Genomic DNA, 127,431 nt, shown 5'->3' with positions numbered 1-127,431 from the left:
TTTTTTTTTTTTTTTTTAGTTTTCCATTGTCTGGAATGGAATTCTGCTTCATTTACTTGCATATCCAGTCCTTGCTGTGCCCCACATTTGAGGTAATAATCCTATGCTGAAAAAGAAATGTTTTTATCTAAAATAGTAAGATTTTGGTATAGGTGTTTTCAAATTTAAAAATAGAGGAATAGGGCGCACAACTCTGACATCACTGTGAATTGGAGTTGAGCACAAAACATAGATAACAACAGTATAGACTGTTAGTATTGTAAGGTTGTGCAACTAAATTAAAATCACTGGTTTTTTGGTTATATTAAAATATTCTTGTTTACAAACACTGAGTTCTCAGAGCCAAGATTTTATGCAAAAAAAAAAAAAAAAGTAGGTTAAATCCTTGTAATCAGAAGCTAAATGTGATTTTGATATTGGTCAGAATACTACCTAGAAGGTATGAAGTGTTTCTGTAAATTAGCAGTCTAGAGTTCCTCTCACTTATTAATCGCCATTTAAAAGATAGGCAGGGTATATAAGCACCCTCCATCTCAGTGGTGGTTCAAAGGCTCCTCCTGGAGAGAAAAACATATCTCAGACTGTTGGAATGAATTACTTTTTCCCAGGTGTCTGTTTCTATAAATTACTGGGAAAAGGTGACTCAAAGAGTTTCACTCAAATATTTTCCTCTTAGGTGAAGTGAATCCCATCTAAGATTAATAAATGCAGAGAAATATTGGAGTGGAAAAAAAACCCAACCAAACAAAACCAGGCATTCTGCAATGCAGGGCATTTATGTGCCTTCCTGCAAGTAAAATTATGTTTTGGATAATAAATGTGCCTATAAATATCAGGTAGCTATGGGAACTTAAAGATTGTATATTGCTGGAAGGATAAATAGAGACTGACTGCCAGTGCTAGCAAGATGGTAATCTTTCTCTCAACAAAACACTTGTAAGTTGCTATTCACATGTGAAACATTGTAGAGGACAACATTTAAGGGTCAAATATAGTGGAAACTGGATTGAAGGGATATGGTTGGCATACTGGATTGGTTTCGGTAGTGAACAAGAACTAGAGCCCATCAGACCCTGGGAATTCCTGAATGTTCTTTACCAAAGTTCATTTTCGCCACACAGCAAATTATTACAACCTTAAATGGCAGTTTATTTTTGCCTCAGTCTCAAATGACCCTTTCCCCTCCCAGCTGGCCTGTTGGCTGGCCTTATTTCTTCACACCTTCTTGGATAAGAAAGTATTCAGAAACCAAAGCTTTAGGGATACATCTCAAGGAACTCAATAATTAGATGCTTTAATTTTGAACGGCTAACACCTGGTTCCAGAATAGAATCCACTGCACTCATCATCATGTTGTACCTGAGGATGGATACCCAGCTCTTGTCACACTCAGCCTAGAGACACCTTGACCAAACTAAGAGTAAGCTCTGAGGCTACATATGAAACACAACCCACCTTGCAGAATTTTTCTGTACAGAGCACTGTACAGAGACGCTGAACTTGAGTCCTATAGTCTGTAATCATTCTTTGAAGCAGTATGTATAAGTCTCTCTGCCTTTTTTTTTCCCTAAGTAAAACTTTTTTTCTTCTCAAAACTTAGGAACTTTCCCTACTTTTACACCTTTGTACCATAGGGCACACAGCCCTTAATGAGAGAAAGAAATTCAAGTGTGTTTTCATCTCAATAGCTCTGCACCCATCTTTTAGGAAAATGTCCTCCCCACAAAGGTACAAGCTGCTCAGCAGTGCTGCAAACTGCTCCAACTGAATCTGCTCCAATGCACAGAGAACAGGTAATTAGGAACTATTATGTGTTTTTATTTGCTCAAATTATATACCTGGAGAAAATGACAAACTTTGGTGCTCCAGGTGGCTTCATCAAAGTTACCAAGTGAGAAAATAACCAGGGTAATTGTAGTAAGATTAAATTAGACACACTTATATTTCACTTTTTTGTTACAGTTTAATCATTTTGCAATGCCTTGCCTTTTCTGTCAACAAGAAACCTTTTCCCCAAATTTTTCCTTTTTCCCACATAGATTTACTTATCTCATGAAAGACATCTACTTATGGTCCCCAACTTTGTCTTTGGATAAAAGGAAGGCAAAGCTATTTGTCCTAAAAATTATACAGAAACAGCTTTGTATGCACAGGGGTGATATGTGTGGTCTTGTCCTGCCTGGAGTGTGTATGTATGAAAGGATATAGGTTGACAAGATATAGATACATATTTTGCATCAAATGAAATAGATAAAATATATTTATATCAGCACCTAAACCTTTATGTTATCATACTATTCTGAAGTCCTGGAGGATTTTGCCACTCAGTGAATCAATCTATAACCAGTATTTTGTTACTAGAAGTCTGGGAAAATATCACCAGAGTTAAGGAATTTCCTCAGCCATTACTTGTTGATATTTCTAATACTGTCTTTACTTTGTCCAGTGTGAATTAGAAGTCCTCGTGCCAAGTGATTTTATCTCTTTCCATACCAGGAAACTTCTTTATTTTTACAGAGGAGAGCAAAGATAAATACAGTTTTCCCTCCCTTTCCTTTGTGAGTATGAAGCTTATCATAGGATCAGAGGAAATATTAAAAGAATACTATTGTCCCAGCATTTACTGTGTATTATTGGCAGGTAAGTGCAGGGAACAGGAACAATCTATAAACTCAGGAAAAACCCCACTGCTTTGACACTCTATTCTCTCAAGGCGTATATTCCAAGAAGGATTACAATTTTTCCACTTATATTTTCTGATTCCTAAGAGTTCTTTGTGCTTGAGGCTACAGTGAGACACTTCAGCCCCTGAAGGCAGGGTCTGTGTTCAGTGGGATGATTTCTTTTCCCCCTCACTCTGATCTATGACATGAAGGTGCAATATCAAGTATATGGTCCTAAATTTTCAGTTACACAAATTCAGTCTGCTTACCTGCAGCCAGGATGCACTGTATTGGCAGCATGAATGCACCAGAGATTTCTGGTTTCCGATATTTAACAGTTTTCCAGAGTAGGAATATTATCTTCTTTGGCAGTTTAATTAAAAAAAATGTATACCAAACGTAAAACCCAAGTTGTTTTGGAATAAAGTATCAGTTTTTACAGAGTGAATTACCATATCAAATTCATAGGCAACTGCAAAATCTACCAAAACAAATTCTCTTCAGGTACAAAAAAATATGGACAGCAGCAGCAAAAAAAGAAAACCTGTCTCTAAAAAGCCAGAGAAAACAAAGGTCCCTAATGTTACCTTAAATATAATGAATAATAATAAGTACTGCTAAAACAAGCTTCCAATATAATCTTGACAGTGACACCAATGATTTGTGCAAATGGCAAATGGTGTTTTCTTGATGGACAATTTAAGGTCCATTTTCTTGAATGAGTCCAGTAGGAGGTGATCCTCAGTGGACATCCACTTGATTCTGCCACACTCTTACCAACATACTAATCTACAGAATCATGAATGTCAGTGTGCTAATGACAATAAAGGCTTTACATAAAGAAGCTTAATTACTATCTACCATTTCGAGACAGTTACCATCTATGCTTTGAACACATATTAGTGATGATCTTTCTTTCAGCTTACAAATGGGGCTTTAGAAAAGTCTACTCCCATATGTCTGCACAGATTAATATCTGTACTGGTGCTGGAGTCTGCCACAAACACTGCTGGTTTGTGGTTATGAGATTATGAAATCAGAGGTACTAATGGAGAAATTTTTTTCGTTCTTGCCCCCTTTAAGTAATTTTTTATCCTAGAAATGAGTTCACTATTTTCTTCTTCTTGCCCTTCTTGTCTGCAGGATCTCTCCTAATCCACATCTCAATCATGCTCATGTTGTAGTTTTACAAAAATAGAATATCCATTACATACAGAAAGGAGTAGGATAAATGCAGCCCAAGATTAAAAGCGTGGGTATTCTTTTATTGATCACAAATCATTAAAATGGGCTCTTGTGCACAACAAGAAGAATGTTGGATATCTCCTTTTTTTCCAAATCCTGGAGCTGGTGATGAGTTCCTTTCCTGGTCTTTCTCTTTTTGTACACACACAGTGACTACAGACGTGACTACTGTCCTGAGCTCTTCAGACTCTAAGTCAGACTTCATTGTAGTTTAAGCCAATTTCTAACCAGAGTACAATTGACGAATAGGAATCACTACATTTGGGCAGAACTAGCATGGAAATCAGCTCATTTACATTTTCCAGGCTACGCAAAAGTCAGTAGACAAGAACACTGTTTGTGTAGAGATTCTTGAATTAAATGAATGTGAGTCAGCATGTGCTTTAACATGGCATTCAAAAAGTTATTTCTTAGACTGTCTTCCAGCTGTTGTATAATATTCTGATTTCATTTATAATATGTGCAGTCACACAAATTCTGTTGACGTCAGCTGTAGTTCCTCCTTATAATTAGTGCGTAATGCTCTTCTCATGTTTAACACAGGGAAGTGGAGGAATCATTAATTTTTCTCGAATAATTAAGTTGTCATCAAAATATAATGAAGATAAGAAAATTAAACAAACTCTCTTATTAGTCTGAATGAAATTTAAACTGAAAAAGAATAGATAACTGTCTACATCTGGGTTTTTTCCAGAAGTAAATAACCTTGTTTAAAAAAAAAAGCCGCTTCAGCTGGTGCCTTGACAAGTGTGTACATCTGTCACGTTAAAAGCAAACCCTAAACACTTGAGTAAATTAATAATTAAGGATATCATAAATCTTATGCCACCCACATAATTATGCCACTTTAGTAGTGTATTACTGCATAAAACAGTAGACTTGGAAAAGATTCCTCTGGTGCAGGCATAAGAGAGGGCTGACATCTAGCTTAAAACTACCTTTGCCCCGTATCAGCCCTTCTCCTGTGCCTCAAATCAATGAAAGTCATGTCAAAATCAACAGAAAAACTCTCACTGATGCTAAAAAAAGCCTCAAAATAATGCAGATCTCTTCATATATGAAAAACAGGATCTAGCCTATTATTCTTATTCATGCCTGTTCATAAAATGAGTTTGGTTGGAAGCGACCTTAAAGATCATCTAGTTTCATGCTCCTTGTCATGAGCAAGAGTAGTAATTGTAATGTCTCAAAACAAAAACCTCTTGTGCTGGATTACTATTGCAGTAAAAAAAACAAAATAAGCCTGGAAAAAAAAAGAAAGTATGAGGGTAGTTAATTAATTTTCAAGAAGGGGGTCAGACACAGCACAGTCAATTCAACCCTCATTGTGCAAAGGCTTCCACTAGTCATTCATTTAAAATCATTTATAAAACCTCTTTGAAAAAGACAATATGTTAGGAAGAAATTTGTCTGCTAATGCCAAGACTAAACCACAGATGTTTCTTTTTATTCAAGCCTATTGGAGAAATGAAGAATATCTATTTTGCGGAAGAGAATCTGAAAAATTTTCTTCAAAACATATTTCTTATTCCTATTTGTTCCTACATGTTCCTACAATTTCCAAAAAAACCACTAGTTTTCATTGTTGCAGAAGACTAAATTTGTATCTTCTGGCATGACCACAGGGATGGTTACATCTTGCAGATAACAATTCAGAGAGCTGCCAAACCCTGTAAGGACAGAAAAACCCAATGACTAGAAGCGTTATTTGTTTGTCTGACTTTGAAGAACTCAGTGATCCGTGAGCAGACAGAAACAAAAGACTCATTTGCAAGGTACAGCCTCGGCTATGTGAAGCTTCTGTGTGCACTTAGTTTCAGGCCCAGTGGGTCCAGCATCTACAGATGAGAAATTGCAGCCTATTTTCCAGCTTCTAAATGGAGAAAGACTCAGGACCTGATCCAAATCTCAGTGAAGTCAATGGGCATCTTTCCATAGACTCCAATGGACTTTGAACTGGGATCTTTGTTCCAAACACTGCTAGTAAGCAAAGCTGTGAGAAAGTATTATGAGTAGTTTCTTTACTGAGGGTCTTTAGGAAAAAACTGGTCTGTGAGATGTGACTTCACACATGTGAGCGCATGGGTGTATATACTAATTATATACCAACAGGAAAAAAAGACATTTTCATGAGCAAACTGCTTTCCTTAAATGACTCCCTCCTGGCCTGACTATTTTTGACTGAAAGTACTATAAACAGAGCAGGACAGACATTTGTATCATTCAGACAAGGATTTCTCTTGGGTCAGCATAAGAGCAAACACAGTTAAGTCGCCTCTTGAGTGAGGCAATAGCTATGTTCGTATGGATATGTGCATGCAACCTAAGATTTCCACGACTCCCTTGTTTTTGTGCCAACTTTTCACAATTAATTGACATCACCCATACTGGCCTTACATTCCCTCCTCACCACTTGCCATTTCTCCCTTCCCCACCACTGCATCCAAATCTCACCTACCATTGGGAAATTCCTGTCTGTAACCTGAACTGGCTGTCTGTATTTCCAGGGCAATTCTAATTACTCAGAAGGAGGGGGGAAAAAAGGCAATTGGAACATTAATTCTAAATAGATTTCCATTGAATCTGCCCATCTTTCTCTCTTCTAACTGTATCTGCAACTGAAGATCTTCACAAACACAGACTTAACCTTTTCCAGCGTATTTACTTCTTCTTTCACTTCCCGGCTGCCTTGATCATCACTTTTTTTCCCAAGATATTCATAATATGCAAAGAGACAGTTTGAGGACTTTGCATTAACTTAGCTCAGCAAGTCATTTTACTATACCATAAACAAAAAAGAAACATCCACACAAGTGATGTGTGAAGAGAGCAGGTCCCCAAATCTGCTGAAAAAACTCAGTGATAACCTTCTTGTGTTTGTCTTGCTGAGAGAGTTGGCATCTATAGTTTTGCTGCAAATACATAAGTTCTGAGTTGTAATCCAAAAGGAGATTTTGTTTCAGCCTGAGTTCTGTATATAGGAAATAATGCACTCCACTCCACCAAGGATCTTGTAATTCACTCTGAAAACCCTGAAATTCATCAGCTTCACTGCTGTTTTCCATTCCGTCTTTTTGTTGTAGAGCTAGAGACTTCTCCCATAAGGTTAATAGCCCATTCAGTTCTCCTTCCTAATCCTTTGTAGATATGTGATTGAAGGTGATGAGTATGAATACAATGGAGGCTGCTTCTCAATATGGCAAATCAACCTTTGTTAAGGTCTTTCATACCACAGTTAATTCAGTTAAAAGAACCTCAACACTACTGAGTAGGCAGCAATGCCCCTGCTTCAAACTTAGGAGCAAAAACTCATTTTTATTGATTTTCTTGTCTGCGGGCAGATTTGGACTCTACTTAGAATCAAATCGCTGTTCCAAATTTCTGTAAAATAAGTTATGTTTGTTCTTTAAAGAACTCAGGGAAAAAGGTCTTTCTTGACAAAATTTTCTGAGAAAAACCTGACTCCAGCTAAAGTCAATGGGAGTTCTGCCACTGAATTTACTGAGACCAACGTTATGCTTCAAGGACTGTACAACCCTGTTGCATCTGTTCTTGTTACATCTGATACATTTCTTGTTAGGGAAAACATAGGAGCTAAAGCACTTATCCATACTGGATCCTCTCCAGCACCAATTCCCTTTTAGCTTCCAGGCAAGGCACGAAATATAAAAATGAGCACTCTTCTCACCTTCTGGACCGCTTCTGAGCCATCTGTCTGGAAAGCCACTATGTAGAAGCTTGAAAACTGTCTCTTTTTATCACAACTAACTTTGCTTATGGCCTGAAAAGCAAGTTTCACTGTTGAGTGCAACCACAGTATTGAGACTTTCCACAGTGAATTCTCTGTTTTGGGGCAAGGTGTTTTCTGCTTTGAGACTGAAGGGAATATTTAACACCTGAAACCTTAGGCATGTAGCAGCTGCCTAAATCAGAAGGCCAAGTCCCGTGTGTCATCTCTGATGGCTCTAGAAGAGGATGAAATGCACATAAATTAGGCACCTACCTGGCTTCATTGACTTTAAAATTCACTGTGTTAAAAAAGAAAGGTAAAATCTATTTTCATGCAGGCAAGCCAATAAAGAACCAAATCTTGATGTCCTAACAGTGATGTTAAATACAGACACTGAAAAAGTTCAGGACTGAGAACCACTCAAAAGTCTGGATAGTTTTTGAAGCTATTTGAATCGCTTTTGTCTGCTAAATTGGGTTGGACAGTCTTGTGAGAACTGGGTATTTATGATTTTTTTTCCAAGTTCTTTCTGCTTATGGATAAGCTGTAAATAGCCTGAGAAAAGGCTTTCTCATAGAATTTTCTCATTCTATCCCAAAGGGACCTGGGGCAGTGTGAAAACAAAGACAGAAAATAAATATTAAGATTGCCTAAAAACTTGAAGATGAAAAAGAAGTGCATGATAAGAGAGTGGAGGATAGAGAAGTAAGATAGATGATGAGGCCAGTTTTTTGATTTGAGTTGATTCCCCTAATACAAGAATACAGGACGACAGTTGACAAGATCATAGAAATGCAAGGACAGCTCTATTCAGATCAAAGATTTGTCTAGCCTGGTATCTGACCAGCAGCAAAACCCTTCCAGTGTAAGAACAGGACAAGCTCATATTCATTATCTCCTTGGGGCTGCTCACAGCAGCTTGTGTTTTATGGCTTTCTTGAGCCACTGATGGCGTCCCAGTGCCAGTCACTGCTTATTCAGGAGAAGGGCCATGCAGCCCCTTCCCACAGGATGGAGAGAGATTGCAGTTCCTACACATATTCTTTCTACCTGTAAATTCACTGCCCACCTACCAGCAGCTTTCCTCATAAAGTACAAACAATCCCCCTTTTTCTGAGCTGATCTTTCACTCTACAGACAGTTCACAGGATGTGAGCATCTTACCAAAAAAGAATATCGTGAAGAGGTTTGTCTTATTTATACCAGCCTAGAAAACAATTCAAAACCACTGAATGAGGAAATGAGGGAAGGGTGGAGCAAAAGATGAGAGATTTTGGGTGCTGCCTTTGGGTGCTACTGGTAAAAAACATAATTTCTCCCTGTGTTCAAGTTCTGCTTTGTGTGAACTAAAGTAGAGGAGAGATCTGTCTCCCAGAATCAACACAGAGGTAGCTGTGGCAATCTGGAGGCAGAATTACCTGTTAGGAAAGTATTCAACCAGGCACGTGTGTGTGTTTCCTGTGTACACGAAGGCCCCACAACATCCACCAGCCCCACCACCACTGCTCGCTGTTCCCTGGGAGTGGAAGTGTCAGCCTGGGGATGGCTGCACATCTCTGCCTGGGGCAGAGCAACATAGAGAAACAAGAAAATTGCATGGAGCAACATATTAACAGCAAATCCCAATGCCATAAGGAGCAATCATAGTCTTTTAAGTCAAAATTAAGCTTCATGAGGCAGAGAAGAAGGGACAAGACTTGTTGATCTTAATCCAAAGGTTTTATTACTGAAATGTGTTTATTACTGTAGTAATGAACTGCCAGAGGGTAATGGTCAATGGTTTAGATCCTAATGGACATCAGTCACAAGTAGTGTCCCTCAGGGGTCTGTATTGGGACCTGTGTTATTTAATATCTTCATCGATGACATCGATGAAAGGATTGAGTGCACCCTCAGCAAGTTTCCTGATGACACCAAGCTGTGTGGTGCAGTCGAGGGACCTGAGGGATGGGATGCCATCCAGAGGGACCTGAAAAAGCTTGAGAAGGGGGCCTACGGTAATCTCATGAGGTTTAATAAGATCAAGTGCAAGGTGCTGCACCTGGAACAGGGCAAAACCCAGTACCAACACAGGCTGGGGTATGAACAGATGGAAAGCAGTCCTGTCAAGAGGGACTTGGGGATGCTGGTGGATGAGAGGCTGGACATGACCCAGCAATGTGCACTCACAGCTCAGAAAACCACTTGTGTCCTGTGCTGCATCCAAAGCAGTGTGGGCACAAGGTCGAGAGAGAGGATTCCGTCCCTCTGCTCTGCTCTGGTGAGATTGCACCTGAAGAACTGCATCAAGGTCTGGGGTCCCCAGCACAAGAAAGACATGGACCTCTTGGAGCAAGTCCAGAGGAGGTCACCAAGATGACTAGAGGGGTGGAGCGCCTCTCCTATCAGGAAAGGTTGAGACAATTGGGATTGTTCAGACTGAAAAACAGAAGGCTTTGTGGTGACTTAATTGTAGCCTTCCAGTACCTGGAGGCAGCCTGCAAGAAAGATGGAGCCACAAGAATATGTGGTGACAGGACAAGGGGAAATGGCTTCACACTGAAAGAGAGCAGGTTTAGATTAGATATGGGAAAAAAAATTCTTTACTGTGAGGGTGGTGAGGTTGTGGATGCCCCATCCCTGGAGGTATTCAAGGCCAGATTGGATGGAGTTCTAAGCAACTTGGTCTAGTGGAAGGTGTTTCTGCTCACAGCAGGGGGACTGGAACTAGACGATCTTTAAGGTCCCTTCCAATCCAAAATATTCTGTGATTCTGTGACTCTGTGTAAAATATCTGCATATTATAACAGGTTTTATTACTACTAAACCAGAAATTATGAAAAGTCCTGTCAGTAAAAATAAGAAAACATTTAACTTATTTGTGTTGCAAGTGTACTTTCTATCCCAATATGTCAAATGGTCTCCATGTAGAGTGTGGGGTGGGAAAGGACTTCCTTATTTTTTCTAAGTGTTACAGGAGATGAAAGAGATTATGCAGCTATAAGAGGTACGACTTTTATCCTTGCATAGCTGACTTAAGGAGGTAAGGCCTTCTTAAAACAGAATTAAGTAACTATATAAATCTCATGGCATTTATAAAATACCGCTCACCAACACAGTGGGGTGCAGGAATATTCTCCTTAATGACAAATTGTCCTTCCTTTGACAGCCATGAAGCTGGCCAGCAGGGATTACTAACCTCATTAATATCTCATGTTTAGTTCTAGTTTATAAATAGAGCTGAAATTAGGCATGTACATGGTCTATGTAACTAAGTGTCCTTATCGCTTTTTCCCTCCTGTTCTCTTCTCCAGTCTTTCCATTTATCTTATTTGTTTATTCTATCTGAGCCCAGGCTGCTAGCTCTACAGATCAGAAACATTTGTTTGTACAGTTAGGATGATAAGACGATCTTGTTCTGACGGGAGCTGTGGTTATACAAATATAATACAAATTATGTTAATTAGTAATGTTGTTAATCTGCTTGACAAAATCCTTTTGCAGTTATTTTACTGACAAAGGAATAAGAACTCTGGTGAACAGTATATGGATTAGAGCACTGGAGACACAAGCCAGAAGTTACAGCATACTCTCACTTTTTCCTGCTAACTTCCTTAGATAATTTAAGCTGCAATCTCAGTCTTCCTTATGACTATTTCTCTGTTCTTGGACTAAAGGCAATTGCTCATTCCTGAAAGCAGCTCTCTTCATGATCACCTCCCCTACTCTTGTATGTCAGAGACAACACCAATTATATAAATGTTCACAGTGAAAAGAATAATTTTTGGTAGATCTCCTAAAATTGAAAATCAGTGTGGGGGGAGAAAAGACAAAAAAATTATGTTTTTTCTTTCTTTAACATAAAAAAAATTAAATTAAATGTTTTTATCTGTCCATCAACAAATTGTTTCATCTGAATATCAGTCATCAGCCTCAGCTGTGATGTAATGAAAAGATAAGTGTGACAATAGACTCTGTAAAACTGCAGTTAGGTCACAGCATTTGGTTAGAGCTCTAAGGTTGAATCCTCTGCTCTTTTTGAAAGGTTCCCACATTCACCACTATGTTCCTGCCCTACTCTGCATGAAGTATAAAACATCAATATTGTGACTGAGACAGACTGACTTTGTAGGGTGGCTGTTATCCCTTCCTGCGTGCAGTTGTGCTTCGGTGACCTCATATCTGTAATAAGTGTAGTATTACACTTATTACACTTAGTGGTACACTATCAACAGGGGAGTGAGATGCTTGGAAAGTGGGAGAGGTGAATAAAGAACTCTTAAGGAGAAAGGGAAATAAGAGGTATGCTCTCCAATTCCTTGGTTAAAAGCCTAAATGTTGTATCAAAGGATAAAACTTATTCCAGTATTTTTAAATTCTAACTGATGATTTCTCTTTCACTGTTTTGATCAGGTTATCTCTAAAATAAGTAGAAAATAAGTTATGTGTATAACAAATAATAATTTTATTTGACAACTTTCTCTGAATTCAATTTGCAATTATAAGTGGGTTAGGGTTATTCAATAACATATTTTCTAGTTAATAAATAGCTCATGTGGAAAGAATCATCCAATGCTAATATTAGTTACAGCTGAACATAATTCTCAATTAGCTAAAATGTTTTCAAACTATTGCTGGACTATTCCTGATCCCATGTTGCAGTTGAAACATAATGACTGCAGAAAAGTAGTTGAATTATAGAATGGTTTGGGTTGAAAGTGACCTTAGAGATCATATAGTTCCAATCCCTCTGCCATGGACAGGGACACCTTCCACTAGACCAGGTTGCTCAAAGCTCCATCCAGCCTGGCTTTGAACACTCCCAGGGATGGGGCATCCACAGCTTCACTGGGCAACCTGTGCCAGTGTCTCACCATCCTCATAGCACAGAATTTCTTCCTAATATCTAATCTAAATTGACCCTCTTTCAGTCTATGGAAACATCTTGTAGCTGTGAACTTACACAAGACAGTAATGTTCATTGTGCTGCATTGACTGCTTCTACAGTATTGCAATGCAACCCTGAGATTTTGCAGATGCTTCTTGATATATTCCACATTAATATTTCAGAGCATCTGAAAATGTTTTATACTCCACACTAAATGTCAGACAAGGCATAGTATGCAACTAATAAAACAGCAGCCAATGACCTCTAGCAGTCAGCAATTCAGCAAATCAGTTTTGTTGTGTTGTTTTTTTTTTCTTCTCAGAAGGAAACCTCAGCTTGAAGTTGTGCAAATGAGTCTGGCAAAAAAACTTTCTCATATTATTCCAAGGTATCTATTTAATTCCCCTTTTGCCATCTTGTCTTCCTAAGCCATTCTTTTTGATTTCTGACAGGCTGTGTGAGCAAAATTTTAGGGCCAGACAGCATATGTCTTCATAAAATCCTTCACCAAGGGAACAAAACAAAACACTTTGGTTGTGTATGGACAAATAGCTTGATGCATTCTTGAACACCAGAAAGGGCTTTAAAATGATTTGTAGTATTTCATAAAAATCATCAGTTCACTCAAAACTTGAGTCCACCACTTGAGCTTTTTGATATTACTGGGCCAGTGACAAAGACTGAAGCCTTGACTTGCCATGTGGACACAAAAAGCAGCCACAGTGCTGGATTTCACAGGAAAAACCCACTTCGCAATGACACTGTGTACACACAGTCCTGCTCCTCTGCATTCTCCCCTTCTTCCATCCCTGACTGCACTCTCATTCCAGGGCACAGGACAGGAACAGGTAGTGAGAGAAAGTGCTTAAAGTCCTGCTAGTTGGCCCCTGAAGCTGAGCTGCTCCTTTGTGCTCACGAATCCAGCACCATTTCTGATTTGTCACATCTGTGTTCTGCCACGACAGTGCAGACAGGTTTTTTCATTCTTCTGTCTATATTTACACAGATTCTATCAGCTTAAAAATAAACAAACCCATCCACAAGGCATAAGTATTCAGGGTTAATGTAGAGGTGGAAAGGATAAAGAAGTTGATTACTAGAGCAACATTACCCGGACTGACAGTGATAAGTTAGAAATATATGATTATGCCCTAAGAATGTGACTGAAGTCGGACATTTAAGGCCATTCTTTTGTAGACTTAACCATAGGTTAAAAAGCATTTTCGCTTCCCAAAATAAATGAATATGGAATTTCCGGGAAGTAGCATAACCAACCTCTATGGAAAAATTTCATTAAATTTAATTACAATTAAAAAAATGAGAGGGGTGATTATGTTAATTAATTAGGCTTATTAAAAATTAATTAAAATATAGAATTCAAAAATGGCTAAATAATTATGCTAAATTAATTAGATAATCATATATCTACTGTAGTGTTCTCTGGGAATTTTTAAATAAAATTAGAAAGGTTATTATTCTTTGTTTGTAAAGAATAGAAATATTAATCTTGTTTTTTTTTCTGACTAAAAATATCATGTGCTTGGCAACCTCATGGAGTTCATTGGCACTGCACAGGTTTAGTAAAAATGGTTTGAAATATCAGCTAGAGATCAAACCAAACCAGAGCAAACCCAGAGAGAGTGCTCTGTGCAGTACCCTTGAAATGGGAAGATGAATGTTTTCCTGAAGCCTTCAGGGGTGTTGGTTTTCCAGAGTCAATACAAAAATATTTTCCTCCAGTTTTGAGCTGTCCTCTAATCTGCTTTCACCACTGCAGCTTCAAAAGGCACTGAGTATATTCAAGCATTTATGGAATAAATTTATGCATGACTGTGAAGCCCTTAATATCTAGACTGCAGTTTCTTTGTTTCATTTAATTGTTCCTCAGAAAGGTACTTACTGTTTCCAATTCTTTGTAGCTCACCAATTTCAAATGAAACAGGAGTACATAGGAAGTATTCAAAACTCACTTGATATTATTTTGTAACTCTCTAAGGAGTGGTTCAAGCACTTTCTCTGTCATACAGAACCGTAATTATTAACTGTTTAATTAAAAGTGCAGAAATACTGCAAATGAACAGCTTTGGTTGCTAAAAGCCTGTCAATGTCATGATGATAAGGCTAAAGTAGCACTACAAAACATGTTTTCTATATAGCTATTCTGGCAGAAATTAATGTAGTCAAGAGTTGATTACTGTTGATCAGCATTTTCCATTTAACACTCTGTTTGAACTTGCCTACAATGTTGTATAAAATAGAATAGACTCAATTAGAACAGACCTACAGTGATCATCCAGGCAAACTCCCTGAGCACTTCAGGGCTGATCACAAGTAAAAGCCCATTGCTAAGGGCATTGTCCAAATGCCTCTCAAAAACTGACAAGTGTGGGAGGGTGGGAAGTGGGAGTGTGAGGGTGCGTACGCAACAACCGTACATTAAAACAATCATTCCACTGAGAAATTAGGGGACCTCTGTGGTTTGGAGGGTTATCCTGGCTTCATTCCTAAGTAAATCTTCCAAAATTTGAGTATGTAGCAAAGTTCTGAAAAAAATCAGTCAGCAATAGATATTTGCTAGTATTTAATAGCTGGGTAACTCCCCTGAGGTTTTATTAAGACTCAGTATGCTGCAGTCCACGCCTGCACAGCTTGAGCTATTCTTTCCTTGCAATTACTCCTTTCTCTTGATAGTGCTGAAAATATTAAGAAGGCTCTGCTGTTCCCTCAATATACCTATTGAAAGGAAAAAAAATTGAAGGTATGGGAGAGAGACAGAGAAAGAATTTCTTTGAAGAACACAAGACAGAAACAGAAGAAACACGAAAAAAAATGTTCAGAACATAATACAAAAATAATGCATAGTTAAACCCTGGAACACTGAACACATTCCAGAAGAGCATGATGAAATCCATGACAAACACTTCAATCATATTAAGAGGATTATTAGGATTTTTACTGATGTTATTTTACCATTTTCACAAATTGAAATTACATCCAAAATTAACTTAAGTAATGTAATGGTGGAAAACGCAAGTTTTCAAAAGGTAAGAAATACAACAAAGGTGTCATGTGCACAAGTGTTATGTTGAGGTCCAGGACACTTTAATCTTGGTGAGAAACCTAACACTGAACTCTAATTGTTGCTGGGCTAATGAATGGTCCCAACAGAGCTCACTCATCCCACACAGAGTATGTCAAGGCAGCAAAATGTATGCCTGTGCTCCCATCTGGTTTTCATAAGCCCTTTTTGGCACTCATGGCAGAGGGCTGAGACTTGACCCTCCAAGCAGGCAGAATTCACCCTGTAGTCAAGCACCTCCACTCTTCTGTCATTCCTCACTGCTTTCACAAGCTCCCACTTCTCAGGCATTGTTACCATTCGTGCAAGGCCTCTCCTGCCCACCCAGAGTCATCTCCCATGCTGGTGGGAACAATTTCCCCCATACCTGTGATACCCCCTGAGCTCTATGGACAGAGAGCTTTTTTTGATTCTGGTCTCACCCTTTCTTTAACTCTCTACTCAAAGACTTCTCTTCCCTTGCTCCCCTGGAAATCATTATCACAGTTAGGTCTGTCTTGGGACTTTCCCAGCTGACCATGCTAGAAAGGCAAAGACCCTTTCTTTATATGAAGTTTAAACTGGTTTCTTCTCCATTTCACTGCTTACATTCTGATACCAAGGTCTACGAGTCACTTTGGGACTCTTCTTTACATTTATCACAGGCACATTTTGGCCAAAGGCTTTCCCAGACATTCCTCATGCCACCTCTGAAACCAGAGCCATGTAAGCTGAATGGTGACCACAAGCAAGAGTTTGAATGTGTGCAACAACTTGTTTGGGTGAGGCTGCTGCATGCTGGAGGTGTGGGTGTGCTGTAGTTGATTTGGTGTTTTCCTGTTTGCGAGTGGATTGCCTGGTCTTTTTCTGCCTGTTCAGTTTTACGGGAGGCAATGAGTCATTGCTTAGAGCCGAAGGCTGAACTACAAGAAAAGGAAGGCTTGAGCTAGGACTTGATGGCTGTCTATTTTATTGCCTTAGGTAATAAAGTGCCTTTCTGGTAGCAGCAAGGCATCAATTAATATTTAAAGATGGTTATGAGGGCTTCTTTTTCTGCACTTACTGGGGACATCAGAAGCGTTCTGTCCTGGTTAGTGGAATAATAGCTTGTCTCCCCAGTACCTCCCACATACTTAAAAACCCACTGAAGTTTGCCCAACTGCTGTCACTGAGGGACCCTGCAAGGTGCTGATGTGTTTTGTTGCTTCAGTCAGGTGCAGAGGATTCCTTCAGGAAGCGGCATTCACTCCCTATAGGATGACATATCTGGGTGATGAAGCCTAGGATGTTGAAGAAGTTGTCTCCATGTGGTCCCTCAAAAAAGCTGAGACCATGATGGAAAACATTTGTTCCCCTCTTGCAGTAGTCTGTGGGGGTAGACAGGTCCTTGGAGGTACAGGGGAAACAAGTAGCACCACAGAGGCTGAGGTTCAGTCTGGCTTCCCCCTCTCTCTGCTACAAAGGTCTGGCTGATCGTGTCAAAGACAGAACACTCTGCCTGCTATGCCAGGTTACACATCAGGTCACGGGCTGTGCAGTGTGGAGATGAGGGGGTAAACACTGGAAAGTCCTCGCAGGTTGTTAGTGAATTAGATGCCTTTCTGGAAGCATCTGCCTGGCATTCGGTGTTGATTTCTTTGTGAGTGTCTGAAGCACTCTCACCAAAGTATATTAAAATTTCAGTTTGTAGGTTGCGAGAAAGTAGGAAGTCCTAAGCAATCAGGCTGCAGGCATTTCAGCTTGGAACACAAAATTACGTAGTTAGCTTTTGACCTTCATCTCTAGGTCCCTACAAAGGGCTAATAATAATGTGCCACCTCATCTGGGTGCTGTGAAAATTAATCCATTCCATTGTGAAGTATCCAAATACTCCGACACTGAGCACATCAAAGCAACCACTGAGAAAATTGGCAAATCTCTGTTCTGAGGAGGGTTTGGATAGCATGAATTAAGTAAGATCTCCAAGGTCACATACTGAATAAAATAAAAAGAGGCATAGAGACTGAGGAATAAATATCATCCTGTAATGAAGGTCTGAATTGTAATGCACACACCAGAAGGCCAACAGAAAACTTACAGGCAACTTTAAGTCTTCCCTTCTGAAACTTTTGAATCCTTGGCTTTGTAGCTTTGGTCCTTCCCTCCTGCCTTCCTGCCTGCCTTCCTTCCTTCCTTTCTTCCTTCCTTCCTGCCTTCCTTCCTTCTTGCATGCCTGCCTCCTTCCCTCCCCTCCACTCATTTAATGGTGACTTAACCAACTCTGTAAGTTCAAACATCCCCAGTTTTATTGCTGAGTGTGACATCACATGGTGTGGGACATCCCTTTGATCAGTTGGGGTCAGCTGTCCCAGCTGTGTTCCCTCTCAGCCTCTGGTGCTCCTCCAGCCCCCTGGCTGCCAAGGTAGCTGTGTGAGCTCAGCAGTGTATCAACAACAAATCTAAAACATAACAACATATAAGTTACTATGAAAAAAATTAACTCTATACTAGCCAAACCAAGTACATTTTCTTTATTTGCTTTCCTTTCTTTGCTTTTGTTCTTTATTTCCATCCTTCCTTTCTCCCCTTTTTCCCATTTTCTCTTCCTAGGACAGCATTTTTGAATGCCATGTACATTTTCTGCCACCATGAAAGTGAATTCTACACAGCAGGTAACAGCTGTTTAGAAGGCAAGTATTTCTAAGCATCTCAAATTGACAGGATCTTTCCCAGCTTTTTAGAGCTTGATAATATCCAGAAAAAATCTGGATACTCAGATGTTTTTACTCTAACATGTGCTCAGCATATGACTCATCTTTACTGTCCACTGAGATCCAGCAGAACTTGGATCCATGACACACAGGACAGATCACATTTGCTGGTTTATGTTTTCAAAAGGAATAAATTTCCTAAAACAATGAGAGATATTTTGGGCCACTGATCCATAAAGCTGCATGAAGTGACTTAGAAAATATTTTAAAACTACAATTGCAACCAGTTGCACAGTGCTGACAAGGCAGAGTGATGAAAGAATTAGAAAATATTGTAATAGTGAGGTATGGGGCGGGATAAAAAATTAGTTTGTAGCTTGTTTCTGCTCTTTATTATAAGCTTATTTCTGCATGTGTGATATGTATGGTGAGCTCTGCACTGCCTGACTGGGCAGCAGGCACAGCAGGAGACCCTCATGCCCACTCAAGGGATGTGCCAGCAGGTACAGCCACAGCCTGGCCATGGGCTCTCAGCCAGGCAGCCACATGGGCAGGAGGCAGGGCACTCCTCGTGCACAGTCGTTTCAGGGACTGCTCCTTCTGAGCAGCAGACACACAGCCCCAGCTGTACCCTCGGTATGAATAGATATAGTTAGACAGTGTCTACTTGCTGTTTAATCTTGGAGAAGTCACTTAATTTCTTTTTGTCCACAGTTCCTGAGAGTAGATGCTACCATGGGAAATCTCCAAGTGATACTTGTTGGTAACTTTAGAGCTCTGATGAATCTTGCTGTGAATGTTTGGCAGCCTTCGCAAACCTCTAGTAATGCTTCCTAAATATTTAAGGCTTCCATGTCACAGCTAATGAAGCATCTTAAACTGAAAGAGCAGGTGAGAGCTCAGCAGTTCTAAAATTCTGGTTGTTTTAATTTAAATGATTACATGGAAGACTAGCTCTTCTTGTCCTATCTTCTGCACATCTACTTTTGTAAGCACTTTAATGGTATCATATTGATAACTAAAAAACAGGTTCATATGTTTTGAAACAAGAATGGACTGTTATAGTCTAACTTGCTCTACAGATGACTGAAATTCTCTGTGCAATTCTTTCACTGAGTCTCAGTTCACCTACAGCATTTATTTAAAAAAAATCTGATCGGTTCGACATCTGGTTTTATTTGAAGATATCTATCCCCTTCTTAAATAAACTGCTCACTACACTGGGCACAAAATACTTTTTCCAGTGACAAAGGAATCCAGGTGTGGGGGTAGGATTCCACTTGGAAAAGCCAACACAGACTTTCTTGGGAAATGGATTTCTTTCCCATAAGCCAGGTTACCTGGTTGAATTACAACTTCCAAGATGCACTGTGGTCTTTATTCTACTCAAAAGAAGCGTAGTAGGTCATCGGTAAAAAAAAGGTATGTATCAATTGCCATGTAACTCCAGTTTCTGGTTGTCAATATAATGATTATACCAAACCCAAAATATTTTCCATGTGAGTATTTATGTTCAAAATTATATGAAAAACAGAAACATGGTAAAAAAATAAAAAAAATTGGATATAATAGAATATACTTTACTATTTTTTCTCAGTTATAAACACCAATCAAATATACTGTTTTCAAGACCTTGCAAGACAGTGCTATGGCCTGAAAGCTTCCAGTTCTGCTTGAACATTAGAACAATTATGATGCACTGGGGAGTTCTTTTTCCTCTGAATAAGACATCAAGAAAAAGGACAGAATCTTGATGTTGAGGTGGGATTTGGAAGACAGATGCTTAATTTCCTCCTTCAGACTTCCTGTGTAGCCGAACATATTATTTGGGTCTCAGTTACTTTTTTTCAGGGTCCCAAACACAGGAAGCAACAGATGAAGAAATGTGTAATGGCCTTTGGGACAATCTATCCACAAGTTTCTTAACTCTGTTAAGCCCTGAGACAGTACAGGACAGTTGCCTAAGCAAAGCACCGTGCAGCAGGGAAGCTCATAATGAAAATGCAGCATATGCAAAGTTTCAGCTCCTCCAACAGTAAGCAATGGCTGAATCAGAGTTTTGGGGATCACAGTTTTGTACTTGTCCTTTATCCTCCGCAAGATAGTATTTTTGTTTAATTCAATTTTTTCTCTTTACAGTGGGTTTTTATATGCAGCACCGTATAATGAGGACAGTTGTTTACATTCAAGTACAACCCCCACAAAGCCAGACCACCATAGCTACTATGGAAAGATAGATACCAAGTTGCCAGAAATTTTATGAAAATGGCTGAATTGAAAAAGGAAGAATTCCATCAGTCTATCCATTCCCAGAGAAGAATGCAGTAGTAGTTCAGGCCTTGCTACAAAGAGAATTCATGGAAGACAGAAACATTAGAAATATTCTAACCATGGGAAAAATGTCAGTGGGAACTTTACCTTATTAGGCACTGATGGATGCATTCCTCCCTCAAGATTTTTCTTCCATGTGAGTTCCCTTCACTAAAGTTCTCACTTAAGGCTAAACATAAATCCTTAAAAATGTTGCTCTCTTCCATTGGTCCTGCAATTACTTTTTTCCTGGTTGATCCTATTTGGATTTTAAAATTCTAGGAGCTTATAATTGTCTAGAATAAAAATTTTGTACTTTGCAGCATTTTGTTGCTTGTTTCAGTAGTGTTTAAGCAATTGAATCAATTGCATTAGATACTTATGGAAAACCTCAGTTCTTCCTCTAGGGTTTGCTTTGCTAGATAACACAAGCTAAAACAAAATTTCCTCTTTCTATAGTATATGGGGTTTAATGAGTTTGCAACTAAGAAAAGAGCTATATCCCTTTTATTCTAATATGAGCAGACTGTAAAGTCTGTCGGAAAAGATTAGCAGAATAGTGACTTATCCTAGATTAGAAATGACATCCCGTGACCAAAGGCAGTCAAACTAGAGCCATTCAGAACAGAAAGGATTTTTTATTTTTTTTTTTTGCTAACGAAATATTCTGGGTTTTTATGGCTCTTCATTATTTGTTACTTGATTTCAGGAGACCTTTAAAAAAATATTTGGCATACGTCACATTTGAAAAAAGTTATTAACAGGTTGCATCTTTATTTTCTCAAAATAATGACTCAACAAAACAAGAGAAAAGTTGATATTTATTGCTTTTTTTTTTAAGTTCCAGGCAAAAAAAAAAGAAAACAAACAAATCCCCCAAACAAGCTCCTACATCCCATTTTTTTCCAAATGGTAGATAGCAAATACGTATTAGCAGTGTGATCACAAAGGGCTCACAGCCTCAGAAATCCAGTTATTATTTTTTGCAAACCACCTTTAAGACACAGATTCAAATTTGCAAAGTATGTCCAGTAAGCCTCTTCATCTTAAATCTTAGTATGTGAGTTCATGAAAGATGAGAAGTTTTCTTGCTTAAAAAGCTGTGACCTCAGCTGACATATGCGTTACAGGCTATAATGGAACAGATGTTTCTCTCCATGTCCAGCAAATGAAAAATATCCTGAAGAAATATGTATACAAATACGGGTCAAAAATGGAAATTTCAGGGTAATACTCTAGAAATTGGAACCATGATAGCAATTTTTATTATTATTTTGAGGTCAGCTGCTGTGAAACTGAAATGACCTTAATCAATATTATGTTGACTCAGTATTTCGACAAGTTTATGCCATCTTTTTTATCCAGCTACTTTAATACAGCTTGTTTTCTTATCTTTATGCATTTTGGGGCAGGAATTGATGGAAGTTATTTTACTAGCTGGGGTGGAAGGTGAAGGATATCTTACTTACCAAGTCCATTCACACGTGTGCCTGTGTACATACAATGGAGTAAAGAAATCAGAGGAAGTGCACGAGAGATACTACAATCTCATTTAGGAAACTGCTGAGAGAAAGTTTAGTTTTTGTGTCATTAGCGAATAAAATACACACAAACCAGAAGAATTGTGGATTTCCTGCCCTACTGATATTTTTGGAAATGCAGTAACTATTTGTTCCAGCTTTCCTCAGTATTTTGAGCAGATGCTGCAGTTTAATCTCAAGGAAATTTTATGACGAGCATCTCTTCGTTTTCTGCAGTCTAGGAGACCAAATGCTGCCTTCAGGCTCAGGAGAGTAAAACTCAGCCTCCTGACCTCAGGAAAGCCATATCATCTCTGAGAAACTTTTGAAATGTTTGCAATACTCATTGTCAGAACTTGATTTAAAGCTGATGAGTGCAGGTCAGGTAGAAAGGCACAAAAACCATCCAGTGGCCAATATTTGGTCCCATTATCAAGAATTGGTACCAAAGCCTTCAAACAGAATATCTAGGCTAGTTCACTTCATCTGGAATGAGGAATTGGAAACCAAGACCTTTGCCAGCATACGGGAATATATTTAGTTTTCTTTGACCTGATACCCAATTATACATTTTAAAATCTCCATTTTCTCTCTGTGAATGGAACTAGTTTATAGCTGTTTTATCTGATTTGTTTACAATGCAGTAGGAAGGATTTGGAAATCAGATTTATCTCTGAGAGAAAGTTATTATAGGGGAATGAAGCAGTTTGGAACATAAATAATAGACAAGGATATATATTCATACTGGTCTTGCAGGAAATTAATTTATATTTCTGTTTCTGGCCAATTCCACAGAAAATGTTACTAAATAATACACAGTTTGTTACCAAAATACATTTTATAAGTATAAATATTTAGAGTTAACTAAACAGTTTGAGCATTTGTATTGGGACCCAATCCAGTCTTGTGGTGTTAAGGCTGTTTAGTCTTCACCTAGCAGTGGGATCCTAAAGTCATAGCCAAAGTCTAGCAGCACATTGAGATGGGCTTTTGGAAATTACAGTCTTCCAGGAAAATGAGCAGGAGCTGGCAGCTCTTCTCACTGGTGCAGTCTGCAAGTACCAAGATTGAGCCCAGAATTTTCTGAAATACATTTTTCTTTTGTCCATTAGCAATAGGTGTTGGGGTTTATAGGACTGTTTCTATTTTAAACTTTCCTTTTGGCTATTCTTTGGACAATACTCTTTAAATTTAGCGTCTACCAGATTTTTCTAGATTAAAAAAAAATAATTAACTGTGAGAGAGATCTGGATAGTCTTCAGAAATAACACAATCAAAGGTACTGTCATATCCATACATGCCTCATGCGATTCAAGGAAGCAAATAGTTCTTTCTGTGTGCACAGAGTTTTTTCCAAGACACTCTGTATTTATTTTGTTGCAGCAGCCATATCAACTCAAACTTGTAAGCAATGTTCAAGTCTGTGAAGAAGTATCTCATGTTCCCATACCAATATGGAGGTAATTGGTTCTTCCTATGATCTGCTTACCAACCACTGTAGAAAAACCACATGTTCCCAAATCACTAACTGGTGTTGCTTATATCAGTTATTTCCTGTTTAGTGATAAAAGCATTAACAAAAAGCTTTTCCAGGATAACATTGACAGACCATCCCAAATAACTAATGGCACTCATAGGGAGGACAGCTCCCTTCAGTAGACAATCTTTGTGGTTATGTACAGATTCACACCCATGCTCTGGGACCAGAGGCTTTTCACTCCTTACAGTATCTGCAAAAGTCACCCTCCTTTTTGTGCTCTGTGCTTGAGCTGGGAGGAAACTTGTTTCTGCTGAGTGTGTTTTTACCTGTAGCCTTATGCCCTTTTCTTTCTCGCGTCCTTCTGCATAACAGTATATTGATTTTCCATTAGAGAGGTGCATTATCTCTTTCTTTACATTCTGCCTACTTTTTGTTCCATCACTTTGTAATATTCATCCTGGGTAAGGAGTCGTGTTAAATGGACATTCCTTCCATTTGTTTGGCTTAGGAGAACATGATATACCACAGGAATATCACATTTATGCTGCCAAAAGCTAATAAAGACCATCTTGGAAGATCTTTCAGTTCAACCTCTGACACAGGCAAGCCATGCTGCAGACAGTAACTGATTGCTAATGCAAATTTTTTGCAGGGAGCAGTGAAATACCCTGGCTCATTCCAGATATATTGCAATTCTTTGGATCTCCAGTGGTGAATATTATTTTAAACTTAAAGGATGAGGGTACTTATAGGTTGTATTAGGTATGTTGTACCTGATTAATTTATGGAACAAGTGGTGTAAGGATAAATTTATATGCCAAATAAAATATCAATTGAAATAGATCTTTCTGTGCTCCCTAGTTTGGGAACAGAGTGTACAGTGGACTTGGCTAATACATGTTGCTAGTTGCTGATTCTGCCTTTTCATAAAATCTTTTAAGGTTGGTATGATTTCAGCTTTTCATTTCCTTATGATTAAGTGGACACTAAAAATGCTTAAGCAAACTTAAAATGAAAAATATGTTTTCATAAAAATATAAATAATCTTGCCTGTCAGCAAGAAATAAGTGTGCATTTAACTACCTGCAGAAGAACCAGCAAAAATACACTTGCCTCTTAAAACTGCTGGAACATAAAATCTAACACCATCTGAATTTCCATACTAATCCAACACATTGTCTCTGAGAGCAGTAAACAGCAAATATGTAGAGAACAGTGTAAAAATGGGACAAAGAAAGTTGGCTTTTGACGAGTATTCTCCCAGAATCCAGCGATTTGCATTTAAAGTGTTTCCTAAGACAGTGGTAATTTCTTTGCATTTAACCCTCTGTGGACTTTTCTTCTACTAATTTGTTCAGTTTTTAACCAGTATAAACTTTTAGCAACCAGTATCCTCTGGAAAGGTGCATTGTGTGAAAAATGTAGCTTGGCAGTTAATTTCATGTCCTGACTAATCTTTCTATTAAGAGTACCAGCAAACTTCCATTATTCATCTTCATGCCACCCATACTTATCCCCTGCAATACCATATTTGTACCATATTATCTCAGTGCCAGCCTTCTGCACCAAAGATTAAAGTGAGACTTCACACACTACTAGCAACTCAGTTAGCAGCTCAGTTCTTCCACTTGGCAATTCCTCCAGGATCCTTTGGGAATATTGTCAGACCTAGCAGGTACTGTTCTTTTTGTTTCTTTATTCCATAGATGCCTACCAAAATATTGACAAGAGACAGATTTTCCTGAGACATTGTTAATAAGCAAGGCTCTGCCAAGGTGAACTCGCTACATTTCTTCGCTGCAATGAATCATGTGCAAAGAATTTCACAAGTGTAAAGAATCCATTTTGGTTTTTTTCTATGGCTTACTTTTTTTTGAAATGTTGATGTATCTTGTTCCTCTATTTGCTATACTGATGCTCCAGCAGAATTGCTGCTACTGATATGTTTGAGAAAGACATAATCAGAACTGACGCCCATCTGGAAGCTCATCTCCTGTCCTGTTCTGCTTTTTATGTGTAATATAGAGAATTTTATTATTTTTATGGTTTTCCTTTTTTGAGCACATTTCCAGCTTTTTCTTTCTTTTTCTTTCTTTCTTTCTTTTTCTTTTTCTTTCCTTTCTTTCTTTCTTTCTTTCTTTCTTTCCTTCCTTTCTTTCTTTCCTTTATTTCTTTCCTTTCTATCTTCTAGTAACCTTCCCTACCCTTCTGTCCAGCCCAGTCTCAATTTCTTTTCGTCTCTCTAAAATGGCACACACTTGGTCTGAATTCTCATATGTTATCTTTGAATAGGCTCTTTGCTTCTTGCCAGAGCTTTATCCTTTGACTATCTCTTTTATTGAGCTTCCTCTTCTGTATGCAATTCTTGTTTTTGAAGACAGGAGGAGTGACATTCTTGTTCATATATCTCCTACCACAACTGAAAGATACACCAATATTTAGGCCTTACTCAGAGACATCATTTGTCCTTTACTCCAGAGGCTCAGGGACATCACGTTCCATAGAAAGTGACAGACTGTTGAGTATCATCCTATAGACTTTTCCATAGTTTATCATTCCATGCACATTTATTGCATTGGATCATTCCACAACCAACAGTCTATTTCTTCAGCTTTTTGCTATCTCCATGAATCTGATTCTTCCCTCATGCATCCTTTCTGCAGTGTCACGTCTGCAGCTTTCTTCCCATCTGCATTAACTTAATCAATGCACTCAGCCCTTGGCAGAATGGTAAGCCCTTCATATTTCAGAGTAGCTATAAGAAAACAGAAAAACATAACATTAATTTTCAGAAACCATAATTCAGAAATAACGGAAAGACTCTTAGTTTCCGATTCAGTTAGGCAAGTGACCTCTATGAGCAATATATTCAAAATGAAATAATACTGAAGTTGCTGTGACTACTGCAGTCAAAATCACAGCTTCTGGCTATTCTGAAACCCAGATGCTGGGAGTGCAACCAGACACTGCACTCCCCAGGTGAGTTACAATCATGGCTTGACAAGTGGGAGTTGGCAAATGACCCTAAAATCTGTTGAGGTAAAAAGAGTGAAATTGTTACCAAATGCTATCTAGTGTCCAGTAGTACAAGGGGGATAGACAGCAGTGTAGAAAGGCCACATGGCAAAACTGTAAACAATGAGAACACAAACAGATGACACTTTGAATCTGAGCCCTGTAATTCGTCATCATACTGCAACCAAAACACAAATCAACAACGCAGACTGATGACTAGCAGTTAAGGGACAGAACTTACAAAGACTTACAGGATGTGAGACTTTGGGGCTATTTCAGTAATAGAGAAGCATCATAGAGTACCATTAACATGTAAGTTTAGTATTGCATGAAACCTGGTGTTAGCATTTGATCTTACAGCCTTTCCTGTGCCACTATGGACTGAGATACTTGCAGTGAGCAGATGCAGTTAGTTCAAGCACAATGTAATTTGAACCTCATTTACTACAGAGCAGTCCATGCAATCAAAGCTCTGTGATGAAAGCTGTTTTTCAAATAAAAACCATCAACATTAAAGGTTTGTTACCAGCTGGCGTATGCAAATGCATTAAGAAAACGGGGGGGGGGGGAAACAGAATGACTAGGAAGGGAAAGCACGCACTGCGTGTGCTCTTTTTATGCTCTATTTGGACAGAGTGTCACATCTCAATCCAGCCTAAAAAGAAAAAAAAAAAGTAAACCTTAACATCTCTGCAGACAGTTGCTCATAATCATCTTCTAGGATATTCTGAGCCTGTTCTTTTGTTTTGTGTTCTTGTCTTGTTTTAACTGCTTTGTGCCCTGTGTCATGGAATTCCTTCCACAGGAATTCCTTCCTGTGGAAGGAATATGTAAAATGCCATCAAATTTGGAAAAACAGAACATTATATCCACTCCAGTCATTTTTCTTCGATGTAAATCACTGCATAAGGTGCAAGATAATAAAGACTGAGCGCCATTGTATTTCCATAGCCTGACCTTAATATTAAATCCTATGACTGGTGAGTCAGTTTCTGTCTGGTATTTTGACATTTGCCTCTCACTAATCATTCTGCACAATTCCATTAAAAACAGTATATGTTAAAGGAGGGAAATTACTTCCCTTAGAATTAGTTTCTGAATTTTTCAACCCAAAAGGGCATTACAACCGTTCAACCATTACAACCAGTTTGGGAGACATCGTTAACTAATTGCTGGCATATTTAGTTAGTGCATACCATTCCTCAATATATGAGGTGCCCCACACTATAGCTGGTGTAAGATACTTTAAAAAGGAGGAGACTCTGACATCATTTCTCTGATGATCATAAGCTCAGTCAGCTATGTGCTCAAAAAAAGCAGTGTGATTTATAGAAATTTAAGGTTTGAGTAGAGTTTATATGGTTTCATAGCCAAGTGCTTGATTTTGTTCCCAGCTGAAGCCAATGGTACTATTATCATTGATCTCAAGGTGAACAGTTGGGCCACAAATGCAGGATTAAGACTAACAAGGCAAGACTCAAGTTTCTCTTGAGCGTTCAATGACTCCAGTCTGAGCTTCCTCAATATCCTCTGCAGCTACACAAACCAAAGGACTCTCAACACCTCTCTAGAACCAGAGCAAGAAATTTCAGAGTTAGACTCTCAGAGTTTAGTTAGCATTTGTTAAAGAATGATTGAGAAATATGGGGCAAGATCTGGTCCATAGACATCCATTTTCCAGCAAAATGTAAGCATCTAGGGTCTATAAGCACTTTATTACATCTGTTCAAAGCCAAAGTTGTTAAAATCCATCTTTTGTGTAATACCACAGCAATAAATGCACTTTTCCAGAAAGGGAAATGTAGATGTCTGGGGTCACATAAGCCTGAGAGGTTTGAGCACACAACTCCTGGCTGTCCAATCCACCAGGGTCTCTACTCAAAGACATCCTCCCTGTGCCCCTCTGGAGCTGGACCACTATGCAGCCATGAATCTTGCTCTCCTTTTCTATCCATCTATTTCTAACACCTTTCAAAGCAGCTAGCTCATCTCAATCAAAGGCAAAGTACCAAAGATATAATCTCTAGAGAAGGACAGAGCACACATCTGCTCCTAATACTTCATTTCCAGATAGACACCTGCTCACCTGAATGCCTGTCTGTCTTCACCCACTAACGGTGGCAGCCCCCTTTTCCTGCTTTTCAGGCATTTTCTGTTTAACTTGGGACCTGAAGTGGGTGGTACTGATTTTGTCATGGAACATTCCCATGAATTACAAGGGCTTGTTTTGTCAATATATATTTCTTTTATCCTCCTGTCATGCGGGAAAATTTTTCATACAAATCTCTGTAATCCATTCCTGATTAGAGTGTCATTCCCATCCCATTACACTGGATGATTAGGCTTCACTTATTACTTTACTACCCAGAGATTTTTTTCTCTTAGTGGAGACAGTAATTTTAGAGTGTTTAAATGTTCGATTACATTAATGATGACATTTTTTCTTTCATATCTCCTGGGTGGACTTGAGCTAAGCAATAGAAATCAAGCTTCCTAATAATAACTACACTAAAATCTCATCTCTCTTCTTTCTAAAATTCTTACTTTATGTGTATCCCATTAGGCTCATGGTTAGTCAAAGTTTTTGGCAGAATGATGTTCTCAGTTTCAAAGGTATGCCAAGCTTCAATCTTCTTCTTGAAGTGTCATAAAAACCCACCACATTGTAAACAATATTCTATCCTAAAGATACAAAAACTTGACAATCAAAAAAATCTCAAGCTGCAACTTACTCTGACTAAAAATTGTTTACTTGACTCTAGTCCAAAATTTAAAATAATGAAAAACTAGCACTTAATCTTTTGACTATTTTGCCCTCTCTCCCTTTACCACAACTGGCAGTGGCTGGGATTTTCTATCTCTTTTTTTAATCATCCTTTAATAAAAAAATTAATGTTTTACTTTCCTCTGTTTCTGGAGAAGAGCCCACTACAAGGGTTCCTCCCAGATTACCAAAAAATGAGAGTCCAGATTCAGTTTTTGCAAATTGGCCTAAAATCTGCTTTGCACGAAGAAAAGATTCCAGTGAATAAAAAAACCTTCAGAAAGCAGAGCCTAGTAGTGACTTCTGTTTCCCCTCTAGCAAAATTTATGGTTGTTTTGAAAAGTTCCAAATGGAGACATTTATCCAAAAGCTAAATATTTGTATTTCCGGAAAAAAAAAAGTCAGATTTTTGATGAAAAATAGAATTTTCCAAAAAGGTGTGCACTTTGTATAGAAAACTACTTCTTATGTGTAAAAAGACAAAAAAAAATCAGCAATAAATTTTCTGTGGAACAGTGGTTTTGATGGAAAAGTTTGAAGAGGGAACATTTTTGACAAAGTGGGAGAGTGGCTTGCAAGAGACGTACAGAAAATCATGGTCTATTGTTTGTGCACAGAGCCACAGTACAAAATCTTTTCCACTGGCTGATCAAGTTCTATCTTAAAAAAAAATTCTTTGTCCTCACTGTTAAAATATTTGTCCAGAACAGCTACCTGGATATGAATCCACACATTTACTCTCACCTAGGTTAATCCACCTGTATTTCTGCCAAATTTCCTTTAGTCTACATAGTTCCTTTCCTGATGACATATTTCATCTCAGTTTACATTTTCACAGGTGATTAAACCAAACATTCTCTAAAATCCTTAGGTCTTCATTTATTTGCTCTGCATCTGCTGAATTCATCTCTCTTGACTGCAGATGGCTAAATTTATGTGCAGCGCTCCAGATAAGATCCAACCAGTTCTCTGTGTGTCACCCAAACTCATTAGTCTTCTTACTCTACAGCAAGTCACTCTCCCATGTGTCCTAAGATCACATTTATTTTTCACAGTCACATTAATACTCATATTTGCCACACACTGACTTGCACACACAGGACTTCCTGCTACTGCCCTTTAGCTCGTGGTGGTAACATTTGTTGTTCTTTTGCACATGACCTCCCATCTTGCTTTATTAAATTTCCAACTATTTTCTAGGACTTCATTTTCATTTGATCCAGCTCCATAGGATAGCCAGATGCTGCTTACCTTGAATCAGTAGCAAATTTTGTTTTGTCGAAAATGAAAATAATTACTAAAAAGAATAAACAGGACTCTAGCATGATCTCTGATTAACTTTACTGCTATTTTGTTTTATCCTTCTGTTTATACATCAACATTATTGGTTAGGTTTATTTAATCACGTTTTGACAAAATAGATTTTTCATTAGGCTCCATCATTTCATCAAGCAATTTCTATGCCAGTGTATCAAATGCTTTACTCACAGCTATCTAGAATAAACTTAATGTCTTTTCTTTGTGCACAAAGACATTTTACTTTTTCTCAGTATTGTATTAAGCTAGTACTGACTCCTCTTAATAAATACTGCTAGTATTTTTTCTATTTTTCCTTTCTCTATTCTTCCAGTTAATTTTTTTTCTGTAGTTTTCATGTTTTGTCTTCAGGGTTTTGTGGTAAAGTCTAAATTGTAAAAAAAAACCAAACCAAAACAACAAACAAACAAACAAAAAAAAATCCATAATCATAACTAACCATTACAAATACTGCAAAAATAAAGGGGTTAATTTTCTTCTCACTGTTTCAGAATAAAAAGATTTAATTTCTTTGTGTCCAGTAAAAGTCTCAAAAAGCATTGATCAAATCTGGAGCTTTGAAGCCAGTCATAGGTAAAGTGGCATTACCCAGGTATTTTCCATTATGCCAGATATCCAAATTATTTATTTTAAATATAATCTATAAATTTAAAAGATCAAATTGTACTTCACCTATACATGTGAATGTAACAGAATACCTATTAATTTAATGAGTATAATAAGTAATAAAGGACCTGAATATAATGGAAATAAGAAAAATGGAATACCCTGGCCAAGAAATTGAAAAGTTTCATTATACTAAAGGGACCTCTCTCAGCCTTTTGAAATTACATGGAAATCTTATAAATGTGAGGGAAAGAGGACAAATTGCATACTTTACACTGTGTGTCTTTGGTGAAAAATGTCCCTCTGTCATATTCTGTCTGAAGACTCCACATTACAGACATCCCTTTAAACAAGCTACTATCATTCATTCTTAGAATGTCTTTATATGTTTGTTCTACAGAAACATCTTTTGGAGTAGCCAAGCTACTTGTACCTTACAGAAAGACTGCTCTGAAGAGTTCTTCATATCACTGTTGCTGGCTAGGAATATCTGCTTTTTGGATGCATTTGGTATGTTCATATTGGTAGACTGCCATTCCCAGGTCACTGCCTAAAAGCGGCTTGTGGAGCAGTTTGAGCCTCATAACTAGAAGGTGCACACTCAGCTACTCTTCATGCCTCTGGACACCAGGGCACCCTTGGGATGCTCAGATGGAAGAGAATGAAGAAGTTGAGGTGACACACTTAAGGACAGCCTTTCCTTAGAAAACTCTCCCTCTGCAGGTATTGTTTCTTTGTCTAAGAAAAAAGCAAAGGGTTCAAGCGACTGTGGGCATAAGGCAATCGGTAACGGCGGCAAAAGTTCGAAATAACTGGAACTACTGAACACCTTCTGGAGCCGCAGATAAAACACACTGATCAGTTTGTTTATTCAGAGACTCTGAATTTCACCTCCTCTTACTGCAGCTACAACATTTGATGCAGTAGCATCACTGTGCTGCTTCTCAAAGGATGGTGGTCTATCTGCATGTTCCCTGGAGTCTCCCCAAGGTCTGAATTCCCACTGTAATGAGCAGGACAGGTTCTGTTTCCCCCACTCAGGCCTGACACCTTCTTTGTTGTATTCCATCTGATCATTGAGAGAGGCTCAGTAAGATCATCTATGTTAATAGTTACTGATGCAAAAATTTTATGGAAGTTTAAATTTCTCCAGTATAAAGGATCTAAACCACACAGACATTAAAGTCACAATCCCCTTTTCCTGGAAACCCTCTCTAAAATCTATTTTCAAGGCTGAAGAAATCTTTCCTTAAGTAGTTGGACTACAGAGAAAACCCCAAACAATCAACTTAACAAAATGCAGGATGACAATGGAGAGAGCATTTGGGAGGTTTAGGAATATCTGATTAAGACCTGACATCTTCACAAAGTGTGAAGACTTAGGAGGAGCACTCCTTTTGCAAGGAGACTGAGTACAGCATTCCATATAAACTCTCTGTAGTCTGGAAAGTAGGACTCAAAACACATGAAAAAGCTTAAGCAGCTCAAGAGATAACCACTCTTGAAAGAGGCATGTTGTCTAAGATGGTTTGTACACATGCCTTGAGGAAATCCTTCCTAGTTTTTCATATAATTTGGGTATTTCTGGCAACTGTGTGTTATGCATCATGTGAACAATAATTGTTAGATGGTTGAACAAAAGAAAACTCCTTTTAAACAATGAAAGCAACAGATTTATATTCTTTATACACTGACATGAACAAGATTTGTGGATAAAATACAAATTGTCAAAACATCTTGAACTCCATAAGCAATTTAAATAAGAATTGAACTCAAAGGGGATTGATGTCATTGCTTCACTATGGAAAACCTAAATCAGCTATATATTGCTAAAAGTGTGTATTAGAGCATTCTGAAGAGAAAGGTGGCCAGGCAGCAGGTACTTGTTACTTATAACTGTACTGGCATATATTTTTCCTTAGTGGGAAGATTTTCCAACAGTTGCAACTGGAGCAAAGCTTTTTGCTCCTGCATGTGCTGTGGGAGCAGAGAACTTGCACTGCCTGCCACTATGTCCATTACCTGTCACTGAACTTTCCATTCCCACTTTTACTGACTTCTGGGTAATACCCAGGCTCTGCTGATTCAAAATAATATTTATTTCAATCAAAATGCATTTACTTTTCTACCACCTCTATTGTGATGAACTTCTATCCATGTTTGTTCTCCATCCTCTCTCTCTGTGTCCTTGCTGTCCTTCTGTGACTCCTGGATACCTCCATAAAATCTTTCCATTGAATTTGACAGGCCATTTGTTGAAATGACATCAAATCAACACTGACTGTCTTAATTTTTATGACTCCTTTGTTCCTTCATAAACCTATCTGTTCTTTGCTGTGTAAGAATATGAGTCTTCTTTGTATATAACTCTATATATCCACAGCTGGTTTAGTTCCATTCTTGTTCTTTTTTTTTTCCCTTCTACATCCTCTATAACAGGGCACTGAACTGTGATATGTTTAACTGAAAAGAATTTTAATCATATTTTCTAGACTTCACTTATCAATAATTTGGGTATTTTCTTAAGTAAAAAAAACATTTTCCTGTATCTAAACACAATTACTAGTATTTGATGCATCTCCTTCATCGTGTGTCTTTTTCATGTCAAAGAGTCACCAGGAATAGCAACAGAGGAAATGGCTGAGAAATAACTTTTGATATTTCTCTTTGCCTAAAAATGCTCATTCATTGAAGACAAAACATCATAAAAAGCTGACTATGTACAATTTTGGGATAGAACAGATGCAAACTTTGAAAGTTCTTTGCCAGTTTTAGAACTACTACCCGAGATACTAGTTTCTGTCATTCCACAGAAAGAATAATGATGACCGTTCCCAAGACTGTTTCTACACAGAATGTTAACACTAATTTGTTAATTGGTTTCCCAGGCTACTCAGCTTCAACAGCCTAATGAATCATTTGCTCAAAGAATCAAACACTGAGTTTTGGTGTCTGGCAACTCTTGTGTCCTCAGCTGCTTGGGCAGCCCTGCTGGGGGACAATCTGAGTGATGGCTCCACAGGGAATGCTCCGGAGTTTACTGCTGAAGCACCTGAGGAGCCTTGATATGTATACATTTCACCCTGACACCAACTGCTTTCTTAGTGGGATGCCAGTCATCACAAAGTGCCAGAAAGATCTTCTAAAGAGAGAGAAGACAGGATTTTCCAAAGCCTTGCAATAATGATGCACCAGATTCTTGTGAAAGATAAGAGAAATGATTCTGAGATTTTTATTTTGGAAAAACCCGTAGCTCTTAAGAAATTGTGAGGAGCACATCCAGACTGCCTGTGTCCAGAACCCCAAAGAGGAGCCCAAAGAGGAATCTTGCACAGTGGTGGCAGGAATCAGAGGGGTTGCATTGTACAGTTCTCCATGTCCGAGAGTTTTGGCCTGAGAGCCTGCCTGGGAATCTCAGAGCTAATGGCATAAGCAGGCTCTTCCCCAACCCAGCTGCTTCAGGAGTAGGTGCAATTTGACATTTCAGTTCACCTGTCACATAAAGATCAAAATCAATCCAAAGAGGTATTATTTTCTGTTACAATGAAAATGCTTTCATTACCTGATCATATGCCATCCTATAAGTTTTTCTTTCTATATTACTGTTTCCACATTCTTTCTGCATTAATCTTTCCTTCTGCTCTCAACATGCAGGTTTTTAACACTGCTCATTACAGTTCATAGTATTTTTTTTAATGATATCATGCACGTTATAATCAGGAATTCCTTCTCAATATATGACACTAATTTTTATGTATGCATTAAAAAATGAAAATTTTATTCAGCTTTTTTGTAGAAGTGTTCTTGGTTTGCTTATAGCTGGTTATTTTGGGTGGCATAACACTACTTAGGAGAGTTTTATGATGCCTTCTCAGTCTGTTTTAATACCTAGTACTCACATTACAGCACATATAAAACAGTGGAAAGGCAACTCATATATTCTCATTCTCAGCTAAAGGCCAGCATATAAGCTCTTCTTTTTCTATAACATGTCACTTAACTATACACTTTATATGCCTTGTGAGCCAAAACTCAGATGGACACCTAGCATAAACAGCCAGAAAGTAATATGGAGTGTCCTTAAACTGTTGGTCCTCTATTGAGACCTGGGAAAAAAGCACCCTTGGGGGGACGAAAGATTTGGTAATACAGCTGTTGATCTGCACCGGGGTAAGATTGACCCTGTCAGGGATCACTTCACACACCCCATATCTGTACGGGGTTTTCATGTGTGTCTGGCTTGAGCGTACCGTGCTCTATGTCTTAATGTTTTCACCGGCAAAAGGCACCCCAGTGTGGGCACCGGTGCGCTGTTGGGACGGGCACCCAGCCGCCCTGCGCACTAATGCGTGGGAAGAGGGTGTTCTCCGGCTCCTCAAAGCGGGCAGCGAGGGGGAAGTGCCGTCCAGAGCCCGGGAGCGCCGGGGACCATCTGCGGGGCGGCGGGATGGGCGGGATGGGCGTCCCGGCTGAGGGAAACGACCCGCACCTCTTATGGGGGGGAGCGACGGCGGCGGCGAGAGGGAGGAGGAGAAAAGGACGACGAGGAGAGGGGCTGGGGAGACGCGGGCGGGCAGGAGCCGGGGGGCAGAGGAGGAGCTGAGCGCAGAGCGGCGGCGGGCACGGACGCGGCGGGGCCGGGAGCTGGCGGCGGCCGGAGCGGGGGCAGGTGCGGGAGCCGCCCACCGCCGCTGCCCGCGGGGCGGGGGCGCCCCGGCAGAGCCCCCCGGGCCCTATGGTGCCGCGGCGGGACCCGCACCCCGCTCGCCGCCTTCCGACGGGCCCCGCGGAGCGGCGCGGGGCAGCGCAGCCCGCCGGCCCCGGGAATCGGCGGGCATGAGGAACCTGCCGATCCTCCTCCTCTCGCTCTGCTGGAGCCTGGGGCGGGTAAGTCTCCTGCGCGCACGCGGCACAGGGTAAAATTCACCCCCTCCAGACCTGCGGCTGTTCCCCGAGGTGCCCGTGCGGAGCCCCCCGCGCCGGCGCTATCCCGCAGCTCCCCGCGGCGGCTGCTCGGCGGCAGCAGCGGCAGGTGCGGCTCTAGGACATCGGTGCCTCCCGGGGGTCCCTGGGCGGGGATGTCGAGGGGAGCGGGTCCACAGCCCCGGCCGGGATCTTCGGGCGCTCCCTCTCCGAGCCCCCGGGGCGGGCGCCGTGCCCGCACCCGCAGCGGCGGTGCTGCCCCGCACCCCCGGGCGCTCCGCAGGGCCGGGACGGCTCCGCCCCGGCCCGGTCCCCATCCCCATCCCCGAGGAGCGGGCACTTGTTCCCCGCAGTTTTCCCCGTGGCCGGTGGGCACCGATAGTTTGCGAAGAGTTTTCACGGAGCGCTGCCCTGGGGCGGTCCAGAAGGCCGCTGGCGGTCATCGTGCGGGGAAAACCCCGACCGCCAGATTGAGACTTAAAAATCATTCAGATAATTGCAGCCTTCTTTAGAGTGCCTGCTTTTAGCATCTTTATATTTTCAAGAGTTTCTTAAAAAGTTTGTAAAAGTCAGTTACATTGGTGGAAACATGATATACAAAAAGCCAACCAACCAACCAACCAACCAAAAATCTGCCCTCTAAATCTAAATCTTCGGTGTTACTGTATAACACCAAAAGTCAGAAAACCACGCTGAAAGTGAGTGTAAGCTGCTTGTCAGAGGAAATATTTATCCATTAAAACTACTGGTCTGGATGCCTTAGAAATTGTTAAGCTGCTTAAAACGCAGAAAGACTCCTCGGCTGGATTTCCAGCTCAATGTGTACCTTTACACTGCGCAGCACACACGGTTCTGTATTCATTGGTGACAAAGGATAAGCTACTCTTGGTTAAGCAGAGGGAAAGATGGATGAGCACTAGTCCTGAGAGGTGGTGAGCACCCTCAAAATGCATTTTGGAGTTCTTGATGTGTTTCAGGAAGTGATCAGAACCACATAGTCTTGAACCGTAAATCTCTTTTGCTTTGTGAAGCCGAACAAAACAGGTGTCTTAGAACACCATGAAGTACAGTTTGACATGCATCCCAGCTTTGAAAAGTAATGTTGTGTTACCTTCAGCTACCAGCAAATTTATCATTTCAAAGTAATCTTCGCTATTACGTCACTGATACTGGAAAACTTGCAGTTATTTAAGAAGTACAAGAGAGAGTTGTTTATGCTGCTGTTTTCTTAACTGCAGTAGCTGCTTTGATTTATCCCTTATTTAACATTTCTATTTACTGGAACCTTCTTTTCCAAGACCCAGTAGTTACAATACTTTTTGATGAGAAGGAAACCTACTGTTGGTTACTGAATATTTGCAATTGGAAAAAGAAAAAATAACCCCAAAATATGTTATGCAAAATGAAAATGCTATTAAAAACATTATGTATACATGGGACTTTTATTTTACATAGGAGCTCTCTGTAAAGTTGATAATGCATAACAAAAGGTAGATATTTTCAGTATAATGCTGAACTTTCTATTACAAGTTCTAGACATTCTAATTTATGTTAAATATCTGTCTTTAAAAAGAAAAAACTCTGCACTGAAAACATACAATTTCAACAGTAAACACAGAGAAAAGACAGGGAAAAGAACATCAGATTCCGATGTTGGAGATGGTGAAATGAGACATTTGGAGAAAGATTTTTGTGAGCTTTAACAACAGCTCCTGCTTATGGCTATTACACCGTATTTTTAAAAGCTGTGAAAGTGGCTGGTCCACAAAGAGCCTACAGAATCACCAGGTTCTCAGTCCTAGCTTTGGGTCCAAGGTTCTGGGTCCGCAATCACAGCTTAATTAAATATTGTCATTTGAAAAAAATTACTGTGTAATGCATCAGAGATTGTTACCAGACTGTGTTATTAAATATCTTCAAAAAAAAAGTGAGAGGAAAGAGAAAGAAACTTGGAAGGAGACCATCCTTTTCTTGGTAACTACAAGTGTAAGGATGAGTGAAGTACAGCATATTTCCATTCTATTTATTTAGGATGTGATTTCATTTGAGTTAATCAAACTGTCCCATTAGCTCCAGTGATGTTTCCAACTTTCCCATTTGTCAGCTACTACAATAGTTTCTTCTATGCGCTCTCTTACGGACTCTGTGTGTTCCTCTATGAGGCTCTATCTGTCTCTCTGAATCCAACTGATTCCAGTACATCTTCCCAGGGTCTTCTTTCTCTCCCCAGTACTGCTACATGTGTCTCTTCCCGTGGACATGTATAACCTTTTCTTAAAATCAAAGAACTGCAGGCAGGGCTTAGAATGAGTAAAGACATTAGTGTTTTAATTTTTAAGCAGTGGGGTTTTCTTCCTGAATAGCACTTGCTTGAATCAAATAATCATGTTCTGGGACCTCCAGGAGATAAAATATACATAGTGAAAAGGGGAAGAAAAGCAAAATTTACCATGTCAAAGCGAATGCAGTTTCATTAAGTTTCATGTTCTGTGATTTGTATTAAACTTTCAGCTTCCTAACCTACTACAAAGGGGGGGGAAAAAGCACAAATGTGTTTACTTTCCTGCTTCAGTTTAGCTCACAGTTTTTCTGGAGAAGGTCTCATGACACAGTATTGGGGAATGAGCTAGAAAGCTAAATGAAATGCTACAGTAAGGAGCCACTGAATGCTAGTAGATTATTTCAACATTTTTCTATGAAAAGTCAATGTGTGAGAAGCTAAAATGGACATTGACTGTGTTAAAAAATGCCAGCACGTGCTTGGGCAAAACCAGTGCCAGTGAAAGTTGTGGCTTTCCTCATTGGCAGTTGCATTCTTCATAAAGCATTTTAATTCACATTTCAAGACAAAACCCATTTGTTAATTCGACACAGGTGAATGGTATCCATCCAGAATGCAGATTTCAGTTGGAGATTCACAAGGAGGAAACAAGGTGCATGGAACTTCTAAAGAGTGCAAAGCCAGTGGACTACAATGGTAAGAGAAGATAAGCTGTAATGTACAGATAACTGGAGAACTGAAGATTTTCTCCCTCTACCTTCTTTACTGTTGCAGTTGCGGTTTCTGTGCTTGTCTGTACTGTGCTGATGATTTTATGGTTTTTAGAATTCATGTGGTTTTGCATTAAAGGTACACCTGCAGCAAGGATGTTGTGAGAGGTGTGCCAGGGGCTGGTATTTTCTGACTGGCAGGGGCACTGCAGGCTGGTGATGACGGCACCAGTAGAAAGAACAAATCTGAGGAAAAGCTGAAAGCCTTGGATCCAAGCATCTCTCTCTAGTTATGTTGAAAGTAAAGTATAGTGGTAGGAATGATCTCTGGGTTTCCCAGGCAGACAGTGTTTCAGACAGAAGATCAGATTCACACCCGGAGTACCCTGGGGTTGTGCAAAGGAAAAGCTGGACAGTAGTGTTGCATCCAAAAGACACACTCTCCCTGTTCCTTTGTTGTTTTTATTTTCTTTCTGCATAGAAAGATAAATACATAGCAAACTGTAATTTAACAGAAGAAAGAAGGAGGAGTAGATGTAGTTAATTTTTTCATTTTGAATTTTTATGGGTTTTTTTAGATTTTACTACATTTCTTTGCTACATTTTCGTGTGAGCAGAACAAAATTTTATGGAAAAATGACATTTTTTCTTGTAAGTTGAAGCTGATGGTAAAGCTATTTGTTCAGCAAGCAGAATACAAAGGCAATAGATAAATTCAGTTGGGTGGTACGTAGGTTATTTGTCTTTTTTGTGTTCAATCTGTTTTAAATGCACTCTGAAGATGATTACAGGACCTCAGAGACCTGCCATCTGCAGTGTCCTTTGAGCATAAACATGAGTCTCAACTTATGATGCTTTCTCCCCCTCTCCTCAATTTAAATGTGTAACTCCTTCAGTGCATACTGTAATATCAGTTTACATACAATAAAATAATTCAAAGGATCATCAACAGTTTGTATTTTACTATAATTTCTTCTTTATATTAATCCAGATCACTAATTAGAAAAATGCAAAACCTTACTGGAACAATTCATCAAGATTTCTATTTTTTTATTTATGAGTGATGAAGAGAGATGGCTGTTACATAAATAATATTATTGTGCAGCCAGATGGAGAACTAATTAGTAGCCCAGCTTAACGAATGGAATCTTGAATTATTAAATTCACTGTTAGCTGTTATAAGGCTTTGAAAGTCAAGCTTTCCTCAAGATACACTTTTGTCATCCAGATGCTAGATGGTTCCAAGGGTATCCTTGTGATGCATACCAGTTTTATTTTGGGTTCCCTAGGGGAAGAAATAAGTTTTCTGTCCATATTTTCTTCCCAACCTCTTTTCACTGGAAGAGGGGTGCCTCCTGAAGGCAAACTGCTGTGAAAGAACTTCATGTCTTGAAAGGACACAGTATGTCTGGTGTTGACTCAACTCTGCAGACAGTGATAAAACAGCAGTGGAAGGATTTATGTATTTTACTGAATTCCTGTCTGAAAATAAAGGGATATTCCCTTCTGTTGGTGACTGGAATAAAGTCCCTGTGGTAATGAACTCTGTCTTTAATGTTAGAAGAGAATTTATTTTATGCTTCATGTTATAGATACCCTTACCCAGAACCTTTAGAGAGTAGCTTATGTTAAATATATGTATTTGTATAGCAAAAATAGCCATTATCTATGTGTCGTTATTTTCCTAATAAACTCTCTGTAATCATACAAAGATGTAAGGACTATTTTGAACAATAATACTCTGACTGCTGATAAAGAAGAATTACTAATGAAAATTGGCAAGCTGGAACTAGTCCAAGTCCTAGCTCTGCATGTAACTTGTATTACATTTGAAACATAATTCCTTATAATAAATTCAGAACTGTTATTTCACTTTTTCCTGAATGGGAAAGATCGTTATCCAGCCTTTGTCATGCTTTGCTAACTTTAGTGTGTGCTACCTGACTTACAAAAGCTGGAACAAAATCTGAATGTACTGTCTTGAATTTGAAAATAAAGGTTCCCTGAGATTTTCCACCAAAGGCTTGGGCCTCTATTGTCAAATTCAGTGGAACATTTTCATTAACTTATTGGGGACCTGAGAAACCTTCATACTTCTATGTCACATGCTCCAGAATATGGCTGACATGCACAGCTACTGAATTTTGGAGGATCCAGATTGTATGGGACAGTCAGCTTCTCCTTTGACCTAGGTGGCAATTACGTATTGAATACCTTATCTAATCTTCTCAGCTCCCAGTTAGAGAGACATAAAGGAAATATTTAAAGGCCATTGAAGTTGGGGTTTTTTGACATGGTAAAATGATCTTATAGTCATCTTGCCTGAGCTGCATCATGACATGGGCTGAAGAATTTCACTGAATAATTTCTCTAGTGCACTTAAAATCCCTGACTATGAAGTCTATAAAGGACTTGCTTACTCCATGGCTTAATAAAGCAATAGTGTGTTTTGCAAGGAAACACTTTAAAAAGACTATGTAAATATCCTTTGAACAATGCTAAAGATATACTTAACCCACAGGACCCGGTTGCTCTGAGACATCCACACGTCTTGCTTTGCACCCTTTGGGGGATTTTCAGGCATTAGCACATCCTTTTCCATTAGTGGACAGCATTACACTCCATTTAGGGAAGAAGTCACCCTCCAAAGATCTGTGGCAGTGCCTTCCTCTCTGTAGTGCTCTTTAGCACATCTAGTTGTTTATTTTATGAAGACTGCATTAGCATCTATCCACATTTTTTTTCTTCTTTCTACCTATAATTTGGCCCCTGAGGTAGGGATGCACCTTAGCTGAGAACCTGGGAAAGGGGTTTTTTTTTGCAAACTTATTTTTGAAGGACAGATTAATGCATTCTAAATAGTTCATAATAGCTACAGATTTTGAGGTCCATATGGAAAAAAACTAATCTGTTTTTTATCTGCTACCCATGTCTTGTCTTCTTACAAAAAAATTAGAAAGCTCCCAATAAAGCGAATGAAAAGACACAAAAATTATTCTGCTGCAAATTTCTGTCTTTGTTCAGTATTTAGAATTTTTCCTTTTAAAGTAACTGACTCATTTCTGTTCACCTTTAAATAAAAAATGAAAACTTACCATCAAAAATGTTAAAACTCAGTCAGTAGGCTTTTTAAGAGGGTTTGCAACAAAAAGTTCTAAAAAGATTTCATTATGAAAAAATGAAGTCTAGGGGTTTTTTATTCATCTTGGACTGAGTGGTTGCACAGTTAAATGTGTCTTTTTGGAACTTGCATTCCAAAATGTGTTTTTGTGAGACCATATGTCAGACAACATTTTTGATTTTAGATATGACATCTTAACTTTGAGGAAGGGATGTAGAAAAAAAGAAAAAATGGCTTTGGAAAGAATTTCATAAACCTCTCAAAGAGAAGCTTCATAACGCAGCTAGTAATGGGAAATTAAAATAGACAATTCTGCCAGAATGATGTTGTTAGTTATTCATAAATTTAAAGCAAGAGGGACCAATGTTGCTACATAATCCAGTCTCCTGAATTACGCTGTCAGTAAAACTTCACTCAGTGATTCCAGCACTGAGCTCAAGATCTTGTGGATGAAACAGAGCACATTTTTCTGAAAGCTCTTCAGAACAGTGGGATGAATATTCAAAAGCTGGAGCTGTGGCAAGTTGTTCAAAAGTTTTTTATCCAACTAATTTAGCTATTAAGGTTATTTCTCCAGGAAGAAAGGTGCCTATTTTGCATTTACACACACCCAACACCGCACCCCCCCATCTGTGTCTAACACACACACCTCTGTGTATAACAAGGCCAACCTGACAATCACTCTCTCCTCCACATTAGTAAATAGAAGACTTATACAGAGCCAGATGAGGCCTTTCTCTTGCTACATGAAAAGAAACCTCCTCAAGGTTCCCCTTTCTTGATCCTCCCTGTCTCATCAAGGTCTTGCATCAGGTTTTGTTTGGTTTTGCAGCTATTTTCTGTGCAAAATGAGTCACTATTTCATCCTGCAGTGTTGCTTACAGTCATCTGATGTAGCATTCAAAGTAGAATTAAATGAGATAGTGGGATCATGGAACTTCTTTCATGCAGTACCAGTAGCTCTTGGCAGAACAACTTTAGCTTTCTTGAATCTCTGTGCTGCTGCTTTTCTAGCTGTAGTAGAGACATGTTACTACTTTTAGGTTCACACATTTTTTTATGAAGGGAGCTGAAGGGACTGCTTTGGATGTTTGAGTGCTTTGGCTTTCATTAATTGAAGTGTCATCATTAATGACACCACATGAAACTGAGCATCCTCATGGTGTTGACAATGTCTGGACTTTGTGTAAGCTGTATTTAATTATTTGAGGGCAGAAGAGAGGCAGAGCTGGTTCATCTTTTGAGGAGGCTGGGTGAGAAAGGTGGGAAAGAACTGTGAATGAAAGGAGTTACCTACTGAAAAATAACCAACAGGAAATAAAATGATGAAGACAAGAAAATATCCTGATCAGCCTCATTCAAAAATGTCACATAATAAATGTTACCGAGTGACAGTAACAAACTCTTTTGGAAGGAAGAGAAGCAACACTTGTCCGCAATGATTTTGAAGACCTGAAATTTCAACTGCACCCAAAATGTAAATAGAAATTCAGCAGTAGACATTAATAAATGGCATTTGTACTCCAAGGAAAGCGAACAGCCATAAGCGAACTTATTGTATTTTCCAGAAGACTCTGAAAGAAATACTGTCCTGCATGGTTTTGCACCTGAGTCCTGATAAAGACAGCTGTGGCCATGGCAGTCCACTCTCCATGACATCCAAAGTTCAAATATCACAAGGAAAAAGTCTTCAGTACCAGAACACTGAAAAAGTTCCAGCCTAATACAGCAGATAGCAGATGGGTTAGACATAATACAAACTAGCAGAAATATGTGGTCCAAGTACTTTACGGAGACTTTTAATATTTTGTGGTGGTGTTTATACAAACTAGAGATTGATATTTATTGGTATTTTTGGAAGAACGTATGGGGTGTCAAAATTGTGTCAATGTGAAGGTGAAGGTACCTTTTACAGCTCTGTCTATACATCCATTGAATAAGAATAGAAAATGGCATTCTCATGGTATGAATAAAATGCTGTCCAGTCATACAAAAATAAATGCTCTTGTCTCCAAAGGACATTTTGAGTGATTGGAAAGCAGAATTTACTTGGAAAATGTGGAGAAAGATCTGTTTTCTTTTTTGTGAGGGGTGGTTTTTTTGAAGTTTTTTGCTGGCAACTTCTGTATTTCCTTATAGAACTCTAAAAATATGTAAATTACATTAAATTTAAAATTGGCTATTAGATTTTTGATTCTCTAGTGGGAAACTGTTCTTCAAAAGGGAAATAAGACATTTTTTCTGAAGTGTTTAATTTGGTGAAAAGCCAGAAAATCCTCAGAAATCTCAGAAACAGTATTTTTACTGTTGCTGGCAGTAGAGTTGGCTTTTGAAAAACCTATGAACTGCAAACATTTTAGGTGAATATGAGATAAACTCTCTTGGTTTGATCATTCCTTTAACTGGTTCAACCTGATATATACCGTAGATTTCCAAAATTCTGTTTGCTGTCTATGAGTAGTGTTTGTTAATTAAAAATTTTTACATTTCCTCAGTATTTCCGACTAATTGGAGCTGTCTCCTGACTGCTTTGCAGCGAGTGTTTTCATTTTCACATGACTTGGAGTACAAGCAGGCAGCTGCACGCAGAGGGGCTCTGAGGGGCCCTGGGCAGGCAGGGTCCATCCAGGCCAGGGCAGCTGGAGAACAACCAAGGGTAGCCCCAGTCTTGGACACCTGCCACCTCCCTGGGACAGGGACAGCAGTGGACATTAGCCTGCAGGTGGAGGGTCAGGATCCGGCCTGGCACAGGAAACCAGGATCAGGGACATCCCTGAGATGGCTGGGCAGAGACAGACATAGGTCTGCTCTGAGGAGGCTGAATCAGGTGCCACATGAAGGTCCAGACCTGAGCATGGATGGGGCTCTGGGCAGGGCCATCACAGCCCATTTGTGCACTCAGGGCCCTGAAAAAGCAGATGGCAAATAACTTCAGTGAAGTATTGTGGAGCAACAGCTTTTTTGCAACTGTCCTATTCCTATTGCTGCTCTAAGCAGTTCTGCCGCTTTGCTTCCAGTTTACCAGCTTGCTATTTCTCTAACACCTCCTTTTCTTTTCTTTTTTATCACTGGTGTAAAAATGCAGAAAGAATGTCAGTCTGTGTATGATTGTAATTCCATGCAACCTAAGTTACATGCTGTGGTGTACAGACCTGCAATCTAGAAATCATTGCCCATAAGAGGTGAGACGGCTCCTGCTCTGTCAAGTTAAATACAAAAATCAAAACATTTCCCTGTTTGAAAAATAAACCCAAGGCTAGCTGTCAACTTTCTGACTCATCTTCAAAGCCTCTCCTGTTTCATGTTTCATGCACGCCTAGACAGCGTAAAAAATGCTAAAGGTCTCTTGGAAGTAGAAATTTTTAAATCCAAATGCAAAGTGCCACCTAGTGGTTTCATATATACAAAATATGTCTACAAACAAAATTTTCTAGTGCAAGCCCAGTGTCTCATGTTTTTATAGATGAAGAAGCACAAGCAGGTAAGTGAACTTGTTGCTCAAAAACTGGGTCTCAAAGAGCAGGATGATGAACGTGGTGGCAGTACTTATGTAAGCTGAAGAAAATAAGAAACAAAACGTAGTTTATAGTCTGTTATGTTTCCTTTCGTTATGAAGTATCTGCAAATGCATCACAAGCATTCAAGACCAAACATTCAAATAAAGTAAGTGATCTCATTGAAACCAGCTAACAATAACAATAACATCTGCAGTATCATCTAGAGAAATAGGAGGGAGGATCAGTAGAGAACTTTTGAGTGAGTAACTGAGCAACGGTTTTCTGAGAATTTTGGTTGTTTCCTTAGATATGCTGTGAATGACATATCAGGGAAATAAATTATACAAATGAAGAGATTGTAAAGGGATTGTTATATGTAGGGTGCAGTAACATTCTTCTAGACACCATAGAAATAGGGATGAAGAACCTTTTGTTTTTTTCCCTTTGCCAGTCTTGCTAGCAGTTCTCATAGTTTAACCCCAGCCAGCTACCACATACCATGAGGCCATGTGTTCACTCCCCACCAGTGGGATCAGGGAGAGCATTGGAAGGGTAACAGCTGGAAAACTCATGGGTTGAGATAAAGACAGTTTAGTAGGGAAAGCAAAAGCCATGCATGCAAGGAAAGCAAAGCAAGGGATTAAATCACTGCTTCACAAGGGCAGGCAGGTGTTTGGTCATCCCCAGGACAGCAGGGTCCCATCACATGTAACTTGGGGAGACAAACACCATCAGTCCAAATGTCTCCCACTTCTTTCTTCTTCCTCCCACTTCACATACTGAACATGATGTCATATAGTCTGGAATATCCCTTTTGTCAGTTGGGTCACCGGTCCTGGCTGTGTCTCCTCTCAACCCCTCAGGCACCCCCAACTTCCTTACCAGCGTGGCTGCACGAAAAGCAGAAGAGGCCTTGGCTCTGTGAAAGGCCTGCTCAGCAATAACAAAAACATCTCTGTATTATTAACACTCTGTTCAGCACAAATCCCAAACACACCCCATACTAGCAACTGTGAAGAAAATTAACTCTGTACCAGCCAAAACCAGCACAATAGTTAAAGAAGAAGGTAAAGGATATAACACTAGACGTGCAGAAACAGTTGAGGAGCTAACACAGATCAAGAGCTGATTGGTTTTATGTGTGTACGTATCAAAGTGAGAGGACAAAACCACTCAATGCTTGAGAATTTATTGAAGCAGGGTGCAAACATAGAGACTAATTCCATCAATGAACATAAAAGAATAAAGGTGTACATTAATATACCTTTGGATGTTTGAAATATTTTAAAAATATTATAAATAAAGAAAATTGCAGACATTATATGAAATAAACATTGTAGTTAGATGCTTTATATAAAAATTATCATTGTATTGGTAAAATTCTTACCAGAACTAAAATATAAAACTTATTTAAAGATGCAATTATGAATATTTTGTCTCTTACTTGATTAATATCCTTCGGAGACAGTAGGAAACCGTCCTATAATGTGAAAGATGGATAAAATTTCCAGAGAATAAGAGTTTACATAATGATTTTACGCATGCAGCAGTGACGGATGACAGTCCAGAAGTCCTAAAACTGGATGAGTTAATGGCTGGACAGATAGTATAGAGTGAGTAGAGAGGAGAATATCAAGTTTGATCAAGTAGAAATCCTATGTACAGAAAGAGAAACATTTAGGACAGTATTTACCACACCTTCATGTTCCAACAGTGTGGTATTTAAGCACCATAGACTGCTTTGTAGTTGCTGAAAAGCAACAGGCAATTGTTGTGAGCAATTAATCTGGCCTAATTTCATGTGTTTTAGGATGAAGTGAATTGTTGTCTGTCACTCTCTGGCATATGTCATTGTATATGTCGTTGTAAAAGGTTACTATGATGGATGAAGAGCAGTATCTACTTGAAGACCTCTGAAACTCCACCAAGATCTCCAGTTGTGCCACATCTTTAATTTCCAAGATCAGTAGGAAATAAATTGCTAGTTTCTATTTTGCACAGTTTAGCTCGTGCTGTACAAAAGAGATATGTTTTTGGGATGGAAGAGACAGATTGATACAAGTGCAGTAAGAATGGACTCGTTAATCGTATCCCACCTTTGCATTAGAATATGTTTTCATAAGAGAAGAAAAAGGTATATGACTGCAATATTGCTAAAAATCTAGCAGCATTCAGCATTCACACCTAGTCCAGTTTTCAGACCCCCAGTGTAGTCATTCAGTGACTATAAATGCCTCCAGGATATTTCAGCAGTTTTCTCAGATTTCCCATACCGTAATAACTAAGCCTGTAAACACACATAACCTGAGGCTTAATATTGTTGGAATTCTGATGACAGCAACTCCCGTTTTTCAATGCATTTGAGTGTAGTCTAGATGTAGGAAATACATCTTTGGTGTTATTTCATTCATTTGATTTAAGGAGTCTGAAAAAGCATCATCCTCTCCTGTGCCATAGATGCCTGTAAAGTCTAAAATATGGAGGGAAAAGAGAGATAAAAAACACATTCCCCAGAAACCATTAGTGACTTGTGAAATTTTGAACATTAAAAGCTTGCATACTGAGTTCCTTCCAGCAAGCTTCAAGATCTGATACAAATTGTGTTGATTAATTTTGGTAAGCATAGGATTTGGACTTCAACTTTTCTATATAATATTACATCTAATTGAGGCTTGAGTAAAAGTTTTAAGTGGGTTTTTTGTGGCAAATGTACAAATGGAGGTTTGAAGTCTACGTTGTTCAGCTGCCTGTTTAGTAAAACCTTAGCCCAGTCCATATAGCAGCATAACAAAAATTTATAAAGGCCTCTGAACTTGTTTGCACATTACTGCAGCAAATCCATCATCTTATATTAAACAAAAGGGAGAATTTGTGAAAGTCATCAGCTTCTTTGGGTGTGCATCAACACTTTCGTGACTCACCTCAGCTCTCACTTTTAGTGGAAATGGAGATGAAATAGAAAGGTCTGAAGTACCACGAGATGATTAATCTTGTGTACTCCAGGGCTTGTTTATGTTGGATCATGCAGTACAACCATCAAAGCCAAAAGAGTTTCGTCACTGTAGTTCTGAGTGTTGGCAGATGAAGCAAATAGTTTCTTTGTCTTTCTGATTATCTGTATGTCGTGTTGTTGATGTTGTTTCTGGCTTAAAATCAATTGGGAAGGAAGTATGACCTGAATTGGCTGAGGTAAACATTCTTTTATTTTGCATAAGCCCCAGTGTTGCATCACAGAGATTTGGACTTAATCTTGACCCAAAACTGCAACTCAGGAAGCACCCATGCATGTTGAAGTTCTGTTGACTTCAAAGGCTATGAAGGTGACTCGCTCAGATGTAAACCTCTTAAATTGTGTACGGATGGGCAAGTCAACATCAGAGATATCTCAGAGATACTGTTAGTAACACAAAAAGAGGCTGATCCAGCATACAGGGCAATGGAATAAGGCATTACTTTATCTACAAACAGAGATAAACTTTGTGAAGTTTCCCTTTAGTAATCCCTTATTTTTGGCATCATCCTTCTGAATATAGAACAGATGCTGCATTTAGAACTCTACAATACTAAGAGTGAAGAAAGACGTAATCCCCATGAGCAAGTGTTTCTTCTGGAGAATAGCACTTGCTTGGGAAACTGTATACAGAGGGCTCTATGGAACTGGTGACCAAATGCAGAATTTCCTCCATCCTCCTCCTCTCATCTTCATTCGTCATCTCCAAACCCTGTTCTTGGTACCACAGAGGTTCCCTCCCAGCTATCACACTTAGATGGATGTCTTCCAAAGGAAAGCAAGGCCCATGGGAATGCTGTGCCACTGGCTTTTCTTCTTGCTGCACTAGGACACACCCCCGGGACAAATCCAACTGCTGGTCCTGTAACACACTCTTCAGTTCCCTAGTTTATGTGCACTTTGAAAATAACTTAAACTTTGAAAGCAGGATGCTGCACATTTTATGTTAACACAAGCTGTCCAAGTTTAATTGCACTGATATGGTCTAATACAAATATAGAACTTCTAAATATTCTTTTTCCAGCTTCATTGAACTCATGTGGCTTGATTTTGAGCATGACCTCACTAGCACAGAATAAATTAACAGTGAATTGCTAATACTATAAATATTCTGAAGAACAGTATGGATGTGAGCAGTTCCTAATCCAAGTTTTATGTTCTCTACTGAAAGGAACAAACTGTCTCTTAGACTTCTAATAATCTCATGGACATAATGCTGGTAGGATAAAAGTTTTATTTTTCTCTTTAGCATTAGCTACAAATTTAAATTGTCAATTGCCTTATTTGAAGACATAAATACCCAGAGTTTTGCACATGATTTTTTTTTTTTTTGAGATAACTTGAACTGTGATAATATGAATAACATTTCCTTACTTTTATATCCTTCCGGATATAAGTCCTCCTAAGGCTTATATCCAGAAACTTTCATCACTCTTTGCTTAGCTTAGAAGACATGGACTATAGATAGACACCTTTAAACATAGCATGGTTGAGCCATGTTGACTCCAACGAACTACTTAAATATTTCTTTGTGATGTTCAATCTGCATATTACTGCAGATAGAAAAGTCCATTTTGTGATTAAGAGATTCTCAAAATTTTGCAGTCCTTAATAATCCATATCAATGCTTGGAAGTTTTTTTTAAAACATTTCTTACTGTTTCTTAGCATCCTCACATCACAATGTTATAGTTTTAATGAAACATTTCACAAACAATATATTAATCAGCAGAGTCTTGTGATTTCCTTAACATTTTCGTAGAAAACGACATCTTTGCAGCTTTCTTGAAAGGGTCTAACATTTCTTGAACCACTTATCCAAAACTTCCACCAGGTCTTTATAACGTAAATACAGCAGAGTAATTTGGACCATACTGAGCTTTCAAGTCTGTTACTACTGGTTTTGTTTCAGGATGTGTTGGAGTTTGGGATAACATCACCTGTTGGCGTCCTGCAAAGATTGGAGAGACTGTCACTGTCCCTTGCCCAAAAGTGTTTAGCCTTTTTTCTGGAAAACCAGGTATTTTATTTCAAGGTGTACTTTTACTGGCTTCTTTCTGGTATTTTGTAACATAATGTACTAAAAATGGTTTATTTGGAATTTTTATTTTCTTTTTAAAGAGTTAAAATTCTTTTCAGAGCTGTTCGTGATACACCATGAAAAGACCAAATTGTCGTCTTTGTGGTCTGTACAGTGTTCTTTGAGCCAGATAATAAATATATATTCTAATCCAGTGACACCAAGTCTGGAGACATTGTTTACTCTTTTTTCACCTATTTTTGATTATTATTAAGGCATCTGAGCCTGACTGACATCTCTAACAACTGCCAGAAGATCATATGCAGATTGTCCCTTCTGTGATTAGGAGGGGAGCTCTGCCTTGCTATCACGAGAATAATGAGCCCACATTAACACATAATACCTAAAAATTATTGCTTTTGCAATTTAGGGTAGTTATTATGAAACCTCTTATTCCGCCGTTTAATAGAGCTTAAAAAGATCTCATCAGTGCCTCAGACTGTTTTAAATCTACCATATTCTGCACCATCTTGTCAATTCATCCTGCTGTGGTTTCATTTTGCACTGTGGCATGTTAGTGGAGTTTTGGAAATAGATGATGCACCCAGAATATAGATGATGCACACAGAGTATTTCACATGTATCTCATAAAGCAGCAGGAAAAATCTTACCCCCATTGTTCAGGTGAGAAACTCGTCATGAGGAGCTGGTGAAAAATGTGAAAGTCATCACAGTGATTTAATTCTGTTTTTGAGGTTAACTTGGGGTATGACTAAAATACCTTTATTCTCAAAACTGTTGATTAAATCTTGTTCCAGTAAAAAATAGATAACTAAAACAATCTACACATGAGCAAAGGTTTTCATTCCTGGAGCTGGTGAATGTTGATTAGTTTATCATGGATAGTCTAAACAGTTTATAAAGGGGAAAGTATGTGTTATCTTCACTAAATCTTACGAAATCTATAAAAGTATTCAAATGACTCAAACAAAGATATTAAGGTGTTGTCATGAGACAAGGAAAACTTATAAATATCAAAAATTCAAAATCTGAATTAAATCATTCTGCTTCTGTCTATTTGCCAGACAGAGCATGTACTCTCTCTCTGGAGTTTATTTCATAACTGTTAGTTATTATTACAACAATATTTTAATTTTACTATAAAACAAATATAAATATTTAAGTCTGAAACCTTCACAGTGCACTGCGACTCTGTTTCACCTTAGCATGGTGTCAGCAAGACTGAAAGAGTCCTTCCTTTTTATAATTTTCTGTAATTTTCTCAGATATAGATTTTTTTCATGACTACCTGTTTACTTCTTGCTTGTGAAACTACAGGGTGTTTTTTAAGAGGTAATTAGAGGTAATTTAGGGGTAATTAAGGGTGCTTTTTAAATCTTGTCTTTCTATAATTTCAGAGAAAAAAGAAAGCAAACATCTTGCATGGTTGATTCAATTAAGATCTAACTATCTTAGCACCTTTATAATTTTATTATGCTCAGGAATATGTTATCTATTTAATTCATACACAGTACATTTCAAATAAACTTCATTCTTATAGCAGAAAATTACAAAAATATATTTAAACAACTTTTTATTTAGCCAGATTTTTGAGATGTATGTTTTAGCTTTTTACTGTTTTAAAGGAGTTAAAATTCTACTACAAGATGATCTAGACTATCTAATTTTTATACAAGTATTCCAAGTCGAAAGTAGATTTTTATATGCCATCAATTCTTTAAAGAATTTCTTAATTTAAATCATGAATTTAAAAAAGTGTTTGTCTTCTCATCCTTACAAATTTTGGAGACCTGGCTCTAAATTTCTTCTGTGATGCTTGAGATCATAGTTTAAGCATCCCACATAATTAATTCTCTATTGAATATTAGTAACTTTTTATTAAAAGATCTTTTACTGTAAAAGCAGCCATATTATCCTATAATGTTTTCCCTGTATTTTACATGACAATGCAAGTTTAGGAGTCTCAGAAAGTTATTCTGTGAAGTTCTTATTCAAATGTATGCGTTGAGTTACAAGTTTTAAATCAGGTTGCCTTCCAAAATACTTCATTGCATGAAAAGGTGGAGTAGAAATAAATAATGCCTTCCATAGAACATTGCCCAACATTGCCTTTAGGTTAGAAGGCATTAGAATACTTGAAGCAGAAAATACTTCAGCCCCTTGAGTACATGGAATCTTTTTATTGCTTTGACGTAATTTGTGGTTCTGTTAAGACGTTCCTCTGCTCTGCCTAGTCAGAGAATCTTGATGCACTTTTAAAGTGAAGACTCTTCACCATGTATAAATAGGTTACATTTTCTTTTAAAAACGTCATGTCTGTGCCAAATGGCAGAAGTGGTCCTGTTGTTTGAGGAGACACTGTGGATTTAGGTCAAGGTCTTTTTATTAGCTGGAAAGATTAGATTGTGGATTGGTAAACTATTTGTTGGATATTTACAACTTTCCACCGAAAACTTTATACAAAGAAGAACTTCCAGTAACCAGTCAGCAAGATAAAAATCACAAAAGCTTTAGTTTGGAGTGTATATAAACAAGTTTGGTTATTCTTGACCAAAGCTGATCTGTGACACATAAATTTATTTTTCTATGGTGAAAAACAGGCATCTTTAAGTCACTTAAAGACCAGTGGTACACTCCAGACCAAAGCAATATATTATTATGCATTTCAAGCATTATGGGTATACAAGTCGCTTTAAGAAATGTGAGGGGAATTTGGCCATGAACTAACATTAAGTTATAATAACATTAATGACTATTCGTTAGTCTGACATCAGTCTTTTCAGTTTTTTCTTATTGAAGCTATTCCACAGCGCATGAACATTAATTCATTTTAATTAAATTAAGAAGTGGAATCACGGGTTGCCCCCATCTCATCTGTGTGACTTCTGTAAAGAGTTAACTTAGCTCAGTTCCAACCAGAAAACCAATTCTGAAATAAATAGATATCCAAAATTCCTTTCCAGCCACACTTCTACAGGTCCTGTATGTTTCTTGGACTACATTGTTTCAATATTGGTTCAAAGAGTGAGATTCAGCATACATTTTTATTTCCTTGTTCTTCAACCTATAACATGATTTGGCCTTTAAACTTCAATACTAACCTTACCAACGTTTGCTGTAGTTATTCATCACCATAATGTCTAAGAACTTTTATAACTCTTCAGTAGATCACTTGGTATTGGCTTCTCAGAAAAGCTTAAATAGGAGATTGGAACAACTTTCACTTAAATTACTTTTCTATCAAATTACTTTACCTACAAATTACCCCCTTTATGGAGTGAGCCAAAAGACTTTAAATAAAACAGCAAAATACTTCAGGCTGTTGCAGATGTAACAGAAATATCTGTTACACTGAAGGAGAATCCTGCTATCACAGCTTGGCTTTACTTTTGTTTTTCCGTAGTGCAAAGGAAACTCCAAGCAAGAGCAAAAGCCAAAGCAGTGTGAATGAAGAGCACGTGAAAGGAAATGGCTGGGTTGCTCTAACAGGAGTCCTAGGGAATACAGGAAACAGAGTTAGGTTGTGACTAACTAGTGACAAAAAGGTTGTCTAAAGATTCATTGATGAGGACACTTTTGAATCTTTCTGATTTAAACTCTCGAATTTTTCTTTACAGGAAATATTAGCAAAAATTGTACAAGTAATGGATGGTCAGATATTTTTCCTGACATCTTAAGTACTTGTGGATATAATGACTATGAAGATGATTACAAGGTAGGAGAAGTACTTTTTCTATTCATTTTGATGCTGGTGTTCAATACATCTATCAGACATATTCTGCTTTTAAATAACTCCCATTTTACTCAGACTCAATGAAAATCAGACTGAATGAAAATTCTGCAATAATTTCTGGTAGCATTGGTTGCAATATGCTTGGATTGCGGTTGAGATTGAGATAAAACCAGAAATATAGAATTCAGTAACTGTTTGAAATTCAAGCCCGTAAGGAGTTGGTAATTGCAGTAATGCATCTGTGTTTCTAATATTGCAGTGTTACTCAGCTTATGCACCATATGTTTTGCATTGTGTTATTTCAAGAAGTTTCACTTATTTCAAAAGAATATTCAAAAGAAGTTATTTCCAAACTGAATACTGTAAGAATCTATCAATAGTACATGCACCACTTGCTTGCTGGTATCTGTTCAAGTTATAAGTAAAATAGAATTAATTTAAGTCACTGGAGTTATTGCAGATTTATATTGGACATTAAACTGCGTTAGCAATTGGAAGTGCTTCAGAAAGCTATCAAGGTATCTTTAATACACTATGCATGGAAAACCAAATTTGTTCACTTTGCAGATTTTATTTCTTGTTCTTTTTATTGAGGGAGAGATTTTTTTCCATCACATTTTACGTATTTTCTCTCTGTTTTCCTGCTGAGGCTAACAGAGCAAGATTTTGTTTACAACCATGAGCTCATAGTGTCAGTAAACTCTTGTTACCCAAAACAGATTAAGGTCTCTCATGAATAAAAATACTTGTCTGGTTGGGTTTTTTTTCTGGATTTCAGTTTGTGTGGAATAGCTGTAGCAGAAATGTTCTGTCAGGTTTGCAGAGATGTGCATGCAGTTTTTGCCACCTCTTTCTGTGTTTGAAAGCCCAACCATTACTAGAGTTGAAAATAGACAGTAAAGAAAATTGAAAGAATATGTTGTTTCCCCAGCTTTTCTGAAGAAACATTATAAAATGTGTATGATCTGACAACTTGGGAACACAGGTGTATTACTGCTAAAAAAACCATTTTAAACACTGTCATTTGCCCCAGACATTGTCATGACATGTGAAAATGGGTCAAGACGTAAAAATTCAAATTAACAAAAGATAATATTTCAAGTACTGGGAAACACTTGATTAGCAAATGGAGTAGTACAATAGAAAAGCAGTTCTTGTTTGACATATTCATTAATAATTTGAAAGAGGCAAATGAAATGCAAATTGACTATACTTGCAGGAATTAACCTAGAGAACTGGAAATAGGAAGCAGCAGTAATATTTACAAAAGCCTTGAAAAAAACCCAAAAATAAACATGTTAGAATGAAGATCAGAAGAGAGATGTGGGAAGCACGTACTGAAAAAATCATTAGCAAAAGTACAACAGACAGGATATAATAGATATATCATAGGGAAAATAGAAAAAATACAAGCGTCATGCAGTTGTGAGATTTCAGGAGGCATTTGAGGTTCTGCACCAACCACTTGTTTACGCAGAAGACGTTTCCTTCATTTTGGATCTTAGTGCTCAATGGTAACACCTCAAACCAAAACCTTTACTTGGCATAAATCAAGTTATTTTTTTGAGTTTTGGTGTGTGTGATCCTGTTGTTGTTTTTCTTTTTTTTAAGCTAGTATTTCAACAGTAAGAGCTAAAAATAAAGTCCTAAGTATTTGGATACTGAGTATTCTGGACACAATTTGTCATGCAACAATATGCTTTGTAGATGGTGTATGAGGTTGCCCTCAAAGTCAAGGTAACAAAGGAGATAATATTTTAGAGAAGGTGGCAAAATATTTTTCCTATGGTAAGTCCTAAATTCTCTTCTGTATGCTTTCCTTTGAAGGCAGTGTTAGAGGAGTAGGTAGAAACTGTCTTTGGTGCCACTTTGGTGCCTGCATCTTCACTGCTGAATGAGTTTCCATTATAGATCCAACGTAGTATTTTTCCTGTGTGTTTTTTCTGTCTTTTAAGATATAGACTCATATTTTTAATGCAAGAGGGGCTTATTTATATACATATTTTATATTTATCTTATATATATATATATATATATATATATATACACACAGACATATCTATCACTCCAGATATGCATCTCTTTTGGACAGTTTTGAAACTTCCAGAGAAGATTTAAATTATAAAAATTGGTGAGCAAATACTGAACAAACAATTTATTAACAGGCACCAAATGTTTATGCTGAAAAATGTTTATACACTGAAATGAGAAAGCTTATTTAAAAGCACTATAAACTTGTCATCTATTATTTCTCTGCTGAAAAAACTTGCATCAACAGTTTACCTTGATTTTATGTTCAAACTAAAACGTTCAATTTTTATTCTGTGTCAAATTGTCTATTTGCAGCTTATATGAAAAGAAACTATTTTCTTAACATTTTGAAATTAGCAATGAGTGTCTGATACAGAACCCTTATTTAATTCTATGTTAGATCCATGTAGTGTTTACTGGTCCTGCCGTTATTTATAGGAGATTAATTTGATAAGTATGACTGTCCTGCTTTCAGCTGTGATAGGGTTAATTTTTTTCCTAGCAGCTGTTACAGGTCTGTGTTTTGAATTTAGTGTGAGAGTAATGTTGATAACACACTGATGTTTTAGCTGTTGCTAAGTAGTGCTTACCCTGAGTCAAGGACTTTTCAGATTCCCATGTTCTGCCAGTGAGCAGGTGCACAAGGAGGTGGGAGAGAGCAAAGCCAGGACAGCTGACCTGAACTGGCCAGAGAGATATTCCATAGCATAGAATGTCATCATCATCATCATCATCATCATCATCATCATCATCATCATCATGGCTAGGCTTCGCGAACGAAGATTTGGGAAGGCTCTATCCACATTTGTTACAGGCACGCTGGTGGCTTATGAGGCCAATATGAGACAGACATATCCGATTGCAAAAGGCACAGCAGAAAGACTCCTTAGGAGGTGTATTCTGCAAGACACGGTTCTTTCTGCGTTACCTTTTCTCCTCGAGAGTGATCCTGCGTGTGTTCTCAAAGGAGACAGCTGCGTTATAGATGGTGTGTCTCCAGGCCTCCCGGTTTGAGGCCAGAGTAGACCAGTTATGATGATCAATATGGCCAAGGCTGAGATGTTGTTTCAAGGAGTCCTTGTATCTTTTCTTCGGGGCTCCTCTCATGCGGTAGCCAGTGGCAAGTTCACCATAAAGCAGGATCTTAGGGAGGTGGTGGTCCTTCATCCTGGAGACGTGCCCTGCCCATCACAGCCGTGTTCTCAGCAACATGGTCTCTATACTTGTGACAGCAGCTTGTTCTAGAACAGATGTATTGGTCACATAATCTGACCAGTGGATGTTTAGGATCGTACGGAGGCAGCGTTGATGGAAGCGCTCTAGGAGACACAGGTGGTGGTGGTAGATGACCCATGATTCGGAACCATATAAGAGAGTAGAAAGCACTATGGCTTTGTAAACACTGATCTTGGTGCTTTTCTTCAAGTGTTTATTACACCATACTCTTTTGTGGAGTTTTCCAAAAGCACTATATGCCTTTGCTAACCTGTTGTCTATCTCTCTGTCAATCTTACCAGAATGTCATACCCAGAGTATAAACTGGGAGGAGCTGGCTGGGAGATGCCTTTTGCTGCTTGGAGATGGCATCGGTCAGTGGGTGCTGAGCAATTGTGTTGGGCATTGCTTGTGTTGTTATCTCAACACAGGTTTTTAAGCTTCCCAGTTCCCCTCCCCATCCCACAGGGCAGCGGGGTGGGGAGGCAGGAGGAGGAGGGAGAGATTGAGGAGTTGTGTTATGACACAAAGCATCCTTTGTTGCCACTGGAGTTAAAGCAGGACAATGATGATGTCTGAACAAAATGTTTGTATGTTGTTACCACAGCAAAACCTTTATTAATACCTCCCGACCCTTTTCTGTAAGTCAGCTAGTTACTGCTAACCTTCAAGATCAAGTTTTAGCTTCATCTCAGGTACTCAAATAAGTGTCCTTTTTTCCATTTTTTATTTCTGTGGAGCTCATGGCAGCACAACCGTAAAATAAAGAGCTGGATTTGACCATTCTAGAAACACACATCAAGGTATGTTAACCCAACTCAAGCCCCACTGCAACCTTTCCTTAGCATATTTTGACATCTTCTATCTAGACCAAACAAACTGGAGTCATGTCCTAACTGTCATCAGACAGTCCTAAACTCTCTGTGTCAGGACTATTAATATACAGCAAGATGTCTGGTGAATGTAAAGCACTGAAATGTGCTTTAAATTTTTATTTAAAATAATGACTGAATCACTTAATACAGCTTTGTCTAATCTTAGTGTGAATTGGCCCGAGATTTATTAGATCACACAAAAGCCCCAACATACACAAGTTACAGACTGTGTGATTTGAATGTGTAGTGTCGTACAAAGAGAAGGATCCTCCGGGCTATTAAACGTGGTGATACTGCTGCAGCTTGTACATTAAGTAGGAGCATCATCCATGGAGGAAGTATTCCCCCATTTTGCTGGTTTCCTGAAGCGTTCACTCTTAGGCAGCTGCCAGAGAGAACATCGTGAGTGTGCTGCAGACACACCACCAGGGCACGTGGAGTCAGGGCAGTGAGGTCAGGGCTGACACAAACCATGTCTTGAATGTCTGTAGCTACCTTTAGAAAACAGATGCATCAGTGCTGTCTGCAGAGTGGGTCACTGCACTGGACTAATGGGTTGTTTGTGTTGATTCTAAATTGAATACTTGCCTCTCAACAAAATGAAACTCAAGGAAGCCATCTACCAATGCTTTTTGCACGTACCTGTAAGTCTTGTTATATTTATTTATGTATTCTGCATTTTTTCATTTATTTTTCCATGAGGAACAATTAAGAGGTGGGTACTCCTTAAAATAAATGCAAAATCTTCCACTGACGTCAAGGGAGGACTAGGACTGAATATTAGCCGATATTGTCTCTCGTGGAACACAGAGGGAATTTACTTTAATTGCAGGCTATTCAATAAACTGCAGAATATAGGTATGTCATGAGAAAGTTCACATTCACAGATACATCTGCTGATACACATTCACACAGGAAAATGTTGAAGTTTGTGCATTTCTAAAATTGTCATCTCTCCCACCACAGTTAGGGAACTTTAAATAGGAAGACATTCTGATTGACATAATTAAAATTAATGACACTACTTTTATTAAGAGAGACTTATGGCAATGCTGGTCTCATCTTTTTTGAGTGATGTTTAGCCTTAAGGTGAATTGGAGGAGAAAAGTCAGAAAACGGATATCATTAATTACTTGTATACAGATTATTGAATACTCTGAGAAATACCAACTTTACTATGTGTTTGTAGTAAACAAAATGAAGAGAGACTTGGGATGATAATGGTCATAAATTCTGAGTAATGATCAATCATATTTCTGGGCAAATGAATAAAGAGGTGAGGTATTTTTTTTACATTCAGGGTGACTTCTGGTCAACAGCAAAACTCCTTTGAACAAAGAGTTAAGCCCTAAACTTTCTCCAGGGTTTTGTCCTTCAGCATTGAGGTACCTTCTCACCCCTAGAGGTCCTTCCAAACCAAGGCTGAGGTTGAAAGATCCACTGGGTAACTGTCAATTTTGCCTAGGAAGCTTCTGTGCTATTCTGTAAATAAACAGAAGACTTCTATCTCCTGAATATAGTAAAAATAATATGAAACTAACTTTAAAGGAAACATTAGCTGAAACAGGTGTCTTTTCTAAGAAAACAAAACACAGGTGTGCCCAAGAATAGATTTTACAAAAAATTTATTGAAGATAACATAAGTTACACAAACTTACACTAATTCAATTTATTTTTATAAGTGTGGGGGTTTGTACCCTTTTAAAACCTATTAACATTAGGTAGCCACAAAAGAAGAGGAAACATTTTAGGATTAGATTTTTAGAAAGCATTTATGATTTTTGTAAACATTTCCATTATTTGTTTCCTGAAAATCATAAGCTACTGATTTTTTTCTGTGCCTGACCACCGATTGAGTTTAGCTTAGTGGTTTTAATATTAATATTTTTCTCAGAACTTTAGAAATAAGTTGTCAGGTTTCAGTTTTGGAATCAGTATTGCTCAGATAATCCCATGAATATTTTGCAGAGGCAGCTGTTCTTACCACCGTTGCAAAAGTACTGATTTTGTTAGACTTGCAGAAAAGTTTATGTCATTTCAATTTCCTAATGGTATTTCAATGTCATGTGTATGATTCTAGTCAGTTTGTGCTTTGAATACAGCTGTAAAATCTAAAGGCGTTTTGATATTTCTTCTGTATTATAACATTTTAGAAATCTAATTTAGTTTGAAATTCTGTTTTGGTCAATCCATACTGTTGTTGCAGTCATTTTACTCCTGCCAATCTTGCACTTTTTTTTTTTTAAGTTCAGAGGTTAAAGCTGAAGGTTAGTTGAGACCTGGCTGATTATAGTTCAGACAGAGTAGTAAGAAAGAAACAAGATACGCCCATCTTACATAAAAGACATGGATTTTTATGTGCCATTAGATTTGGTATTGCTTTGCCTGTTTCTTTTGCAGCAATGCAATATAAAGAGTTTGTTTCTAAATGTACCAGGTAAAATAAAGACGAATGACAAATATCTAATAGCTATAACTATGTCAATATTAGTCTGATCAAATTCCTGGTTTTCAACTGCCCCAACACAATGTGGAATTTAATTCTTTGTCTTTATAGGGGTCATTGGTATATTTAATTAACACATAATTTTAGAACACCATTAACTAATTTTTTTTGTTGAGTCAGTAAAAGTTATAGAGGCTTTACAGGCAAATTAAGACACCTCTATTTACGTTGATAGAGGAAATTTAAGCAGCAGCATGATTGCATTATCTTTGATGCTGATAAAGTGCTTCATGCTAATCATCTAGAACATTCCAATCATCTAAATTTTTTTGAAAATCAAAACACCTGAATTTGAATAACTGTAATTTTTGATGTAATGGATTAAAAATGGGTTAGTGTTTACTAAGTTCTGCAACAGTTTGAGGAGCAAGATTAATCTCTGATCAGTAGAAAATTTTAAAGCATTTAAGACTTCTGACCATTATAAAACTAAACCAATAAAATTGTTTGAAAAGAAGGAAATGTGTTCTTTTCCACCATTACAAGTGTAGAATAGAGAATAATTAAAAATGACTGTGATAAAATAATTTCAATTGTGTAATTATTTCTTATTTACTTGTACTTAGCTTGGATAAAATGACCATGGTCAGTATTAAGGTAACATCAAAGCACTCCCAGCTGATTGTCTTCCTTGCTGACATATCTCCATGCAGCTATTTCACAGTCATCCTTTTGGCAGATGAATGGCCAGCAGACAGACTCAGTCCTGCTGATACCAACAGCTGCTGTGCTGGCCTAGAAGTACACAGGGTTCTTGTTTTGATTTTAGCCAGACTATTTGTTGTGTACAGAATGTCAGAAACACTTTATTAAATAACATAGGGTTTTTTTCTGGAGGAAGACAACCTCTTCTGTTGTCTCTGGGAGAGAAGGGGGAGAAGTGATGAGAGTCCCTTTCCATGCAGCCTGCCTGACAGCTCCTGTCAAGCTCAGAGAACAGAGCTAGAGGCTAAATTACAGGCACAGTTGTAGCAGTGTGGCTGGCAACTGATGTTTGTTAGTAAGTTCATGTGGGGTTTAACCTTTTTTTCCCTTCATTTAAGAATTCTTAAATCAGATAGGTCCAGTTTCAAAAGTGTCACTCAACGGAGTTTTTCTGAAATCAAATCTAGACAGATTTTTCAAGATGGTCCGGAATGACAAAAGAATTAAACAAATCCAGCTTTCTTGTCGGGCATGTTTCAGTCAACCCATTGCAGCTTTAACAGCTACTTTCTTTATGCCAAAGTACAAAAAAAAATCTCTTATTCCATAGTCTAATGGCAGTAATATATTTAAAGTAATATTTTCAATTCTGTAATAACATCTGTCATGCAAGTTTGTTTATAGATGGCAACAATTTTGGTAAGTTTGTGGAGTTTAATGCAATTTATGCATCTACGTCCACAGGTGGAGTTACTAGACAATAATCCAGCTCCCAGCTTGAAAATGAGGTTTTATGATGCCTTCAAAAATTGACAAGGTGAAGGGTCTTTCAACATTCCATGTTACAGACACAGTGAGACATAGTTCTGACTGCCTGTAGAGGTGACAAATGGCGCTTTATAGAGAGGCAGGGAGGACGCAAATGTGATGTCTCCTGTGTTTCTTACCAGTGCTATGAAATTGGCCATCAGATATTTTCTAATGACAAAAATTATCCCAGTTGAAAGTTGCTAATATCTAAAACATGACACAACTGAAGTCAAAGATGTCTCTGGTGGGAAACCTTTTACTGCTTTCAGGGGATTTCTGGACCATTCACCATGTCCTTTAGCAGATGATTTTACTACTGACTTTGAAAATTCACTCCATTGACATAAAAATAATCTCAGAAATGCAGTTAGATAAATTTGTGTGGAATTCCGAGACTGCCTGGAAATTAATTTGAGCTACTTTCTTCTCTTCAAATGTTTCTGAACATTTTTTTTAAATAACTTCCTTCTTTTTTGTTTGATATGCTATTCTTTCGGTCTATTTGATGCATTTGCAAACTGACAGCCTCCAAAGCTGGCAATTTATCCACTTAACCATGAACACCAAAAGGTTGTGAGTTAGATATAAATCTCCAGGAAGTTCTGGAGGCATTATTACAGACAGGTCAGTCAAAAACCTTGTGCAGTATATAATATAATATAATATAATATGTAATGGCCAGTCTTTGCGAGCGAAGGTTTGGGAAAGGTCATTAACCCTTCGAGCCTGCGCAGTGGATTTTTTAGGTGAGAGACAGCGTGCGCTGAACTGAGCCCACCCTTTAATCCTGAGGTTCATCTGCCGGGGCCGAGCAAGCTTGGACAGTGGCAGTGAGGTCCCCAGGACGTAGGTTTGTTTAGAGTGACCTTCTCTTAGATGGATTGCCACACAGGGCTGACGAGCTCCATCTGCCCGGGGGGCTGGGAATCGAACCCGGGTCGCAGCAGTGAGAGTCCTGCACCCTAACCACTAGACCACCAGAGGCAGTATACTTTATTGGCAAAAGCAACAGATCAGAATCAAGGCTTTCCCATGGGAACATTTGTCGTACTGCAATTTCCCAATGATTACTTCTAGTCCAGAATCATTCCTATAAACATCTTAGCACATGCCATCTAAAGAAAATAGTGACAGAGGATCTGTAAATCCCTTGATCATGTGTTCAAATTTGTGACAGTAGAATAGGTGCTGTGCCTGTGAAAAGAATTAGGAGAGAGAAAGAATGTAGAAGTGCAATTCCTTCTGAAAAAGATGGGGAAAAGTATGTAAAAGTGAGCAAAGGCAATGTAGACTAAACACAGACAGAAGTTTGATATATTTAGCACCAAAAAAATTTATATATTTCCTAAACAAAAGCTTCCAAGACAAGACCAAAAAAATATAAATAGTGAGAATATAAAATCTCTCACTATATCTGATATGCTTAGACCTCTTAAAGGATTATTAACATAATAAAAATACAATACATAGATGAGGGAATGACATGACAACACAAGTGGTCACTGTTTTATTAGCAGCAAACTTGTTGCATTGCAAATAATTGCATCAGAAGAAGCAATTGGAAGACGATGAACCCATATGGTTTAGGATATCCCTTTGGTCAGTTGGGGTCAGCTGTCCCAGCTCTGTCTCCTCCCAAACTCTCGTGGTCCCCCAGCCCCCACTGGTGGAGCAGCCTGAGAAGCAGGAAAAGGAACACTGTTGAGCAACAGCTAAAACATTCCCGTGTTATCAACAGGGTTTTCATCACAAATCCAAACCAGCACCCTATGAGCTGCTAGGAGGGAAATCAACTCTTTCCCAGCCAAACCCAGGACAAAGGCCCAGCCCAAGTGTCAGGTGTGAGAGGAAGCACAAGGGAATGAACCAAGGAGGTGACGGGAGAAGGTTTAATGTCTAACCAGAGGCAACTAGTCTGGAATACAGCAGATGCATGAGTTGGAATGTGTCAGTCTCACATATTTCTTGTCTCAGAGTTATTTCTCCTCTTAGGCAAACCAAAGACTGTTTTTGGAGCAAATCATATAATCTACTCATAGCACACTGTGGCTCAGCAGCAAAAAGGAGCCTTATAGCTGCTTTAAGATTTTCTAGCACAATGAGAAGTCTGAAAAGGAAGGAGGAGGTAATTTCTACTGGGCAATGTCAAGGGCCAGGACACAACTTACCTCATAATTCCAGGTTGAGGTGCTTCCCTTTTGAAGGCTATTAAAAAAATACAAATTACAGGAGGCCAATGGTTATTTTAACATGTCAGGATTTGTTAAGCTACTTGGTAGTTCCCCAAGATAAGAAGATGGGAGAAATATAAAGTGCCCCTGCGTGCACTCTTACCAGGTGGTATGTGTGTGGTTTTAGGATACCTGGGGAGACACCTGTCTCTGCTCTGCAGTAACGTGATGTTGAACATCATTGTTACTTTTAAAAGTGTCTCCACCAATCAATTTTTTCCATGAAAGTGAAAGAGGAATCTTCCACTCAGCATTAACAATAGTGAACAATGTTTCTAAAATTGTTTTCAAATACAATTCTAAAAATATTTTTCGAAACTAACGTAACTTCACACAAAATCAGTTCTGAAGAGCTGCTCTTCAATTCCCTGCTAGAATGGCAGAATTACTCTCCCCAGTTTGGCTCATTTTTGAAGAGCTCTAAAAACTATGCCTACAGACAAGCACTGCACATCATCCTTACACTTCTTAATTTGGCTTCTGTCATAGCAAAAGGAACATCAGCCATTCTCCAGGCAGTTTTTTGGGAATATAGTGACAACCAGTTTCTCAGCAGTAATTACAGAAGCCCATGGCATCAAGAACTCTACAAATACTTTGAGCACCCTCCTTCATTTATTCAACCTGACATGTTCTGCAAAACCATAGAAAAAGGCTTCTCCAATAAATGACAACATTTTGGCACCCCCATTTCCTCATCAACAGTATTCTGGAAGAAAAAGAGTCTTATTTCCTGACCTTGTGCACAACAGGAGTAGCAAATATAGTGTAAAGCTTAGAAATGATGCACAGCAGTTCCACAACAAGCTCTGTCATCATCTTGTTGGCATTTGAAGACCCCATATCTACTGAATACATTTCTACTGAAAATACAAATAGAAGCCTGAATTGCCTTCAAATCAAAAAGTTCTTCACATCCACCACGTAAATGTCACAGATTTGAGAAAGATAAATTTCATTTGCAAAAAAAAAAAAAGTCACAGTGGCAATAATCCTGTGCTTAGTATTCCATTCAGAATTATTGCACTACTTAAGAGTCCTATATAGCAAACACAGGATTCACATGGGTGTCCATAGAAGGACAAATGTTGGTACACTCTGGGTAGCTGCACTTGAATTAGTCACTGTGGGGCCTCTTCACTGTCTGTAGAAGTATATCCAAAGAAGTCCATGTTGACTGCTGACATAAATACAAGAAGTGCTTCCTAGAAGACCCTATGAAGAGACCCTACATTGCCTGAGATGTTTATATTTGCAGTGTAGACTCCTAATGGTCAGTGAAATAGAGCCTATGATTCATACCCACAGCGTAGTAGGAGTGTAGTAGGGCTCTGCAGATATACACCAGATTCTTTATAGAGATCAATTAAGTAATGCTTCAGATTTTATTATTTCAATCAGTCAGGGACACAAATTAAAAAAAAAAAAAAAAAGAAGACAGGATTTATTCAGGATTTTGTCTAGGGAACTCTCTTGTGGTCCTTCAGGTGACACTGGAAACTTTGTTAAGTCCATATTTTCCTTCTTTATTTCTGAAGTAAAGCAAACAAAATATTAACATGTCAGGACAGTTGTCAAAAAGGTCATCACAGCTTACTTTTCCAATTTAAAAGAGATTTTTGTTTCCTGTGACACTGTGTATACCACTTTCAGCTCCTAACAAGCAGGACAGCTGCTATGAATGCACTTATGATATCTGGCAGTTGTTTCCCATATTTTTGCCCTTTAACCATATCTACAACAGTGCACTTGTGAGATTCTTCATTTCACATTTCAGTTCATCTTTTCCACATCTGTATAATATGCGCAAAGTGGATGTTCAGCTAATTTCGTCATGAATCAGGTTTGCTAAAATTACCTCTTTACTTGGCCTTTTAATGATATAAAAATAAATGAATTAGGTGATTTGCACTTCCTTTTGCTATCTTAGTTTATTTAAAAGTATTGCTTCCTTGCTACTTTTTACAAACATTATTTGAGAAGGTTAGTGATAACTATGTGCACTAAATATTGAAATTCTGTCTGTTATCCATATCACTTTCTACGCAGCGATTAAAATTTTTAATTTCATAACATTATAAAAAGCTTTAAATATTTTATCTAGCTTGAATGGAAATTTAAGTCAGTCTAATGTTTTTGTTGTAAGCAGAAATGAAGCAGATTAATTCTGAGAATATTTAGCATTATTTTTCTTGATGTTGTCATTCAGAATAGGACTTATATGTAATATGAGCGGGTAAATTTAAAGATAACTGAAGTCAATCAGCAGACTGGGCATTTCAGCCTGTTTTTGTTCTGTTGAAAAATTTCCTTTCCAAGTTGTAGCAAACTACTAAAGAACGAAAGGGTTGTTTGGGGTCAGAATTTAGTAAAGTATTTGAATATTTAGAATGGTAAATTAATGAGATTTAAACAAGTCTTTAAAATTAAATTCATGTATACATGCATTACAAAGTTCACTAGAGCAGAAGGACTGAGAGAAATTATATCTTTTAGCGATAATCCATTCTTTAACTGGCTCATTCTTCCTAGTTTGTGTTTATGGAAATGTATGAATCTGATGCTTTCTTTGACTTCATTGACATGGTATAATCAACTGGAATGGTACCAGCTTGTGTGTCTAAGTCTTGAGTTCCTGAGGCTGAATTTTCTACTGAAGTCAATTGGCTAGAGATGCTGCATTGCAAAAAATGTGTTGGAATAGAGATATAACATCCTCATCATGTACTGTAGAGCAGAGAGTGAAAATAATGCTGTAGCCTTCAGAGCTATTTAATGGTCAATTATAACACTTCACAGTCAATTTTACATATTAGTAAGTGGTTTCTGCATATATATTTTTCTGTTCAGGTCAACTTCTATGTGAGGGTGAAAGCAATTTATACCCTTGGACACAGCGTCTCTCTGATTGCTCTTACAACAGGAAGTATAATTCTTTGCCTTTTCAGGTATGTATTTTTCATGAGTAAACTAACAATGATAAGGTGGTTTTAACTGTTGTCTGATTGCCCACATATTTAGAAAATGCATTGGTTTTACACCTTTCTAATTTAAACAGCTGACAATAATGTAATGCTGTCTTGATTTTTGCTAGCAATAATAATATTAAAAAGTTTCAAAGCACTTTACACATTTACAGACATTACAGCTGGTGTAAGAAAGAATAGCCATTTAGGAATGGATTACATAAAGCATTTTCTATTTCATTATTAAAATCAACAGCTTGAATTGCTCTTGAGTATTAGTAGGATGCTGGTCACAACACTGGACGAGTGGGCGGCCGTATTTTGCAGAAGCTTCTGAGTAGTCTCCAGGGTTACTGTAATCAAAGGTAATCATTAATTTGTCCAAGTGGAGTTGTAAATCACAGAATCACCTTCAAGATCATCTAGTCCAGCCATCAACCTAGCAACCTTATCAATCATCCCTAAACTGTGTCCACATGTGCCACATCCAGGCTCCTCCTGAACACTTCCAGAGACAGACTCCACCCTGGGCAATTTATTGTGAAAAGTTCAAATATCTAATCTGAATCTCCCCTGTTGCAGATTAAAGCCATTCCTCTCATCCTCTCATGGCAGAAGAGACTGAGCCCCACCTCACTGCAAACAACACATAATATGTAGAGTACAGCATGTTGTTTGCCAGAGCCTCGTTCCTCTGATGAACTATTCCTATGTCAAGTTCTGTAAGCATTTCAGTCTGACATCAGATTTTTTCAATATTTAAATAGTCATAGACTATTCAGAGCAGATAGGTAATCCATAATCATATTTGGAAAACCTCTGAAAAAGATTGAGTCACTCATGGTTATATTCTACCAGCAAATGACACAGGCATTTTCAAAATTTCTAAAACCTAACAATGCATTTAATACAGAGAATTATAGACATCTGAACGTTGCCCATCACCAGAAGTTTAAAGAAGGTTGGTTTGTTCCAGGTGAGAGTGAAAATAAATTGTAGAACACCGTATTTCTACATAACACTGACATTATAGATCTTACTATACTTCCTTTGGGGTCAGTCCTGTATAACAAAACCTTAAAAAAAAGTCAGGTTCTCTGAGATGTATTTCTTAAGGAGAAAAATATGAATCTCCATCATTTCTATAAGATGTGCTGTCATGTGCATCTAGTGTCTGTAAATGTTCCTCACACAGTAGTTTTGTATTGAGGGAATCATATCAAATTAATAAGCATGGTAGCTTTTTTTTCAGTTACAGAACAGAATTTCTATGTTATTCTGGAGCATCATACACATCCCAAATAATATCACTTTTTGTCCGCTATCTCCAAAATATTGGTTTGACAAGCTTGTATATATCCAGTATCTATTATTTCAGCTGCTGAATGGGATGAATAACTAATCATCTACATTAGTTACTCAAGAAAAATGGTTTCCTCACATTTGCAGTTTTCATGTATCTTTGAATTCCATAGGAATATATGATGCAATCTGACATAATAGTGGTATTTCAGTTTTTCTCAGAACCTATTTCAGGAAAGGACGTGCATGGCCACAGCAATCACTGGATTTTTGACAGCTTCAAGTTCAATCTGGTATTATTCAGCCTGGTTGTCTTTTGCCAAAGTGGGGGCTAGAAAGGTGGATCTGTTTTTTATTTCTTACACTCACTGTAACTATCCTTGCTTTAGTAGTTTCAGAATAGGTAATATAGTGTCTGGTAAAAATCAAAACTGGGATACTACTTGGAATTTGCCAGTGCACACTGCCAGAACATCCTGCTGCATCTTCATTCGTTCACTGCTTGCTGAAATGCCTTGGCTTCTGGCCTGTTTCTAGGTGCAGATCAAGGTGCTGGTTTTGACCACAAAAACCTCTTAGCAGTTTGCTTTCTGAGGATTTGCTGTAAAAAGGATCTTTTAAATGGGAAGGTCTTGAAGAGAATGTATTTTAAGTGAAAAGCCCTCAACTTATAGCCTGCTTCCCCTGAGCACTCATTCACTTACTTGGAATATTTAATCTTTTATTTGTTTGTCAGGCTTTCACATGGCCGATGGACCAAAGAAGAGAAGCTTTAAATCTCATTGAATAGAAAGGATAGGAGATCAAATGTTTTGAATATGTTTTTAATTGCTCCTGCATACACTCCCATCCTAGGATGAAAAAACATTACATAGCAAAATGCAGGAGTTAAATAAAAGAACAAAACCAGAAAATAACATGTGAGAGCATGTATGAAATATATCCAAGATAATAAAACTTTTATTTTCAAGAAAAATATTGGAATGAGTGCACACACAGAAGGGTATAATAATCTATGTTTATTGCCAGCTTATGTTAAAACGTGGGAGAAATAGCACTGGATCTTGTAGTCTGTGATACTATAGACAGAAGGAGTAAGAGAGAAAAAAACCAGCAAGGCAGCACTGGTAAAATGACAGAGAAGAAAAGGGTAGGCTCTTACTCAGGGTTCATAGTACTAAGAAATGTTTTCAGAGTAATAGAAGTCTGTTCAACAATTTCTGCATCATAATCTAAAACGCCTGTTTTTAAATTTCTTCTTAGAAAACTTCATTGTACTCGGAACTACATCCATCTGAACCTGTTCCTCTCTTTCATTCTAAGAGCAATCTCTGTTTTAGTCAAGGATGATATTCTCTATTCCAGCTCCAACACAGCTCACTGTCCAGAGGATCAAACCTCGTGGGTAAGAAACCTCATTTGCTACCTGGTGTAATATTGGATTGTCACTAAATTTTCCTACGACGGATTAGTGGGATTTGGGGAGACCTCCAGGCCTTAGGATGCTGGCCCCATAACCTGCGAGGTGAATGCCCTTCCCCCCGCCCCTACACGTGGCCCGGCGACCCCGCAAGGAGCACACACGGACCACCAGGGAGGGACGGACGAAAGAGGAAGTTTATTGTGGGGTTGGGGTTTATAAGGCTTTTAGGAGGGTCAAAAGGGGACCAATCACAAGGTCAGGGTCACACAGAAAAAACCATCAGGTAAAGGGTCAACAACCAATAGAAAGGGGTTAACAAGGGACCAATGAGAAACACCTCAGGACACCTTCCCAGGACACTCTGTGTGAGACAAGAGCTTCACAGGGGGTGTCGGGAAGAAGGAGACAGTGACACTGCAGAAAATACAAAAAGGCATTTTGAAAACATGTTTGAACCACAGTAAAAACTTCTGTCTCCATAATGTTTGAGCTGTTTTCCTCACCAATCCATCTCTGACAGGAGTTTTTCCATCCTGCATATGGCAAATCCATTGCCACATTTTCCTCCCTGATCCTTTTCAATATTTAGGAATACCAAGGTGTTGGTGTAGACAATTCTGTTAAAAGCAAACAGAGAAAGAAGGTTGCAGCATAAGTAGGAGACATTAACGTTTGCATGTCCATGTCATCTGCCAAGACAAATCATAACCATCTATAGTGCAGAATAAATATGGTCACTGCATTAATCAGCTGGGAGAGTTGAAGACAAACAGGAGTGCCATCAGCTGGGAGTGATTAAAGGCAGCTGGTCTGGAAGTGTTCCAGCAGCTTTATCAAGGGTGCAGGAATTGGACAGGTGTCAATGGAGGGAGAGAAATAGCTCAGGAAATTAAATATTTGCAAGAGGTGTCTTCGTTAACTCCTCTGTACTTTCAGGCTATGACAGAAGTGTTGTCATCTGCATTCTTAGCAAGCTGATATGCGTACTGCATTTTCATGCACAGGGATTAAAAAAATCTCAAGTCTTGCTGTTAAAAAACTGACCACTATATGATATTCTCCGTCCTCTGTCCCTGTTGTTTCAGTCAAGAATACCTTCTGATTTTAATATATTACAATTTAAGCTTGTGAGAAAAATATGTAAGAAGATATTTTTGTCTTGATGAAGCCATTGTGTCCCAAAATGTGAAGTGCTTAACAAGACATACATACAGCATATCAAGCTGTATGTAGAACTTCATATTCTGGGATATTTCTAATGGAGAAAAATAGGAACTGAGTTAGTAGACCCCAAGCAGGCAAAGTTGCTCTTAGATAGACTGCCAGGGGTAATCAGAAGTTCTTAGGTCCTTGAAAGATTATACGTGAGATGAATTCAAGCCTTTGGGCTGCTACTTAGTTGTTTGTGTAGGCATGTTCACAGGCACAAATATAGGCATGTATGTTACTTGGGATGCACTGAGATATCTGAGACACCACAGGGGGCTGCTGGATATGAAGAAGTATCTCTAATGAGGTCTATGCCCTTCTGACTTAGCAGCTGGGGACTGCATCTCATGTCTTAATAGATATCAACATTTAGAGAGAGGAATCAGTCACTGAATGGGTAAGTTTATCTGCTTAGGTATCAGGTGTACTTGGAATTTTAACAGAAAAAGTGGAGGTGTGTAGGGTATTTAAAAGGGAGGAGTGAGAAAAGCCGGGAGAAACTAGAGATTTTATTTGGTCCGGTTTGTTTAGTCTGCTACTTTTACCATATCATCACATTTCTCAGCACATTCCCAGCAGAAATATTTTCTTATTCAATTCTCACATCCCAGATTCCTGCTGGGAAGTGCCAAAGTAGCAGCAGCCAGCACCGGGGAACATCAGCAGCACAGACATCTGAGAATTAATTCTGAAAAGCAACACACAGATTATAAGTATCATTTTATGATACAAGCCTACATGTTTTGTTAATTAAGAAACACTAAAGCATTTTCTAAAGGGAGAACATAATTTTTAAAAGTCCAGTCAACTTTTTCTTCTCAGTCTATTTAGAGTATTCATCACGTAAAGTTATATTTTTCACTCAATTTCCCATTTAGCCTTGAAAAATTCATAAAGCAGTTTCTTTGTTAATTTTTACTGTGTTGAGAAGCCAGCTGGGATTAGAATATATTTATTAGCCTCCAAATAGATGATCATTTAATCTAATAGCCATTCATTTACAAACTGTTGCAAATATATGCATTTATTTATAACCAACATATTTTTCAATATTTATTCTGTGAAGTTTTCAACATTTCTGAGCGAATTTGCAATGAGAGTCTTCTAAATATTTATTTAATAATTAATTTTCTTTCTATATATATAGTAACATTTACTATGTCCCAATTTGATTAACTGAAGAAAAAAAATTTCTACTGGACCTGGGTTACTAATATTACAAAAAGAGCTAAGATCTACAGGCTATATTAATAACAGAATAATACAGCATCTTTCCTGCAACAAATTTGATCCCTATTCTCATATTTCAGGTGGGCTGCAAGGCAATTTTGGTATTTTTTCAGTATGGTGTTATGGCAAACTTTTACTGGCTCTTAGTTGAAGGACTTTACCTCCACATCCTCCTTGTGCTAATATTCTCCCCCAACAGACACTTCACAATCTACCTGCTGATAGGATGGGGTAAGAATTTAAATATCATCCAATAATGTTTTTTTTTTTGCTGTATGTATGTATTAGTCAGGGTCAATATTTCATACTAAGGTAGTCCTGCTCTTTCTCCTGGGTGACTCCTCAGACTCCCAAGTTCCTCAGTTCAGCTCCAGCACAGGTTACAGCCGCTGTACCACGGGAGAGAGCAGGAGCATAACTGCTGGCTTTCTCCCTGGCACAGCTCTGACCTGTGCCAATCTGCACCATGCCCCAGGGGTTGTTCAGGATATAGGATGGTGCAAGGACTGCCACCAGAAAACACGTGGTTCAGCTGTCCTCGTTTAGGAGGAAAAACAACATTTAGCTGCAAAGCTGTGAGCTACATTACACTATTTGCCTTTTTGGAAAGCTCAAAGATATTGTTCATCTGGTTTTAAATACTTTCCCTAAAAGAAAGTGCAATGATATTTATATGGAGCACTTTAAAGCTTCCAGTAATAGGTGGTTATAAAACATTTAGGTGTTGCTGGGAAATGGGGATAAACCAGTGTGTGGACAAGGTTCCTTATGAAATGATTTATACTTCGATTTTATACTGCAGTCCTTGGAAGTGCATTGGTAATGCATAACTTGTATCTGTCACCCTGTAAGTTGAAAGATTGCAAGAAACCTAAGAAAAGCATGGGTTTTGCGTATTAGTCATTATGGCTGCATTTTGTAAGAAATAAATCCACTTCCCTGCAGCCTTTGTTTGTAACATGTTGCTGACATCATGTAGCTCGTCAGATGTGCCTCTCCCTCCATTCAATGAACTGTTTATATATGCTGTGTCTCTGGGGAATAATTGATTACTAGCAGGCTAAACTTTTTTTTTTTGTGAACTTATATTTTTGTGATCGTGCTCTTTGGCATTTTTCAGGAATTCCTACCATATTCATTATTACATGGACAGTGACTCGGATCATTTTAGAGGACACTGGGTAAGTGTGTGTGGGAGAAAAAGCTTAAAGCCTCCATCTGTGCCAGTACAATCCTTGCCTTGGATACAGTGGTGTTCACACAAAGGTGGTTTGCTCTTCTGAAGGGGATGAGCACAGAACTGATATTTCAGATGGCAATAAAGGGACAGGTGTTTGGAGCTCTTCAGCATGGGTTTATGTTTGCTGTTTATTTGAGAAACTCAAAGGGCAGAGAGGGCAGAGATAAGTTATGACTAATGTTACCCCTTGACACCCACATTTAAAGCTATATGCTTAGGAAATCAAAGCAGTAATATTTAAAATGGCAGTGGGGACACAGGAAGTGAAGTGATGTGATGTAAACTTATGTAAGATGCACACAATCAGGTAAAAGTGTAGCTGACCAGAGCTAGGCCTGGCTCCTGGCATGGAAAGGGGAACTGAGATAAGAATTTTGTAGGAATATCAGACTGGATGCTCGGGCTGGCTCCAGGGAATTGGAGAGCAATCCTAGCTGATGAGACAAACAGTTTTCACAGTCATGTTTTGCCAGACTAACTAATATTTTGCAACTGATTCTGTAATTAAACTGAAAAATCATGTCCTACCTAATTTTAAGCCTCTCTTTGTAAGACCTCTAACATGTAAACCAAAGGCAAACTTCTTTTTCCTTTGTCATTGTGATTACAGAGGAACTCTGAAGGGTAATAAATCTTTAATATGACTAACCTTTCAGAGCTGTGTGACCATTTGGATCAAAAGTGCTGAGCCCACAGTGAAAATTAAATATACAGTTTTTCAGATGAAGCTTCAGGTTCAGTTTCACATTTTCCTGAAGCAGTTCTAGCCGTCTGTAACCTAAATATCCCCCAAGAAATGATGTCATCTCAGTTGGATCTGTCACTTTCTTTAGATCTTCCTGCTACCCAGAAACCACTGTTAAGTGCATATTGGGGAAGTGTCCTTACACAAAGTGAAACTGAGCTTGGTGTCCTCAAAGGCCAATGTCCCCCACAATGTCTAATGGTACAGCTTAGAGTGCCTGAGGTTTTAACTGATTTCACAGAACCATAGAATGGTTTGGGTTGGAAGGGACCTTCAAGATCCTCTAGTTTCAACTCCCCCTGCCTTGGGCCCACTAGACCAGGTTACATCCAGTCTGGCCTTAACACTTCCAGTGATGGGGCATCCACAGTTTCTCTGAGCAACCTGTTCCAGTGCCTTGATAGCTCAGAGTAATGCACCTTGAGTATTGTGTCCAGTTCTGGGCCCATCGCTTCAAGAAAGACATTGAGGTGACAGAGTTTGTCCAGAGCAGGGTAATGAAGCTGGTGAAGGTTCCAGAGAGTAAGTCCTATGAGGAGTGTTTGAGGGAGCTGGGGGTGTTTAGTCTGGAGGAAAGGAGGCTCAGGAGAGACCTTATCACTCTCTACAACTCCCTGGAAGGAGTTTGTAGCCAGTTGGGAGTCAGTCTCCCCTCCCAGGTAACAAGCAACAGGACAAGAGAACACAGTCTCAAGCTGCATCAGGGGAGGTTCAGATTAGACATGAGGAAGAATTTCGTCATGGAAAGGGTTGTCAAGTGTTGGAATGAACTGCCCAGGGAGGTGGTAGAGTCACCATCCCTGGAGGTGTCCAAGAAATGACTGGATGTGGCACTTAGTGCCATGGTCTAGTTGACAACATGATGATCCGTCAAAGGTTGGACTTGATGATCTTGGAGGTCTTTTCCAGCGTAAACAACTCTGCAATTCTGTGAGTAAAGGATTTCTTCCTAACGTCTAAATCTCTCCTCTTTTAGTTTAAAACCATTCCCCCTTATCCTATCACTACATATCTGGTCAAAATCGCTCTCCCTGGTCCCTCTCCCTGTCTTTTATAAGCCCCCTTTAAGTTCTGAAAACACACGAGATCTCTCTGGAGCCTTTTATTCTCTGGGCTGAACAGTCCCCAGCTCTCTCAGCCTGCCTTTGTAGGAGAGGTACTTCAGCCCTCTGAACATCTTCATGGCCTCCTCTGGACCACTTCTAACAGGTCCACATCTTTCTTAGGCTGAGGACTCCACACCTGGTTGCAGTGTTTCAAGTGGAGGAATGGAGTATTCATAATAAAACAAGAAACAAACTTAAAAGCAGGGAGTTATTGAATGCCAAATTCTAGGCTAGAACAGGCATTATTTTAGTGTGCTTTGACTCGCATATAAAAAACAATTTTCCTCATAGGTCTTGCTTGCCAGATGATATTAATGTCAACATCTTTTTCACTCTTTTTTTTTTGTAGTTGCTGGGATACAAATGAGCATGGTGGTCCCTGGTGGGTTATACGAATACCAATTTTAATTTCTATTATAGTAAGTAAACTTTGAAGCATGAATTATAGATCTGTTCAGCATTCTGCAGTGCATATAGCCATTATTCTTTACTGCTAGTTACAGATAGGCAAGAATTCTGTTTTAATGAAAAGAAATTGTGCTGTAGGAGAAATGTTAAACAGATGCCAAGGCCATTAAAATTTGTTGCCTTTAAAATTTATCTGCCTTCTATTAAATGAGCAGTTGCTTTTATTTGTATGTTGTTCTTTCTTTAACATTTCTCCTGTTTATGAGCCTGGAGGAAGCAAAAATCTAATTATACTTTTCAATGAATTGCAGATTTGATTTTGTGTGTAGATGGATAGACTTGCAATTGAGAATCTGATATTATTGCAGTCATAAAAAACCATGACTGTGTATATCTTTCTTTAATTGGTAACCTACTGATATATATATACTGAACATGAAGTATTTGCAAAATAATACCATTTGAGAATATTTCACAGGACTTTTCCTGTGTGGAGCTCATTAGAATTACTGGGGTAGTATAATAATATTCCTATTCAGTTTAATGATTGTGTAATTAACTTTGGGCATAAATGAATACACGTCCATTTCTGAAAACAGTCAGAATGCAAATTGATATATTTTTAGGTACACTTGCCTCATTTTTAACATTGTAGGCAGTAAAATTGGGGCTTTATTAGATCACACAAGATTTCAGAAGTTCACATTACTCTTGGGCTTGTCTTTCAACCTGTGCCTGCTAAAAATCCTTTTGAGAGAACTTCCTATCATCTTCATCAGAGTGGATTCTGCAGTTTAAAGAGAAAGCACAGTAGGCATATGTGTGAAATAACATAAGGTAAGGATTCACAGAAGAAGTATTTTATGTTATGAAGAAATGGATGTTCTACAGCATGAAAAGAATACCTGTACCACAAAGGAGCCAGAGAATTGGGACTGATCCAGAGTGAAGAAAATATGCTGAAAGATAAAAGCAAAACAAACCACCTGGTGTTTACAGAAAGATGAAAGTCTGTTCTCTGGATGCTCATTTTAAAGAACTATCTGGTAAAGAGCTGAGACTTTGTGTGCCAGAAAGCAATGTTTTCCAAAGGAGTCCTAGACCTGGAAACGGAAGTTACGCCGGGGCACATTGGCAGGCCTGAATTGAAGATGGATCTTAGCAAAGACTGGGGAATGAGCCGGGAATTAAGAGAATGGGGTACTGGTCAGTCAGATAAAGTCTGATCTATCCAACAGTATTGTGAGAGCAAGTTCTGGTACCATTTTGCAAAGTGGCAATGGCTCCAGTTAATTCAGTGTATCAGAAACCTTCCCTGATATCTCCTCATGACAATTTTGGCTTCAGAATGGTTTGGCAGACTTTCATGCTTCATGCTGTACCCACTTCAGAGTTATTAGCTGGGGGTGACTGTTCCAAATTAATGTGCTCTTACCCATATTCTCCATTCAGCAAATGCTGCCACAGCTTCCTTCTCCATAGTTCCATTTCCATAAACTGCTCTCATTTGGGAAGGAGTGATGTTCATGTGGAAACAGTACTTCTGTCCCATCAAAGTAACTAAGAAATGTTTTTCTTATTATCTCACATTGCAGGTAGTGTAAGGGATTAAATATAAAGAAAGAAGCAAGAAGAAGCCAGTTTAAATGATACATGCTCAGACAATTTGTTTAAGCTCAAAAACTTATTGTCAGAAGTAGAACAGAGTATGAGCAGCATCTTGCTGTTACTCCACTAAAGAGCCATCATTTGTCTGTCTTGTAGTTTTTCTACATTCACATTATTTTCTCATGTTCCTGTTCTTAGATCTTCATTGAACAGTATCCATAGTCTATGTTATTTAAAGGCATTATGCTCAGATGATTTTATGGGACTGAAAAGTTACAACACTAAAAGTAAAATTCTTGGGCATTATTTGTTTCGTATTTTGTTGAAAAATACTATTCTAAATCATACACATGCTTCAAAGGATTTTAAAAAATAATTAATTCAATGAAATCCTAGAGAAATTAATTCGGTCCACTGGACTAAGGCAGTGGAAGTTGCCCCCTTTAGATCTTGATATCCAGTTTCAGTTAGCTGGATTTGCAGTCTCAGTAGTGCCAAGGACTGTTACAGTCTCCAAACAAGAATGTAAGTTTTTCATTAATACAAAATTGTGCTTACAGATAGCAAAGTTTGTGTTTGAAAAGAAGACTTGAACGTAATATATAAATGTCAGTCAAGAATGTGAGTCACCTGAGCGTAGTTCTGCAGTTGATGTGATGCCTCAGAAACCAAGGGGATGACAATTTATTCTGTTACACTAGAAAATAGGGATGCTTGTGAAGAACAAGAAATTATTCTGTCATTCCCCTTGTAAATACAGAATAAAGATTTTTTTTTCTTCTCTTATTTTGTGGCTAACGAGTGTATAATAAAATGAAAGCTCTCTCCTTGTCCACTTACATAGGCTCCTGTGCATATGACAAGGTATATATACCTTGGTGTGTATACTGATGCATTAAGTCTGCAGATACAATCTGCAATAACAGGCTTCTGCCTGTTACCTTTACGGGAGTCTTGCATCAAAGAAACCTTCTAAGTAATCATGTGCCTGAAAAACATATGTTAAGTTCAGCAAAAGCCTGTATTTTCTAATATTTATTTCTTATTCTTCTTAAAAAGAACCCCTATATATAATTTTCACCCCTGTCAGTTCCTGTCACTTCCCTTCACCTGTCATTTCAAACAAAATGTTAAGTACAGAGGGAAAAATATTGTTTTGATTATGGTTTATTTATTAACATCCTAAATTGTACAGGTTGTGCCAGAAAAGACACAGAAATTCATTGAACTTGAAAAGCTTACAGTCAAATTGTTAGGACTGGAAAAAGAAGAGTTTCACTGATATATCGAGATAGAGATTTATAGCAGTGGGACAGGCACTGTCTGCTTGCATATCCCATCTCTAGGTTTTGGGCTTTGGGATGGATTTAGTTTAAAATAATAAAATTTTCATTTTCACAGTGATAGAAATTTTTCTCTAGATTAATTTATTCTAAGATGTGTGCATTTGATGCAGCTGTTTACACAGCTGTACCTGTAGTTTTCAGTGCATTTTGTTGCTGTGAAGGTGTGAATCCAAGTGTTCCCTCACTTTAGTATGGACATGCTATATTAGAGTGAGGTTTTCTTGACTGCACCAAACAACCCAGCACCAGAAGGGCTGATGATCACAAGATACCAAAAGCCCAGGCTGTAGAAATAATGGCAATGACACTTAGGATCTACTGAGTTTTATACTTCGATTTTCTAGACTGATCATTGTCTGGTCCTAATGTTTGTGGGTTTTTTGAAATAAAATATTCAATAAAATATGAAATAAAATAATTTTACTGTTCTGCCTTAGAGGGCTGTCATGAGAATTGGACTGCAAGGATTCAGTTGAGGGTTGGACTACATGATCTCCAGAGTTCCCTTCCAACCCTGACTATTCTGTCGTTCCTTCAGTCATAATGTCTGCATCAATATCTAAGACAGATACTCGTGAGAGGCCCTTTTTGTGCTTGATTGGAGTAGATAGATCAGCTGTGGAACAATCTTCTCTTCCCCTAATTCAGACAGAAAATACTGAAAGTCAAGGTGAGGAGCAAGAGAGGTTCCAAACTCTCTCTGGGGTTCCAGTTGTGAATCCACGTGACAGTTTAGGACAGTGCTTGACTGCAGCAAATCATATTCAGTGTCCCATCCTGCTAGGAAACTTGTATTCATCTACGCTTTTGGAAGGAGGGTATTTCTGAGAACTGGGGCTTTCAGAGACTTTTGCCAGCCAGCCCAGAACTGGTGGGCATGCAGAGGTGCTCTCACATGACAAACCTAGTGCAGCCCAAAACAGACAATGGGTTTGACAATGCAGAGCTTGATGTGTTCTGGTGGGAGTTCCACAACTTACTACTTAGTTGACTTGTCTGACTTGATAAACATTTTTTTGTGCTGCATTATTGAGTGGAGAAGTCAGAAATAGCCATTATATTTGTTTTCTTTGCAGGTGAATTTTATACTTTTCATTAGTATTATAAGAATCTTACTGCAGAAGTTAAGATCTCCAGATGTTGGAGGAAATGACCAATCACAGTACAAGTGAGTCATATTTTTAGATATTATAAACAGAAACCAAATGATCTCTATAAGGTTTCATCTACTGAAATATTCTAACAATTGCTGTGATACTGTAATTACATTTAATTCAGAACTACTTTTAGATATGGTTTAAGAAAGGTTATCACTGTGTTGAAATATAGAATATAATATTTGCCAAACAATAAATTGAATAAAAAATATTCACTTTCATAAAGACCAACAAGCTTGATTTTGAGTTTAATCCATGAATGAAAAGGCTGATAAAATATATGGAGAGTATTATCTTTCTTTTGATGTATAAATATTTCATTTTGACATAACAAAAGTTTCAAGTTTGAAACATTTTGCTTCAACCTCCTTAAAATTTTTTTTTAATTTTTTCATTTCTAAAATACTTTTTTGTAATTCTTACATATATTTTAAGAGCTGAAAAGAAGTTACATTGTTCACAGAAAGTTAGAAGCTAAGTATAAGGTTTGATTTAAAATACCAGCTTTATTTTCTATAGGAAAACAGTTGTGTCTGATTTAGATCAACTTCCTTTGTGTTTAGACTTTCTTCTTTTGTGTTTTGGTTTGGACATCAAATGCTAATGTCTCATCTTTCCGCAGCTTTAGAATCAGGGAATGTTGGCAGCAATTCAAATACATTGCTAAAATTGATTTTGATTTTTATTATATTGCTGTATCAGTTATTGTTGTTTATTATAATATCTGCTGGATACTACAATCCACAACCAAGGGTCTGTGGTAGTAGGTCTTATTTTAAAGCCCAGATATAGACACTGAGTTTGAGACTTCAGGGTGTCAATATGATACTTCAATGACAAAACCTAACATGAACACTGAAAATTCAAAACCATGAAAGTGGCCTTTGAAAATGTGTTCCTGGATAACACCTTTTCTTTATTTAAAAAATACAGAATTCCTGTCCTAAAAGCTGATAAAACATAGTGTGCTGAAGTAAAGAATAACTTTAAAGCCAAGAGAAGTAGACCCTTATGTCTTTTGTAAAGAATGTGGCACGTTTTATGCAAAAAATGAATACCTGATGGGCCACAGAAAAATCAACGTGACTAAACTGACTTTCAGTTCCATAATTTTCCACAGTTTTCTATAGCATTTTATAATATGAAATGTTCTCACTAATAACAACCTTGTCCTTTATTATTCAGTCCTGTGAATTCTTTGCTGTTAGCATTTGATTGCCTTTTTCTAAAATGCAGAGAAGAATAAGGCTATTTTTTCTGCCCCTTTCCTTCACTAAAATGTAAGTGCAGTGTAGAGAAAGAAACATCAGTTAGACAAAAATCATTACAACAACAATGGAGTGAAATATGAATCTAAAATGTATACCACTCATTCAAGTCACCATTTTTCTTCCCTTCTTCTGAACCTGCTTGTACATGGTTCCATCCTTTTTGTTGCTCACTTTACTTTTGCAGTGGATAAGGTTAAATTCAAATAAAATCGGTTTTCCATTTAACTTGGGAAACCAAGAAATTTGCTGCCAGTGTCATTTCCTCCAGCTGTAAATTAATTTCTTCTGCTGAGGAAATCCTATTTGTCCCACTTACTGGTAGCATCTTTAGATGTGAGGGTTTTACTATTCTTGAGAAACTTTGCTGTCAGAACTGATTATTTACACATAAACAGATGCAGCCTCTGGGACATTATGAACAAAGGAAGGCTATGAAGACTGACACAGAAAAAATAAAACTACTTGAAATACCTTGAATTTTCTGTTAAAATACGTGAATTCACAACAGCAGCCTTTCAATGTTGAATCAAGTTATATTAACCAAGACAGTGATGAATTATAGAACTCAACATCGTAACTTCTTGAATTTTATCTGATACCAGACATCCATAATCATGCATGACTGGCCCTGTATAATATATAAAACTGATGTTATTAGAGTGAAGTAAGTGACAGACAAGATATAATTAGCAATTCATCATTTCAGTAGTTTCACAGGCAGTTTGTCAGAGCTGCTCCGCTTAGTAATTTAAAGTTCTCCTTCCTTAACTTCCATAGTGTCTTCTGCTAAAATGTGTTATGTAATTGACAACACTGAAAATTAGTTAATGGTATATGCTGAAAACCACCAGTAAATCTATGAAATTTTAGTACTTGGGGATAAATCTGAAGTTACTCATGAAAATCTCACAGCTGAGATTATTCTGGATTACATCTCCTAGGTATTATTTGCATGCTGTGTATGTGCAATGTACAAACTTACCATGAAGCTTCACATTTAAAAAAAAATTAACAGCAACTAGTTTCAAAAGAGAGATATCACCTTCCATACATGAGGATCTGTCAGTATGACTTTGCAAGAAGGCATCATTCCTTTCAACTCTGAACTTTTCATGCCAAGTAAAAAATATCTCAAGAGGTTTGATATCAGCTCGTAACACTTTGTTGAACGTGGTCTTGTGGAATAATGCAGTAAATCCCACACCCAAAATCCATGCCATGGAACCAGGCTGGGAGGTGGCTGTTAGTCAACCACAGCAGAGGATGGGTCCTACACCCCACTGCTATACAGGGGGCACCTGGAAAAGGGACTTATGGGTTAGAGAGGCCCTGCAGCCTTTCAGCAGCTTTTGGAAGAGTGCAAGGTCAGCAAGATCAAGTATATTATGGAATTTGGCACGTCAGTTTGGGAGGTGACTGTGGGACTAATCTCGTAGCATACCTGAAAGGAAAACAATTTGTAATAAATTACTCTTACTGTTTATAAATCTGAAGTCTTACGAGATGTATGTAAACTGCATTGCATCATATTCTTATCCCAGTAAAACAAGAGCTTACCATTAAATTTCAACTTTTTCTCTTTTATTTGCCCAGGAGACTTGCAAAATCCACATTGTTGCTTATTCCGTTATTTGGAGTTCACTACACAGTGTTTGCTCTATTTCCTGACCGCAGTTCCAATAATTATAAAATAATCTTTGAGTTGTGTTTGGGATCTTTTCAGGTAAATTTTACGGTTTTTATTCAAAAGAAGTTTTATCGCCCTAGGTTTGTGCTGCCTACTAACTAAGAAATATTGTCTCTTTCCAGGGGTTGATTGTTGCAGTCCTGTATTGTTTTTTGAACAGTGAAGTAAGTCTCACCTTTCCTACTGAGAACATTAAATATTGTTTTCAGTAAATGTATAAGTGCCCCTATAATTCCACTCTGATACATGAAGCTGTTTTAGATGTTTGCATTCCTATTTATGGAATCTATATGTGACAGTTTCTATGCAACAGGAGAAATCAGTGTATTTGGGTGAAAAGTTTTAAGAGCTATTTAAAATCTAATTCCTTGCAAACTGAGGTCTTGGTGTTATCTGTTATTTAACGTGATCTAGTCTGGCTCTGTTAGAAGCAGTGTGGACTGTGCAAGTGAGGTGCAACAAGTGTAGAAATTTACCCAAGACTTGAAACACCACTTAGTATTTAGGGGTAATCTCCTGGCAGTATCTAACCCCCAAAACAGCAGCAGATTTTTCAGAAGTGCTAAGCATGTGGCAGCTTTCCTAATCTCAACTGAAAAAGATGAAAGGATTTCCTTTTGATGTCAGCCACCATGCAGTACCTGACAGGAGGAATCTGTCTGAAGAAGACACCTGCCTGCACAGGGAATTGTCATTCAGCTCTCCTGAGTGCTATTCTAATCTTTCATATTCATGAGATGCCCGATTTTTGGGCTAATCATTTGATTCTATGCTTTAAGTACATGTGATTAATAGCTAGATACCAAAAGCTAATGTTGCAGCACAAGTGATACAAAACTGATTTTTAAAGTGGCCTTGGGGCATCCCCTCACAGTGTAGACACAGCCTTTGCTTCAGTTCTGTAATCTTTGTAAAAAGTGGTTTTATACTCCAGAGGGAAGGGATGCCATCCAGAGGGACCATGACAGGCATGTGGAATGGGCCCATGGGAACCTCATGAAGTTCAACGGGGATAAGTGCAAGGCCCTGCACCTGGGTCAGTGCAGTGCTGACTGGGGGATGAAGGGATTGAGAGCAGTCCGGACTTGGGGATACTGGAGGGGGTGAAAACTGGGACATGAGCTGGCAATGTGCATTTGCAGCCCAGAAACCCAGTTATATTCTGCGTCAAAAGAGGCATGTTCAGTAGGTTGGGAGAGGTGATTTTCATCAGTACAAAGAAGACATGGACCTGCTGGAGTGAGTCCAGAGGATGGCCTGAAAAATCTTCAGTAGGCTGGAATACCTCTCCTATGAAGGCAGGCTGAGGGAGCAGGGATTGTTCAGCCTGGAGAAGAGAAGACTCTGGGGAGACTTTATAGGAGCCTTCCAGCCTTATAATAACCTACAGGGGTTATTATTATGAAGAGGGTGAAAGACTTTTTAGCAGGGTCTGTAGTGACAGGACAAGGGGTAACAATTCTAAACTGAAATGTAGTGGATTTAGATTGCATGTAAGGAAGAAATCTTTTCCCTGAGGGTGGTGGAGACACTGTAACAGGGATGTCCCATCACTGGAAGTGTTCAAGGCCAATTTGGATGGGACTTGGAGCAATCTGGTCTAGTGAAAGGTTCCCCTGCCCATGGCAGGGGTTTGGAACAAGATGAACTTTAAGGTCCCTTCCAACCCAAACCATTCAACGATTCTACTCCTAGAGGTCCCCATTTGACTGCCAGTACATGGGTTCCTCACATGAAGAACGTTTTCAGCTCACATTGTGCATTTTCTTTTTGACACAGGTGCAGGGGGAGCTGAAAAGAAAATGGCGTAGTTTGTGTTGGAAGCAGACAGCAGGAAGGGATTACAGGCTCCACAGCTCTTCGATTTCTCGAAATGGATCAGAAAGTGTTTCTCAGCTCCACCGGAATTCAAGGGCTCACTCGTTTATGCAGACAGAGACCACCATGATATAAATGAGCTAGGTCCCTCAAAACGTGAAAAACTGTGGAATATATCATTCATTATGCAGCTTGATGTGATATTTTATAATATGTACAGTTTAGTGCTTTGCTTTTCTACATGTTGGTATTTGGGAAATTGGTTTGTGCTGACGACCGTTTCTCTGTTAATAACAGAGAAACCTGCCCCATGGATGCTTTCTGTTTTGTTTAAATGGTGTTCACATTAATTCTGGTGTTCTCTTGCAGTTTACTAGCCATAAGAATTCAGCAGCTCATTTTCCATAATGATCCCTTTACCCTCCAGTGTGGCTCCAAGATTGATGCATGGTATCCTGCTCAATGCAGACTGCTTTGGCACATGTTGTAAGGGTTAAGATGGGAAGCAAGAAAATTTCTTATACTTTGTTTATACTTAAGGAAACATTTATTTCCTTAAGGATAAGGAAATTCTTTTCTGAGTATGGAAAATACAATAAAAATAAAGAAATCTAAGGCTATAATTAACCACAGTGGGAGTCCAGGGTGCTAATCCAGGAAATCATGAACATTATTTATACAGAGAGTAAAAGGTAGTACTTCTTGGTTAATTGTATAAATTTCAAAGATTACTTTCTACAGAAATTGATTCTAATCCTGTTGTTACTTTCAAAAGTGCCTAGTTTTAAGTTTAGGTGCAGAAAGTAGGGCTACATTTACAATCCAACAGAAAAGACTATTATAAAAGTTTTGATTAAAACTTCAGCATTTTCCAGTAGTGATGTTCCAATCACCAGTTGTTCTCTTCTGTTCAAAATGAGAGGTTTTTGTTAATCTTTCATTAAGTAATTTTCTAAAGAGGTGTTTTATTGCTCAAGCAGCCTCACATAGGAATAACAGCCTTGGATTAATTAACCATTTCAATTAACCATTAAAAATACCATTTTTATGTAGTATTTTCATTAAAATATGTCTCTAGAACTACATACTTGGCAGCTAAAACAAAGAATATTGCAATGAAGTTACAACTCCCATTTAAAGAATAAAGTAAATTCTTTTAGTTTTATTTAATTCTGTATCTATCTGAGATGATTTAAAATTTAGTCCTAACAGTGATTCTAGAAAAAAAAAAAAATTGGGCAGAATCCCTAAAAATTACCATAAAAGGCATAAAGAAGGAATTCTTAACAATGCCAAGGCTCTCATGCAACCACATTTTTTAAAAAAAGAGATAGAACTCACAGAGTTTTACAAAAATACACAGAACATTTGCACTCTTTAAAAGAAACAATCCAAATGATGTTTACTTCCCTTGTTACTTTTAACCATGTCCACTATTCATAACATGTGGGAATAACACATATTGGCATTAGTGCCTCCATAAAGGCAATTGCCCTTTTATTTCAGACAACAGATTGTATAGAGCTGGCAGACTTTAAGGTCTTGTCAGATAAAGGCAAGAACAGCATCAAGGGCAAGTCTTGGCAGGCATACACGTACATTTTTGAAAATATTACCAGTATTGGGAATATTGTCAGCAGCTGTCAAAGTGTCCCCACAAATCTGATTTAATCTAGCTATTTATCAGTCAAACACAATTTATTTTCACGGGATTACCCCAGAGAGATACAAAGTTTTGTCAGACCAAAGGATAGAAAAGGCCTCATGGTTCTCACGGGTTCTGAAGAACAGGTAATGTGGTAAATGTTACATGACACCAGTCTTTACCCAGTAGGTATCATTTGAGTTAAACAATAACCACTTCATGAATTGCTACTTTGCCAAACTTGACTTTAAAGAAGCTATTGATAACCTCCAGTCATTCAGAGTGTTTTCTGCTGTCAATTGGTGAAGTAGCTATGAGATTCTAGATGGAAATGGTCTGTACAAAGGCAGTCCCATGGAGGTCTAAAGGTACACCCCTACATATATATTTAAACTAAATATATTCCCAAAGGCTTTAGATTCAGAAACCATTGTTAAAATTTAGTAATTTTCCTGGATCTCTGAACAACCTTACAACAAAGGTTGTAAGGTTGTTAATATATTTGCAAATATATTAAGAACCATTGGAGCTTTAGGAGTTGCTTCCATACCTAAATTAAACGTACCTGTGCACTTTAGGCTTCTTCTGAAGTGGCATTGTGACTGCTCAGTTCCCTGAGGTGTGATGTGCAGGATGATCTTTTTTTCCCCAGATTTCAAGGGTAGAAAGGCACATGTGACAAGCATTAAAGCATGCTCACCTTTTTTCTCAAATGAGGTTATATGAATGAATTGACACACAGACAGAATGATGGTGCAGAAACAGGGGTTTCAAGCAATCATTTCCATCAGTCTGTTCTGCATGATGCATCACCAATTATACATGTTTATAATACATTGTATCCTAGAGAAACCCATCTTTGTTCTAATTAGATGAGCATGGAGAAAATCTGCATTTTAATTATTTCTGGATTATAAAACAGAAGAGCCTTAATAAGAAAACCCATTTTAAGTTGCAGGAAAACGGCATTGTGTCCTTTAACAGGTTGCAGATGCATTTGGACTTGATTCCACTTTTCATGTAGGATGTAGTGCCATATGAGACAAGTTGCACCAGTGGGAGAACAGAGATGGTATCACTAAGTTTGTAAAGGACTATGTGGATGTGCAAAGAATGTCACACAGGGGAGAGAGGTGCTGCATACATTTTTCTTTCACACAGGGGAAAAGTACAGAACTTCGTAAAACCTCATCCCTCTATTGATAATCTCAATACAGAAAGGATGCTTTCTGAGAGACAGTTTAACTTCTTAGTGCTTTGTGGAAGCATTATCATGGCACTAAAGGTCCAGAGGCCACTGTGCTTGCTTGCTTTTACTCCCCAAAAATTTCTGATTTCCAAACAATTTTATGCAAAGTTACAGCATCAACCCTCTCATCACCTGTTTGACTTCCAGCTGCCTTTTCATGTAGAGATACACATCATATTGAAATGTATGTAAAAGGTGGAGAACAGTTCGAGAAATCTGGAACTTGATTTTACTTGTATTTTACATCTTTACAACACCCAGAACAAGATAGCTTCTCACGGCTTTGTCTTTCACTGCATTTTGCGCAGGAGTATGGAAGTAAACATTTTTGCTATGGTGACTCTTAAGAGTCAAAAGAACAATGCAAGGAAACATCATTTGGCCTTCTGTCATCCTCAAATCTAGATCTTGCTCATTCCCAGCAGCATGAGGGGAGGAAGTAGAGGCTGCAAACAAGCATAACCTTTCTCTGCACATCCTTGTCACGTAGTTTTCCTTCCTTTCTTTATTCCTTTACTGCCTTTCTCCCTTTAGTTGCATCAGGGTCCAAGCTGAGTTGTGAAGTCTTCAGAGCAGGGAACCTGGTTTTTTTTATCCCCATTGAAAAGCCAGTAGCACACCTTGTAGTTACTGAACAAGAATGATAATACAGTTCACTCTCTGGTACTGTGGTTAATTGTACTTTACCTTCCTTGGAGGCACCGCTCATTACGAGTGATTTCTGTCAGCATTAACTGCTGCTGGTGCCTGAGGAGCACAGCAACAGTTTGCTTTCTAGTTACTAACCATGATTAAATCTAAATATATAGCACACACTGAGTTAAATTTTCCTCTGCTGAGTATATTTCAGCCAGGTACTCCATAAATGTGGGGGAAATTCATCTGCCATGGTTTCGTTATCTAAAAGCTGGATATCTGTCTCTGAGTTAAAGATTCCTTTTAAGTGCCTTCCATAGTCATCTTAGGGAAATAGGCACTAGTTGAAGATTATTCATTCCATGTTCAGCTGGGTATCTAAGGTGGGTAAGCTGAATCACCTTTTTTTCTGTATTCACTGTAAAATGAGCCCAGGGCATCTGGCTAGTAATTAAATTAATCACTCTACTTCTACAATGAGGCAAGATGAATCTCTCCAGAAGAGAGTATTCAGTTATCTGGGTAATAGTGCCCTCCTCTGAGAAGTGTGCAGTGTAATTCAAAATTTCAGGGAATGGAAGATCCCACCAGCAATGCTGGTTTTCATGAAATTTTAAGAATTTGACATGTATTTAAGGAAGTGCTCTGTGCTGGAGTGCATGAGAACCCAACAGACTGCCCCTGAAGGGCATGGTGATGGGTGCTGGGGCAGCCAGCTGAAGAACTACCCAGTTTAAGCATATATTGGGACTGTACTGTAGCAGCAATAGCTAAATGCTGGCAAATACCATTACAAAAAGCTTTCTATGGAGGCAGCCTACCCCCTTCAGAAGCATCTGCTTCATGTCTTGATTCGGCCCAGACAGCTTTCCTTTGCCTTTAACCTGATGAAAGGGAAAACAACAGACACAGACCCTCAGCAAACCAGAGACTGTCTGGGACAGATTTATGAAATAAGGCATTGGCAGGTGCACGTGTCACACACTCTATGGGTAATGACTGAGATGAATCATCTGCATCATTTGCCTCCTATTTTTGTAAGTTCTAAAAAACATCTTCTGTTGGCTGTGAATTTACCCAGTTCAGCTAAGCAATCAGACACAAAGTCCAAATTCACTATACACAGATTTTTTTCAGACATCCCTAATGAAAAAGCAAGGACTAAATATGTCTGATAAAAAGGAAGAACCAGCAAGTAACCCGCAGAGAAATCTGCTATGTGTAAAAGGGTTATTGTCCAAGCAGTTACTGTCCATGCATAGTCAGACAGGAAATACTTTTACTAACAAAAGTACCTTCATGTTGCCGTGAGTGCCTATATAAACCATGGACTGTCAGTGCTACCCTGACATGACCAAAATAGCAGAAGTTAGTATGCAGTGCTATTCTACTGATGAAAAAAAAAAGGTGTTCTAACATGTATGTTATAAGAGCACATCAGGATAACATTTAAAAGGAGCATTCTGTAGTATGGTTTAAGCACTCTGTGTTGAATCTGGTTCTGCCCAGTGATAACGTTATGTAGTTCAAAGTCAGTAACATTTCCATTACCAGCTAGAACAGTGACTGAAATGTCCCAACCCCCTCTATTTCCCAAAGCACTGTAATAAGTTTATGATAACCTACAGATTTTTTTATTGTGGTACATTACTATGAGTATTACTTTGGAATTCTCTTTTGTCATCTTTGTTGATACTTTTTATCTGTCAAGTATGGTAAAGATTATGTAAATGAATGTGATTATTTTTTACAAAATGTACAGACTATGATGTTGTATAGATTAATGTGTGTAAATAGATTTCATACTGTAATTCACTATACTTTTCTTCTGGTTTTGCTTTTTTTTTCTTTTCTGGTTTTGGTTTTTAATGTCACATACCTAACAGCCTTCTCTGAAATGTTATATATAAAGCTGTGAACAAATAAGTGTTTACATCTTTATGCTATTAGAGATAATAGTAGCTAATAACACCATAAGGGACTGAAGAGGAATCAGAGAATAAAAATTTTAAAAGTTTTGCACAAAAATTCCGTTATTTATGTTTAAAAAAATATTCTGTATAAAGATGCAGTTTTCTTATTGATTCAGTGGGTCAGGGCCATGCTGAAGAATGTGGGTAAGTTAATATTTCACTTTTTAATTCAGCAGCTCTAAGAAAAAGAAAGGGACTGTTAAAGAAAAACAATCCCTCCAAGAGATACTCTGCGTATCTTCCAGCAACCTGTATGTGCTTACAGGGGCATGAGAATGGCACACACACAGAGCAGACCCAGGTGTTGTGTATGTCAACACCTCTGTGGTCAGCATACACATACATTTTTTACTTACTGTGACTGGCTTAAAACTTGATTGCTCAGTTACCTCTCAGATGTGCAGGTATCTGTCCAAAGCACAGTATAATGGAGGTAGAACAAAGGAAAGCTATGAAATGTCTCCTCTAGAAGCAACACTGTATATCACATTTTTCTCTCCTAAAAGTAATGGGAATGGGCACAGGGAAGATATTGGCAATGGTGCATTGCTGGTGGGGTCAGAGAGAGGTGAGTACTTGTGGAGGAGGAGGTGGCACCTCATGGGGCAGTGCCTGCCCTGGCAGCAACATCGAGGAGGGACAAAGGATGAAGCACTGTTTTGCCATCTCACGTGGACCAGAGACTCTTTCCCTTTCTGTGTGTATCTGTGTATCACAGAAGCTACACCACACAGAGGGCTCTTCTGACCCTTTGGGTCTAGAGCTCTCATCCTCTCCCACCTTATGTGTGTGCTTGTATGAGCTGCATCAGTGTGGACTCTTCTGCAATCAGTAGCATGTCTGCAAAGCACTTCAGTGTCCTCACCCACATGCATGTCCTCTGTTCCTCATCACTAAAGGGGCAGCCCCAGGTCACCTTGATGTTTGCAGGTGAGCTGCTCTACAGCTGATGAGTCTAAATGTGCAGGACAGGCACAGTGCAGATGAGTAGGGGCATTGGCAATGGGACTGGCACCCATCAGTTCTGGCAACAATGCCTGCAGATTTCCATGGCTGCTCTGAGTCCCATCAAATGCAAAAAAATTGGTCCCTTACAGAAGTTTTGGATAACAGCTAGAGAAAGGGTTATCCCCAGAATAAAAACAAAAGTTGGTGTGTTGTGGACGGGGAGAGTAAGAGAGCCTGCACTCCAGAAGCAAACACTTCTATGACAACTTTAGCATGGTCACACTTGGCAGTACTGACTGCAGGAGCCTCTTAGCTCTGTACTCATAAACATTGGCCCACAGGAGGTTTGAATATAGCACAAAGCTCTTCCCTCTGACTGCATCAAGGAGCTTTAACTGGGACGTTTGAAAAAGTAAAGGAGATTGGAGGCTGGGATGGTGCAAAAAATCAGAAAGACTGTCTTGCCTTCGTCTCTGTAACAGAGCTGAACCAAAGAACTACAGCAGACAGCAAGAGAAAAGCTATTGCAAACTCTGTGTGTGTGTGCACGTGTATACCTGTGTAAGTTTGGGTGTGGATTGTAGAATGAGGTTGCTTTTACAGGATATCTTGTTTTCTCTTGGCAGTGTGTAAGCCAAATCCCCATCCATCTCCCAATTCCAGCAGTGTTTACACTCCTGTTCCTAGTTCTGCTTGTACCCAGGCAGAGGTTGGCATTTAGGTGACAGACGGACGGTTTAAAAGGGGATTTACACAGAGAACAAGGAGGAACAGAGCACTCAATGAGAGGCCTGAGAGCCTGTGCTCAGGAACAGCAGCCATCTACCCCACAGTCACAGTGTCCTGTATAAAGACAGAGTTTTACTGAGGTGCCTCTGACAGGATAAAGGTCATTCCAGTGTGCAAAGGAAGTTCCTTGGGCTGCACAGTGCTATTGAGTTAATACAAAGTCCTAAATAATCAGACCCTATGTGTCCAACTGATTAAAATGAAATGCTATTTGTTAATTTAGTTCTATTATTTATAATTGATTGAATTTTAATATCCTTAGTGTAGACTGGGATATATTTTGAGCTAGGTGACAGGCAATTTAGGTTAACTATTGGATCAAATAATTTAAAAAGTAGATATATGTTGCATCAAACCATTAAATAAGTATGTGTTTTATCAAACTAATTATAGATTTTTCACACAGGACAAATAAATATCTTTCTAGTAATATCCTACCAAATATAGTCGGTGCCCCAGGATATTCCATTAAATATGAATATTGGATTTGGAAGACAACAGAAATTTAAACAAAGAGCTGTGCTTTATGTTGAAGCTCTTCTGTATTTCTGAGCTGGTGCCTTTGTGACTGAGACTGCTTCTCAACACAATCCTGTTAAGCTGTGAAATTTTCTGTTCAGAAAGGCTTTATTTAGCAATAGCCTTTGGCCACTGCTTATCCCTGGTTTCCTGCTTACATTCTTTACCTGCTCCTAATTAATGCCTTGGGCTTTGCCTGCCTGTCTCTGTAGGATATGAAAAAATACCCTGCAAATAATGAGGGAATCAGTAAGTAAGTTTATAACTGTGTAATCAATAATGGATCCTGACTACTGGGGGACATTTTATTATACAGAACTGCATTCACGAGAAGCAATTTGAAAATTAAAATATAATCTGAGTAATACACAAAATTGTGCTGTAGAGGATGATTGTGCTGTAGCCAGGTGATGAATTGGACAATTTAATCATTCCTGTAGATTATAGCTTCTGTTATTCAGATAAAAACCAAAATCATATGTCCTGTTTTAAAAAAATGTTTAACTTGACCTTATTACTCAACAATAAAACCATGAAGAAAAACGCTATTTCCCTCAAATAGGCAACATCTTTAAAAAATCATTTTCATTTTGCCTATAAAGACCATAACATCCTGTTTCTTGGATTAGGGTAATAATTTATCAATTTAGACACTTGAAAGTACCATTTTGTCTGGAAACATATGGAGTTAATATTGTTAATAAGCCTTTTCAAAAATCCTTTCCTTTAAAAGCCCAGTATACCTTGTTCAGGGTATAGCTCTGGTTACCTGTCCTGATTCACCAAACAGTGAGTGTGGCTTGAAAAACAGGGGCAATATTGGGGGTTTTTGTCATTTAGGTCTAATTAATTTCTATCTAACTTTAACAATCTCAGTTAAGTGTTCTGTTTGTATTTGCCTTTTTGACTGAATGCAAAGCCAAAAACCCAGCCCAAGTACTGATCCTGCCTCTGGGATATTCCACGTCCTGCCCCAGTGGAGGCCTTACCTTGTCCCTGTAGAAGGTCCACCAATTCCTGGCAGTGCTGCTGCTCCTCATACACAATTTCCCTCTCACTGGCAGTCTGACAGGGCTGTGCTATAGACATGTTGTGCTTTTCCCACTCTTTCTTCTGCTTACAAAATCTAAATCTTAATTTAAATTTTGCTTTTATTGTCCCACTCCCATGATATTCAGTAGGAATACACTTACTTTACAACCCTTCCTGATGTTCACTAGAGTGAAATATAGAATTTATAGCAATGCTTTGAAACATCTTAATGAGGAGGGAGAGAGTTTAGTCTGAAAGGATTAAAGCTGAGTAACAATTGTTCTTGGATGTGCAAAAATCAGCAGGAGGAAATTTCTATGGTTCTGCTACCTATGCGAATTTACACAAGAATAAGTCAAATATTGACTGGCATCACATAACCTGAAGCTGGAAGTTAGAAAGTTGTTTGCAGTCACGGGGGGGAGTGAGGTTTTGAAAAAGTCTCATGGCATGCAAGGAAAATTCCACTTTTAGATTCCTGTTTATATGGCTTAAGGGGAGTAATGTGGTATGAGTCTAAACCAGTAGGGGATTAGACCTCATGACCCATGCACTCATACTTCCTAGACTTACATCAGACTATAGGATCTTAACTGCATTAATGTATCCAAAGTCTTGGAAAGAAATAGGAAAAGTTAGAAAAAAAAAGTTACAAACTGTTACAAACTATTTCAAATCTGAGAGTTTATACAGAAGAATTAGTCACAAAAATCATTAGGTTTTGATCTGTTGTCAATTGCTATCATAAAACTCTCTATTAATGCTATTTCAGTCACTTGTTTCAGCTGTAGATTCAGTCTGATGTGGCTCCATTGTGCCTGGATGAATGGAAACTGCTGTGACGTAGATACTTTGAAAGAAATGTGAGCACTATAAAGAGAATTTTAGTCTCAGTTCATCTTCTCCCTCTATTGTGCTCTGTATTCATCCCAAGAGTAGAAAAGTTCTTCCAATTACCTATTCATATACTGATCCATGAATAGTACAACTGTACTTCTATATATGTTCTCCAAATGTCTGGGCTGAATAGTTTATTTCCTCTGATTTGTAATTATTCATCTCAGCATTTGGCAATGTTTTCAAGTGGTTTTAACTTTCCTGATTCAATGTGTCATCAGGTTTAAAAAAATAGAGGTTTCTTTGGACAATCTGGATACTGAAATATTTGGTTGGCTCATTGGGTGGAAAATGGCTTCTGACCTTCACAACTAACTTGTACTCAACTGCTTTAGAACATTTAAAAAAATCAGATTAATGTAAAGGTATAAAATAGAAGAAAAACATAAAAAGAAAGCATGTGAAGTTGGGGAATAAATTGGGGTCAAAGCTAGGATCTTACTTTGAGGAAATACGATTATACTCTAGAAGGATGGAAGTGGGAAGGGAAGGTTGGTTTGGGGAGGCCACATATAGGATGAAGTGGGTGGAAAAAGGGTCGTAATAGGAAGCCAAGAGCTCTGCTGAAGATCCCATTTGAGTCAATCACTACCTCAGGACCATTTTCATGAGGAATTGGGAATGCTCTTCTAAAATATTTTTCTGTTGTGTATATGTGAAGCTAAACTAGAACCTAAATTTTCAGAAATATGCACTGCATATAAAACCTGAGTAGTTTTGTTCCAGTTTTTGGATCTAAGATATACAGTCTGAAAAAAACCAGGTGTTCAGGTCACTGATGGTCTATATTTTTCTCCTCCTACCCAGAAATTTTACACATTTTTGATGACATGAAGGACATTTTTTGCCTTCTGTGTATGACAGAATGGAAACTTTTCTGAGTAAATAATAGAATTGGGAAGCACTGATTGAACTTCTAAGATAGAAAATACAGAAGGCTTTCACACCATCAGACTAAGAAAGCATTTTCACACCAATAAGCCAATAAGGGAATACATTTGGGAGGTTTTAAATATAAATCATGGTCTCATTACCAAACTTAAACACTGTGGCATTAGCTGTGTCTGCTGATGGATTATATTAGCTGTGATTCACAAAGCCAAAATCAGTAATGGAAAAATAACATTCTCTATGCTTTCATATGGCTTGAAGTATTTCCCCTGTATCAGAGATTTATTTTTATTTAGACCCAGCATAACTTTATCCTATGATTCTCCCAAACCAAAACACAATAATTTTGGCTTTCACTCCTTCACAGCTGTCCATGTTGTACCTCTTTTATTGCAAACGATTCACTAACAGTACAATCCCAGTAGCCAGCAGTCTGCTAACCATCAAAGTATAGCTCAAAACCAGCTAAGTAGAATGCCAGTTTTTCAGGATGACTCATTAATTTGCCTTTCGGTTTTCTACTTGAACATAGTTAACATTTTGTTTCTTTATTAATATAGCTTAAAGTTTGCCATCTGCCTTTGTGAAGTCATAAATTTTAGACATGCTGAGTCAAATTCCTGCAAGATAACCTATGACCTATCCCAACCTCAACTATGTCCCTGCTCTTCCTGACAGCTTCATTCAGTCTGTACTCCATGTCCCGCAGCAACAGGCATTAAACAATCTTAACAGGGCAAACAATTTTAACAGGGCAGAAGTCCTGTCAGGGCAGATGTTTGTCACAAGCTGTGGATGGTGAAAGACGGATGCTTTGTGTACAATTCTTCCTCAAGTGGGATTCACACATGTCATGGTATCAGAGTAGTTCTTTTCATGAAAATAGTTGCTGCTTTAAAATAAGTCTTCTGCAATATGTTTTAGTTCTTCTCCTGCAATGAACAGAAACCAAAAGCATCTGGAAATCTCTTTACCATAAATTTATACTGCTTTAAATACTCAAATTTTCAACTTCTGTGTTATTGTATCTGCTGGGGGTATACAAGTTTCAGTTTGGTACCAGCTAGGAATATGTGCCCATCTCCTACAAAGGAAACATATTCTCTCAGGCCCATTCAGGTATCTCATTGAGCACATTTCAAGCTTTAAACCTATATATAAGTCCTAAAACTCAAGATGCTGTTTTTGCTGATCATAAACATATTTTAGAGCATCAGTGCTTGTTCTTCCCCGCTTATACTTCATGATTTCCATTGTGTAAATTATATACAATCTTGAGAACTCCTTACCAAAACTTACCCATCCTACAGCATGTTTGTAACTCATCTTTTGCATTTCCTCAAGACGTAGTTTCTTCTTTTGTAACACTGTGAATATTTTATGATGTTGTAAATATTTCCCTGTAATTTATGTGGACATATTTGCTGACCTTGGTCTGCACCTTATTATGGTCTCTTGATGCATTTTCAGAATCGTTATGGCAGGAGGAAAACAAGATCAGAGCTGCAGCTGAGACAAGGCAGTCATGATGCCCCTCAGGGAAGAAAACAAACTGAAACACTAAGCTAAGAGGGCAAGTGCCAAGGCAGGGAGCTGGAAGACCAAAGCATGTCAACATGCAGCAGAAATGAGCCTTGAGCACCCATATTGCCATGGGCAGAGCCAAGAAGATTCCACCAGAGCCTCACACAGAAGGGTCTGAAACCCTTTCCTAGTGATCTTGGTATTGACATAAATTGACACCCCACTAGAAGAGCATAAGGGAAGGGCTTGGATCAGCTACACCAGTGCTAAGGGAGCTCTTTTGAAGGCTTTAGTTGACTTATTTCAGTGGATAATTAAAACCACAGCAATCTCATCTGGGGCCATTGGACAGCAGTGCAGACGGCTTCAGACTTGCAATATGACCTTCCAGTTGTGAGTTCCAGCAGGATCTCTGGCTCAAACATCAGAAAGTCTCGCTGTCATTGCTCAAGTTTTCTGTTTATTCTTTCACATATCTCCTTAAAAATGTTTGTTTTAAATCCTGTTATGGTATTTCAAGTACTGATCTGATACACGGCTTGAGAATATCATGGCAGTTACTTAAATCAAGATGGCTTTTATCAGTTAATTACTAAGAACTTGAACTTGAGAGATTTGATGTAGCGTTACTTGGAATAGTTCTACCAGGCCTATGACTACTTTAAAGTGGAAGAAGAGAGCTAGAGCAAATTAAAAACAGTCACAGATTTTGAGGATATGGGACCAGCCGAGATGCAGACGGCCATGAGGCCTGATTTTATTTCTTCTTTTCTTGGTGAATAATAACTTGGAGCAAGCTTCTAGATTCATTTCAACTGACAGTAAACAAGTAAACACACATGTCCATCTAGGTCTCAATATCACTTACCATTCTTTAAAAATCAGCCATTCTCATGTAGATGAGGAATTCAAACAAGTAGAGAGAGGAGCCCACTAGAATTTTCTTGTAACCTCCAATGTAAACCTATTTTTTAAAACTGTTATATGTTATGGATGGACAATAACAATAGTAATCTAGAGCACTACTTGTACAAAAGAGTAATTCTGAATAACACATCAATTCCTGTTTCTTTCTACCAACTTGTTTCCCATACACAGTATTTTTCATCTTTTTCTCCACCCCCACCCTCCATCCCCAGTAATACAGTTTGATATATGACATGCTGTTTTAGTACCAAATTAACAAACTCCAGGGATAATGCCTGGACACTGAAAAAAAAGGATGCAATACACTGACACAGGACACTTAGTGTAGGAGTTTCTGTGTAATTAATGATTGCACTTGAGAATGGTACAGTGTATTTAAAGTACTTAAGGATCTTAGAACTAAGTCTCACATTATCCAAATGAGATAACTGTTGCTAAAGCCACATCTTTGATGGGGAAAAATAAGAAAGCGAGAACTTGTGACTTTCTCAAGTCAACAGCGATATCAGTGAGGAAACACACAGATTTGCCTACAGATAAAATTAGTGTTCCAGAAATAGCCAACTATATGGGCTTATAAGTGAGGCTTGACTTTCCATTTATCTGTGTACTGTCAGATTATCATAAAGTTACTTCAAATACTGTTTTACTCCAAGAATCATTCAACTTGATTCTATGAGATGTCCCACAAAGGGAAATAATCTGTGTCAAATAGGGATAAAGACTGCAACTACCTGTTACAAACTGAGTACTGTGTATATATCTGCTAGTTTTCAAGAGAGTTTTTTGTTGTTTGAATATTTATATATTTAGAAACATTTCTAAATGCATTGCTGTATCATAGATACGGCACAGCGTGACATACTAAATCAAATCAATTATCTCACAGTCACCTACATTAAATGCTTCAGGAAAAACACACCTAAGCATTGCTACTGTACCAACATCTGCTTGTTTTCTTTCTAACCCAAAGGGTTCATGACTCACACCCATGACACATGCAACACCCAGCTCCCTGTGTTGCACTTTAACTATTCCATAGCACTCCTCCAAGACTGATTTTCTTTTTGCCAGTCCTACCTCGCTGTAGACTGTCCTTTCTAAAAGGGTAAATTTCTTTTCAGTTATTTTTGTTGAGCTGACTAGTGCATCTTCTAAGTGCAATGTTTCTGTGCTGTATAATACAATACTTGTATTAGTCTGAAGTTTCAAGTCTAAGGCATTGCAGTTCCTTATGGGTTTCTAGCTTCCAGGTTGGAACGTTGCTCTGTGTTGCTCCATGCTGCTTTACTACACACCAAGACATTTTCTTATTATGGTTGATGGCTGGAAGATATTCCTTCCCTTCTCCAGCCTCTTAAGATAGAAGTTTCCAGGCTCTGATGTACTGACGCTTTTATTCAGGATTTCCACTCCCAGAAGAACAAAAAGCTTCATTACACATCAAATGTCTTAGACTCTACCATTCCAGAAACATTACAGATTTGTAAAAAAAATAAAATAGCAGAATATCAATTGACTGTATTTAATTACAAAAGCTTTCTTTGGTTCCTTCATCTCAGTTTCAGTGAAGATGGAACTAACTCCGTGATGTTAAGATGGAGTTTTAAGGAGCAGCTTCTTCCTGCCTTCCCTTGTTTTTAGCCCTCTGTAAAAACAGTATTCAAGAGCCAGAATTTTGGTGTGTCCACACAAGCTTGAAAGCCCATTTGTTTGTTTCAAAATTTTGCTTCTTTTGCTTCTTCCTTGCTGTTGCCTTATGATATTTCTTTTCCCAATAAGGAAGATTTTTTCCTTGAAACTGTGTAGTGTTTCCCATTTTATACTTTCATTCCTTTCTTTTGCTTTCATATGCCATGTCCTTTTGAAAATGGTTAGTAAAACCTTTTGTATCATCCTATGAATAATTTTCAAAACATATTTTTTGCCAGATTCAGAGCCGTTTTCTCCCTGGGAGGTTGTAAAACGATCTAAGGACATCACAGGTGGTGAAAATGAAACAAAGGTACTTTATCCCTTTCCTTAATACATCGTGTTTAGGACCCCACTGCATGAATATCCTATTCCATTCATGAATAAATCATGGGCGTATTGGCTGGTTTTCAGCTCACAGTATTTATTTCTGAGAGTGACATCCAGAATTTAAATAATGCTGCATGCCCCATGTATTGCCAGCTCTGAGGGATTTTGTGAAAAGAGCAGCTTACTGCTGAATGGAGCTGGAAAGGGCAATTGAAGTGGTTTTGTTGGAAAGGAGCACGACTGTGATCAGGCAGTTAATTAAGCAATCAAACTGTTTTGTTAATGATACTGCAGGGGCTGTCAATTCACATTATCTGTTAGATTAGTTTTACAGGAGTGGAGCTGAAAGCTGAGGTTTGGTTTCTGTCCCTCTCCTGAAAACCAACAGCAGATAGCTAGTGCAGAGCAATCTTCTCCACAGGTTCCTGGGACAGCGGGAGAGGGAAGGGAATGGCAGCATTTTAGCACACACACAAAGTGTGGTGCTGATCAATGTGACCTTCTCTCTGATGCCTTGGCAAGGCAAGATTCTGCCTGTGGATATCCATCCCAAAAGAAAATCACCCTGCAAAACATGGTTATTTTTACCTTGGAGCAGTTCTGGGCTCTGTTTCATCACGTTACCCTGCAAATTGTTAATTTGGCACGCTGAGAGTTGTTGGAGACAAAGGAATGGGGGTAGGAAAAGGGAGTCAGAGGCTGCTTAAACTAAAAAGAAAGACCCATACCTCTGTGCCCATGTGTGGGGATAGTATAAAGACCTACCTGTGGACTTTCAGAGGAGCTGCAAGTTGAATCTCTGTAGAACAGAAGCAATTGGTAAAGTATGAATGTAGAGAAATATTAGTAGCTTCAAGAGAAAGGGCTGAAGAATGAATGATGAAGAGAGAAATAAAAGAAAATTATTTTACTGAAAGATAAGATTATATTTCATGGTAAAAATCTGCAGTGCATGAATAATTTAGACTTCTACCAAGAAACAGAATATGTTCCAGTTGTAGACACCCTGCTATGTAGAGTGATGAAATATAATTTATATCAATCTTTTGGGGCTCTATACTATCTCAAGCAAGTGTGTTATGGTACTTGAAAAATATCAGTTAATAAATTCTTCCAGTTTATTACCATGATAGAACTAATCATATTTTTTCTAGGAGGAAAACTGAATATTTCTGATATGCTTAGATCATACAGGAAGTCTGTGGCAGTCCAGGATATAATCCAGATCTTCTGAATCCTAGCCCTGCTATTTAGCTATAACTTCAGCTCTCCTGAGACTTGACTTGTTTTGAGTCATATTTGTACTCTAAAACAACCTCTTTCGCCTTCTTCCCCCCCACCCCTGTCCCCTCAAAAATAAAAAAATCTTACTCTCTATTGCTTCCTTACCTGTCATCAGATTATCAGCATGATGAAGTCTCTCAAATCCTACATTATTCAGAGCTTTGGAAGAAAAGTAAGAACATAACATTGCAATGTATCCTACAGTCCAGACTGCAGCCACCCCAGAATCCCTTCTAAATTAGATTCCTTGATAATTTTTCCAGTAAAGCCTGATTTTGTGTTTAAAATCTCCAAAAATAGTTTGTGTTTTATAACACACTTCCTACAGTTCAAAGGTCTAGGCAGATACATCCCAAACCCTGGCTAACTCCTAGTCCTATCCTGCTCTTTTAGCACATTTTTAAATTAAAATTAATCTTTCCTGAGCACAAGTCACTACAGCAGTATAAAATATCCCACTAGGAAACCCAAATTTTCTCAAATCACTTCTTATTTCTATAAGAAATAGCTTCCCAAAGACCTTCTGGGACTGCAAAATCTTCCTCAGAATAGCAATGGCAGGTCATAGTCCGTGATGTGACAAATACAACCATTTTTCATTCTCACATTTGTTCTCACAAAAACATAGAAATGTGGTTGGAAAAGATCTCTGGATCCCTAGTTCAGTTCTCCTCTCAGAGAGAAACTATTGCCAGCTTGGATGATGACAGCTTTAGCTTTGTCTAGCCAAGCCTTGGAACCTCCAGGGGTGGCACTTCATAGCCAAAGTTTATAGTAACAGTTCTTTTGCTTAATGAGCTGCCATCTCACGTTATGTTTAATCCCTTTTCTAACATTTTGATCTCAAGTGCCATATAACTATATTTCCTTTACATAATAAATCCCTCTGTATGGATGATTTTTCTTGTCTTTGTGTTACCAGCAGGTTTCATGAGTAAATTCCTACATTTCTGGACCAAGGCCTTATGGATTTAATTCATAATTGCTTTTAAATAAGATTAGTCTCAAGACTGATTCCTGAGGAATTCCTTTTATATCTCCTTCCACCCTAAATGGGATTGCCTGCCATTTCAGGTTTTTTCCTACACTGCTCATATTAATCCCCATCTTCTACTGCCTAACTCACATTTTCAGTTGTCACCTTTAGTGGAAAGGGACACTCTGAAAATGGGCTGACTTCCATGCTGATGAAATAATGTTGTCAATTTAATGCAGTTATTCAAATCTCTTTCTCAGAAACATGTATGACTACATGCTGCTACCTATTTAAATTGCTAGAAATGCACTTGTGGGGCTTTTTTCTGGCCAGAAAGGGGCCATACTTCATGTCTCTAGCTCCAAATTGTTTATAGAAAGCAGTGGAGATGTCCCTGAAATGTGTTCCCTTGCAAATGAGGACAGAGTTGGCTTACCAGTTCCCGTGTAGCCATGGCAATGGGCAATGGGAGCATTTTGCTGGAATACTTGAAGTGTGAGCTTCAAGTGAGCTGCACACCATATACATCATGGTCAAGGGTCACGAGCAACATTCCATATATGCTATGTAACTAAAAACAAGGAGATGCCAAAATCATGTGAATGGGCGAGACAGCAGCTTCCATGCCTTCCCAGTTTGAGGACTTTCAGAGTTCTATGACAACATCATGACTAGTCCCACTGGCTGTGACAGGTTCATTTCCTCCCAAAATCCACTTGGTCTCTTTACCAGCCCTCCTGGCAGTGCCACGGGGCTGCCCTGACATGCAAACACACTCAAATGATTTGCTGAGTGAGTGCAGCTTGAGAGCAGTCATCATCATTTTTGAAAGTTCTGGTTATCATTTTAAAAGTTAATTGAAATAATATTTGAATGTCAACTTCTTTTCTGCTTGCTTTAAGTGGGAAATACACCGAGCTCAACCTCTCTTCAGAAGCAGCACAAAGCAATGTACAACTGGAAGGACACCTGGAAGTGTGCACTTAGCACACTTCTCCATGACAGCACAACCTTGCAAGGCAGAGTGGGGGAAATTGCAGGACACCACAACATCAGAACTTGTCAAGGTATCCATCCTGCACCTCTCAGAACTTCCTTGACCCTTTTGGTCCCAGTGCTTTTTCTCTGCCAGTCACAACTGACCTTCCCAGTTGTGCTGGACTGGAAGCACAGTGCAGAGGATCTGGCAAGCTGCCTGTGAAGGGGATGCACTCCAGCCTAAGGAAAGCAGGAGTTTATCATTAAAGACTTCATAAATAACAATCTGCTCATAAAGAACAAAAGTAAAGTAGAATAACTTAAAAACTCATGAGCATTTTAAATGGCAGAAGCCATGTTACCAGCATCTGAAATACATTTAAATTACGATAAATGTTGTGAATCAAGGATGATTAAATTGCATACTGGAAGGATACCAGTGATATAAAAAGTAATGAAAAAATCCAGAACTGAACATTAGTAATTTTCTTCATAAAAAAGCAAATTTCCATGACTCATTCATATACTATCAATTACATGTGTTTAGAGGCTGAATTTTAAGATTAAAATAGTCGACTAAATTTAACTGTACCATTATCTTTATATTCTTGCAGAAATGTTTTTCCTTGGCAATTGCAGAGAGTAGCAAGGTGATTGTGAGCATAGGTTATGATAACATCCGTCCATAACCTGCATTTACTGCTTATATAAGTGCATGGATAGCATTGAGGATTTTTTCCATTCTTCTAAATATTTGCTTGCCAAGATGACACTATTTAATTCACATCTCCAAAGAGCCTTATTTTTACAGACACATTTTCAGTCTTTTCACTTACGTGCAATGTTAACTGAACTTCCTGGAGCCCCGGAGAGTGATGTTTAGAGATGGCTGAAGACAAACTGGCTCTGCCGGGGATGATGATTTTCACTTCCACAGTCTTGGTTTGTGTTCACTTGTTAATAAGTTCTTGGAGAATAAGAACATAAATGCCATATTGTACCCATCCAGAGATCAGCCCAGGTGATTAGTCCATGTCTGGCAAGAATTTCTGGTGGATGCAGAAGGAAAAGTGATGGGAAGAAAACTACGGATAAAAATATTCTTTTCAGTCTGTTATCCCAGTTTCCAGCTTATCATAAGCCTGGGAGCACCTTGAGTCAAACTTGCATCCAGAAACTTCTTAATATCCAGTGTTAGACTTGGCCTCCATTAACTGAACCAAACACAGTTACATCTTTTTGACTGCCACAGCATTCTCAAAGTCTGAATACTGCAATTTCACTATGTGTTGTCTGAAGAAGTAATTATTTTTATTTTAATACTGTAACAATAATTTAATTGAGCATCCCCTAAGTTTTCTATTAGGGAAGTTGTGAACAACGTTACCCCGTTGCCCCATGCTTGAGTTGGCTCTAGAGCACCTCTCTGCAGTCATCACTCTTCTAAACCAGGAAGTGCTGGGATGCTGTCCTGGATTTGGCTGAGATTGAGTTAATTCTCTTTGTAGCAGCTTGTAGGGTGCTGTTTTGAATTTGTGACTGAAACAGTATTGAGAACACAGGGATGTTTTAGCTGTTGCTGAGCAGCCCTTACACAAGGTCAAAGCCTTCTCTGTTTCTCACACTGCCTCTCCAGCAAGGGCTGGGGGTGCACAAGAAATTGTGAAAGGGCACAGCCAGGACAGCTGACCCCAGCTGACCAAAGGGATGCCCCACATCATATGAGACCATGCTCAGCAATAAAAGCTGAGGGAAGAAGGAGGAAGGGGGGACGTTTGGAGTGGTGGTGTTTGTCTTGCCAAGTCACTCTTACATGTGATGGAGCCCTGCTTTCCTGGGCATGGCCTTCCCATGGGAAGTGGTGGATGAATTCTTTGTTTTGCTTTGCTTGTGTGTGTGGCTTCTACTTTACCTGTTAAATTATCTTCATCTGAACCCATAAGTTTTCTCACTTTCACCCTTCTGTTTCCCTCCCCTTCACAGTGATGGAGAGTAAGCAAGCGGCCCTGTGGGGCCGAGCTGCCTGTTGGGGTTAACCCACAGCAGCTATTTAATCTGTCTCAATACTGTAGATGCTCTGTCCCTCTGCTTGTGTTCTTCTTCCCACTTTGGATTGCCTCTAGATTTGCTGCACCTCTTTTCCAACAGGAACCAGAGATGCACACAGTGATAAAGAAGTGGCTCCACCATTGATTTCTACAATGATAATTTCTGTTTGTATTAAGTAAAGATTGTTGTTTAATATTTGATATTTTCTTTGACTTTTGACCATCACTGAGCAGTAAAATACCATTTTCACAAAATTATCTAAAGGCACCTTTCTGAGTGACTGTGGTGCATGTATATGTGTCTCATTTTATGCTATATATACTTACAGCTGCGGGGTTTACTGCCCGTCTGCAGTCTTTTGAAAGGCATATGTCCCAGAATAAAACTGTCTTAAAGCAAAATGTACCTCAGAAAAGGATACATCAGGAAACTCATTCATAATGCATTCAATTTCTTCTTTTCAGAACACCCTGCCTTGGAAGCTTTACAGCACAGAAGTCCTATGGATTTACATGAAATAGTTGAGCAAAAAACACCTATTGAACATGAATTTAAAACCTTCTATCAGCAGAATATTCTTTTCTGTAACATTTGTTTTTTCTTTTCATTACATGACATAGCTGAAGTATTTTGAGTTGATTGAAAAGTAATTTATAATCAGTGGAAAACAGAATGTAAAAAACTGTATATTGTATCCATTTCTTTTCACAACCATCTCCTGATAAGCCTCTCACTTTTTTTTTTTCTCATGTGGTTTTTCCCTTTCTTAGGAAATACTGCAATTAGAGTTGAGTAAAATCAAAGCAGCCCTTAAGTGGAGTAATTTGATTCCCAGGGAAATGAAAATAGAAAATCAAACTAAACCAACCAAAGAAACAAAAGCACACCAACCCAAACCCAATCACTAAAAACAGTTGCTTCAACTACAGATTTTTGGTATGGCTGTATTTGGAGAGCTTGGAAGAGAAAGCCTCTTCCTTTAATATAAATGGTTTTATCTAAATAAATAAAAAAAGAAATTCTAATTCTCAAACATTGTCCAAAACTCCTTTTCACTAGGCTTCATGATCATGAATGTTTGAGAGACAGTAAATTTCAGGTAAAAGTAAGTAATGATTATTAGCTTACCATGGATTGCTTATAAAATTGAAAAATATGAGCAGGTGAATAATGTCATGGAATTTATTTTAGTTAAATTACATGAATAAAAAAATCTCATGGAGGACTTTTTTAAAGAGACATATGGTAAATGGTTTGGTGTTTTAAGTTGAACTACTATTTTTCTTTTTGCAAATATATAATTATTAGTAACAGCTAAAAAGATAAGGCAATGTCTTATCCTCAGGAACATCTGCGAGCCTAAAGCAAGGCTTCCTAAATTCAGTTTAATTGAATGCCATGATCAATTTAAAAAATATTTTGGTAGATGAATGTCTGTGGTTGCCTCCCCTCTCTACCCAACCTCAATGTGTCTTGAGCAACAGCAACTTTTGGAGCCACCGACCTGCAAAAGCCCACAGTGATGTGGCGAAGAGATACCTCTTTAATCACTGTTATTTTGACTAGCCAGTATTCATCTTGCCAAGTCCTCCCAAACTCTGCTCTAATAATGAAAACAATGTTTTTTCCATTCTGTTTCTGTCTTCACTCTTTCTTCCATATGACAGATTCTTTCCTTGCTGATTGTTTTAGAGGTTTTTTTCCTATATCTAATACTGATTTGATGATTGTTCCAACACACACTTCCTATAACTATTTTGGCTCTCTCACCATTGCAGCTCACATACAATTATGACACTTCATAATTTCGGAACTTTGGAAAAACAAACCTGAAGTGATGGAAAGGTCGTTTACTGCAGGAACATTGAGAGGGAGGAATACAGACTTTAATTTTCACTCTTTATATAGTTGATTTAACATTCAAATTATTGTATTTGGGGAACTTCAGTCATTTGTTGCTGCTGCTTAAGTGTTTGTTGTGTATTTTTCCATTGCACTTGCAATGATACAACTTCAAGGAAATTTTTTTACCACACACTTTAAATGCACTGACACAAAACATTCTATTACTTTTCTGTGTTTTTGCAATAAATATTTCTTACAAAACCTTCATTTATGGAGATAATGGGTTACTTTTCTCTAGAGTATTTCCCAGTACAGGGATAGGAAGTATGGCACTCAGATCAGCATTTCTCAGAGGAATTGTGTCTTCCTTGCAGTCCCTGAAGGACTTTACTTCATACCACGCTATTGCCATAGAAGTGTTTGGCATCGGACTCACCTCAGTCATAAAGGATTTGTTGCTTTCAATGAAGCAGGGTTGTGATTTTCCCGCAATAGATGATTCTATACTGCATTCACCATTGGAATGAAAATCCTCAAAGCAACTTTAAATTCACAGTTTTAATTTGTATCTTTAAGTCACTTGACTATCTGAGGTTCTTCTCTCATTTCTGCAGGGTTCAGCAGCAGCTGAGTTATTTGTGAAACAAATCTGAATGTTATATCTTAAATAAAATGTGATGGTCTTTAATTCTCTGGCACTCTTAGTCTTTTCCATAGAATCATGGGATCGTAGAATATCATGAGTTGGGAGAAACCCACAAGAATCATAGAATCCATCTCACTGCAGGACCACCCCAAAAACACACCATGTGCCTGAGAGTATTGTCCAAACAATTCTTGAACTCTGGCAGGCTTGGTGCTGTGACCACTTCCCTGGGGAGCCTGTTACTGTTCCCAGCCACCTTCTGAGAGAAAAACCTTTTCCCAATATCTAACCTAAACCTCCCCTAACTCAGCTTCATGCTGTTCTGTTGAGTCCTGACACTGATCCCCAGAGAGAAGGGATCAGTGTCTGCCCTTCCACTTCCCCCTGTGAGGAAGCTGTAGGTCACCATGAGGCTTCCCCTCAGTGTCCTCTTCTCCAGGGTGAACAGCCCAAGTGACCTCAGCCACTCCTTTTATGACTTCCCCCCTATGCCTTTCACCATTCTTCTTTGCCCTCCTTTGGACTCTTTCCAGTATTTTTTCCTTCTTATATTGTGATGCCCAAAACTGCACACGGTGCTTGAGGTGAGGCTGCACCAGCACCAAGTAGAGCAGGACAATCACCTCCTTCAACTAGCCAGTGATCCTGTGCCTGATGTGCCTCAGGGTACGTTTGCCTCTTTTGGCCAATTTGTGTCTAATTCTTAAATAAAGTCTTTAAATCTTGAAAAACATCACCAAAAACCACTGTTTCTTCCTACCTGCCCATGCAGGCTCAGTCTGCAGGTCAGGGCCCTGCAGTCTGACAGCTCCCCATGGGAGGGTTTGGGGGTGCAGGGGCACCTGGCCAGGCAGGACAGGAAGGGTCTGGCAGGACAGGCAAGGCCCATCCTGCTCCCAACCTGGACAGCTGGGAAGCAGCAGTAGCAGCCTCGGGCACTGGCCACTTCCTCGGGGCTGGGGACAGCCGGGAGCCTGGCCCCACAGCCCATGGACAGGGATACCTACAGCAGCAGCAAAAACCCTGACAGGGCTGCTCTCAGAGCCATGACAACCTGTTTTTTCTGGATTTAGTAAAGATTATTCTTGAACAAAGCCAGATAATAATTTTCCCTCTTAATATAAATTATTTGTAGCCTTCTTCATTAAGAGCCCCTCACAGCATTCAAGGCCCATTCTCAGCTGTCCATTAATCATGTATTATGCCACAGCAAGAGCTCCCATGAGTGGGTTTGCTTGATGAAGGTTTCCATCGAAATTCATCATGAACATATTTTCAACAGACATTTATCTATGAATATTTACAAGTGGCTATTCCAAAAGTAATCTACGAAACATCTTATCTGCTGGAGTACATCAGTAAACTAAGTCAAGGCATAAATTGTCAAAGTAAATAAATCTGTTCTGATAAATCCAAGTCTGCCTGCTCTGACAGTCTTTAAACAAAACCTGTAATTGTGCGATGCCTTGTGGTTTGCAGTAGTGTTTACTGTGTGCCATTTGTAGAGCAGGTTATTAAATTGCTTCATAGGTAGTCTGAAAATTTGCTCAATGTTTAAAACAAAGCTTGGTTTTATGATCATTTCATATCTCAGCATTTAATAAGATTATTGTGAGATCAAACATTAAGGGAAGAAAAACCATAATTAATTTTTTGAAATTATTTTATTAGCTACCCAAAAAAAATAAGTGGAAAATATGGACACACTCAGTAGTGGCTCATATATAAACTAATGCACCCCATTAACAAAAGTCCCAGTAAAACACATCAGTTTGTAGTGACACCAGGCAAAACGGATGAAGTTATTTGCAATGCCAGCTGAGTTGCTGCCAGGTTGCTACAAAGCTATTTACGTTAATTTAATGTCACAGTATCCCTGGTTCTAGGTATTCAGTGAATTAGTATTGAACTAGTTCAAGTTACAAGGAACTGCTTTAGAAGCCAAGCAGGACAATATAATTACCATTATGCCCTGACAGAATAATTTCCTTTTTTCCATAGATCCTGACTAAGCAAATCACTCATGTGCCTGCTTCATGGGCAAAACATTTATTTTTGATTAAGAATTGCATGAACATGAAGCATGTGCCCAAGACACAGTATGACCAGTCATCACCTGATTTTCAAGAGATTTAAATAGAATTTGGATCAAGTCCCAGACTGCAGTGGTCTAGTTCCTTACAACAAACACTGTCTTAACTGGTAAGAACTTGAAAAGGTCCTGAAATTTTATTTTATAAGAGCTACATAACTCAATAGAGCAAAGAATAGGCACACAACGCTCCATACGGTTAGGTATTTTAGGTCCTGCAAATATTATCATATATTGCTAAAATATTACCTTCTGATTCTTTGTGCCCGTGGTTTGGCACTAAAAGTAACACAGAAGAACAGACTGAAGGGTTCCTTGGGTGCAAGTGTTCAGTGTACATGTCCCTCAAGCTGGGATTTTTTCAAGCAAAGTGGATAAAGTTTATAGTTATAATTCACACTTGCGTGTGTGCTAGCACACAGTTTACATGTGCAAATAGTCATTTGCATAGTTCGCATGACTCAGTGTTGAAGGCCTTTGAAAATGTCACCTACATAGAGCCCAAAATGAAATAAGTATCAGGGAGTCTCACAGAATTGCAACAACAGCTTTTCACTAGCAGTAACCATGTATTGTATTTCTACCACAGTCAAACAACAAGTGTGAGAGCTATTCCCTTTGTTATCCTCCATGTGAGATACACTGAACACAACGCTGAGTGGACGCGTGAAACAAATCACGTCACTTCACACAGAGCACTCATATAAGTGTTTATGTATTTAATCTTGGGAAGAAGTACAACCCATTTCCTTACAGTGCTGAACTAAATTATTACTTTTGTCTGTTTATCTTGATGGTTTTAGGCTTGAGCTTTTTTCCATCACAGAGATGGATGTCTTTAGGCAAGATGGGCTGTTTAGTGTTCTATAGTGAAATAACACTGACCTACATATATGTCAGCAATAGCATAAGGATTATTACACAAAGAATATCACAAGTTAATTTCCTCCAAATTTTGTTTAAAGAGTTAATTGAAAATGTTTGATATATTGCTAGTAAAGGCTTATCTGTGTAGTAAATGCCTCTTTAGTCAGTTCTGGTCTTTTTTATGTACCCTATGAGGCTGTCAGCTCTTATTAACATCAACACTAAAAGTTTGTATGTCTTAGTTTTGAAGTTTTATAATTTACAGGGAAAATGGACCTTTGACATTTGTTTCTGCAGAAAGGACTATAACCAAATAAGAAGAGCAGTAAATCTTAATGAAATAAAGTTATATTATGCTTTAAATACCTTTTAGCTAATGTGTTAACAAGCGCACCATGCAGTCTTAGAACAGAGAGAAAAGATGTTTGTATCCATAGCAGCAATTCACAATAACCAGTCTCTATTTTTCCTTATGTCTGCTGTAAGAAAACTATATAAAATGGTCTCCTCAGCAGGGAGGAAAGAAATAAGAATCCCATTTACTGCTTTCGTTAATAGGAAAGCAGAGTGATTAATCATTAAAGAACAAAGTGTAATATATTTTGTGGTAACAATGATAATATCAGTAAGAGCAACAAAAAAGGCACCTACACGAGCAACAAATCCATGTTAAACAACGTTGGGGATTATGGAATTTGGGATTGAATTCCTAATAGTTTTCAAAACTGTTAAAACATTTCTAACTCCTATGTAAGTGTCTTCATGTACAAAGAACATCTTCTATCACCTCTGCAATCAAATCCTTGAACATTTTTAGCAATATTTATTGCTAAAATTTAAAGCCTTTAAAAGAGTGGCTTTACCCTGTGAAGTCACAATGTTCAAATATCCTGGGCTGCATAAAAAGAAGTGTGACCTGGGGCGCAGGGGCTGAGGCACCTCTCCTATGGAGACAGGCTGAGAGAGTTGGGCTTGTTCAGCCTGAAGAGAAGACTCCAGAGAGACCCTAGAGCACCTTCTGGTACCTAAATGGGGCTACTCAAGAGAGCTGGAGAGGGACATTTACAAGGGCATGGGGGGACAGGACAAGGGGTAATGGCTTTAAACTGAAAGGGAGTAGGTTCAGATTAGATATTGAGAAGAAATTTTTGCTGTGAGGATGGTGAGGCACTGGAACAGGTTGCCCAGAGCTTGCTTGTTGCCACAGCTTGGCTGCCCCATCCCTGGAAGTGTTCAAGGCCAGGTTGGGTGGAGCTTTGAGCAACCTGGTGAGAGGAAAGTGTCCCAGTCGATGATAGGGGCCTTGGAACTAGATGAACTTTAAGATGCCTTCCGTCTCAACCCATTCTATGATTTACTCAAGCTGTTCAATCCTAGAAGTGTATTTCAATACCATTCTTTTAACTTGTCCTTTGGTTTCCCTTTCATTAGTTCTTTCCAACAGAGAAAATGTTCTGTGATTATCTCTACAGTGGCAGACCAAACACACAAAACCAACAGGCACTTAGAGAAGAAGAAGAGAGCCAAGATGATAACTTTTAGTGCAAGAACCCAGATTTTTAATTTAGTTCCTTAGGTTGGAATCATGGTAATAGGCCAATGCTTCCTAGTTCTTCAACCAAAACTGGAGACTGGATGTGAATCACCTTCAGAAAAGCTGATTTCAAAAAACTATCTAGAGACAGGGATAGGTTTTCTCATTCTCTACATTCCCTACATTTCCTTTTGTAAGGCACAAATATAGAAATAGAGAAAATAAGATGGACACTGATGTTTTAGAAGTTATCAGGGTTCCAGTTCCAGACTTCCTCTGCTGCTCATGTGTTTTATACTAAAGACCATTAACTAAAATACATAGGTGATTGGGTGTTGTCGTACTCCAAGCCCCCTTTCCCAGAAAAACGACTCATCAACAAGCAGCACTTTAGTTCCAGTTCTGTGACTCTCCCTTTCCATTTTGTTCTAAGGGCTCAGCTTCACCAGGAGGGATGAAGGGTTGTCACGTTCTGTAGTCTGGTGTTAGTCTTTGAGCAAAAGGACGATAGCACTTATACATGTGACTGAATTGTCTATATAAGTCTTTCATTAAAATCAGGTTGTTAGATTGTCCCAGTGTTGCACAGTTGCATCTCCTCTGTAGTTGGCCAGGGTCAGGAATGACAGGAATACTGTTACTCTAGGACTCTGTCCTTTCTGTTGTCCTCTTGTTGACAACAAGAATCCTTGGACCCATATTTTTCTTCGTGGAGCATTATAGATCTTCAAATAAGTTCTCTGTTTATAATATGCATTAGATAAATTTCTATCCTCTGAGCAATCATGTCCTTGAGTACTGACATCCGAAATTGGACAGAACAAGTCACAGGGTTTAAAGCAATTACCAGCTTGAGAGGTATTCTTCCTTTCCTAGAAACCATTGGCTTTGGAATCTCCAAAGCATGGGAAGACGTCAGGGATATCTGTTCACTATACTTAGCTGATCCATGCTTAAGAGATGAGTTTAAATTCTAGCAGTCTGGGAACTGGTCATGTTATCTATCTGAAAAGACAGAGGATCCTCAGTAAGTTTACAATGGAACAGACATATCATAGTTGTAATATTCTCTGAGAAAGTACTTCAAAGAGCTAATTCCTGGAAGAAGAGCACAAAGTCACAGGCGATACATCCAACTAATGTTTATAAAATATGTAGAGTTTTGAAACTACTGGATAAAATATGTTCACAGAAAATCAAACACAAAGAAGACCTTTTGTTCTTGGCCTCAGGGTTGTTTGGCAGTCCAAATGAAATGTGGGGTGAGGGACCATCCCACTGTACCAAGGGCAGGAGGGAAACAGGTCACTAGTGGAGGAATAGGATGACCAGAGTCATATCTAGGCTATAGAGCAAGGAGAGGATGAGGGAATGAATATTTGGGTTTTTTCAGAGGCCCATAGCATTTTGCACTGGTCCTGAGTAATTCATATTCACCAGATCCTTTCTGAAGATGCAGATATTCCTAAGGATTTTCCATTAATCAAAGTTCAGAGCTAGGGTTGGGTCTAGCTGAGGACTGAGAGATCACTCTCTCCCCATGTAGAATTGCAGGCTGAGACATGGCAGGCCCAAAAGGAGTGGGACATCATCAAAAGGTGTTGACAAATGAACCAAGGCTTACTATAGACAAGAGGGCTAAAGCAGTTTTTTCTCCATTTTGTCCAAAATACTTCTATACTGGATATATGGGACCAAAACACTGGGCCATAACTGTAAGATACCGGTCAGGGGAACGGTTTTCATTGCAACCTCTTATAGGGGTCTTCTTTCTGAAAGTCTTTTTATCTGGTGTTGACTCTGAGGATGTTAGGAAGTGGTCAGGTTTTGAAATCACTGTTTCACCATGTTGTTTATTTTGCTGGTTGTTTTTTAACTGCAAAAAACTTTATGCTTCTTAATAACCTGAAAATAATAATTGTGTTTGCTCACTACCAGGCAAGTCGTCTCCTGGTGAGAAGCTGCAACTTCTCAGCAACTCTGTTGATCAAGCCATTTGGCAAGGAGTCTGATACTGTGATCTTGGAGGAACATAAACATGCTATCAGATGTCACTGGATGACTGGGACACCAGAGAAAAAACTCACCCTTCCAGATTCATCAGTACCACTGATGCCAGGAAGACACTTTGGGGCAGACAGCAGCTGTGTACTAAATTACAAAAACAAAAAATCTGGTGGAATCTTAAACTTCAATGACCATGTTGCAGTGGACTCCAAACTGCACCACTCCAATCTCTGCTTCCTCTTTTTCCCAGAACACCCAACAGTCAACTCGTGTGCCCTCCCCTAATCAGGACATCCCACACTTAGCATGAATGTTGCAGCACATACCCTGTAGCGATGGGATAAAATCTGTTATTGATTAGGGCCATGCAAAATTCTGTCCATTGAAGTAAAGTATTAATATCTGAAATATAATTTCCATAACAACCTACAGAAATATCAACCTTTAAGATGCTGCTGCAGAATGCTGTTCCAGTTTCAGTTATATGTATGTATGTTGTATATTCACAATATACACATATACACTACCTTTAACATCAGAAAAACACTACCTACATGCAACAGACGGTTTCTTGATTTTTTGTGTAGTAAAATATCTATTTAAGTAAATAGTAAAGCCATCATTTCTTCAAGATAAAAAAGATTGCTTGATAATCTCTATAAATTAATAAAAATACTAATAAAATAATGCAGTCTTGTTAATGGTAGAAAAAGAATTGAACATAATAATAAGTTGTAATTAAATGAAGGGCCACACAGAAGATTTTGTCTTGGAAATAATTTTTACATGGAAAACAGAATAAGTCAAGAAATCAAAGGGAAGAGAAACTCCACATATCTCATAATTCAAGAATATTTTCTGCAGTAATCAGTGATAAATGTTTCTTCAGAGGTATCTGTCTCTGCAGGAGGGAAAAAACATCTAATGAAATACATGCTGCTGTACAGAAAATAATGAATGATTTCACTGAGTAGAGAACATGGCATATGGAAAAATTAATCACATACAGGTACATCAGCATCATGATATTTGCATTAGAATATATATATACAAGAAAAGAGATAATTTCTCAGTGATATCCATGCTGAACTTAAAAAAAAAATCACAGAAAGATTATTAGAAAATCTGTTCTAGTTCTACAGAATGCCTTGTCATTTTTTTAATCTTAATTTGACTGGTTTTGTAAATAGATCATAGAATCAAGGAACACCCAATCTTCTGTAAGAAACCTCAGGAAATTACCTTTCAACCTCTATCCTCAAAAATCAACTTAATCTAAACCATTAGTTCAGCATTTTTGTGGAGTGAAGACTGAAGCACCTCTCCTGATAAACCTTGCAAAACAATTTCTGAAACACACAGCTTCATCTGTATTAAACATCTTCCATTAACAGAAATTCATAGAATCACTGGACAACACGCTTAGCAGCCCATTTCTTTTTATTCTGAAACATTCAATAATGTTCAGGAGAGTGGTCTCCTGATAAATTATTTTCTGCTCTAATGGGCATAGCAGTCTACACTCAGAAGTGAATGTGTGCTATTAAATTACATTTAGGGATCCAGTGTACAGTTCATTTATACTACATTCTGAACTTTTACAGAAATACCATGAGGCAACTGCAACAGAAGACATGGCAACCCTTTCTTAAATCGTGTGATATTGTTATCTCAAAATATTTCCCAGGACATTACAGTTCTGCTTACTTTTAAAAAAATCTCCATAGAAGAGAGAAAAGGGAGACAAATTATACCATCTTAAATTTCTCACTGCTTAATTACTTTCACTGACATTTACATGGCAACACTTTTCATACATTTCAGTTTCCTCAATATAGGACTGCTTGAGAAAATCACTTAAGTAATCTTTAAATCATTACCACCATTCAGAGAGAAAGCATTTAAAGTGTCATCACACTGCTTATCCCATAAATAAAGCACTCCAAACCTGAGTACAGTTTTATGAGGGCCAAGCAGCATTTTGCAGTTAATAACTTTTCTGACAATGAAATATAAAGGGACAGCCCTGTTACAGTCAGAGATGGGTTCATCTTTTATAGGAATATGAACTATACCACTGCCAAAACTTGACTATTCTCTAATTTAAATTAAACTAGTCAGTACCTTTTTAATGATAGTTCTCTATTTGTTGTATTTTACAGTTTGCTCTTGGCTGTAACAAACATATATTTTCTCTACCACAGTACTTGAAGGAATACTACACTTTCTGTGCAGTTTTCCAAAGTACATGGTTCTGTAGCCAGGAACCGAGAACACATTTTGTCTTTTTGTTTGCTCCTCTCACTTTTGAGGATTTCCCTTTAGAGGTGGAGCTCATGCAGCCAGTACTACCAACTCACCCACTGGCTTCTCTTCACTGAAGACACTGCATGGATTTGCTGCCCCATGCTCATTACAATGACATTTCACACTTGTTACCAAGTCAGCTGATTTATCTGTGAAAAATTGCTCCACTGGGCAGCATTTATTATCATTTCAGGTAACACTAAATACTAATTTCTATCTTGTTCTCTTCCTCTGTTTTTCTCTCATACACTTTTTTAAAGAGATGATAAAAGAAATAACACTCACATGACAGCTTCCAACATTTTTCATGGCTGATGGTAGAAAGCAAAGAGACATTTACATTTGTGAATTTTGGCTACCACAGAGAGCACAAAGACACATCTGCATTGCTGGTGAGAGCCGAGTTGACTTCAGCTGGCTCTGTCACCAGGCTCTGACAGCCCACGCTGCTGCTCCCTCTGACACAGGGGCTGCTGGATGGGGGATACCATGATCCACGCTCAGGGTCATGCTCTGTGGCTGGGGGAAACTCAGCCCTGAGCATTTCCTCCCAGCTCAGAGTGCAAAAGCCCAAGCCCAACCTGAGAAACCTGGCACACGCAGCAGTATCCTTCTGAGTGCCCTGGGTCTTAGACTAAATCTGAAGCAGAATGTGTATTTGCAGGCTAATGATGTGAATGTTAAAGGGGACTGAGCTTTAGACCAGGTCTGGACACACATTTAACCAATGTATATATATATATATATATATATGGGAGAGGAAGAGGAGCAGAGTCTGGTCAGAGTAAGTTTGAACATAATGCAAACAAGATAGATGCAGTTTGGAATGAGAAAGCATTAAAGAATTATTTTTCAGAGATGGAGTTATCCTCATTTCCCTCAGAAGTTTTAAATTTTGTTTCCCTTTTATCTACCAAGGTGATAATTACTTGGGATGGCTGTCAGAAACGCAGCACCAATTGTTTTTAGATAGTGCTCAATCTCAGGAAAGGAGCTGCATCCATCCCAACAGCACACTCCAGTGTCATTAAGGACAAGGATCAGCTAGAAATGACTGTTCTGCCTAGTAACAAATCTTCCATTTCCTTTGTTATCCAGACAGCCTCTTTCCACTGTGGCCAAGGACTGTGTGTTCAGCCATCAACACACACTGCAGGCCTGCAGGAAGGGGAAGATGCATAACTTGTGCTGTGAGCCAGGACAGTGTCTCGCACACTTTAAAACAAGCACTTCCTATTTCATGACTTGGGCCAATTCCACAGCTGGAGATGGCTTCTGTCCCACTGCACATAAGCCTCCTTTGCATATTTCAAACTCTTAGTCCTAGAGGAGAATTTCTATACTTAAAGGGAAATAAAAACTTCCTTCACATTATCTCAAGCTAAATGTTGTTTTGTTTTCCAGGCAGATGAAGAAAATAAGTGCTAGCTACCCTTTGTTCCAGGTACCAATTCTAATTATTGGAGAAATTCTGTCCTCATCTTCAACAGTAATTAATCTTTGGGAGAACATAAGCATTTGATTTTCCCTGTTGCTCTGTTAGACCAGGTGTCACTCCAGCCCCCAGCAGTGGTATGTGTAACCTGTCCTTGCTGCACAGTGAAGCCAGTAAGGATGTAAGCCAGGTCACCCAGTGGAAGACATGCAGATATTACAATGCAGACATTGCATTTCAATCCTGGCAAGGCCACAAAATCTGAAAGGTGCTGTCAGTATTTAGGGCAGAAAATAAATCAGGATTAAATAGTAGGCAGCATAACTGAAAAACTAGTCCTTTTTCCCTCTGCAGCAGCCAAATAGCACTACCCAAATTGAGGTCATGAAAGTTTCTTGCTGGATGGGAACAGTAGAAAAGCAGACAAAAAAGAGGACAATTATTTTGTGAATTGTCTTTTAAAGAATAATATATTAAGTGGTGCTGTATTACAGGCAGCAGGTCAGTCAATGACAGATTTTCTTTGCTTAGTGAAAATTGTGATAACCTAGTTAATGGCATTTTGAATTAATTTTATTTTAAGTGCAAGTCATTCTACATTTTCAATCCCTTCACACAAGTCCATCTATTTAACAGAGTGTTGTTGCTGTAGTACCACATTTTGCCCTGGACATTTCACTTATTGTTCTAGACAAACAAGAAGCCTTAGAAGAAAGAAATAAAAGAACAAAAACTTTTAAAGCCCTCAGCCTCTCAGAAAAATTTGGAAGAATTATCTTTATTCATTCTACAATAGAGAAGTGTTGCAGAAACATGATAGTAGTTTTCATATACATAGAAGAATTATTACAGAATAGGATAATCCAGGTTTTTCCATTGATGTTAAACAACATTGAATCAACTCTATTTGCAGACAGAGGAATCTGGGTTAGGAAAGAATGTGTGCTGTAGGAACTGATAAATCCTACAGTAGATCACCAAGGGAGATGAAAGAATTTCCCACACATGCATTAAAATTTATGCCTGGGATTACACACTGTGTGCATGCCTCAGACATACCTGCTAAAGGTGTGTTGTTCTTAACAGATACAGAAAGGGTAATGAAACAGCAAGCCTTTCCCAGTTCTCCTTTCCATCATTTATTTGAATTTATAACAGAGAATCTCAAAACAGAATCTGGTCACTCAGCAGTTAGAAAGGCACATAAATCATAATGAATCTTCTAGAGAAGATTTCTAGTTTTCACTCTCTAACAGCATCAATGGCTACACAGTTGATGAGTGACCAAGAAATCAGTTTGGCTGTTTTTTTAAGCAACATAAAGGCATGAAAAGTGTCTATGGTGAACCTCCCATAATAGTTACTGCAACTACTCTAATTAGGGCTGATGGAAAGGTCAAGGCCAGGTTGCTTTTCTGAAGCTGAAAGGGCTGACTCTTCCCTTGGTTTCCCAGCTAGCAACTGGGACAGCAAAGGCCATGTCTTAGGGTAGAAAATGCCCCCTTGAGTAACACCTACTCTAGAAATTGTGGCAGGTTATCTCAGAAAGTTAAAACTGAAACTTTACCACTGTTGAATTTGATGGGAATTTTTCCACTAGCTTTAGCAGAACCAAGGTTTTCCCCTTACATCAAGGCTAAATAACTTCCAGAAAGGAGGACATTTAGCTGCAAACTGTCTATAATAATTCCATCCCTTTCAGCTGTGGGAACACAGCCTTGCTTTAAACTAAACGAATAATCTGACCCTCTGTAGTCTGCAAAAACTCATCTGACCAGACATGACAGCTGTGAACTATTTTCACTGCTTGAGATAGGGAATGCTGGGCTTGTGCACTGTACCATCAGGTTCTTGTTCTGAATGTAACCAAGCTGCCAACTTTTGTTGGCAGTGGCTGCATTTGGAATAACTTTAGAAATTCAGAGGGAGCTAAAAAGCCCTGGAGATCCTCCTTAGTTCCCTTACTGGCCCCTAACACAGCAGACCTGTGCGGGTTCATGTACTTCTTTCAACCCCTCTCGTTTCCCAGTACCTGCAGCTCTCCACTCTGGGGTCACCCATGTCAAATGACCCAGCTTGGATCTCATCCCCCCCATATAAAGTGAATATGCATCCACCACAATAGTGATGTGACATACAGCACCCACCACCACACACCTGTCTTTCTTTTCCATGTGAACTGACAGTATATGCTTGAGACAAAGGCAGTTTCCATCACTGCACATAAATTGTTTGATCAGTGTTCAATGCAAAACATGCTGCCTGGCACTAAGTATGCTGCTGGCCTTTAATTCTTTACCTGGCAGTCTTTCCAGGATTTCACCCACCACTTTCCTTTCTTAACAATTCCACAAGTCTCAGAGTTTGGAAACAAGTGAGGTTTCCAAAATGTGTGGCCTAATCAAGTTGCTTTTGGGACTAGAAAAATAGCAGGGGATTGACCTCACTGACTTTCTTAAACCTTCCTCAGGATCTGGCATCACAACACATGTATTCCCTTCAGTTGAACTCAGCCAGTCAGTAAGTATCTTCTGCAGTTCTCCCCAGTATGGTAGAAAAAGGAATATTTGAAAAGATTATTCCTCACTCTAAGATATCCCAAGATGCTGTGAGATGTTCAGAAGGCAGACTAACATTGTATTTTTTGTTCAGCATTCTCAGGAATATTTTACTGACTCATTTTCACGTTTAAGCTTTCTATGGTCTATATGTATTGTAACCATAGTTTCTTCTATCCCGTTTCATCTCTTAACTTCTTCCTAGACTGGTATGCCTGCAGACAGTGATGTGCACTTTAATTATTCTAACTTTCCTTTTCCATTACTTCCCATTGTGTATTGAGATGTTCATAGCATTATTCTCTTGAGTAGCTCTCCCTAAAGTCTGCTTCCACTATTATTACTATGGACAATTTAACAGGAGTTATATAGATAGAGTCACCATATGTTACTTATAAATTGCTGTTCTAATAATTTGAGGTACAGACTGTTTATGAGGTATGAGATCCTATTTTTAGAAATAACTCTGATAAGTATTCAAAGGTCAGCTTGGCAAAATAGTGTCTTGATTATGGAAATCACTAAATAGAAATGCATTAAATCAGAAAAAGCAAGTTAAGATAAAACTTTAAACTGCAGTTTGACGAATAAAAACCATCCAGGGCTGTAGCAGAAATGCCAGTGGTAGAACAAAGTAGGAAGAGCAGAAACTGAGCCAAATTAATAGGAGAGTGTTGCTGTTGATGCTGCCTACTTACAACAGATGTAAGAGACCTCAATAAAGGTATTTTTAAAATAGCTAGACACAAAACAATAGTATAGAAAGGATTTTTCATTTCAAAAGTGGTTCCTGCACTTTTGAATTATAAAATAATGAAAAGAAAAATTCCTAAAGAAAGATATGGCAGGACACTTATGAGTTACGAGGTCACCTGGTTCTTAATCATAACCTGAGAATTCCAGAAAATAAGCAACTCATAAAATTTACCTGCCCTTCCCATCCCTTTGCTGTAACAAGAATTGCACTACTAAGAGGAACAGTTACTGAATTTGCAAACCCCACTGTTTCATATTTTTCTGCTTAACCTCACTGCATTATCCTCTGGGATGTTCTGTATTCATCAGAAACTGAGCTGCTGCTTGGTGCTCCATCCATCTCCACAGGGCTGCTGAGCCACCACCTGCTTTTTATTTACCTTAACTGCAAAGTGCAATGAGTTAGCTTAAACCACTTGACTTGTGTCAGCACGTTTGGGACTGTCCCGAAGTCAGTAAACAATCAACTACACAAGCTGAAATTTGCTTTTCTGCTTGCAGCTGAGGATGTAATGTGAATAGTTCCGATGCAAGGACTGTCCACATGCCCAGCTTTTATGTCTTCTCATACTTGTTTGACAAGAAGCAGATGCTTAGACTATTTTTTTGTAGGTGAGCTCCTTTTTTTTTTTAACCTTACATCCCACCTGTGAGAGTTAGACAGTTTTGTTTCTCCTGGGAGCAGTCCACACAAATTGCCACCATGGTTAGCAACCATAAAGAGAGGAAGCTTATCAGCAGACTTTAGCATGGGCAAAATTATACGTTGTAAACTGGTCTGTTCTGTCATGCTGAAGCACAACCAGTTTTGCACTCTGGTGTCCTCATCGTCAACGCAAAGTATGTGCTGGCTCATGTTCAGGCTCCTCTCTGATGCAGGTCAGACAACTTGAGGCAGGGAAATGTAACTGGAACTGGAGGTTGGACCTTTCATAGATTTCTACTCTACGTGTAGGATGGGTATGACTGGTGACCAACATACAAGAGTAGTTATGCTCTCTTGAGTGGAGAAAGGACCAAACTCACTGAGCACAGACTTGGAGATTTGGCAGAGATTTTCTTCTTAAACAGTGGAAAACAAGCAATGATTCAACCAGGCACTGCAGAACATACTTGCTTTCAGGTGAATGCTGAAATCCACCCTTAGCCAACCAAATCTGAATATACCAAGGCTTTGGTGAATCTTTACCTAAATTAATGTCAAAGGGAGCCAGCTTGACTCTGTGGTCTCTGAAGGAGCTGGAGAAAAATGCATTCTCCCTTGCTTCTACCCAAACCAATTTTTGTGCACACTAACGCCCTGCACTTAAAAAAAGCAATTGAAGTGTGGCACAGAGCAATCCCAGCCATTGTTTGTGAGAAGCAAACACTGATGTGCAGACATTCAGAATTTAGCTATATCTCAAATTGTAACAATGATCAGTGATGTTACAAACCATGAAAAACCCCACCTGAAATGAGGTGTGTGTGAACTGTCCACAGAAGAGCCAGCCAAAGCAAACAGAGCTTAACTTCACTGCCTGACTCTGCACTGAGTTTGTACTGAACAGCTCGTGTTGAGCTTTTCCAGTCTTTCTTTCTCCTACAATATCACCAATCTCCAAAGGCAGCTGATGGGATTATGAACTTTGCTCGCATATTCGGGCTATTCTGTTCTGCCACACACTGCATCATCGCGTGCCAGCTCCTCGCTCCTGGGAGTCTGTGGGCCAGAGGAAGACAACAGACAGAAGTTCAAGCACCGGCAAGAAACAGGGGCACCATACTGTGCTCTTAATAGCATATGTCAAAAGAAATTTAAAAGGATACTTCATTACATCTTGTACTATGAGATGATGAAAAGCCATGAGACGAAAATGAGAGGGCTGACCTGTGTGTTATTTTTTGCAGAGGGAAGTTCAGCACTCAACACTGTATCAAACAGCAGCTCTGTGTGATAGGTGGGTGCAGAGTATCATGGCCAAGAGGAATGGTGATGACATGAGCAAAATAACTGCATTTATGGCTTCAGTTTATCAGCAAGTGGTGTTCCCAGAGATGAGCAAGTGGCACACTCACTGGCAGCAAATCGTGTACATGCAAGCAGAGGTTACTCACCCCACTTAACCCCACTTCCCCAAAGCAAAAAAACCTTTCTGAGTTTCAGCGGACCTGAATTCAGAACAACACATCACCACGATTTGGCTGTGAGAAATGAGATTAGCTGCATTTAGCTACCACTCTCTAAAAGTGACCTCCTTTCCTGTGCTCAGCTCCAGAGTTGCTCCCCCGTGACCAGACACCAAGTCAGATACTGCCTTTCACCATCCTCTGTCCCTTCAGAGAAATAAACCTAATCACAGTCTCACTGATGGAAATCTCACACAATGCTGCTGAAAATCTCTGGAATTTACTTCAAATTGTCCCTCTGGACTTCTGAGGTCTTTCCAACATACTTGGTTTGCTGCGTTTGTAGAAAACCTAGAAAAAAAATCCTTCCTTTTAGTCTGTCTCTCCGAAATCTTGTGCCCAAATTGATATGACTCTGGGGTGACACCTACTTGCTGGGAGCTTCATGAAACAGGGTGTACATCAACCTCAGTGCAGCAGCCATGATAGTTAGCATGATAGTGCTAACCTGTCCTAAATTGTAATTTCTCTTGATGTTGATGTTCACTTAGTGAGACTATTATCAGCTCCATTTTCCAGCCTTTGCAAAGTTGTAAGTAGCATTCTGGCAATTTAGGGACACATCCTCATCCTTTTTTGTGTTATCTTGGCATTTTGGTTTCCATGAAGGTACTGAAAAATGAAGTAAACGTAATTTGTCATTAAAAGTTTGTCCACACTTACTAGATTTTCACAGATGCAACCCTGCCTCTGGAGGGGAGACTCTGATTTCACCCATCTGAGACAAGAGAAGTTTTGACAGTCAGCATGGAGATGTGAGGGGACAGTTTATACTGCCTTAAGAGAAGTGTTGAAGATACCTCCTCCCTTCCTCGCTTCACTTTATAGGATCAGTATGTGTCTGCTGTAAAGGTCTTTTTTGCAGTGGTTTGTTCCAACAGTGGAGCAGCTCCAGGTGTCACGGTGCCACCTACGAGCAAGTGATACAAGTCAAGGAAATTGTGTTATGATCTCTTCATTGCTCACCCCAAAACGAGCCCTTTACCTCCCAAATCCACACCATGCACTTCTCAAGGATCATAAGCTAAAAAGTACTATTTTAGACAATCCAAGTATAACTACTGCTGCTGTTTACCCTCCAGACCCATCTGGAAATCTGCATGTAGCTATAAATAACGCCTTTGCTGCTGGAGCAGCCACCATCACTCAGGCACAATATACAGTAGCCTGGAAGGAGTCCAGAACTCTCATCTGGGACTCACAGGGACTGAGAACAAGGCAGCCTTCCAGCTTACACCTGGTAGTGTTTTCATCAACACATTTATTTTTAGAAACAGACATAAAGAGATGTTCTCATTATTAAAAATATAATAAAATAAAATATTTTAAAAATAAAATAAAATAGCTAGAGCATTTCAATTTCAAAAAGATTTTAAATAGAATGTTCCAAAGAGCTAAAATTCTTCTCCTTAGTCCTGACTGCCCCCTTCCTGTTCTATCTTAGGCAGCAGAAAAATAGTTTGTTCTATTTAGTTATTTGGAGGAGCAGGGCATGACGAAGTGTATGCATTATAAATTGAACAGTAACTTTTAACTTATCAAAATATCAGCAATATATACTGTAGAATATTGCCATTTATTTAAGATTATTATCACTTATGCATGCATTTTTTCCCCCTTATTTTTCCCCTTATTTATAGTGATATCTTCAGACACAACCCATATAACAGACACCAACCTCTGGGATTTGGTTCACTTTGGCATACAATCTCTCCCTGTGGTTATGATGCTCAGAGGAAAGTCCTGTACCCTTCAGTCTTTGACACGTAAGTATGAAAGGTTGGTGCAGGGGTGATGTGCATAAGGGAGAGTCAATCTCAAAATTCAGCTCTCCTACCATATATCAACTACTTCTTTTTTTTCCATATTTTAACAATATATGGCTTTGCAGGAGGGTGAGGGATGAGTGGTGTCTCCCCCACGCTAAACTTTGGGCCAAAGTGACTGCACCCATTAGAGTTTTGCTGGTGTCAGTGGACACTACAATCCCTGCAGTTCCTACTCTTGGCAAACCTGTGGCTATAAACTCCTTGTTTCAAATGCTAGACAGATTTCACCATGAGATAGGTGCAGCCAAGACATGACACAACAGCATTTTACAAGCTTTGAAAGTGAAACTTGAAGAGGAACAAAAAAGAGCGAGTTGTACAGGTCCAGTAGAAAATACTGTTAGGTGACTGCTGGCAACTTGACAGATCTGCACACCTGTCATGATATTCTAAGCACTGGTGGCACTTTTAAAATGGATAAAATTCACTGAAATGCTTTTAAAATTCGTACCTATGTTCACCTGCCTACCTCTTCTGCTTACCCATGCTCAGGGAAAATACTTTTTTCTGTCTCTCTCCAATTTATCACAATTTTTTTTCAGTCTCAAGGTCATTAAATGAAAGATAGTTGTCTTAAATATTGAATTATAAATGTGTTCAGCTGGCTCTGTTGTCAGTGGCTGCTCCAGAGCTGCACTCAGTGCTCACTCTTGCTAAAACAGAAATAGATGGCAATAATCCAAGTGAAGTCACTGCAGGAGGCACCACAGGAGCTGGCATCCATCCACTCCCAGAGAATGGCTTCTCTGCCAGCAGGCATCATGCTGGCCCCTCCACCCCCTCGAAACACCTCCATTTTCGAGCATTTGAAAAGCACATAATAAACATTAATGAGCACTGTCAACCAGCTTCCTTCCTCCTCAAGTCAGCTTGCATAGTATTGAAAATATTTTGAGGTAATTTCATCATAACAACACGTTTAATTACTTCAGACATTTTGGAGTGTGGGTTTCAGCACAATTAATTGCTCTCCATTATTCCAGTTATTCATGACGGTGACACAATTTTTGGAGATAAAAGGTTCTTAATCACAGTTTACTAGGTAGGCGAGTGCAAAGAAAGAGCAGCTGTCATCAGAAAAAGGGAAGCACAAAGGCTGCCCGTCTGGGATTGCAGATGAAGCAAGATACACGTATGAAATCAGACTGTGAACAGCCCCTCTCCACCTGCCTCTGCTGTTCCTCCCCCCGTGCTCCACCTGCAGACGATGGGAAGAGGAGGACACCCATCCAAGGGGAATTTTCCTGCGTGTGGCTCTTCCCCTCTGTGTTCTCCGATGGTTGAACCAGTGCTGGCCCCAGGAGCTAAAGGCGGGTTTGCTGTGAGAGCAGATAAGGGATAAAAGCATTCTTTAACAATCTTGACATTAAAAGTAGGTCATGAGTACCAGGTTAAGCCAGGCCTGGTGCATTTGAATAGATGATGTCCCTTTCTTTGCTGAACTCTCATTGCTGTCCAGGGAAGCACTTCTCTTCAGCTCCCTCTGAGCTGCTTCCATAGTCCCTTCTTACCTCCTTTCTGGCCCTCACTAGGCACAGACTGTCTTTTACACAGCAATAGCTTAGCGGTCTAGTGGTTAGGGTGCAGCACTTTCACCGCTGCTACCCGGGTTCGATTCCCAGCCCCCCAGGCAGATGG

General features: G+C 38.6%; 1 protein-coding gene across 1 annotated transcript; it reads left to right on the top strand.

Annotated features, from left to right (window-relative positions):
- The first annotated feature begins 35,869 nt into the window (after positions 1–35,869).
- Positions 35,870–90,961, top strand: VIPR2 (vasoactive intestinal peptide receptor 2). The gene is made up of 13 exons (XM_017819413.1): positions 35,870–36,152; positions 39,063–39,165; positions 50,719–50,826; positions 54,465–54,562; positions 67,744–67,841; positions 70,425–70,566; positions 73,104–73,254; positions 74,144–74,204; positions 76,464–76,533; positions 80,553–80,644; positions 83,498–83,627; positions 83,714–83,755; positions 85,371–90,961. The coding sequence occupies exons 1-13, from the start codon at positions 36,102–36,104 to the stop codon at positions 85,542–85,544; spliced, it is 1,320 nt and encodes a 439-aa protein (XP_017674902.1). The 5' UTR covers positions 35,870–36,101; the 3' UTR covers positions 85,545–90,961.
- Positions 90,962–127,431: the final 36,470 nt, after the last annotated feature.

This window comes from Lepidothrix coronata, unplaced genomic scaffold (genome assembly GCF_001604755.1).
Source record: "Lepidothrix coronata isolate B3197 unplaced genomic scaffold, Lepidothrix_coronata-1.0 Scaffold74, whole genome shotgun sequence".
Taxonomy (NCBI): Eukaryota; Metazoa; Chordata; class Aves; order Passeriformes; family Pipridae; genus Lepidothrix; species Lepidothrix coronata.
Note: the sequence above shows the minus strand (reverse complement) of the source record. Positions and strands in the feature narration are given on the sequence as shown.

What these genes read in the sequence shown, in the direction of transcription:
- VIPR2 (XM_017819413.1), top strand. Translation starts at nt 36,102, where the DNA reads ATGAGGAACCTGCCGATCCTCCTCCTCTCGCTCTGCTGGAGCCTGGGG. An exon ending in CCTTTTTTCTGGAAAACCAG is followed by an intron (nt 50,827 to 54,464) that starts GTATTTTATTTC and finishes TTTTCTTTACAG; the next exon opens with GAAATATTAGCAAAAATTGT. An exon ending in TGTGTTTGGGATCTTTTCAG is followed by an intron (nt 83,628 to 83,713) that starts GTAAATTTTACG and finishes GTCTCTTTCCAG; the next exon opens with GGGTTGATTGTTGCAGTCCT.